This window comes from Lemur catta, chromosome 1, assembly GCF_020740605.2.
Source record: "Lemur catta isolate mLemCat1 chromosome 1, mLemCat1.pri, whole genome shotgun sequence".
NCBI classification, from domain to species: Eukaryota; Metazoa; Chordata; class Mammalia; order Primates; family Lemuridae; genus Lemur; species Lemur catta.
Window position 1 is genome coordinate 65789477 of NC_059128.1, and position 136905 is coordinate 65926381.

General features: G+C 47.6%; 9 protein-coding genes and 1 long non-coding RNA gene across 26 annotated transcripts; 7 read left to right on the plus strand and 3 right to left on the minus strand.

Moving 5' to 3' along the window:
* Window positions 1-4563: 4563 nt before the first annotated feature.
* CEBPE (CCAAT enhancer binding protein epsilon) lies at window positions 4564-6736 on the plus strand. Of its 2 annotated transcripts, XM_045525604.1 has the most exons (3): window positions 4564-5608; window positions 5923-6034; window positions 6229-6736. In XM_045525604.1, exons 1-3 carry the CDS (start codon window positions 5099-5101, stop codon window positions 6384-6386), a joined length of 780 nt encoding a protein of 259 aa, XP_045381560.1. In that variant the 5' UTR covers window positions 4564-5098; the 3' UTR covers window positions 6387-6736. The 2 variants fall into 2 exon arrangements, with proteins under 2 accessions (XP_045381560.1, XP_045381551.1); XM_045525595.1 differs by lacking the exon at window positions 5923-6034 and having other exon boundaries at window positions 4577-5608.
* Window positions 6737-15022: 8286 nt separating this feature from the next.
* LMLN2 (leishmanolysin like peptidase 2) lies at window positions 15023-19910 on the plus strand. Its single transcript, XM_045525685.1, is given in 14 exon segments — window positions 15023-15434; window positions 15563-15656; window positions 15749-15800; window positions 16097-16240; window positions 16531-16656; window positions 16868-16952; window positions 17089-17234; window positions 17315-17489; window positions 17675-17744; window positions 17821-17917; window positions 18019-18291; window positions 18499-18728; window positions 18906-19085; window positions 19615-19910. Coding segments are annotated over 14 exon segments (2241 nt in total). The 5' UTR covers window positions 15023-15073; the 3' UTR covers window positions 19823-19910.
* Window positions 19911-20206: 296 nt separating this feature from the next.
* On the minus strand, window positions 20207-23358 carry C1H14orf119 (chromosome 1 C14orf119 homolog). The gene is made up of 2 exons (XM_045525672.1): window positions 22505-23358; window positions 20207-21052 (listed from the first exon to the last, which is right to left on the minus strand). Exon 2 carries the CDS (start codon window positions 21049-21051, stop codon window positions 20623-20625), a length of 429 nt encoding a protein of 142 aa, XP_045381628.1. The 5' UTR covers window position 21052; window positions 22505-23358; the 3' UTR covers window positions 20207-20622.
* On the plus strand, window positions 22510-54543 carry ACIN1 (apoptotic chromatin condensation inducer 1). 7 transcript variants are annotated; one of them, XM_045525619.1, is made up of 19 exons: window positions 22510-23153; window positions 24582-24647; window positions 26633-26744; window positions 27160-27279; window positions 33796-33884; window positions 34969-36237; window positions 36739-36957; window positions 37568-37683; window positions 44998-45139; window positions 48601-48643; window positions 49858-49991; window positions 50090-50242; window positions 50778-50916; window positions 51277-51422; window positions 51811-51918; window positions 52060-52167; window positions 52418-52742; window positions 52847-52947; window positions 53617-54543. In XM_045525619.1, the coding sequence occupies exons 1-19, from the start codon at window positions 22842-22844 to the stop codon at window positions 53941-53943; spliced, it is 4029 nt and encodes a 1342-aa protein (XP_045381575.1). In that variant the 5' UTR covers window positions 22510-22841; the 3' UTR covers window positions 53944-54543. The 7 variants fall into 7 exon arrangements, with proteins under 7 accessions (XP_045381575.1, XP_045381595.1, XP_045381602.1 ...); XM_045525639.1 differs by having other exon boundaries at window positions 49861-49991; window positions 50126-50242; XM_045525632.1 differs by having other exon boundaries at window positions 22709-23153; window positions 50126-50242.
* A 1027-nt stretch (window positions 54544-55570) lies between these two features.
* On the plus strand, window positions 55571-66380 carry CDH24 (cadherin 24). 4 transcript variants are annotated; one of them, XR_006728841.1, is made up of 14 exons: window positions 55571-55699; window positions 57289-57614; window positions 57796-58090; window positions 58281-58400; window positions 58475-58642; window positions 58818-59005; window positions 59423-59676; window positions 60521-60657; window positions 63007-63128; window positions 63210-63321; window positions 64033-64035; window positions 64167-64415; window positions 64954-65989; window positions 66074-66380. XR_006728841.1 is itself a non-coding variant. In XM_045525700.1 (13 exons), exons 2-13 carry the CDS (start codon window positions 57414-57416, stop codon window positions 65451-65453), a joined length of 2349 nt encoding a protein of 782 aa, XP_045381656.1. In that variant the 5' UTR covers window positions 55571-55699; window positions 57289-57413; the 3' UTR covers window positions 65454-66152. The 4 variants fall into 4 exon arrangements, 1 of the variants encoding a protein (XP_045381656.1); XR_006728845.1 differs by lacking the exon at window positions 64033-64035; XM_045525700.1 differs by having other exon boundaries at window positions 64954-66152.
* LOC123620474 lies at window positions 64607-72680 on the minus strand. The gene is made up of 2 exons (XR_006728855.1): window positions 72628-72680; window positions 64607-65009 (listed from the first exon to the last, which is right to left on the minus strand). It is a non-coding gene; the product is annotated as an uncharacterized LOC123620474 (long non-coding RNA).
* Window positions 69723-70846, minus strand: PSMB11 (proteasome subunit beta 11). The gene has a single exon (XM_045525716.1). The coding sequence runs from the start codon at window positions 70790-70792 to the stop codon at window positions 69890-69892; it is 903 nt and encodes a 300-aa protein (XP_045381672.1). The 5' UTR covers window positions 70793-70846; the 3' UTR covers window positions 69723-69889.
* Window positions 72681-74313: 1633 nt separating the features above from the next.
* On the plus strand, window positions 74314-81064 carry PSMB5 (proteasome 20S subunit beta 5). The gene is made up of 3 exons (XM_045525734.1): window positions 74314-74772; window positions 75498-75804; window positions 80552-81064. The coding sequence occupies exons 1-3, from the start codon at window positions 74575-74577 to the stop codon at window positions 80836-80838; spliced, it is 792 nt and encodes a 263-aa protein (XP_045381690.1). The 5' UTR covers window positions 74314-74574; the 3' UTR covers window positions 80839-81064.
* A 12293-nt stretch (window positions 81065-93357) lies between these two features.
* On the plus strand, window positions 93358-112734 carry C1H14orf93 (chromosome 1 C14orf93 homolog). 6 transcript variants are annotated; one of them, XM_045525769.1, is made up of 8 exons: window positions 93387-93422; window positions 103489-103494; window positions 103691-104516; window positions 106589-106909; window positions 110478-110539; window positions 110771-110874; window positions 111618-111730; window positions 111993-112734. In XM_045525769.1, exons 3-8 carry the CDS (start codon window positions 103917-103919, stop codon window positions 112410-112412), a joined length of 1620 nt encoding a protein of 539 aa, XP_045381725.1. In that variant the 5' UTR covers window positions 93387-93422; window positions 103489-103494; window positions 103691-103916; the 3' UTR covers window positions 112413-112734. The 6 variants fall into 6 exon arrangements, with proteins under 6 accessions (XP_045381717.1, XP_045381725.1, XP_045381740.1 ...); XM_045525761.1 differs by having other exon boundaries at window positions 93358-93422; window positions 103489-104516; XM_045525784.1 differs by lacking the exon at window positions 103489-103494 and having other exon boundaries at window positions 93404-93422.
* Window positions 112735-116460: 3726 nt separating this feature from the next.
* On the plus strand, window positions 116461-126092 carry AJUBA (ajuba LIM protein). 2 transcript variants are annotated; one of them, XM_045525794.1, is made up of 8 exons: window positions 116461-117836; window positions 120663-120764; window positions 121862-121929; window positions 122057-122119; window positions 122861-122991; window positions 123075-123126; window positions 123865-123933; window positions 124397-126092. In XM_045525794.1, exons 1-8 carry the CDS (start codon window positions 116831-116833, stop codon window positions 124520-124522), a joined length of 1617 nt encoding a protein of 538 aa, XP_045381750.1. In that variant the 5' UTR covers window positions 116461-116830; the 3' UTR covers window positions 124523-126092. The 2 variants fall into 2 exon arrangements, 1 of the variants encoding a protein (XP_045381750.1); XR_006728876.1 differs by lacking the exon at window positions 124397-126092 and having other exon boundaries at window positions 123075-123781; window positions 123865-123934.
* The last annotated feature ends 10813 nt before the right edge of the window (window positions 126093-136905 follow it).

Consider the following 136905-nt stretch of genomic DNA (forward strand, 5'->3'; position numbering starts at 1 on the left):
AAGCAGATAACTTTTCAAAGTTAATTTTTATTGTAAGGGGGAGACTAGGGGACAGAACAATAGAAAAATAACTGATTAACATCAGGTTACTTCAGGCTACCTTTTTTGTGTAAGGATTAAAACAAAGGGAAGTTCATTATCATGCTGATTGAAGATTTTTAACCAGTATGTTTGGGAAACTGGCTGTTATCTGTATCTCAGAGATCCGATAACAACTTAGTTTAGTCTTGGTGATGTGGAACTTTAGCATGGGTGACTCCGTTTAGATTTTTGGTCTGATCTGTGAGGGCCTCGTGCAAGAGCTTAGTCCAAAACAATGGCCTCCTATAACTTTTATCTAACAACACTCTCTCATTTCTGTGGAGTCACGAAGTATTATTAAGTTCCTGCTCTGAGCACCATACTGAGAGCCTGCTAAATGGGAAGAAGAACTCATTACCACCCAAGGTGGGAATGTGGCAAGGCAGAGACAGCACCAAGGTGAGTCGGGGGAAGAAAGGCAGGGACAGTCCTCCGAAAGCCTGACCAGCAAAGGCTTCTCACACCGAGACAGCCAGGGTGAATCAGGAGAGACTCAGGGTCCAAGGGGCTTGATGGGAAGGCGTGGGAGGTAGGGCTGGGTTCACTCAGCTGAAGACACATGAGAGGAAGACTAGTAGGACCGCTGGACTAGGATCAGGGAAAAGGAGGAAGCAGGTGAGGTAGGTACTAGTACTTCCTGGTGTTTTGGGTTAATTGCTAGAGGAAGTTGATGGGATTAGACTCAGTCATCACTTCCTGTCCCTGCCTTTATGGGCAGCTGTCCCAGGGTCCTATCTGGCATTATTCCAGAGCCAGCACTGCTGACAGACATGTGGAAGGGGGCCAGTTGTTAAGACATCACCCTTCACCATCTGGGACATTGTGAGGACACAGGCAAGCAAGACACCTCCTCTCCCAGTCTTGGCCTGGCCCCAACACATCTGCTTTGTGGCTGTCATTCCTCCAGACAGGCTGGAAGCACCATTCACAGGGGCAAACACTTGGCTAGTAGTCCCAGGCCAGCCAGTAAACAGCTGTGTGTCCTTGGGCAAGTCACCTCACCTGTTTAGCATTTTGAAGGGGGTAGGGTTGGACCTAATCTCAAAGGGTTCCTCAATCTTCCAACTTTAGGTTGTCCCAAAATGGCAGAGGCCAGTCTTGTGCAAGAGGCTGTTCTCCAAGCCTCACATCCACCCCTTGGGACCCCTCTTCCCCAACACATACACCTTTCCTTTCCCTGCCTGCACCAGGTCTCCTTCATGTCGCCCCATTAAGGCAGGTACAGCCCCATCCCCTCTCACTCCATGGAGACACTTGTCCCAGGGGGACCCCTTTCTCTCTCTCTCTGTAAGATGACACCTGCTGATCTTTTCAAACTGGTCAAATGGGCAAATGTGGGGCTCCTTCTGGGCAACATGCATTTATTTTTAACCTGGGCCTTTACCCTATCTTGGCCTGTCAGTCACTTTAATGCTAGGAATTTCACATGCTCTGAACTTAGAATCTGGGAACCTTTTAGAAGTCGCTGAAATCATAGCTGCTTGTGCATTCGTTTATTAAAATAGTCACACAACAAATCTTTCTGTGACCATTGTGTCCAAATTACTGTGGGAATAGCAAATTTATTCCAGGATTTTCCAAGTCAGCTTCAGACATCACATATTTTATTCCATGGTCCCCATAAGAATTTTCAGATGCATCAACCCACCTGTCCTTAATTTTTAATTCAGGAAATATGATCACCATAGCTGAAGAGGTCCAAAAGATGTATGCGACCCTACCCTCAAAGAGCACATAGTTTGCAGGGGAAAGAAGCCAAGAATGCACATGGTGCACGTGTGCACTTTGTGACATCACTGACCACCCATGCCACATGGGAACCACCTGCCTGTGGACCTCCTCCGCTGAGCTATGAGCTTCCACTGGCAGGGGCTGAACCCGACATATCCCTGGAGCCTGTGCAGTGCCTGGTAGCTATGTGCTCAACAATTCTCATCAAATTAAGGCATCGGGCAACAGGTAGTGCATCTGTATAGGAGACACAGATAAAACCACAATGGGAGGTCAGAGGAAGGAGACTCAGCATTAACTGGGACCATTTGCTTTACAGACATTATCTTATTTACAGTTTCATTAAACAACACTGTGAAGCAGGCATTACTATTGCCACTTTACAAGTGAGATTAAGTAACCTGCCCAAGGTCATCAAGCTGGTCAGTGACAAAGGCCGGATTTGAGCCCAGTTCTCTCTGACACTTCACGGCCATGCTCGGCTGTCTTCCTGTTGGGAAAGTCTTGGCTCACTTAAGGAGGTGGCACTGGAAGGAGACCTGTTACAAAGTCACTAAGATAATACACATGCATTGTTTCAGTTAATCCAAACAGGTAGCGACTGCAGCGGCAAAGGGAAAATGACCCTGCTGCCTGGGGAGGGCTTCTTTCCTCTCCTGAGCAAGAATCCCCCAACCCTTGACTGCCACTGCCCACCCACTTCCCGTCCAGAGTCCCCACCCTGCCCTGACATCCAGAGCGCTGCCCGCCTCGGCCAGACCCCTGGGTACTGGCAAGCACTGGGGCTGGCACCAGCCAGGGAGGCGAGGGCCAGGATCACCCATCTCGCCGTGGCCTAAGCTGCTGACTTTCTCACTTCCTGCCGGCTCTATTTGCACACCTCCCGCTTCCTCCAGTGCCCAGTTCACTAGCTAGTGACGCAGACTTCCCCTCCCCATGGTAGCCCTTGGTGAAGAAAATTCTCTGAAAGATCTCTGAGTCACACAGCAAACTCTTCCCACCCCTCAGTCCCAGGGCCATTTCCAGAACAAGCCCAGGGCCCTTTCTTCCAAGGTGAACCAGGCATCCTCAAAATGACCTTGGGCAGCTCAGCCGCTCAGCCTTGTTTTCCCCGTTTATAAAGAAGAGATAAAAATACGGTCTGCCTTGCCTATTTTCCTACTTAACTTATGGTCAGCACGAAAAACCATGTTTCAACAAGAGAAAAAGCGTTAATTTATCAGAAAGCGCAAGGCCTAACCATTGTCATTATTTCAAAGTAGGGGAGGGGACAGAATTTCTCCTCATTGAGACAAGGCCCTGGGACCAGCATTCCCAGCCTGCCCTTTCTCCCTTTAACTGCCCTGCGGGCCCCCATCCCGGCCACGCTTCCTCTTCCCGCCCGGCGATGCCCACGGGTCTTGCGCGCTGTGGGACGCTGCCCTCTGCTGTCCACCTGACTCGCGACCACATCAGCGCCTCGAGTCTAGACATTTGGACCGATATTGCCACCTGGTGGTCGGCAGAGGCATTGCCTCCAAGCGGTCCTCAGCTTTGAAATGGGGGGGAGAAATCTCCCCACCTGGTTCCTGAGATCTGTCTCTGGGACGCCCGCAGATCTCCCCACGCCAGCTCAGGACTTTCGGAGAAAGCACATCTGGCCATACCTCAAGCCGTGCACAGAAAGCACCTGGGGTAGGGAGGGTGGAAAGAGGATGCTAACTAGTTACATTTGTATTTTTTGTTTTAGTGTTCAATACCACACATATCCTCTGCATTTACCCCGCCGTGGCCCACTCAGTGACCCAGCCCTTGGTGTGTCCAACTTATAAAAAATTCTGGCCCCACAGGGCACCCATGGCATTTGCTGGTGATAAAAGAGCCAGTAATACATTTCTGTGTGTCCTTTTCTTTTCACTAGACCTACAGCCCCCTTTGGAGATGAAATCCAACAGGTTAAATCCACCACAGGTGCCTCTGGCAGGAAGGAGTGAAGAGTTCCCAGAGAAAAGAGAAAAGGGAAGTGGGGGACAGGCCCAAGAGGTGCAGAGAGGGAGGCAGGAGCTTCTCCTAAGAGACCCTACAACAGAGCCCCAGAAAGAGGTGATGACATAAGAGGCTTCTCAAGCCTCACAAGAGGAAGTAAACCCAAGAGACACACATTGGAGGTCAGAGAACGGCCATGCAAAAGGAAAGACAGCAAGCTGAGCTGCAGCGAGCTCCTGAGCCCTGCAGCCCAGGGCACAGGAAATGGGAGGCAGAGCCTCAGGCCCAGAGTTGGGGGCAAAGTGCCAGCCTGAGCCTTGCGGCATAGGGCAGCTGGAAAAGAGAGGCGCTGGAGCCACCAGAGGAGGACAGCCATCTGTTCCGAGGGCAGCAGCCTGCCTGGGCCTGGGGTGCAGGGCCCAAGTCCTGACCAGGTGCCTCAGCCAGGTCCAGGCATTCAGGGACTGTTCCTGTCTGCTAGAGGTAGTGGGGGGTGGAAACACGTTAGTATGTGGGCTATTGCACAGACTCTGTGCAAAAACGTAGCAAATGAGCATACTCTGGACCACGACACAGGCCCCCATGTACGGCTTGTTCCTAGAACCTATCACTACGCCCTAAATCCCTCAAACGACATCCCCCCTGGTCTGCACCCAGGAGAATGCTCTGGGAGGTGGGGCTACAGAAGGAACTGACTGTCCCTGGGGGTAGGTGGAGCCCAGCACTGGGGGGACCCAGAGGAAGGCGTGTCAAGGGAGGAGCTCAGACCACGCTGGGGGTCGGCACTGGAAGAGGGCTTCCTCTGTTCACTCTGACTTGGCACCTCCTTCTGCACAGAACATTTCGGAAGTCAGAGGGAGGAGGATATTCAGAGTGAGGTGTTGCCCTCGTTGAGGATTTGGAATCCCCTGGGCTTAACAGGGAGTGGGGAGGCATTCCCAGAAGCATCAGCTCCTGGGCATCTCCAGAACCCTGGCCTGGACGCTGACCAAAGGATGCCCCCAACTGCTGAATAGACCAGGGCTCCCCTTTCTCTAAAGCCTGCATCCCTCCCTCTGGGGTGCGCCCTGCCCCTCCCTGAGTCACCCCAGGGAGAGAGAGGGGGAAAAAAGGGAAGAGAAGAGAGGCATTGACTACAGAGGAAGGAAAAGGAAGCAGAGCAGAGGGAGGAGAGAGGCCACACAGGAGGAGACAGAGGAGAGTGGAGAGGGCAGGTCTAGGGCAGGCCCAGGGCAGGAGGAGATCGAGAGAGGGCAGGCCGAGCACCCCAAGGGGCGCCCCGAGAGCAGGCGGGGCGGGGAGCCGAGGGGGCGGGCCGGCCATGTCCCACGGGACCTACTATGAGTGTGAGCCCCGGGGCGGCCAGCAGCCACTGGAGTTCTCAGGGGGCCAAGCCGGGCCCGGGGAGCTGGGGGACATGTGTGAGCACGAGGCCTCCATCGACCTCTCCGCCTACATCGAGTCCGGGGAGGAGCAGCTCCTCTCCGACCTCTTTGCCGTGAAGCCTGCGTCCGAGGCCAGAGGCCTGAAGGGCCCTGGAACCCCTGCCTTCCCCCACTACCTGCCTCCTGATCCGCGGCCCTTCGCCTACCCCCCACACACCTTCGGCCCGGACAGGAAGGCGCTGGGGCCTGGCATCTACAGCAGCCCGGGGAGCTACGACCCCAGGGCTGTGGCGGTAAAGGAGGAGCCTCGGGGGCCCGAGGGCAGCCGGAGTGCCAGCCGAGGCAGCTACAATCCCCTGCAGTACCAAGTGGCACACTGTGGGCAGACAGCCATGCACCTGCCCCCGGCCCTGGCAGCACCTGGCCAGCCGCTGCGTGTTCTCAAGGTAAGAGCAGGTCACATCTCCGCCCTGCCACCCGGGGCCGGAGAGGGGCCGCTGAGGGTGGGGGAAGCGTGAGCCCCCCGTTTCCGCCGCCAGGTCTGTGTGCGGTGCTGCTCTGTGAAACTGCCCCACCCCGAAGACCTCTGTGCTCACTACCAGACCGTGACCCCCTTTTCCTTCTCTGCGAATTCACTCCCACCTGGCCCAGCGTGTCCTGAAGCCCCTGTGGCCAGCTGACTTACCTATCTCAGGCCCCCACCAGCTTCTCTGCTGCCCACCATGCCCCCTCCTCTTGTTTCTCTGCCGCCTGCCTCTAGAAGAGGAAATGCCTGCTGACCGTAGAACAGGAGACCCGAGACAGATTGAACGACAGTGTCTGCGGAGAGTGTGAGAACACGAAAGGGAGTGTGGTCTCAAGCAGAGGACCCCGTACGTCTGGGCCGCCATCTATCCCAGAGGCAGGGCAACGACAGTCTGATCTGGGAGACAGGAGCTGGCTCTGAATCCAATTCCTCTGATGCCCCAAGTGTGCCCTGGCTGCTGCCATTCCTCCCCCGCCTCCCTCGCCTCTGCCTCCGCTCCGCCGGACCTCACCTCTCTGTCCCTCTCTGCTTTCCCCTCAGGCCCCTTTGGCCACCGCCGCAGCCCCCTGCAGTCCCCTCCTCAAGGCGCCCTCCCCAGCTGGCCCCATGCACAAGGGCAAGAAGGCAGTGAACAAGGACAGCCTGGAGTACCGGCTGCGGCGGGAGCGCAACAACATCGCCGTGCGCAAGAGCCGTGACAAGGCCAAGAGGCGCATTCTGGAGACGCAGCAGAAGGTGCTGGAGTACATGGCAGAGAACGAGCGCCTCCGCAGCCGCGTGGAGCAGCTCACCCAGGAGCTAGACACCCTCCGCAACCTCTTCCGCCAGATCCCTGAGGCAGCCAACCTCATCAAGGGCGTTGGGGGCTGCAGCTGAGCCTGGCTGGCGGACTGTGGGCACCAGGGCCCCCCACCCTGCGGGGCCCTAGAGCCCTTCACAGGCTGAGCCTGAGACATAGACCATGGACAAATGGCAGAGGGGTGGCAAGGGAGGAGGGCAGGACCCAGCATAATGATTCTGTGGCTGAATAAAATTGCACTGTGACTCAGTGCTGGGGCTGTTCGCTGGGCCTGGGCCTGGGCCGTGTGTGTGTGTGTGTGTGTGTGTGTGTGTGTGTGTGTGTCCTTGTGTGTGTGGCATGGAGGACCCCGAGGGCAGGGAAGCATGGGGCTGGGTCTCATACCTCGTTTCCATGCCCAGAGGAGCACGTGGGAATACAGATGTGCTGTCCACAGCCCTTCCCAACACCACACAGCCCACTCTGCTCTCCCCCCACATCCTCATCACCCCTTCTGTGAGTTGAAGGCACACTCCCCACCCCCCAGGGCCTGGAGCAGCCTATGGACACTGTCCTAACAGACACTGTGGCTTGCAGGGAGAGCCAGCACCACGCAGTCCCTTGTGCCCAGGCCTGCTCTCTCACCTTGAGGAGTAGGTCTGGGAGCTCCTGCCCCAGGTGGCCAAGGGGAAAGTTGCTGATGGCTCTGCCATATTCCCGGTCCCCTAGCTCTTGATCCAGCACTGGATCTCTTCTCCCCAATTCCACAGCCTCAGTCTACTAAACAGACAGCCCCCCACACACGCGCTCTTCTCCTACCCACGCTCCCATCTTTGTCCCTCATCCCCTGGGGCTCTGGTTTCCTAAAGCTTGAGAATCTGAATGCTTGGGAGAGGAACCAGTTGGGAAAGGCCCAGTGAAACCCACATTCAAAGCATTTTCTTTTCCATTGAACTGCAGAGGCAGAACAGTACAGTAACTAAGAGCCTTGGTTTGAATCTTCCTCTGAGACTTACTAGCTGTGTGACCTTGAGCCAGTTACCTCTCCTCTCTGTGCCTCAGTTTCCTCATCTGCAAAATGGGAGTAATATTAGTAACCACCTTATAGTGTTGTTATATTCATAGAAAAACAGGGCCTGCCACATGGCAAGCATGAATATTTGTTATGATTTCATTTTGCTAGAAGGGCCTCAGGTATCTCACCTAAACTCTTCATTTGGAGGAAACTGAGGCCTCAGAGAGGGGAAGGGAGTTACCCAGAGTCACAAAACTGTTTGGAGGCACAACCAAAGTTAGGCACAAAAATCACAGATCTCAAGGGTTGCTGATGAGACCTCAAGAGATCATCTGGTAGGCTTTGTCCTCAGACAAGCAAGATAGTGTGAGCCACATTTCATAGATAAAGCAGTTGAGGGCCAGAGGGGAAAAGAGGCATCTTCTGGAGCTCACTCAGTGCTTTTGCCGTCTCTCTGTTGCGTGCTGCACCCTCCCCTCAAGGATACACAGCACAAGAGGGCACAGGAATCACATTCAGTAAGTAATCATGAGTTGGCCCACTGTGTCAGAGGCCCGGGGACAGCCTGAGCAGCAAGGAATAAGTTTCTGAGAGGGAGAGAGCCTGGTGTCTGGATCATCCTGGTCCACCCCCCAGTGGGAGAGTACCACGGCTCAGGCACCTGTGTGCACCATGTCACCATGTTTGTCTCGCCCAGGGCCCAGCCTCTTTCCTTTCTTTGCCTCCGTGTCTCTCGGGCACTGTCCCTCCTTCCTCCCTGTCCTGGGGCCCCTTCAGTGGAGGGACTGATAGGAGCTTCCTGAGTCTGGAAGAGGGGAGATGCCAGAGGCTGTGGGCACCTGGGAGAATCCTTGCACCTTCCTTTCAGCCCAGGGGGTGGGTTCCATAAGGGGGGTTTGTACAGAGCATGGCAAGTGACTGAACCTCCAGATTTCCTCCTCTCAGCTTGAGACCACTGCCCTTTGACTTATTTTCAAGGTGTGGGTGATGGGACCTGGGTTGCTTCAGCACCAAGCCCAAGCTTCTTTCCCATAGCCCCCCTTCACCCCGTCAGCCCTCAGGGCCAAGTCTGGTGGAGCCTTTCCCCACCTCCCCAGCGTGATCCCCGCGTGACGTGGAGCAGCTGAGCACATCCCAATCCTTTATGTCACATCATGTCCCAGGGAGATGACACTTAGCTGGAAGGCACACTCTCAGAAAGAGGCTTCCAGCCCTCAGATGGTTTTGGCCAAAGCAATTTATTCAATGATTATTTGCTGAGCATCTTTTCTGTGAATAAGACACATTCTCCGCTGACGAGGTAGGAAGAAAAAGTCACTAGGCAAGCGGGCTGGATGTCTTCCTTGGCCCCTGCAGATGCCCTCTCTGCCCTTATCACCCCCACTGGGTCCCATGCGGGTGCCTCCCTACCCTGTGGGTGGGGGTGACACTGGCAGGAGAGGAAGGGCAGAGGAAGGGTGAGAGGAGTGTGGCGCATGGGATTCCCACCCTCTCAGCCCCTGAAAGGTGGCAATGGCTCCCCTGCTGGGCTGGCACCACCCCCCCATAAAGTACCTTCATTAAATTCCCTTGATTACTCCACCTGAATGTGCCCATTGGGAAAACCAAATAAACAAACAGGTAGGGAGGCTATTTTAGCTGGGGTGTTCACGGGCCATCTCTCTGAGAAGTGGCATTTAAGTTGAAACCTAAAAAATGTAGAGGAAGCAGATGGCCACTGGGGGAAAGGTGAGCAGAGGGAAAAACAAATGCAAAAGGCCTAGCGTGTCTGGGTGGCTGAGAAGAAGACAAGAAGCTAAGAGAGGCTGGATGGGGGGAAGAGGGAAGAAGGGGACAGGCAGGAAAACGTGTCCTTCCTTCACTCCAGGACAGTGTTACAAATGACTCTCTCCATTCCTTCTGCCAGGAGGACAGTGCCTAAGCAGCTAGGGGGTGCAGGGCAGGGTTATCTCTGCCCCGTGCCCCTCCTCTTACCCAGGGAAGGGCAGTGAGCCAAACCCTACCTGGAAAAGGCACAGGGCTAGGGACACCATGGACTTGAAATCAACAAGCCAAGGTCTGAGCAGCACCCACATGCAATCCTTTTGCTTTAGAATCCACAGCTCTGGCCCACTTTTCCTTCCTGAGCAGAACTGGGGAGCGGGATGAGAGTCCTGTGCTGAGACAGGATCTCAGGCCACAGGGAAGCTGCAGAAGAGAAGCAGGGCTGTGGGGAGCCGCTGCAAAGAGGGAGGAAGCTGCCCAAGGTGAGTCTGCGGAGGTCAGACTTGTGAAAGCCGCCCCCCTGCTCGGTGCACACCTCCCCCCCAGATTGCCACATGCCTGGGCCCCCAGGGCCCCCATCCCAGTGTTGCAAGATCCCGGTTGGGGCTGTGGGGTGGAAAGGGGCCTCTTCACCTCTACCCTACCCTGCCCCGAGCCAGTGAGGGGACTATGGGCTGGAGGGGCTGAATAGGAGAGGCCGAGGCAACCACAGCCAGGGCTGGTTGGGGGCCTGTGCTTGTCCTCTGGAAGAGGCCAGTCCCTTGCCATCACCCTCACCATCCCCCACTGGGCAGACCCCTCCTCTCAGGACTCAGCAGGGCTGCGCCACAGTGGAAGTGGTCCCACCCGGACAGGACTCCCGGCTGGCCTCTGCCAGCTGCTGCCATAAGCAGGCCTGGCCTGGCCTCAGAAAGCCTCAATGGCACAGGAGCGATTCTCCCCAAGGGGAGAGCATGGGGGTTTTCCGAGGAAAACGGCTGCAACTTGACTTCATCAAAATGGCCATCAATTCCGACCTCAGGGAGCAGTGGGAGGGTCCTAGGACCTGGGAAGGGGCAGGCTTCCTATTAGGGAGCAATCCACCCACACAGCTGCAGCCTCTCACTTCTCTTTTAGAAAGCAGCAGGGCCCTGAGGTAGGCAGAGGCCAGGCGTACATAAAATGGATCCATCCCCCACGCCCAAGCTAAACTTCACCCTGAAGGCCCAAACTGTCCAACCCCTGTTGCCCCCACACCTAGCACTGTCACTCCCAGCCAGGGCATCCAACCCTGCCGCAATCGGGACGGTTTGCAAAACGCCTGCTAGCTCCCGCTTTGTCACCATCTGAGGTTAGGGCTGTACCCAGGAGATAAGCTCAGGCCCCACCCACCCGTCCCCAGCAAGGCTGCTGGCCTGCTGCAATCGGGACGGTTTGCAAAACCCCTGCTGGCTCTAGCTCTGTCACCATCTGAGGTTAGGGCTGCACCCCAAGATAAAGTCCAGCCCCGCCCACCAGCCCTGCCTTCAAACCTCACAAGCAACACGGCCCCAGGAGACAGAGCCCTTGGAAGACCACTCAGGGGCTGGAAGCCTTCCTCAGGTCCAGCACAAAGACCCCCTCTCCCGGGCCCTCCCTAGCCTCGCCTTTTCACATTGCCCTCATTACTACCCTCTCTCCTCACTGCCAGCTACTCTCCTCACCTGTCTTCTGTCCTCACCCTTCCATCCCTCACTTCCCTCCTGCCTTCTCACCACATTTGTCCATTCATTCATTTGCTCAAAAAATACCTACTAAACACCCACTTGACGCCAGGCACTTTGCTTGTTATAGGAGCTACATGACAAATGAGGACAGTCCCTGACCTTATGGGACTTAAGATCAGTGAGGGTGACAGACTAATACCACAAACAAATATATAACTCTAAATTGTGGGCAGCGCTATGTGGCAAGAGTGAAGGGGTGACTGGTGGCAGGTATTAGCAAGGGCATCTGATTTCAATGTGAGGGGCAAGAAAAGCCTCTTTGAGGGAGTAACATATAAGCAGATATCTAAAAGGCAAATAGGAATTCATCTGCCAAAAAGAGGGTGTTTCCAGCAGAGAGAGAAGTATATGCCAAGGTCCCTGAGCAGGTCCTTCCCCTTCACTGACAGAGGCTGGGCTTGGGGCAGGGCATGAGGGAGAGGCCTGGGCTGAGGCAGGGGGGCTGGGAGGAGCCTGAGACCAGAGCCCCTTCCGGTGGGATTCAGAGCATCAGAGGGAGGACTGACCCTCCGAGGGAAGAGGACATCTCCTGTCTGGTAACAAGACAGGGAATGGCTACAGATCCAAATAAGAATAGGTCTGTAGCAGGCTGAGGCTGTTCTTGTCTTGGGGCTTTTATTTTCACTGTGGAAGAAGAGGTAACTGAAAGTCACTGAGCAGGAGGGGGCTGGAGGCTTGAAGGTGTAAAATCCTAGTTGCTGAGGGTGGAAGAGAGAACTAATTGCTGAGGTTTCTGACTTGGGAGCACCCAACTGAAGTTGATGATGACAATTTTAGAGTGACAACAGTCTGTGCTCTGGGATGATTTCCTCCAGTGGTCCCCAGCTGCTCGGGAGCAAGAGCAGAGAAGACAAATGTTAGGTCCATCTAGGGTTGGGGCTTAACCAGGGACGTGGGATGGTCAAGAGGAGTTGAAGGCATGTGTGAAGGAGGGGTTGTCATGGTGAACCTGGAACCCAAGGCGGAGAAGGGCAGAAGTGAGGATGGGGAGGGCCAGTGGTTTCTCAGTGAGCTTGTAGAACAGCTGCAGTGAGGCGACTTGAGCAAACAAGCCATAAGGAAGGGAGATCCTATCAGAGAGAGGGATGTTTGGTTCAGTTATTTCATAGGTGCTGCAGTTTCTGGTGATGATAAGGCCTGGGTATGCCCCCAGGAGAGGCTTGCTAAGTGGCACGGGGGAGGATGTTAGCAACAAGAGGGTGCAGAGGCTGAGGGGTCAGCCTGCCAGATGGAGCAGCCACATGGATGCATGGATGATGACCCCACCAGGGGTGACATCCTCATCCGCATCCTCTCTCCTTATCCCTAATGTCCTACATCCACACCTGTTTCTCCCTTTCATCCCTGTCCTCTCAAACACCTGTTCTTTTGTCTAACCCAATTCTCTCTCATCACCTGCTCTTCTTATCCCCACTCTCTCCTCACCCTCATCTTCTCTCCTCATCCTCTTCCTCTCCTCACAACCTTAGTTCCCCTCCACACCAGGCAGTGGAGAAGCATATTGCATAGTGGGTTACAGCCTGTGCTCAGGAGCCTACCTGCAGGGCTGGAAGCCTACGCTGCTGCTTACCATCTACGCACAGTGCCTCATTTTGCTGTGCCTCAGTTGTAAAACTGGGACAATAATACTAATAGTAACCACCTCATAAGGTTGCCGAGAGAATTACGAGTATAAAGTAGTCGGAACGATGTCTGTCCACAAAGGGGCGCTCCGTAGTGATGATCATCCTCACGCTCTCTCCTTACCTCCTTGTTTTCCTCACGTCCATCTTCTTACCTCCATTGTCCCTCCGCATTTACTTCATACCTCCTCAAAGAGGAAGAGGCAAATAAGACTCGGGCCCACCCATGGTCCAGCCGGGAAACCAACACAGAAATAAATGCCAGGATAACGTAGTAAGTGCTACTTCAAAGATGTGAACAAAATCCTATTGGAAAACAAAAGATTCACAAACTAACTCTGCCCGGGTGAGCAAAGAAAAGTCCCAACAGGCAGATAAGCTCTGGGTTGGATCTTGAAAGATGAAGGAGAATTTGCAGTGTGAAGGCAGGAAAGATGGATCGCTGCCCACATTGACGTTGGGCCCAGCGCCTGCCCTGGCAGGGTTCGCCTACCTCAGTGTGGCCACGAGGGGGCAGCAGAGCACCAGGAGCCGCCTCGGACAGGCCAAACAGACCTTGAATTCATCACGCAAATCCTAACCGGTTCCCCTCCAGCCCCGAAATCTTGGAGAAAAAGACTTAGGCTTATCTTAGAGAAAGAACAAGAGTCCCCTAAAGGTTTGTACACACGATGATAAAAGGATAATACTCTTCTGAGTTGAAAGTGTATATATAATATGTATTCTTAGGCTGGGCGCCGTGGCTCATGCCTGTAATCCTGGCACTCTGGGAGGCCAGGCGTGGAGGATCGCTTGAGCTCAGGGGTTCAAGACCAGCCTGAGCAAGAGCGAGACCCCGTCTCTAGCCGGGCCTGGTGGTGCACACTTGTAGTTCCAGCTACTTGGAAGACTGAGGCTTGATCAGCTTGAGGCTGATTGCTCGAGCCCAGGAATTCGAGGTTGCTGTGAGCTAGGCTGATGCTACAGCACTCTAGCCCGGCAACAGAGCGAGACTCTGTCTCAAAAAAAAAATAAAAAATAAAAAATAAGTATGTATTCTTTACTTGATTTAGTATTTACTATGAACTGGACACTATTCTCGGTGATTTACAAATATTCACTTACTGCTCATAACAACCTTATAAGTTTTAATACAATCATCCCCATTTTACAGATGGGGAGAACTGAAGCAGTTGGCCAAAGTTACCTAGACAGAAAGTGGCAAAGTGGGTTTGGCTCCAGAGTTTGGGTGTCTCCCTTGTAATGCGTAGTTCCAGCCATAGTTCTGATATGTAAACGTATAAAATCAAGCCTCCCTGGGAAGTCAGCAGCTCTTCTCTAAATTCTAAGTCCTTGTCTGTCACTAATTAGCTATGTTGCCTTGAGACAGGTCACTTCACCCTTGACCTGTTTCTTAAAAAATTAAACAATGAGGTTAGATTCTGCACCTTCATCCATACACTGAGACTAGGCCCTACGGGCTGTTGCAAGTGCTGTGGACAAAAGGGCTGGCTGTGCCGAGTACTATGGACAACCTCCAAGGAGTTCAGAATGCAGAGGGAGAGTCGCTAAGCCAGCAGTGACAACAGAGCGTAACAGTGTTCTGTTAGGAGCTGGAAGAAGAATGGTTCTCCTCCCCTCTGGCAGGTGTGGAATTTGGGTGGCGGCGGAGGGGGGGGGGAGGGGGAGTTAAGAAAGGCCTCCCAGAGTAATTACAGGAAAAGCAGGAATTAGCCAGGCAGGCGGGGAGGAGGAGTATCCAAGCAGAGGAAACAGGATATGAAAGCACACAGCATGAGCAAAAAAAACAAGAGTTCCCCAAGAACATCTTTGAACATCTACTGATGTCCACTTTAAAAGTTTATTTTCCCTCCCCGGGGGGTCTATAAGCAGCTCCTGTGACGCCTCACAGACCTAACACAACAGCCTCTCCTCGGACGTGTCAGCCAACTAACACGTATGCGTTGAGCGCCCACTAAGAGCCCTACACAGATGCAGGAGATGCCTGAAAGTCTTACAGTTTGGTTATAGGACACCCAGTTCTGGCCCCGGGGCAGAAGCCTTGTTTGCCCATCCCCAGTGAGGCAGGTAGGCATCTACAAAGCACAGAATGTCCCCCTCCCACACCACCCGGTATGCTGACACCAATCTTTTATTTTTGGGAAGCTTCCAAGGTTTTCTACTCAGAAAGGCAGGGGAAATAGGATGAGGGATGGGAGAGGGTTAGAAAAGGGCTCCACTGTGGATAAGGCGGGCTTCTCTTTGGAAAGGTCAATTGAGGCCTCAGAGTAACACTTCCCCTCCCCCAGCACTCCACCTCTGGCACCCCCGGAGGAGGGTGGCTTTGGCCCTTGTGGTTCATATCCAACTTCCTGGCAGGGAGCTGTAGATTTAGTCAACAACATTCAAATCTTGAAAAAATAAGCAACAGTGGTGGAGGGGATATGGAGAGAGACAGTGAAGAAAGGAAAGCCAGAAATAAATGAGCCAGGGAAGAAGGGGACAGAAGGCAGCATCCAGGGCAGGCTCCGGAGAGATACTGAAGATGCTGCTGCTGCTGCTGCTCCTCGGGGTTGTCACAAGCAGATGTCTACATGATGAGACTCAGAAGTCTGTGAACCTTCTCAGGCCCCCTTTCTCCCAATTGCCCCCAAACTTCCGCTCTTCCTCCCTCACCCTCCCTAGCTCCAGAGAGCCTCAACCCCTGCGCATCCAAACCTGCTATATAGGAGACCCTACATCAGATGGAGCTTGGGATCTTGAGGGAGATGGGATGAGAGGGAGGTCCCGAGCCCTGGCCGCAGTGAGAGAGGCCACTCAGCGAATCCAGGGTGTCCTAGCAGGTGAGTGAGGGGACAGGAGGAGTGAGGGAGGGATGAGGAGTACAGAGGTGTAGGGGAGGAAGACCTAAGCAGAAATGGAACTGGAGCTCTCAGGCGTGGAGGGGAAATTGACCTCTCATCTTGTTAAGCCCCTCCAGTGCAAGGACCCCTGCTTCTGAGTCGAGACCCTGCACGATACTGTCATGCTGTCTGGGGAGACCCAGATACCCCAAACTACCACAGGTGAGTTCATGTCATTGAGCATATATGTAATACTTCTTTAGGGATATGCAGAAATGTCTCCAGCTTACTGACAGATAATTCATTCTTGGCAGGTGCAGCCTCCTGAACCCAGGGTACGAAGGAGAGAGTTGCCTGGGGGCAAAGGTGAGAGCAACCTCTCAGACTTACAGACCTCAAGATCTCTGGCCTGCCTAGACCTTCCAAGACCACCAGCATCATAATTACTTAATTTGCTTCTTTACAATGTAAATTCCTGGGCCTCCTCTTCCTCACACAAAAAACTTATTAAATCAGAGACTGGGGGTGGGGTGGGGGCAGAACTCTGTATTCTCACCAGCTGCCTGGATGACACTCAGACAGACCCAAGATGCTCATTCTCCCATACTCCTAGCACCCAGGTTCCTGCTGTCCCAGCCCAGCTATGTTTCACTCTCTGCCAGATTCCCGACGCCCATCTCCATGGTTATGCCTTGTGGCCGGAGCAGGGTCCCCCACAAGTGGTCCAGCCAGATGGGCCTGGGGTCCAAAACACAGACTTTCTCCTGTATATGCAGGTTGCCCACACTTCCAAGTGCCACCAAGAGGTGAGGTTCAAATCAAATCCCTTTTCCTTGCTTTGCCTCTCTTAATCTTTAATCTCATGAGGAGGGGTCATTAGGGAGCATAAAAACAGTTTTTATTAAGTTGTGCTTATTTGGGATAAGTTGGGGCATGCTGATGAAGTTTAGGTGGGGGCTAAACCCCTCACAAGCCATTCCTTAATACCACTCCTGCAGAATTCTGCAGAGGCCCCTGGTCCTCCCTTTTCAGAAAGATTTCTTTTATCTCTGTTCCCCCTGCTTCCCACCCTTACCCTGTCCCGGCCCATCCACAGCCCTCTATCATAGCCTATGCTGCCTGCTGCCAGCTGGACTCAGAAGACAGGCCCCTTGCTGGTACCATTGTCTACTGTGCCCAACATCTCACCAGCCCCAGCCTCAGCCATAGTGACATCGTCATGGTGACTGCTACATGATGAACAGGGAGAAGCCCACAGCTTGGGGGTGGGAGGCAGGTCCTTCAGCTTCATGTGAAGTAGAAGAACCTACTGAGGGTGGAACAGAAAGTGCCTCAAGCTCTATAAAAAGCTGATTGGGCAGAAGGGGCACAAACTGGTTAGTCGGTCTTGCTACACATCCAGCCCTTTTCACTTGGCAGTTGTCTGTCCTCAGGCCACACTGCATGAATTGCTCCATGTCCTGGGTTTTTCTGGACAGCTCTTCAAGAACTGGCGGGACTGCCCCTCAGGACTCAGCGGTAAATGAGGAATGAGGGAGGGGACTTCCCCAATGCCAACCAGAGGGAATTCACTATCTTATTACCTCCTTCCTTCCAGTTTTACCTCACCCTGTTTTCCTCTCCTTATACTGCTTTCTTCCCTTTCTGTACTCAGTTAGAGAGAACTGCTCCACGAGGCAACAAGTGACAAGGCGAGATAAGTGGGGACAGCTGCTTCTCACCACCCCAGCTGTTAGCCACAGCCTGGCCAAACACTTGGGGGTACTAGGGGTTTCACTGGGCGTTCCCTTGGAAGAAGAGGTGAGAACGAGAATGCTTTGGGGTGACGGAACAAAGAGGGAGTAGGTAGGTAGCAACCAGCTATCTGCCACCTCCTTCAGTAGGGCCCTTTGTCCTCACACTGGGAGGCCAGACTACTCCAGGGCTCTTTAATGACTGCTACCTTTGATGGTGCCCAGCGCACTCGACTTGACCCAATCACTCTTGCTGCCTTCAAAGACTCAGGATGGTACCAGGTCAACCACAGCGCTGCAGAGGAGCTGTTGTGGGGCCAGGGTAAGAAATCAGGGGGAACTGCAGAGGGGCACTCGTCACCCCAGTCAGCTCTAGGGGAAGTGGGCAAAATTGGAAGGGATTATCTGCTAAGGTATAATTGAAGCTGTAAGCATAGCCAGTGCTGAAGGATGTTTGGGGCTTCATTCACTGAGGACTCTTTTCCTCTCTTCCCATCTCTCAAGCAGGATCTGGCCTGGAATTTGGCCGGGTGACCACATGTGGGACTGGCTCCTCAGACTTCTTCTGCACTGGCAGGTGTGCGTGCAGAGCAGGTAGGGGACTATACAGCTGTCATTGATCCTAGTGTCACTCTATCATCCCTTACACACAGTGGGCTGGGCTGTCACTACCTGCACCTGGACAAGGGAAGCTGCTCCTCAGACCCCATGCTGGAAGGCTGCCGCATGTACAAGCCCTTAGCCAATGGAGTGAGTACACTAGAGAGCAGAGAATGAAACTGAATGGGCCGGGAAGGGAGTAAACTTCTAAGGCATCTGGACACTCTTCTACCTCCTGCCCTTCCCTGCAGAGTGAATGCTGGAAGAAGGAAAACGGATTCCCAGCGGGGGTGGTGAATCCCCACGGGGAGATCTACCATTCCCAGAGTCGTTGCTTCCTTGCCAACCTCACTTCACAACTGCTCCCTGCGGATGAGACCAGGCATCCTTCTCAGATCCCACACCTCAAGGAAGTGGAGCTCACTGGCCGCTGCTACTTGCATCAATGCACAGAGAGGGGTGCATACAAGGTGCAGGTGGAAGGATCACCTTGGGTCCCATGCCTTCCAGGAAAGGCTATTCAGGTGGGTACCCTAAGAGGAATAGTTGTGACACACTGGCAAAAAGAAATTGGCACACTTGTACTTTTCAATCTGTTTTGATATTCATTCATTTTTTATGAAGTACCCACTGAGTCCATGACTCTGATCTAGAATGTACATTTTTCTTAGAAGGAATGCTTGAGCACATAATTGAGGCACAACTATATCCTACTACATATTTCCTTACAGATACCTGGGTACTATGGTCTTCTCTTTTGTCCCCGGGGTCGGCTGTGTCAGACCAATGAAGGTACCAATGCTGTTACTTCCCCTCCTGTGAGTCTTTCAACCCAAGACCTGCTATTCCAGCTGTCCTTAGGTTTAGCTGGACCTCCAGGCCACTCTCTGGGCAAGGAACAGCAAGAAGAGCTGGCTGAAGCAGTACTGCAGGCTCTGGTGAGCAGAGGTGGCAGTGGCAGGTAAAGGGACAGTTCAGGCTATTTATACAATGGGCCAGGGAAAATGCTTAGGTCCTTTACTTCATAATCCTCCTTTGAAGACTTTCTATTTATCTCATTCCTAAACCTGCACCTGTTTCATGAAATATACTCTTCCAGGGATTATACCTTCATTAAGAGATCCAAATGTCCATTCAGGTGCTATTTCCACAGCCCATCAATCACTACTAGTTTGGTGTTCACTGTGCGTATGTGGAAGTCTCCTGGCTGCCAAGGGCCTTCAGTTTCTATGCTGCACAGGGCTCTAACCCTGACTCTCCAGGAAAAACCCCTAGAAGTATATCATGGAGGAGCCAGCTTTACCACAAAAGATAACCAGTAAGATAATATTCCAAGTAGTTTTCTTTCAAACCCATAGAGTACAGATGTTTGAAACTGCATTTATTAAGCACTAGCTCGTGTGTATATTGTCTTCTGAAATACATAAGTCTGTCTAGGACAAAACTCCCCGACTAACAGGATCACCTTGGGCCCATCATTACGTGACTCCCTCCTCCATACAATAATGGAGTTTCCTCATTTCTAGGACATAGGGATCCTAGACCCCTTCCTTTCTTAAGGACTACCCAGGGACTGTGTCTAGCTACCTAAACACCACAGTCTGCCTCTTCCTTTAAGCCACTTCCCTAACTGGCAAGTTAGGTCTTCTTCCAACAATTTAAGATGCTAGAAGACTTGGATCTTGGTCTTATACCTACCTTGATGTTCTATAATAACTCATGATTTCCTATTTAGCTTATTGCTTACATGAAGCAGGGCTTCATGAGTTCTATGCATAAAGGTAAAGCCCTTCATTTCCTAAGTCTACATATTATTCCAGGCCAAATATTACCTCCTATGTTCCTAGGTTGCTGGTTACCTCAGACTATAATCCCTCCATGACCCATCTAAGTCTGACCATGGGACTCTGCCTAATGCTGCTAATCCTGGTGGGTGCACTGGGAACCACAGCCTATCAGAAACGAGCTACTCTTCAGGTGGGACCATCTGCCCCTTACCATTTACCAGAGCTCCACAACACAAGGGGCCCAGATGGAGGAATAAGGGAGGTGTGATGTTACTTTCTCCTGAATGCCTCTTTTCATGGATATCAACTTTATACTAGCCTTGCAATGAAAAAACGTGGAATCTTACGGTTCTGAAGATCCATTCTCTATTTTTGTACAAAAAATAAACCATTCTATCTGTAAAGAGTGTCACTTGTTTTGACACTGTTGTAAACTTAGCACCTGCTGCCAGCTCCAAGGATATCACATATGCTTTAGAAAAAAGTCATTGCAATTTGGATTCAAACATAGTGTGGAAGGAATAACTAATTATCTTCCTTTCTTGATTTTACACAATTTTACTTAATCATCACTGGGAAAGCTAGTGGTTGGGATGTTACATAATTATGCCAGAGTCTGATAAGTGTGGAAAACCAGCCATCTGAATCCAGCTAAACTATAAAAATATGACCTTTTATTGTCCTCTCCTGTTTCTGGGGAAGGAGGACTCTACTTTATACACCTCATGGGCCAGCAGCAGGCCTGAGTTATAATGTGTAGGTTCCTTTCGGTACGGTTGCAAAAGAAGTCATCAAATTCTTGAGGGTTTGACATCTCTTGGAAAGAAGCAAACTAGAAGACAAACTGATGATCTGCATTTGCTTAGATGGAATAACATTTATACTAGGAGTCCAGCTGACATGGTGTTAATGTTGAAATAACCATGCCTGTGCTAGCCAGCAAGTTCAGCCAGCTAATCAGAATACCACCCCCAGACATTTAGGTGACACATGTGAATTGAGTTCTCACTGTAGAGTCATGGCCTTGGCTCCATCAGCTGTGGTTATCTTCTTTGATCTGAATGCCTATCAGTCCTTACCAGCCGTAGCAGCCACTGCTTGGTAAAACTTTGCCACGAAGTCTGGCTCACTGATCTCCAGCTGCCTGACAAATTCATTGCGCTCCTGCTCAGCCCAACCTCGAAACCACTGATCCCAAAGACGTAGCTGGCACTCAAAGATAGAAGGTGGTCCATTTGCCCCAGACACACTAAGCTGCTCCAAACCATCCAGTAGTGGCTGTAATTTTCCTGGCACTGCCTTAGCTACCAGGTCTTGTAGGAAACGTTCACGCTGGGGACCTGACCAACTGGCAAACCAGTGAAGAATACACTTCATCTCCTGGGAAGTGATGTAAGACATTGGGGGAAGGGAAGAGTCAGTAATATTGTCTGGTACTGAGGGTAAGAGAGAAGGGAAGGATAGTGGCATCGAAGAGGAAGATGATTCCAGTGGCATCCTGAAACATAAAGGCATTGTTATACACTCTCTGGATGCACAACCAAAATATAACTTCTCAGCAACAAGCAATCTCTACCAGCATCTACAGAGAAAATTACTTTTCACCAATTCAGTTTACAGGAAAATAACAGGGTCCTTTAGATCTGTGGTCCCCAACCCACGCCCCCACCCCCCGCTGCTTTAGATTATTCTCCAACTACGTTAGAGAAGTCACCTAAGAATGACTTCACTTCATATTTACCAGCCTTCCTCTTTCTTTCTCAAACTCATTACTCTCCCTAACCACTGCCTCCTTCCATCTTTCTTATAAAGAACCTAAAAATAACCAACATATTTCTTGTTCATTCTCTCCCTCCTCATTCTATGTTCTCGGTTGGGTAAAGAAAAAAGCAACGATTAATATTGGCCCATCACATCTTATCTAACATGAAAAAGTATACTTATTAAAATCTAGTACATACAGTTGGTCAGGGCCTAGATACTAACTGTTTGGAGCTACCAACAGCTGGGCAAAAAAGAAAAGAAAAAACATCACATTATGATGAAAGAGCCTTCTTTGCATGTGCATGTAGCCTCTGAAATTGTGCCAAGAACTTCATAACATCCGTTACCTCCTAATATTTCCTGTAAAGTACTAGGAAAAATCAAAGAGCAGAGTATGTGAGAACTTTACCCAAAACAGGTAACACAGTAAGAAAACCAAAAGCTTAGTGTTTATTCAAGACTCTGAAAAACAGTGCAGCTGGTTTGTTGGCTTAGGGATCTAAGAAGTGTTATACTATTGTATGATAATTCATGTCGTTGAACAATTTTCCTTAATGTTTAATATGATGCCTATTGGTGTCCTGCAATTGATTTTGGATCATGAATGCAACTGAAAGTCAGCCAATTTGACTTTAATAGTTTTCAGTCCCAGAGTTTGAATCTCTAACAATGAAAACCTCAAGCTATTTGTCTGTGACCTATTTTACTGTTTGTATTTCTTCTGCTCCAGGCTGGAGGATTTGCAGTGATAAAGAAAGCAGGCCCTAAAAAATTTACTAACATTAGTTCAAGTACCAAAACAGGTCAGGGCGCTTGCCTTTTTCAGTTCTTGCCCTATAATGAGCAGTTCCTCCTAAAAGAACTTTATTCTCTTTTTCGGAGGAAAGCAGAACTTTTCCAGAGTCTTGCCACATGGCTTCCAAGGCAAACTCAAATTCAGTGTCATTAAATCAGTTCACAGACAGGGTCCAAAGATACAGTGCTGCTTCTTGCCCACGTTGGAGGCCACGGAGCCTGTTATTCCGGTGTCCCCCAAAAAGCAACGAAGCCTTAGATGGGAGTGGCGGGATTCCGCGGACTGGGGGCAGCGGCTGTTTCCGTAAAAGAGTGGCAGGCTTGCCCTAGTAGGGCAACCCACAAACACCGAGTCTGACCTGGCCCAAGGAGGGACTTCTACCCAGCTTACCTCCGTTTCCTCTTTGAGGGCACCCGGAGATCGTCACAAGAGTCCTTAGACTTCAACTACCGCCGCCGCTTCCATGTTTCCTGAAAACCCAAAGCGGGGCCAGCCGGACATCCCACGCACTTCCGGTCCCGGACCAGCCCCAAACACCCAGGCGCCCCAGCGACTCAGCTCTAGGTCCGGAGATAGCCGAAAATCTCCGATTACGGTTATGCCAGAGTCGAGGGCTTCCGAATAGATTCGACTCAAACTCTCGGCAAGTCGAAGATAACCGAGCCTGAAAGCAGGGCGAGGGAGGGGTAGGAGAGACCAAGCGGATGGAAAGAATCGATTGGTGCCGATGTCGAGACGGAAACAACCGAGCAGTTCCGGAGGAACCCGGGGTGTTCTGAGTGGTAATCGAGGGGTAGACTATGGCAGTGGGCGGGGTCAGCTCGGTACGTTCGAAGGGCGTTGGCGGAAATTACCGAAGATGCCCGAAGCCGTCGGGACGGACCCGAGTACCTCACGCAAGATGGCGGAGCTGGAGGAGGTGACTCTGGACGGGAAGCCTCTTCAGGCGCTGCGGGTGACCGACCTGAAGGCCGCACTGGAGCAGCGAGGCCTAGCCAAGAGCGGGCAGAAGAGTGCTCTGGTCAAGCGGCTCAAAGGGGTGAGGAGTCGGCGTTGCCGGGGTGTCGGAGGGGAGCGGACCCGGTAGAGACGAGTCTCTGCCGCGGCGCAGGCGCAGTGTCCGGGCTCGGCGCGAGCTCGCTCAGGCCGCCAGCGCGAGCCTCTGGATCCGCGCGCTCGGTGGTTGGTGAGGCTCGCGCTAGAATAGAGATCGCGCCGGTTCCCGCCTTAACGGCAGCGGCGCGAGCCCAAAATGGGAGGGTGCGCGCTACTCTCCTGGAGTGTCCTAAGCTCCTTCCTCCTTCCCCCACCCCCTCCTTGTTTGTGTCTGTGGTTTCGGCGCATGCGCTGCAGAAGGAGTTAAATCCCACTACTACCACCGGCGTTGCTGGCCTGAGGGGGGCGAATTGGGCTGGGTCGGAGTTAGGGGTATAGTTGGACGGAGGGGTGGATGGGGCTGGTATCCGTATCCGCGAGAATAGAATTGGGCTGGGGTAAAATGTCCGTCTGCTTGATTAGATTAGGAGGTGAGATGAAGAGAGACCTTTATTTGAAGGGACTTGGTGAGAGAGGTGTTTGATTTATATGGCATCCAGAAGCAATTTGAATGTATAAGAGTTTGATAAATATTGAGAAGTGAGGCAGGTTGGTGTGTGTTGGGGATTTTGAATCGGTCTGAGTAGATTAGAGTAGGATTGTCCTGAGGTAGATAGGTTGGTATGTACAGGTTTGGTGTAAATGGAAGGAAAATGAGGATGTCTTGGTTTTAATTAGAGTTCATCAGGATACGTGGCAGGTAGTACAAATTAGGGCTGGGTTGGTTCAGGGGTTGTGTTGGCAGACCGTTGCTTATACAGAAACTGACAGTTTTGTGTGTGTGTGTGTGTGTGTGTGTGGATTAAGTGAGATCACAGTTTACAGGGTCTGTGGTCATTTTCTTCTGTAGCCTTCTCTTTCAAATTTTTATAAATTTGATAAATGTAGGTGCCATTCTGCTGGACATTATACAAGTTTATTCAAGTAGATCTAGTCCTGGGCAACTCTTTGACCACGTAACTCAGTCAGGCCCAAAGCAGCAGCCCCATGTTGGTTTCGTGTACTTAAAGCTGATTGAAGTATTTGAAGTAATTTTACCTGCATGGCCAGAAGGGGCACTTGTCAAAAGTGCAGAAGATAGTGGGGATTGTAGTACTGGTTCTGTCACTGATACTATGACATAGCCAGGTCACTGATCTCTGTGTGCCTGCGTTTTACATGTGAACATTTAGTAACAAACCATGGTTACCTTTAAGGATCCTCTGAAGATGAATGAGAACTGTGTTAGTATAGGGCTTTTAGGTTCCTGGAAAAGGAGTACAGTTTAAGTGTGTATTTAAGTCATTGCGTTTAATGAAGAGGTTGTGGGACGGGAGGGGGTTTGTTTTCTTTTTTCCTCCTGGTTTCTGACTTTTGCCCTTCTCTGTACTAGGCTCTAATGCTAGAAAATTTACAGAAACACTCAACACCCCATGCTGCATTCCAGCCAAATTCCCAGGTAAGAAAGAAAGTTTGTTAGGTGGAGTGGGCTGTTTGGGTGTACAGACACATGGAATAACATGTTGTTGTATACTTGATGCTTAATTTCTCACTAATATTTTCCTAAATTCCCTTGCTCAGGAATGTTCTCATACCATGACAGCTGAATTCTAATCAAGTCCAGTTGTACACAAGGGCCTGGAGTAACGAACTGAATCAAGAGTAAATAAGGAGTTATTAGTTAATTTCTGATACTTGAAATAGTGTGTGTAGAAAAGTGTGGCTCTGATTGATTAAGTATAGTGCGGGGATCTGAAGTCATTTATTTACCATTGATTTGGGAGAAGTAATTGATATTTTTAAATATAGATATGAAGTAGACCACTAATAGGGCAGTGTACTTGCTGATCAAGAACTCTTTTGCTGACAGATTTTCCAAGGATTTAATCCTTTGTAAATCACCCACCATTACAAGTGCAGTCACTCTTAAACTTTACTAATAGCTTACTTAGGATAAGAAATTTAACCTTTGGAGGCCTTGGTTTCCTTTGTTTCCTCAGTTTCCTTATCTGTAATATGAAAAAAGATTAGACTAGAGCCATAGTTTTATATAACTCCTTTTCTGGGGTTTTGTGGAACTGCTTTTGGAGGCTTCCTAGGGAAGATATATTCTTCTCAAGTAAGCAAGGTTTATCCTTTGTCTTATCTAGATTTGATCTACTTTTATCTGCTTTATATGTTGAGTTTCTGCATAAGATTTGTTCTAAAGAAATCATTTCATAGTTAAAAAACAAAACCAAAAATTTTTAGAGTATACAATCTCTTAAGATTCCTTTCAGCTTTTAAAATCCCCTCATTACAGTCACTTAATGAAAAACCCAGGTCTTTGTTAATGCAATGATGTGGAGCCCCAGTACTAGGTGAAGTCTCAGGATACTGTGGAAAACGAGAGAGCCTTCCTACTCCCTTGTTATCACCTCATTAAGCTGCAAGTATCATAATCTAGCCAGCTTTCAGAGGTTTATTTAAGTACTTTAACTAGCATAAGAAACTGCATAAGTTAATCAGTTTAATTATATTTCTTTTACCCATTGCATTTTAGTCTTTGAAGCTTTTATTAACATAGGATTCTTGCAGCAAACAAGCATATTCTCTAATGTATGTAACCCACACTTCATCAATGTCCATTGAGTACAAAGAAACTCGTCTATACATTAGGTGAAAATAAACATTAACTATGCTTAGAAAATGTGAATAATAACATAGAAAGTATTAAGGCTTTTTTCCTTTTTCTGGACTTCTTTAATAGGACTTGCTAAACAAGAAGGTTCTAGGGAGGAAGACCTGTGAAGAGAAAGCTGAAGGGTAGAACAGTGACATGGGAGTCTGTATTATAGGGAAAAAATGGCAAAAGTGGTAAACTCCTGTGTTTTCAATATTGTTACCAAGGATTTTTTTTTATTCACCCAAAGAAAATAGAGTTATAACTCTGTCAAAATGGTGAATGGATATCCCTTTTAGTCTCTCAATTTCATAACTTAAAATGCTATACTTTAATTTTGGAGATGTTTGACAGAATGTTTCCTGGAAAGGTAGAAATTGATCTTTTGGAGGAACTAGTATTTTTTTCTTTTTCTTTCCTGAAATTACTAACAGGAAATTTTGGATTTATCTTTAGATAATGTTGCAGATTATCTAAAAATTTAGATTAAAAGGTATGATTACAGGAATTTTGATTTCTTTTTAAGTTAATTATATACCAGCATCACTTTATTTCAAATAAAAAAATTATGTGTGGTTCCTCCATTTGTCATTTTTTATGCCTCATGGGGCCATTTATTCCCATCCTCAATATAAGAGTAGCTTAGAAAAGGGCCTTCCAACATTTTAGTTATCTTTCTTGGGTCCAGCTACAAGGGGTAGGCCTTTGCTCCATGGAATTTTCTTCCTTGTATTTTCCTGGTTTGCTTTTCTAGACCATGTTTTTCCATTTCCTCTACACAGATTGGTGAGGAAATGAGCCAGAACAGTTTCATAAAACAGTATCTGGAAAAGCAGCAGGAGCTGCTTAGGCAGCGTCTGGAACGTGAAGCTCGAGAAGCTGCAGAATTTGAAGGTAAGCCCAGATTGTCACTTGTAACAACTTCTTCATTCTTATCCCTGTCACCAAGTAGCTAGGCCTGTCTTACCAGGCAATTTCAGGAATAAGTCAGGTAGAAACTGCTACTTATTTGCTTTGGTAGTTTATGGAGCAAGTGAATTACTATTTACTTTTGTCAGGGAAGAGGACACTTAATTTGACGTCCTGTTAGAAGAGGATTCCTGCCAAAAGGAAGAGTTATAAGTAAATTAAGCTACCATTTAGATGAAGTAAAGCTTAATCCTAGGATGTTTTTTCTTTATGTACGGTGCTCTTTTTGGTATGTATCTCTGTATCTGTGACTTTGCCTGACCTCCTTCACACCTCTACGTATTCCCACATGCTGAGCCCTTCACTCCCTCCCTGCCCCGACCCAATCTGTACTTTGCAGAAGCTTCAGCTGAGTCGGAGGACGAGATGATCCATCCTGAGGGAGTGGCTTCCCTGCTGCCTCCTGACTTTCAGAGCAGCCTGGAGAGACCAGAGCTGGAGCTCAGCAGACATTCACCCAGTACGTATCTCCCTCCCCACTGCGCTGTTTTGTCAATCCTGCGTAGTTGGTGGGGGGAGGTAGTTACGCCTCCTTTCATGCTAAGCCTCCCTAAAGTCCCAGGGAAATTCTGTGACATTGATATTTGACATCTGTTTTTCATGGAAGTTATGTCCTTCTTGAAGTCTGCTTTCACTTATATTTTGTGTTACCTTCTCAGTGTTTTATGAGGCAGTATGGTTTTTCTTCTCATGTGTAGCTCCTCGACTCTTCTATCTCTGCATTTAGCAGCAGTACAACTCTTTGAGCTATTCACCAATTGTATATGTTATGTGTTACATATCCAGTCGTCCCCCTAGATTGGGCATCTGCTGCAATTTGTTAATTTGTTCAACAAATTTTTATCAAGCACCTGTTGTTCTAGGCACTAGGAATATAGTAAAGAAAAAGACAAGTCTTCCCTAAGAAACATACAGTCTAGTGAGAAGATGGACATTAAACAGATAATTACATAATTGATTACAGTTGTGCTAAGTGCTGTGGGAGGCAATGCAGAGTATTCTGTGAGCATATTACAGGGAGCTCTAACCTAGTGTGTGGGATTGGTTTGGGCAAGATTAATTCATAAAAATTTTCTTTTTTTTTTGTTTTTTGGAGACAAGGTCTCTCTCACTCTGTCGCCCAGGCTAGAGTGTAGTGGTGTGATCACTCACTACAACCTCCAGTACAACCTCCAACTCCTGGACTCAGGCAATCCTGGCTTAGCCTCCCAAGTAGAACTACAGGCTTGTACCACCACACCTAACTAATTTTTTTTTATTATTATTTTTTGTAGAAACAGGGTCTTGCTATATTGCCCAGGCTGGTCTCGAACTCCTGGTCTCAAGGGATATCCCTGCATCTGCCTCCCAAAGTGCTGGGATTACAGGCCACTGTGCCCAGCTATAAATAATATTAAGCACCCAGTTTTGCATAGTATCTCAAGCAAAAGTCTATAAATACAGCCTTTGTCTTTTGGGAACTACCTGTCTAAGAGAGTATTATTTGAGGAGAACATGTACAAGTTAATCATTCCTAATCCAAAAATCCAAAACCTGAAAAGCTCCAAAATCTGAAATCCAAAACTTTTTGAGCACTCACATGATACTTGAATGAAATGCTCATTGGAGCATTTCAGTAAATACAATGCAAATATTCCAAATCCAAAATACTTGTGATCCCGAGCATTTCAGGGAAGGGTTACTTAACCTGTATATAAGGCATGTGGATGGTCAGTAGGTATATTTAACCAATGTGTAAGTTATCAAGTATTTTGAATCATCATTAATGTTGGGGGGGTACCCTCCATGATCAGTGCTTTTAGGATGTATGGAAATTTCCACCTTTGCTGATTAATACAGAATTATTTTATGAAAATAGATTTCTAGGTGATATTTAATGGCTGGAAGAAATTTCCTGAAAGGATAGGAAAAATGGAGAGCCTTTGAGTCTGATTTTGAGGTCCTAGTTTTCTCAGTGCCTATTTTTGTTGATCATAATCTTAGACCTAGAGGGAAATTTTTAGAAACAATAAATTAATACTGGCCAACACTTTGGAATTTTTAAGTTCCTTAGGGATGTCTTTTCTCCCCAGATATAAGAGTAGTAGATCCTCAATTGATCCACTCTGCTGTTAGCACTTTTTTCCCCCTGATTATAAAGCCAGGAGGAAAGGAAAAGCTCTTCTGTAAATTGTCTTGTGTTTTCTTCTCAAATAAAAGTCAGTCGAAAAATATTTGTTGAATTCCTGCTGCATACGTGTGTCTGCACTAGAGTATAAGGGGAATTAGCACATTGTAAAATGTGCTACAATAATAGAGAACAATTGCACGTGAAACTAACAATAGAAGTTAATATGTGACAAATGATACAGATGCATGTACCATAGGAATTCAGAAGAGTAGAAGGGCTCTGGGGACTTGAGTGTTAGAGCCTCATGATAGAGGTATAGGATTTGAGCTGAGCCTGGAAATGGATAGGATTTAAATTAGCAGAGAGGAGACAAGAGAGGGTATTTTTAGGAAGGAACAAAAGCATAGAGATAGCAATGAATGTGGTATTTTTACAGGAGAGGAAGTAGACTAGTCTAGCCAGAGTAAAGTGTTTCATATTTGAGAATAGTCAGTGAAACATTTTAAAAGGGATTGGGATGATATAACACAGGGCTTTAAATGCCAAACCAATAAGTATGAGCTTTTTTTTATTTTATAGGTAATGGGGGAACCATTGAAAATTTTTAGTAGGACCATGATTTGATAAGGACCTCTCTTTTTCTAAGAAAAGAGAGACTCTGAGTTCTACATGTAGTTTGAAATGAAAATGAAGAATGAATTCTGAAATAGAATTAAGGTATCAAAAGCAAAGATTTAGAGTGAGGGCAACCAGTCTCTTCAGTGCTTTATGTCATCAGCAGGTCTCTGCCCATGGTTATAATTGATGGAGAGAAAAAAAACAGAGATAAAAGGAAAGAGGTGAAAAATAAATTAGAAAGTAGGAATGTAGTAAATTGTAGAGTGCAGCTAATAATTGCATTAAGTGCTTTTCAGTGTACTTTATGCCATAAACTTTCCTACCTCTGATCTTGGCTAAGATATGAATCTCATCATAGATATGGTACAAAATTTAGTCAAAGTCCCAGATGGGTTGGTAGTTTGGAGTTCTACCATGTTTAGTTGGATCAGCATTAACCCTAGTGTTTACCCAGAAATCAGATTCTTTCAAGTGTGGAATGTCGGTCTGTCATAGGCCAGTAAATCATTGCAGTGGCAGCTTATTTGTTGGCTTTGGATGTTTGGGGGTTATCTCTTTAATAACAAAATTTTGATTAAGGTTCCTAGTAACATATTTTGCTAATCACTAGTGGCACCTGAGGATTTTTTTTTTTTTTTTAAGTATTACTATATTTAAGATGTGGATTCCTGGGCCCCACCCCAGGAATCTCAGGGAGTGGGAGTCCTGGGATTCCACATTTTGTAAAAGTCCTCAAGTGATTCTGTTGACCAATTCAATTTGTGAATAACTGAAGGAGGAGTTTTTATCAGGATCTTTGGCTTATATTCCAGCAGCCTCCTATTTATGTGCGGTAAGCAAAATTCCAAATAAGAAAGAAGAATTGGTTTATAAAATCCTCCCTGACTTTCCCCCTTGACTTTTTCTCTCTCCACCACTTTCTTCAGATTTTTGCAAGGTGTTGGGAGTCATATCCACCTGCCATAATCAGAAGTTTTCTGGATTCCCTTCTATATCATGACTATGTGTCCAAAAATTCTTGCTTGCCCTTAGTTAATGTTTTCTAAAAGAGCTCAACCTAGGAAAATACAAAAATATTTACAAATATTCAGAATACTGATTCTTTAATAAAGGTGTAGCCACAGGTGATATTACCCAGCCCGTGGCTTACAGAGCATGTAGCCCTTATTCCTTTTTCTTATATTAAATCTGGATGCTGAGATTCTAGAGAAATGCTAGGTAAATTACTTATAGGACTAATATGAGTCACATTTAGGTTTGGCATCATTGCCAGATCTCTCTTCTCTTAATTCCTGATTCTCTTATCATTACCTAAGGTTACTGTTTGGCCACAGGCTTTTCTGTGATCTCTAACTGCCTTACTTGGGTCCCACAAATCCTGCCCAGGGATTTGTTTTCTAGGATGAAGAAACTACTTTCCTATTTGGCCCTTAGGCATCCTTTAAACATCCTGCACTAACAGCCACGTTTTCCTTTCTCCTGAAGGCTTCTGGCTTTGGACTCTTGGACATCTTACATTCACCCTGACTTGTTTTTTGACTCCTGAAATATATTTATTAGCCTGTTATCACTGCTGGCTCCACCCTTAGCTTAAGTGCTCAGTTTCTGCACATGCTATTAACATCTGCCTTAAGACACTCAGTGTGGCCATGTGCTTGTAATAGAAGATATCTCCTTTCCCAGAAGCTTGTCTGTATCACATCAGCTCCTTCCAAGAAATTAGAAAGAGATCCCTCACCTCTTCTTTATATTTTGTATTGCTTACTAATACCTTGTTTCATGTCTGAGGGTTCCCTCCAGTTTTCACTTTTTTTGCATAATAGTAATGACCAAAACTTTCTGAACAGTCCTACCCATTTTCCCAAATATCTTTGATGACTTATTACTCAAGTGCTTCCAGGGGAGTAATCATCCAGAATCCTATCACTGCAGTTTTACAATATCAAAAATAACATTATAGTCCAGTAGAATAGCATACAGTTTACAATAGGTGGAGAAAAAGGTTGTTTTTGTTTGTACATACCAGTTTTTAAATTGCAACTCTAAATCACTCATTTGACCTTGTTTAACATAGTTATCTCTGACCAACCTCGTACATGCCTCTTTTTTCTTGTTGTTTAAATTAAGATAAATCATCTTTTGCTTATACTTGCAAAGAAGCTTTGCCTAAAATTCATGAAAATTATTTTCTTTTGGTTTTATTGATTTTATAATTTAACCTATTTTGGGTCACTGAGTTACAAAATTATCATTGATTATTATAGCCACTACACTACTGTTTTACAGATGTCTTCAAATGTTTGCTAAAGAGTCTGGCCTCTCACTGTATCCTAATCATATATCCTATACATAAAACCGTAATGCAAAGTCTTTATTCATTTACCCAAATATGAAATGATATGTATTCAGAGGTGATCGTAGAGTAAAGTGTTGCAAAATATGTGTAGTCTTCTAGTTCATTTATCAGTTTCATTTGGTTTTTTGTTTTTTGATTACAGAAGTAAAACATAGTTCATTTAGATTGTTGAGATATAGAAATGAGAGAAGTTCTTGGGTTAGAACTCAAACCATCTGCTTTATTTGCACCAATTTAAATACTATTAGCGTAGAACATGGTTTTGTGGATCATTTAAACCTTTTGTACTGTATTAAAATTGAGGCCACTCTAGCTGATTAAGTATCTGGAATATAACGATCTTATGCTGTGTTCTAAATAGGTTCTTGTCAATATTTGCATTGCTACTCTATGTAATATTTTAATGCTGGTAGGAAACTTAGAACTGTCATCCAATGCAGCCTCTCCTTTTTCTCAGTCAAGACATTGAGACTCAAATTACTTCAGTGATTTACCAATAGTTACATTCCTTCATGGAATGTGAGTAGAAATTTCTTTCAGGGGTTTTTTTGTTTTGTTTTGAGATAGGGTCTCACTCTCCTGCCTGGGCTAGTCTGCAGTGGCATCATCATAGCTCACTGCTACCTCAAATTCCTGGGTTCAAGCAATCCTCCTGGTTTAGCCTCCCAAGTACCTGAGACTACAGGGGCATACTCCCATGTCTGGCTAATTTTTCTTTTTTCTTTTCTTTTTTTTTTTTTTGAAACAAAGTCGCACTCTGTTTCCTGGGCTAGAGTACGTGGCGTCAGCCTACCTCACAGCAACCTCAAACTCACGGGCTCAAGCAATCCTACTGCCTCAGCCTCCCAAGTAGCTGGGACTACAGGCATGCACCACCATGCCAGGCTAATTTTTTCTGTATATATTTTTAACTGTCCAGCTAATTTCTTTCTATTTTTTTTAGTAGAGATGGGGTCTCGCTCTTGCTCAGGCTGGTCTTGAACTCCTGAGTTCAAACGATCCACCCGCCTCGGCCTCCCAGAGTGCTAGGATTACAGGCGTGAGCCACCGTGCTCAGCCTAGTTTTTCTATTTTTGTAGAGATGGGGGTCTCACTGTGTTGCTCAAGCTGGTCTCAAACTCCTGGCCTCGGCCTCCCAAAGTGCTAGGATTATAGGTATGAGCCACTACGCCCAGCCTCTTTCAGTTTTAATGGAGTTATTATTCAGGATGACCTAGATTGGTGGTTTTGAAGCTTTCTTTTAATAGAACTTTTTTTTTCCCCTAAGAAGAAAAAAGAAATCTCACCTTGAGCTCTAGTACATAAAACATAATTGAGAGGACCCAGTTCTGAAGTTCTGTCCAGTTGGCTTAAAGTAATTTCTAGGAACTTTAGGGCCCTCAAAACCATTAATCTAAGTACTTAATTCTTGAGTGTGTCATTGTACAAATTGACTTGTATATTTAACCATAACATTTTCATCGAAATTAGCAAGTAATAGCAATAGGCAATCCAAAAAAATGGACACAGAGCCTTTGGCCACACAGTGAAGTCTTAAGCTTTATTCAGAATAAGAAAACACTTTGTATAAATAAGTGCACTTTGTATTTGTGCATCCCTGCTAGAAAATTTGAAGAGGAAGTTATTTTACTTTCATTTGAGTTATTTATAATATGTGAATTGGCTTTGCAGTGTTGAAAATATTCTACATAGGCACAGCAAGAATGATCAATAGGACCCTGGCTCTTAGGGCTTTGTTTTTTCTTCAGCATAGATGATAAAGAAATTTAGATAGATACGTATTGATGAGTTCATATGCTGTAATTGGTTGGATTTTAGAAAGCATGATTTTAAAAAGCCATGAATTGAGTGCTCATGTCATAAATTTGACTTGATTTTGTTTCATTCACTAGGAAAAAGCTCCTCTATTTCTGAAGAGAAAGGTGAATCTGATGATGAGAAACCAAGGAAAGGAGAAAGACGATCATCGAGGGTCAGACAGGTAACACAGATACCTCCTAAAGCATCTATCACCTCTTTAGTAATGCTTTGGATATCTCCTTCTCTTCTTCCTCAGACTGTTTTACAGTTACTATCTCTCTAGATTTCTTTGTAGTCGTCATCTTTCTCCTCTTCATCATCTTTCTGGTTTGGTGTTTTTTGTTTTTTTTTTTAAGATCTGCTCTGGCCTTCAGATGTCTAAGTGAATATATATTTTAAAAAACCTAGGCCAGGCGGGGTAGCTCACGCCTGTAATCCTAGGACTCTGGGAGGCTGAGGCGGGTGATCGTTTGAGCTCAGGAGTTCAAGACCAGCCTGAGCAAAAGTGAGACCCTGTCTCTACTAAAAATAGAAAGAAATTGTATGGACAACTAAAAATATATACAGAAAAAATTAGCCGGGCATGGTGGCACATGCCTGTAGTCCCAGCTACTTGGGAGGCTGAGGCAGGAGGATTGCTTGAGCCCAGGAGTTTGAGGTTGCTGTGAGCTAGGCTGATGGCATGGCACTCTAGCCCAGGTAACGGAGTGAGACTCTGTCAAAAAAAAAAAAAAAAAAATCCTAAATTTGAAAGTTATAAGTCTGGTCTATATTCTTAAAGCACCTTATTAGACAAGATATGACATAATTATTCAATTAAAACCTTAAAGCTATGTGATAAGACATTAAGTGAGCAAAATGCAAAAGTGTTATGTGTAGTGTAATTATGATGATGCAAAAAAGTGATGGGAAAAAAAGAATGAAAAGAAATATACCAAAATGATAAAAAATAATCATATTAAGTGATAATAAGTCAGTTCCTCCCCCCCCACTTTCTAGATGTTCTGTTTATATTTTATCTTAAAAACTTAAAGCTAAAAAAGTAAACTAGAAGCACCTTCATTATTGTATTCCCTTTAGTAACTCTATTTTGATTCCCTTGAGAGCCCACATTAGTCATGATTGTCGACTGTCACACCTATTTCTGTTGTTGAGCGTGTGTATCATTGAATTTCTCCTTCCTAGGGGTATATCATCAGATGCTTTTTCTCCTGTGTTGATTGTGAGAGGATACATTTGGAGCCATTGTGTATCTTTTCTTTCAGGCAAGAGCAGCCAAGCTCTCTGAGTGCAGCCTGGCTGCTGAGGAAGAAGAGGATCAAGAAAAACCTTCCAGAAATCTGAGGGTCAGAGCAGATCGAAATTTGAAGACAGAGGAAGAAGAAGAGGAGGAGGAGGAAGAGGAGGAGGAGGAAGATGAAGAGGAGGAAGAAGAAGAAGATGAGGGACAAAAATCTAGGGAGGCACCAATCCTGAAACAGTTTAAGGAAGAAGAGGGGGAAGAGATACTCAAAGCAAAACCAGAGGAGGTGATAGATGAGAGACCCAAAACCATAAGATCCCAGGAACAGGAGGGGTTAGAGAGAGGAGGGAGAGTTACAAGATCCCAGGAAGAGGCAAGAAGAAGTCATCTGGCCAGACAGCAGCAAGAGAAAGAGATGAAAACAGGTTCTCCCCTTAAGGAGGAAGAAAGAGAAATAAAATCTTCACAAGGTTTGGAGGAAAAATCTAAGTCTCCTTCCCCTCCTCGATTGACTGAAGATCTAGAGAAGGCCCCACTTGTGCTACAGCCAGAGCAAACTGCCAGTGAGGAGGAGACTCCTCCACCTTTACTTACCAAGGAAGCATCTTCTCCACCACCTCATACACAACTCCAGAGTGAAGAGGAAATAGAGCCTATGGAAGGCCCGGCACCACCTGTCCTCATTCAGTTATCTCCTCCTAATAAGGATGCTGAGACCAGAGAGATATTAATATCTCAGCATACTGTCCAGTCAGTGAGACGCCTATCTCCTTTGTCAAGTCCTACAGACACCAAAGCAGAATCTCTACCAGAGAAAGTGCCAGAAGAGAGTATCCTGCCTCTAGTTCAGAAAAGCACACTGGCTGAATACTCAATCCAGAAGGGTCTTGTAACTGAGTCAGACAAATCTGCTCAGCCACTCCCTCTAAAAATTGAGGAATTAGCACCAGCCAAAGGGATCATTGAAGAGTCTCTGAAACAACCATCTTTGGAACAGAAGGAAGACAGAAGAACTTCTCATACCCTTCTCCCAAGCCACAGATTGAAACAGTCAGCTGATTCATCTTCTAGCCGGTCCTCCTCATCTTCATCCTCCAGTTCTAGATCAAGATCTCACTCTCCTGACAGTTCAGGCTCTCAGTCTCACTCACCTCCAAGATCTAAGCAGAGAGATGTATCCCAGGCATGTACTCATGCCAACCCTCATGGTAGACCCAAGATGGGCTCCAGATCAACATCAGAGTCCAGATCACGTTCACGTTCTCGTTCAGCATCAAGCAACAGCAGAAAAGTGAGTATGAGAGAATCCCAGGTGCATTAATGTTCTGTCTGTACTCCAGTGTGTTTCAACCCCAGGAGAACCAGTCATGATTTCTGACAGGAACAGGAAAAGCCTCCTTTAATCCCCAGTTCACTGATGACTTTTCCCAGATTTCAGAGTTTTGTTTTCAATTCATTGCTTTCCTAAATAGGGTCCTTTTTTATTCTGAGTCCCTTTGATTCTAGAGAAAGTTGAATCCATTTACTCATCTTCTCCACTAGATGTAAACTTCTTGAGGGTATGGGTATGCCTTTTTGTGTATCTCGGGACCCAGCACCTAATTGGAACTTAATAATTTGTTGAATAAGCAGTCAAGGAGATCACTAACTCAAACAGGAGTAAACACATACAAAAAGATCCAAAGTGTTAAATTTGGTCAACAGAAGTTGGAAAATTCAGTGATCTACTGAATATATATATATACCGTATACAATAGTTTTTGTTATTATATGTTTTATTCCATTTCTTTAGTCTCTGAGCCCTGGAGTCTCTAGGGACAGCAGCACCAGCTATACTGAAACCAAAGACCCCTCTTCTGGTCAGGAGGTTGCAACTCCACCAGTGCCACAACTACAGGTCCTTGAGCCAAAGGAGAAGACTTCCATCTCCTCATCCTCTATCCAAATGAGGCGTCTGAGCCAGCCTGAGCCAGCTGAAAAGCATGTGACCCAGAGGTTACAGCCTGAGCGGGTAGGCTATCATAACCCCTCCCTAGAGGGAGATGGAGGATTAAGCAAGATTTTTCCTTTTGTCTTAGCTATGCAACTGAAAAGTTAGTCTGGTTCAAAAAGTTGTCGGTTTTTTTGTTTTTGTTTTTTTAACTTTTCTCTCTTGTCTGACTTTTTTTGGGCCAAATGGTTCAAAAAGTTTTAAAGAAACCTTGTAAAAAGTTACAAGGTTCAGTAGAAATGTAGAGAAGGTTGGGGGTACCTGTTAATCCTACTTAACTCCAACTGACTCCCTTGTTCATGGAAACTCTGCGTGAGGCTGAGAAGGGAGGTTCTTATCTCCAGGGCCCTCAGGGTCAGTTCTTCCTTTTATCTGCCCAAAAGGAAGCCTTTTCTCAATTCTCTCAAAAAAGAATTCTAATAAAATGATTACTGGTATAAAAATTCTTGAAGTACCTATTTTTAAGCCATATTCCATTTTATGTTCTAAAATGATGTAAAGATATAGAGGGCCGTGTGTGGGGCTAGTGCTGTGTATGTCCTTTGCTGCCTTATTTTAGCTCCAGGTTGAAGAAAAGGAACCAAACAGATTTAAGTACTTTGCTATGTTTGTTTTTGCTGTCTCCTGACAGGGGAGCCCAAAGAAGTGTGAAGCTGAAGAGGCAGAGCCACCAGCTGCCACACAGCCCCACACCTCAGAGACTCAGACCTCTCATCTACCAGAATTAGAAAGGATTCATCATTCTGTGTAAGTGATATGTGTCAACTGGGGTATAACAAGGAACTACAGGTGTGGGATAGTTTTTTGCTCCCTGTGGTTCTTTGAGCAGTCCTAGGTTCCTTTTAAAACCTGAAGGCAGAACTTTATCTGGACAAAGGCTAGACTTCAATTACTATGTTGGGAGCTGCCACCAGAACTTTCAAGGTGATCTGAAAAGTGGTCAGGACTTAAGGAAAACACATCTGGGATCATCCAAGCCAAAATAGCCACCTCCTTTGAGGTGTAGGCAACAAAGGCTTCTGATTCCACACTCAAGAGCATGTAATGGGATTGACTCAGGGCATCTTAACTCAGTCTTTAACTCATATTTACCCAGGAACCCAGTTTAATAAAGGATGTTGAGGGTCTATAAAGAGAGCCACAGCTGGGTAGTGTTTTTAAGTTCATGCATTTTCCCTGATTACTACCTGTCATTTTATTAATTACAGTCTATCCTAGTTAGTTCTCACAGCATACAGTACAGCAAAATATGAAGTCTCCATCAAGTCAAGTTTATTCCTGGGCCCCTGAAACCCTTTGATTGATCTTACCATTTATACAGTTAATGTGAGTTTTTTAATCCTTATATTAAGTCCTAGAGAAATAATCTTATATCAGGTTAAATTTGTAATTGAATATGTTATGTATTCATTCTGAACTAGGTATTGTAAATTAAGAAGCCATTGAACCAAAATTTCTGGCTTCAGAGTCTTATGGGAAATGAAAAAATTGAAGCATTGTGGGAATAAGATGCTTAGCTTTCAGACATCAGGAATCCTGAACTGCTTTGAAGAATGTCCTGTGTAGACAGTTGGCGGAAAGTTGTTCCATACTCGTTTTTATGTCATTTCAACACTAATACTACCAGTATGATTTTTCCCCATGTGTAATAGTCTAATAATTTATGCTCTTCTGAGAGCTTTAAACTATCTTTTAACTCTGATTTTTGGAGGGTGGTGGGCAGGTGACATGATTTATCTCATTTCCTTGTGACTTTAATGATAATTTTATACTCCTTACTATAGAGCTTTTGCCTTAGATACACCCTTGCTACTGTCAATTCTGATATTCTTGCCTCTGCTGCCATCTTGTGGCCATTGCATTTTTGGTTTGGAACCCAAAAGTTCACCTATTTCCTTTGAAAACTTTTTGTTTTTCCCTTCTGGGATTGGCATATTATCCTCTGGAAAAGGGTTTTTCTTCTAGGACCATAAAGTGAAAACTCAGCGGATTCTGGAAGGTGTTCAGGATTCCTCAGCTACACCATCGATGAGGAAATGGGGTGACATCTTCCCTTCCATATCTCTGAACCAAACATAATACCTGCCTTCTCCCATTCCATGGAGCATGCCCTTTGTGAAACAGCAGTTTTGACGTGGGCATTGACAACCTGCTACTAATTGGGCCTGGGGAACTGCCTCTTATACACTTTGAGAAGGAAGTGATTTTCTGAAAAGCTCCTTGCTAGCCTTAAAATTCTGTGGGTTTTTGAGATCCTAGCAAACAGAAAGGCATTTTATGTTGTTTTGAAGTACATTTTTTTTTAGACTTTCCCATGCAAGTCCAGGGTAAATGAAGCTTGAAGTCATAGAGGTTTTTCTCCCTAGGTAAAGGTGGCTTTGATTTTCATTTTATGACTGAGATAATCTAGTCACACTGATTCTAATAAGGTGATAGGCAAGTGGGACACCTTGGGCGGCAAATACTAAGATTGTCCATTGTTGCCTAGGCAAGCTTCAGTTGAGCAGTCTGCACTCAGGAATAGCTTACACGTAACCCTCTTACTGCTTTCCTTCTACGTGCCTACTAGATGGTCTGTTCAACAGCCTGATAATAAGACATACCCAAAGACCTAAATCCACTTGTTATTCTGACACTGGATTTGGTAAAATGAATCTTTGAGCAGTTTGCCTACATTTCTGGAGGCCCTACTACAACTAATGCACAACACTGCTCTTGATCTTTGATGCCTTTGAGTGCTAGTGTTCAGCCTGACAGCCCTCTAGAGTCCTGGCCAATTTTAAAAGTGGGATCAACAGTGCTAAATGGAAAAGACCATTTGTGGCTTAACCTTGGCTTTCCTGTCTGTCTCAACAAGAAGTCACATGACTTTTAAAAACAGAGCAGTAAAGTGTTAAAAAAGAAAAAATTAGACTCTACCTCAAGGACCTCTCACCAGTTGGAAGAGATTGCCTATCTTTTGCTGTGCTTAGTTAAATCCATTCTGATTCTGATTGTGCCTGAAGAATTCTAAATTTATGAGGTAAGGTGTCTTTTTCATTGCTTGGAGCAGGAATTTGTGAGCCTCAGTTCTGTTTCAGTTGAGCCCTGTTCCAAAATTCTGTCTTCTGCCTACTATGGATATAAGGAAAATGTCCTCATATAGCAGAAAATAGTGGTACACTCTTTTTACATTAGAAAAAAAAATTATGGGAAAAAAAGGGAGAAAAAGTTGTTTGTGTGGGCAATTGTATCATTCATTCAGCTGTAATTAATTCATACCTGAATTTTTCGAAATACAACCTTCCTGTGTATACAACCTAGCAAGCAATAGCAACTTTAGGCTCTTGGTACTATGCATATTTGTCGTTTTGCCTGTGCAGGAGGACGGAAACTGTTCTTTAAGCCAGTATGACAGTGTAATTGATATTCCCCAGGGGACCTATGATGCCAGTATCCCAAATGATGCATAATTTTAAAAACCAGAATTTGTTACCAGTAGAGTTTGCTCACTGAGAAATTGGTGTCTAAGGACATTACCCCCCCTCACCCCCAAATCATACTGTTCCTGGCTGTCTTGGAACTAGTGTGCTCCTAGAGGTATCAAGTCCCACTATTTATTGAATTTTCACATCAGTTCCTCAGCTCCTCATGAGTCTTCTATAATAACTAAAATTTAAATATATATGCCTGTAGGAGTTTCCTTTTCCATTTGCTTCTCTGATCTCATTCATATTCACAAATGAATTGTAATGTGATGTTCTTAGTCTCCAAGTAGTTCTATCCTTATCTTCTGGGCTACTAATGCTTTGTATGCTGTTTAATTATGGATAGCTGTCACTACCCCTTATTCCCTGTGCAATTTCACAGATTTTTCAAAGATTTCAGGAATATTTTTGTGCAAGAACTTGAAGGGGGAAGGGAGATGCCTTTTGTCTGAAAGAGATTTCAAAGAAAAGCTGTGTGGTGCTCCGACATAGCTAACAAGGCTTTGGGACTGATTCTGCAGGTAGATGGAGTTTACTTTTTAAACAATTTCAAGTATTCCTAAGTATCTTCTGAAAATAAAATCAGGAATTCTTGGATCCCATGGAGATGATCATGGGGAAATAGAAAGCACAAACCTCCTATGTCTTAAGAAGACCAAGGAAGATGTGGTAAAATTCTTATTCTTGAAAAAAGGAAATAGAATTTCCAATAACAGAAAATTCTTCTTCCAAATAAGCTACTTTTTTTTTTCCTGACCCCCCCCCTTTTTTTATTTCGAATAAGCTACTTCTGAAGCAGCATATTAGCAGCTGAGAGTATTTTAGGACAATGAGTGGACAGGGAACATTTATTTGAGGATGTTTGAAGGTAACATTTCCTGTGGAATAACATTCTCTGGGATTCTATCCAAAAAAAATTGTTAAGAAGAAAACTTTTAGGTCACCAAGCATTTAGTAAGTGTCCACTTAGTACCTGCAATGACACCCTAATTGAGAAATATTTGTGGAACATTTCTTTGTGTTAGGCCCTAGGCTAAGGGATGCAGTCCCTACCCTTGAGGAATTCTGCAGGGTGGAGGTGGGGGACAAGTAAAGTAACGGTTATTATATAGGACGATGAGAGCGTTGCTGAAAACCTGTCAATTCAATCACTGAATGGCTTTGTATCAGAGAATGAGCCATCTGCTTTTTGAGGAAACTCTAAAAAGGCTCCAGAGGTCCATCAAATGAGATAATGGCCTACTGAATGTATGTGTGTTTTATGTATATCCTGACTTGAGGTGTCATCCAAGCCAGACTCTTAAGAGCTAACACTTACTACACTGTTCATAAGATGAGTGTTGTTACTGTCCCCACTTTATAGATCAAGAAACAAACAGAGAGGACCAGGTTCTTGACTAATATAACACAGTTCGTAAGAGGGTGGGGCCAGGGCCAGGGCCAGGATTAGGCACTCCAGAGTGCTCTTATTCTGAGCAGACAGGTTCCACTACGTGAAAGGAAACGTCTAAAGTAATATGTAAACACATCCACTTTAGCATGTGGTTGGCATGTAAGTTTAAGATTTTAAGGAGCAATGGGAAATTTTCATTCCTAGCTAAAAGCTCGAGTGTTACACGTGAGATACTGAGCTTTTGGTAAAGGTCTCAGAAGCTTGTCTTAATGTTAAACCTCTACTGCCGGTAGGATATAAAAGGAGCGCCTTGGCAGTCAACAAATTAAGCATTTTGCGTATCTACTGAGTGCTTTTTGAATTGTTAGGGTCTGTTTCCCACTTCACATTTGGTCTGGTAAAGATGTCCGTGATTAATATTTTCTGCTTAGTTCACAATAACTTTCTGCCCTGCTGATCTCCCTCTCCTTTGCCCCATGTAATGGCTCTCTCACTTTACTGTCTTATCTCCTTCAGAGCTCTCACCTTGGAGTCCAAGCTTCAGCTACCCAAGGTCCCCTTGCCCTGTTTATCCTTTTCCTTTTCTGACTGCAGTGGACCCTGGGCAGGGTGACCTTATTAAAGACTCTATGAAACAAAGTTGTCTGTCATCTCTTCAGAGACACCCACCCTCCCCCCATGAGTAATTCAAAAAAGAACTCTACTTGTTTATCCACTTACCTCTGCCATCCCTGGGAAAAGGATAGGCTGGAGTAGTAACACGTGCTCTTTGCCAGGGGTGAGCAGCCAGATACTATCCTGATTGGATAGTGACAGTTCCCATCCCACCTTGAGCATCTGACTGGCTGATGTGGTTTCAATCAGTGTTCCATGCTTGGCTTCCTGGACAGGGTGGTGGGCACATAAAACTGCTTATGCCCCTCCTTTCTATGAGAGGAATGGAGGCTTTGATTATCTTCCTCCTTTAATCATTTTTCAACTTTGGCTTTATCTTTCTTCTTTAATCTTTTTTCACTCCCAAGTCTGCTGTTTGCCTGCCTTCTAGTCTCTGGAATCGAGCAGCTGTAACTTTGCAAGTCCTCCACACAGCCCCCTCTCCCGCCCCCTGGGAAGACTGAGAGGGAGCATGCTTGCCCTGTGGGGTTAGGCCTCTGTAGCTGTTGTAACCTGAGAAAAGAAGGCTAGGCCTCTAGAGCCAGCAGTCAGCTCCCTGTGGCCTGCCAGAGGATAAGAACCTTGCTCGCTCAGCTCCCTCCCTCTTTTCTTTCCCCTCCCCTGCTGCAGCAGGGCCCTCCCCCATCCGCACACACGGGCTGCTGGGTAAGTGGCAAGATGGCTCCCCTGCATGTCTCCGGCTGATCGCTGCCGCTCCGCCAATACAATAGAGCCAGCCACTACCAACAGCCTGGCCCTCTTCCTCCTCCTTCTCCAGAGAGACCAATCCAGCCGAACTCGGGGTTTGCCGTGAGGACTTAACGCTTATCTCTTAAAAGCCAGATCTATGTTAGCCTCCCCGCACCACCACCACCTCCCCTTCCATTTACCATTTTTTGGATCCCCAGTTGCTGCATCTCGATTTTCTCTCTCTGGATCGGGTGGCTGGGGAGGAGGTGATGGGATTTTGGGACAGGGAAGGTGGTTTTTAAAATTTTTTAGGATTTTTTTTTGTTTGGTTTTTATTATTTCTTCCATTCCAGAAAGGGATAAACAGCACTTCCAGGGGGAGAAAAAAAATCATGTTATCAGAAAGCAAAGAAGGGTGAGAGCTTCACATTTCCATGTATGCCTTTTCCCCACCACTCTAGCTCCCCTCATCTTCCTTCTCTTCCCTATGGCTTTTAGTCCGTCTTTCGTTTTGGTTTGTTTTCAGTCATTCTGCTTTCCCTCTTTGTCCTTCCTGCCCGATTTCTAATTGGCCCCATTTGCCCTCTCTGTGTGGGAAAATAAGGTATTTTTTCGATAAGCCTTTTCTGTAGATTTAAGCAGTTGCATCTCGTGTTTCTGTGGGGGCCTGTTAGCTGGGGGCACAGTTCCGATTTTCCCCTCCCCCTAGCCCATGCATCCCTCCCTGACTGCTCTAGGGAGGTTCTTCTGACCTCTGAGTGTCAGTCAGCCTGTTGGGAATGCTGAGTTTTCTGGTGGTGATCGGCCTGGGGAGGCTTGCTTTCCCCTCTCACAAGACTTAGGCCTCTCATCGTCTTGATTGGATTTTTTGCCCAGTGTTTGGGTGGTAGAGGGGGTGAGATTTGAGAGAGAAGTTAGGGATGAAGACAAAACGAAGGTGGGAAGATAGTTTATCTGAAGTGAATCTCTGGGGTTCTTTGCCTGAAATGTGTGATTAAGAGTGGGGGAGTGGGTTCAATGTTGGTGGGGGGAAGCTGCCTGGTGTGGGGGAGGGTGTGTCCTGACTGGGAGGCCTGCTCTCTTTATCTCTTGGAAGTTGGAATGAGGGAGTGGGAGAGACTGGGTGAAAGCCGAATGTAAGAACAGTTCCTACACCTCTGAGCAGGTAAAAGCGGCCTGATTCTTCTCTGAGCATTCATATTCTCTTCAGCAGTTTTAGATGAGAGAGGGACCTTGTTGAAGCTTGAACTTTCACCAGCCCTACTTTCTCCCTGCAGCCCCCACCCCCACCATTTTCTCCGTTCCTGGTGTCTCCAGATCCTGTGGGCCAGCAGGCCTTTACTTATTAAGCAGTTGATTAAACACAGGTCGGATCATTTGCCACAGCCATGGCTATTCTTGTCTTTTTAAGGACTGGGGCTTCCCTTAGTTTCTCATGTACTTTTGCTACATAATGGTGCCTCTGGCCAGGGGATAGGGAGGCAACAGGGTTGTAGCCAACACAGTCACTTTTGAGGGACATTTCCAGAGGAAGGGTGTTTCTCCTTTCATATAAGAGTACTTTGGTGAGTTACTGCCTAAAAACAGGTGGAGTCCTAACCCCACACATAACAGCTTTATCCCATCTGGGCAGTGGGCGGATATGGTTGCTGTGAGCCATGCTCTTTCCCCAAGGAAAACGGTTTCCCACTTTTCCCGTGGGGGCTAGGTCTCTAGTCTTGATCTGAAAAGATCCCTCCCAGTGTCACCCAAGTGATGAGGCATGGGGGGGTTCCTGGCCCAAAAGCTAATGTCTTGCTCTCTCTTCCCCTTGGTTCTTCCCTGCCCTTCCCTCCCAACCTTTCCCCATCCTGTCAGTGAGGAGAAGGAGGAAGTGACCATGGACACAAGTGAAAACAGACCTGAAAATGATGTTCCAGAGCCTCCCATGCCTATTGCAGAACAAGTCAGCAATGATGAGCGCCCAGAGGGCAGTGCTGAAGATGAGGAGAAGAAAGAGGTAAATATTCAAGCCACCTGTTGGGGCGGGTGGGCAGAAGTGGACCTAGGGGAAAGAGTAGACCACTCTGGTGATCCCTCTTACACGGTGGGATAACTTAAAGAAGGGATGAGGCAGGGCCTTGGATCAGGATAGGGCCAAGAGAGAATTCGCTGGTTTAGCAAGGGAGACCCCTTGTGATGGGGACAGGGCTCATTCCTTCTTTCCTTGTTGGGGAAGTAGTGCAGTCCAGACTCCTAGAAGTTTGTAACTAACTGGAAAGTCTGATAATGGCCCTTTATTCAAGACCAGGCGCAGTTTTTCCTGCTGTCTTCCCAAGCTTCTCCCCATGGTAACTTCTTTAGCTTTCCCTCCTTTTTGAAAGCCTGATGGAGCCCAGCGCCATCTAGTGGGCTTTGGTGGTTCTCACTGAACCAGCCATGCTGAGGAATTTTTGTTCCTCATCTGCCCCCCAGTGGTCTCATTGTAGAGCTGTAGCTACTTAGAAGCCAGCACTTGTGATCCAGAAAGCCCCTTCTCCCTATCTACGACCCCTCTGCCTCCTTTTGGACATATATATTATCTGTGTCCTGCACCCAATTCAATGGGCTCCCCCCATCAGAGCCAGCGAAGTCTTCTTGGCTCTTCAAGCGATAGAGAAAGAAGTAGCTGGGTTTGGGAGTGGGGTAACAGGGTGGGAGGGACTGTTGTGTGTGTAGCCTTTCTCTGGTGTGTGTTGCGGGGGTGGGGGCCGGTGAAAGTGATTTGATGTGCAGAATATTATTTATTACAAGGTCCTTCTTCCCCGTAAAACTTTGTCCAAGTACCTCATGTACGGTAATCCGCCCGTAAAATATAACCCTGCCCAACTGGCCAATCGCTGATGCCGCCTCTTCCTCTGGACCCACCCGCTGCTACTGAGCTGCCCAATCAGAGCCAAGTCTGCTATCCAGGTGTCTTGGCCAGAGGGGGGCATGTATATGGGCTCCTGTGATGGGCCCCCTTTTGCCTCCCTGTCTTGCTTACATCAGGGGGCCGAGAAGAACACTGTTCTGGAGAGACTTATATTGAGAAAGCAAAAAGCATTTGGAAAGGGGTGGACTTGCATCATCTCCCTACTTGGGACACCCCAAGAAGAGCTTGTGCCAGTGCTGGGGCGTCTGCCCACATGCCCTTGCCCTTTTGAGGACTGTGGGTTGCCTTGTTTCCTACAGACTGTTGGGATCCCCATCTAGGGCGCCAAGACCTCCTAAAAAGTCAATGTTTGTGATCACAGTGCCATGCTGTAAAACGCTGAGTGGGGCCCTCTGCTTAAGCTGTGACGACTAGGAACCCTGCAGAGGAGTCTAGGGTCTGAGCCCCAGGGATTTAATGCTGATGACAGCCCAGCCCATGTATCACCACTTGCTCATCAGATGGACTTTCCTTTGGTCCCTGTTGTCCATGGTGAAGGGCAGCATGTTGGTTGCTCCAACTTCTCCTCCATCCCTGGAGGCAGGGACTCATTCATCTACCTGACTGGAACCACTGTCTCAGCTGGAGTCCCTGAGGATATGTCACCCACAACTCTCAGAAGAAAAGCATTCTGACCTTGCTGCTGAGTGTCTGCCAGGTCCTGGGGATATTCACCTACTACCCCCAGGCTACCTTCATCAGAGGCTCCATGATCCTACTCAGTGAGAGGACCCCCTCCTCAGTTACAGGCAGAGGAGAAAGGGACTCTGAAGTCATCACCTGGATCCAAGTATTGGGTGGTGTTATTGCTGCAGCTTGCCACTGCTGGACATAGGGTCCTGCCTGCCTCTCACGATAAAAGGCAAGGATCATTCCTGCTACTCACAGGCCATCTCATCAGGGACTGCAAGATGATGCCCCTACAGGGCCAGGACTGATGTCTCTGCCCCTTTTCCCCCCTCTATCCCTCGCTGAGCCTGGCCACCGCCAGTGAACTGTCTTGACATCATGGAAACTGGGCAGCGTTCCCCCACACGTTTCCCTCCCGCCCCCCCTGCGCCCCTGGGAGGACTCTGGCAGTGCCGTGCTGACTACCACGCCGTGCGCCCACCTTTTTTGCCAACCCAACCCCCCACCAATTGCACAGCGCCTAGCAGGGAGGGCTCATTCTGATTGGACCGGCGGTTGACTAGATACAGTACACAGTGAGGTGCGATTGGCTGAACTGAAGATCCCAGGTGTGAGATGGTACCTGGAACATTTGTCATATTCCTAGTTTATTTTCTTCTTTATTTTCTTCCTCCTTTTTTAATCTTTTATTTTAATTTTTTTCTTTATCTTTGTTTTTCTGATTTCTTTATTGGATTTATTTATTTATTTGGTTCATGTTTTTCCTGTTTTAATTAAGACCTTTTTTTTCTCACTAACTTACCCATCAAGAGCGGCCTGGCTAGGGGTCAGGCTGGCCCTTAACAGAGACCAAGGAGACTTGGTTAGACGACACAAACGGGGCCGGGGGGTGGATGGGGAAAAGGGATTTCATCAAGAGGGTTCTGCCCTACCCTTTAGAAAGGTGGTAGGGTGGTCTTAGTTTTTCCAGAAATAAGCACCTAAATCTAAAAATGCTCTGTCCCCCTTTTCTCTCTCTCCCTTTTTTTTTTTTTTTTTGGCCTGTCTATAGTCTTTCTCCCACTGACTGCTGTCTTCCAGTCCTCAGAGCCCCTAAGGCTCGAGCCCTGGTTGGAGAGGAAACAGTGAGGCTCTACTGGAGCTACAGTTGGTGGTTGGAAAGTCTGAGAATTTCCCTGGGGATGGTCTGCCCTCCGTAAGAACATTCCGTTACCAAAAAGACACCTTTTTAAGTTCTTTCTGCTGACACTTGGCTCAGGAGCCTCATCCCCAGTGGGTCTGGTGCTACCCTTTTCCACACTGTGGTGGGGGTCTGACCAATCTGGAAATGACCGTCTGCTGTCCAGGCATTTCAAAGGCATTGTCAGTGAGCACCAGGCTGGCCATTGAGGAAAAGAGGGGAGTTGCCTTGTTGCCATCCAAAGTTCATTTTCCTTGTTTCCTCGTGTTTTTCTCGAGTTAGCAAAGAAGGACCTAGGAGGACTAGATGAACCGAGTTCTGGGCACAGCTTGTGGGGCTTGGTGTTCTCTCATCCCATAGAGATAGTAGAAAGAAGAGGGCATGACCAACAGGGCTGAGGGGCTACTGAATTCCTCTTCCAGCTTATTTCTGGTAAAGCTAATACATAGGTGTGGTGTGGACTAGATGACTTTTCCCTGCTGTGATGTTTGGTTTTATTTTTTTCCTCTAACTTGCATTGATTCTGCTTCGTTTTTGCCGTTTGCCGCTTCTGTTTTTGGTCTCTGTCTGTCTCTGTGTCTTTCTACCTCTCTCTCTCTGTCTCTCTGTCTCTCTATGTCTTTGGAGCCTATACTAAGACTACCCCATCTAACCTCCTTCCCCCCTCTCTGTGGGGTGTCTCTCTTTCTCTTTTTCCCCCCTGTTCTTCTCTATACAGAGCTTGCTGCCCAAATCATTCAAGAGGAAGATCTCCGTTGTCTGTAAGTCAGCCCCAAATCCCTGATAAAGGTCTGGAATACCAAAAAATAGCATTCATTGAGAAATAGATTCCCAATCTCGGGTCCAACCCCCCCCCAACCCTGCCCCCTCTGCCTAGCAAATGTGCCTCTTCTGTATAGGGTTCTATTTTGAAATTCAGAACTTTAGGCTGGGTGCGGTGGCTCACGCCTGTAATCCTAGCAGTCTGGGAAGCCGAGGCGGGTGGATCCCTCGAGGTCTGGAGTTCGAGACCAGCCTGAGCAAGAGCGAGACCCCGTCTCTACTAAAAAAAAAAATAGAAATTATTTGGACAACTAAAAAATATATGTAGAAAAAATTAGCTGGGCGTGGTGGCGCATGCCTGTAGTCCCAGCTACTCGGGAGGCTGAGGCAGAAGAATTGCTTAAGCCCAGGTGTTTGAGGTTGCTGTGAGCTAGGCTGACGCCACGGCACTCACTCTAGCCCGGGCAACAAAGCGAGACTCTGTCTCAAAAAAAAAAAAAAAGAACTTTAGACAATCCCTGTCATATTTCCCCAGTCACATTTTAATGAGATACGCCCTGAGCTATCTCAGACCGTTTCCCATTTCGTCTTAGAGGCAGTTGTTCTTTTAGATGTCTGAACACTCAGAACCAGGAGTGAGTTTGAGGGACTTCTATGGAATGCTTACTAGCTTATGCTTTATTCTAAGAACATCTGAGGAAATGAAAGTCCCCACACCCGAAACAATATTTTTAACATTTTCCCAATGAGGAACTCTAAATTTCAAGGTATAATAGATGTTTACAACTTAAATATCAATCTGTAGTAGGGAAATTAACTTAAAGAATGACCAGATCACATCATGATCTTCAGTTCTACTTACGTTTTAGTATCCCATAGTCATCTTGTTTATTCTGCATTCCTGTGTCATCCTCAGTTTTTCTTCCCCACTACTTCAGATATTACTGCCTACAACTAAAAGTTTAAACTGCTAACCAAACTAGCTACCCTTCTCTTATTGTTTTTGGAAATTAGTAGTTTCCATCTGTCAGGAAGGGACTGCAGCCCTTTTATTATTCACTCTGAAGCCGTGGTTTTCCCAGTCCCCGAATATGATTTCCTTAAATTAACCTTTTACCAAAACTCCAGCCAAAGGTAACCTGTGGGTGTTAAGGTGTGAACTAGCAGAGGTCCTGAGACCATCTAATTGTTGGGTCCTATTTCTTGGGGACAGCAGCTACCAAGGGGGTGCCAGCTGGAAACAGTGACACAGAGGGGGGCCAGCCTAGTCGGAAACGACGTTGGGGAGCCAGCACAGCCACCACACAGAAGAAACCTTCCATCAGTATCACCACTGAGTCACTCAAGGTGAGGTGGGAGGAGCCACGGAAGGGAGGATAAGACACCTTAAGGTGGGAGTAGACATGGGCCCAGTGTAACGGGGTGGGGGGGTATCTGTGTCCCAGAGCCTCATCCCCGACATCAAACCCCTGGCGGGGCAGGAGGCTGTTGTGGATCTTCATGCTGATGACTCCCGCATCTCTGAGGATGAGACAGAGCGTAATGGCGATGACGGGACCCATGACAAGGGGCTGAAAATATGCCGGACAGTCACTCAGGTAAGGCTCCTGCACCCCAGCACCAGGGGAGGGGGCAGTGGACACAGCAGGCAACTGAGAAGCTAAGGTAAAGTCCTAGGAGGGAACTCTTCATCTGTGCAGAGGGATGGGTTAATTGCTACTTTGAGGGGTCAGACTACCAAATCCAGCTGGCTGCCTGTTGTTGTAAGTAAAGTTTTATTGAAACATCTCCACACCTATTCATTTACTCTTGTCTGTGGCTACTTATGTGCCACAACACCAGAGTTGAATAGTTGCAACAGAGACTGTGTGGCTCACAAAGCCTAAGATATTTACTATCTTGACCTGTACAGAAAAAATTTGCCAGCCCCTGCTTTAGTTTTTCTCAAGGCAAAGCTAAGGCACTAACAATCCCAGGATCTGGTGGAGGTGAACTGAATAATGAAATCTGCCCACTCGTAGAGGGAACATGCTATGCTAGGTTGGCTCTGATGCTCACTCTCACTAGGGAACCAGAGGCTGAAAATATGCTAGTTTGGTATTTAACTCCCTCTGTTTTCTGATGTCTTTACAGGTAGTGCCTGCAGAGGGGCAGGAGAATGGGCAGAGGGAAGAAGAGGAAGAAGAGGAACCTGAAGCAGAACCTCCTGTACCTCCCCAGGTGTCAGTAGAGGTGGCCTTGCCCCCACCTGTGGAGCATGAAGTAAAGAAAGGTGGGTGTCATATTGTGAGAGAAATGTGTCGCAGGAGCCTGAATTCCCAGAGCACTTCATTTGGACCTCTTAAGGCATTTAATGTTTTCTCCATTTTATTGTAGTATTTTTCCATATCTGTCATCTCCTCCTAGATACTAAGCTACTTGGAGGCCAGGTTTGAGTCCGTTTAATCTTGGAGGTTAGCCTGGACTTTGCTATATCACTATGCTGTTTTGCACATTATAGTGCTCAGCTCTTTTAGCTGGAAGAGTGGCTGCTTGGTAGGGAATCAAAGAAAGGGAATTGTGAGAGTTATATTGGAGGTGAAAGAGCCCACATTTCTCCTCCTGAAGGCTGTTCTTGTGCTCTCTTTCATAGTGACTTTAGGGGATACCTTAACTAGACGTTCCATTAGCCAGCAGAAGTCTGGAGTTTCTATTACAATTGATGACCCAGTCCGAACTGCCCAGGTGCCCTCCCCACCCCGGGGCAAGATCAGCAACATTGTCCATATCTCCAATTTGGTAAGTCATTGGTTCTCACATGTCAGACTTGTTTAGTGGTTAAGAGTTTGAGCTTTGGACTTATGCTTCCTAGGTTCATCTCCTAGATCTGCCAGTAACTTACTCACTGACCTTCAGTGAGTTACCTAATCTATTTCCTCATCTGAAAAATGGGGAGTGGGGAACTATCACCCCGCAGGGTTTTTTTGAGGACTTGTGTCAGAGGGCCTGGCACGTATGTCTCCGTTAGTGCTACCACTCTTCTCACATTCTTACTACAGGGTTCCTGACATTGCTGCCCTCACCCAAACATTGAAACTACTCCTGTGACAGTAGCCCGGGGAAACTTAAGGCTGCATATACGGGTGTTGTCTTCTTCAAGACCCTGAAAGTCCGTTTTCATTGGCAGGTTCGTCCCTTCACTTTAGGCCAACTGAAGGAATTGTTGGGGCGTACAGGAACCTTGGTGGAAGAGGCCTTCTGGATTGACAAGATCAAATCTCACTGCTTTGTAACGGTGAGGGGAAGAAGCTGATTCTATAGGTTGTGGCAGATATTTACTTTTGGGATCAATGTGAGCAGGTTAAAGGACATTGCAGCAAGTGGGAAGGATCGCAGACACACTTTGACCCTCTGTCTTCTCCCTTCTGTCCACCAGTACTCAACAGTAGAGGAAGCTGTTGCCACCCGCACAGCTCTGCATGGGGTCAAATGGCCCCAGTCCAATCCCAAATTCCTTTGTGCTGACTATGCTGAGCAAGATGAGGTAAGAAACCTAGGGAAAGGAAGGAGGGGAGGGGCAGAGGAGGCCATTATCTGCTAGATTCCAGCTGAGATCCTGGCCAAACTTGCAGTCACTGCGATTCTGTTCTTCCTTCTTCCCTACACCCCCGCTTTGGTTCCTTTAGTTGAACTATGGGGCTTCAAAGTGTCTGTATCCCTGATACCTGGGCTCCTTCAGTAGAAGTGATGTTATCTCCATCCTGACTGTCCTTGTCCGTCCTCTCTGCCCACAGCTGGATTATCATCGGGGCCTCTTGGTGGACCGTCCCTCTGAAACTAAGACAGAGGAGCAGGGGATACCACGGCCCCTGCACCCCCCACCCCCACCCCCGGTCCAGCCACCACAGCACCCCCGGGCAGAGCAGCGGGAGCAGGAGCGGGCGGTGCGGGAACAGTGGGCAGAGCGGGAACGGGAAATGGAGCGGCGGGAACGAACTCGATCAGAGCGTGAATGGGATCGGGACAAAGTTCGAGAAGGTCCCCGTTCTCGATCACGGTCCCGTGATCGCCGCCGCAAGGAACGAGCGAAGTCTAAAGAAAAGAAGAGTGAGAAGAAAGGTATTTAGCTATGGGGCACACGTGCCCACTGGTAGGTGGGAAAGGATCTAAATGGGATGGGTCAGAGGGTCATGTGCATCAAATCTGATTCACTTCTACCTCAGAGAAAGCCCAGGAGGAACCTCCTGCCAAGCTGCTGGACGACCTTTTCCGAAAGACCAAGGCAGCTCCCTGCATCTATTGGCTCCCACTGACTGACAGCCAGGTGAGTGCTTTCCTTTGTGCCCTGTGCAAAATCGCATCAAGGCTTGGGGTCAGTGCCCGGGGAGATTCATAATGGCTGTGAGAGTGAGTAGGCCAGGTATTTATTAGCTTAGCATAATAGGGGAAGAAACTAATAATCACAGAAAGAGGCAGTTTTAAACAGTTGATGAATATGCCGTAGAGAAACCAAGCCCAAGTGGGTGAAGATGGACTCACAGACAGGAACTGAGTGATGTGTGTGGGCGTCTGGGAAGCTGGCTGTGCCAACCAAGCTCCTTGCAACTTGATTTTATAATAGTTAGCTGAGAAATCATGTTTTATAAGCTTACCCATTTCTCTGTTTTTTAAGTTTAGTTTCTTAGTGATAGGACTTTTGGGAATGTTCGGCTTATGTTAGTCAACTAAAGAGAAAAGAAATTTGTTCCTATTTAGGGTTGACGGTAGCTAGGAAAATACCAGAGGCCAGGCGTGGATGGTGCCAGTACCTGTCGTGTGTATAAAAGTTGAAAACTTGGAGGGAGAGAGGCGCTCTGAGAAAGACAGAAGCAGTTACTGAGCCCCCACCCCCTCTCCTGCTTAACAGCGAAGCTAGGAGTACAGGGTCCAGGCACAGGTGCACTGATGTGCTCAGGACTGATGCCTGCTCTCTGCCTTTCTTGCCTGGCTACAGATTGTTCAGAAGGAGGCAGAGCGGGCTGAACGGGCCAAGGAACGAGAGAAGCGGCGAAAGGAGCAAGAAGAAGAAGAACAGAAGGAGCGGGAGAAAGAAGCTGAGCGGGAACGGAACAGACAACTGGAGCGAGAGAAACGTCGGGAGCACAGCCGAGAGAGGGACAGGGAGAGAGAGAGGGAAAGGGAACGTGAGAGGGGGGACCGAGACCGTGATAGAGAAAGGGACCGGGAACGAGGCAGGGAGAGGGATCGCAGAGACACCAAGCGCCACAGCAGAAGCCGGAGTCGGAGCACACCTGTGCGGGACCGGGGTGGGCGCCGCTAGCTGGGACAACACTAGGAGAGCTGCAGGTACCAGCCACTCTGCCCCAGGGGGGTTACAGGCCACAGAGGGATAGGTATAGTTTCCACCACTCTGGAACCAAGAGTCTTTCACACCACCTGTCCCCACATACCAAGTGGAACAGTGGCCATCCTTCCCCCCCCACACACACACAGACCCCTTAACCTGTCTCTTGGGCCTTAGCCCTCTCCTCCCTCTCATTTCCTGTTAAGTCTGTGAGAGGCAAGAGCTAGGTTAGGGAAGGAGGTGGTTGGCCAGAGGGGAACAGCCAGGTGCCCCAAACCTCTTTCATTTTTCCTCCATCCTGCTCACCACCTCCCTTGGGGTACTCACAGCCTCCTCTTGGGAACAGCCGGGGCCAGGACTGGGTCACCTATGAGCTGAATCAGCATCTCCTCCTGAGTTCCGGGGCCCCTGCAGTTCCCAGTTTCTTCTGTCCTGCAGCCCTTGCCTCTTGCCCACCGAGTCCCCCGGTTCCACTTTATATCCACCTTTTCCTTTTGTTCAATTTTTATTTTTATTTTTTTTATTATTAAATGATGTGGTCTATGGAAAAAAATAAAAATCTGACTTAGTTTTAAACTGTGTGAGTGGCTTTCGTTGAGCAGGGCTTGGGTGGGAAACTGAGTTGAAGAGGATGTCTGAAGCATGGAGCAGGCGTCCTTGCGTTCCACACAGTCATTTAGGCTGACTGCTGCTTCCTGGAGCAGGGACTTGCACCGTCTTCCATCCCTGCTTTGGCTCTAACGAGCCGAAAGCTGTGGACCTTCCTCACTTGAGGGTGGAGAGGAAGACCCCCCGGGAAATGGGGAGGCCTAGTTCCCTGGCGGAACCCCAGCAGGGCTAGGAAGCTTCTTTCCTGGTCCCCCAGTCCTGTGCACGATTAGGTTAGGCATTTGGTCACCTGCTCGCCACCTTGGAGGTGCTTCCCACAACTGCCACCAGGGGGCGGCAGTCCCTCGCTCTGTTATCCCCTGTAAACGAGCTTCCCCCAAAAGGTTCCACTCCCCATCTCTGCCCTCCCGCCGATATCGTGCCTCTGTCCCTGACCCATTCCCTGGGCCCGGGCTGCGGACTCCTGGGACCCTTCTGCCTTCCTTAAGCGCCCCCCAGCACATCTGCTACTGTGCTCAGCACGGACTCCCAAAACGCCGCCGCCTTGTAGCGGGGGTTCCACACCAGTCCCAAAAGCCTGCCCGGGAGCAGGGTGCGGGTCTCTCCGAAATGGGCTCCTAATTCTCCGTCTCACCGCGCGCTCGCCCTTCGTCGGCTGCGGGGACGTGCCGGCCGCCTTGTGCTCCCGGGTACACCCTCCTGCCTGCGCTTCGGAAATGGCCTGGCGCCGTGGCCTGGACGTCCTCCCGCCCGAGTGCCCTGCCGGCGCTGCGGGCACGGCCCGGGAGAGGCGCCGCATCTGTATGCGCCCGGCAGCCCGGGAGCGCCGAGGGGGCGGGAGCGCGGCGCCGCCCCCGCCCCCGCCGCGCGGGCCCGGCTGGCCGGGGAGGGTCGGAGGCTGGGCTCTCCTCTCCCGCGCGGCGCGGAGCCGCCTCGCTCCTCCGCAGGCGGAGCCTCCTTCCCCCGCCCTCTCCGTCTCGCTCCCTTGTTCTCGCCGGGGCCGCTCAGACCTGCAGCGGAGCCGCGGCGCCCGCTCGGATCGGCTCGGGGCTGCGCCCCCGGGACCCCGCGACGGGGGCGGGGGGGGCGCTCCCCGCCGGCCTGGGCCCCTCGGCAGTGCCAGGTAAGGGCGCCTGCCCCGGAGCCCGGGGTCGGGGATCCGCGGAGGGAAAGCGGGGGGCCCGCAGCCTGCGGGTGTCTTCAGAGCGGTGCGCTCCGGGGCCGGGAGCCCACCGCCGGCTCCCTTCTCCCGCGCTCTGCCTCTCCTGCCTCGCACCTCTCTCCCTCTTTTTCCTCTCTCGATTTCTCTTCACCCTTCCTTCTCTCTGCCTGTTTGCCTTTCCTGCCCCTTCCTCTGTCTCCCCAAGCCTTCTCTTTCCCTCTTGTCCGGTCTTTTTCCATCTCCTCTCCCTCTTTGCCTTTTGCTTCTTCCACCTTACCCCCTTTCCTGTCTTTCTCTTTTCCCTTTCCCGCTCTCCTTTCCTTCCCCCTTCCCTCCCTGTCCTCTCACCTTCCCGCTATCCTGTTTCCCACTCCTCTAGCCCCTTCCTTCTCTCCTCCTCGTCCCGCCTCCCTCTCTGGTCCCCAGCTTCCCCCCCCCCCGCCCCGCTTCCCTCTTCCCTCGGGAGCAAACGGACTGTCAGGTGTATTTCTGCTCTGGGGGAGGTGGAGGGGCGGAAGCACAGCTACCTGAGGGGTCCCCCCCAGGAGGAGAGGAAGAGGAGCAGTGGGAAGGGTCCTCTCCCCAGCTGCCTTCCCGCAGCCCCTCCCTACCACCCTCCTCCTGGCTTCTCCCTCTCCCAGAATGAAGTTCCCGAGGCCTGGTCTGACACCCCCCACAGCTGAGGGCTGCCCCTGCCTGCCCATAACACATGCTGAAGGGCCCTCTGCCTCAGGTGACCCGTTCCCAAGCCTGGTACTATGACTCCTCTCTGCCTCTCAGACACCCAGGCTGCCTCCCTGATCTCTTTCATTCAGCCTCTTGCAGCCCTTCTGTCTCTGTCTCTCATGCAGTCATCTCTGTCTCTGCTGGACAGTCACTGAGTCTTGGTCTAGCCCTTAATCACACTGTCTCTGGCCTCCGGGTCTGCTCTGCTCCCCCATTCCCCAGTCACCTCACCCTGCCTCCAATCCTGTCCCCTCTTCCTCTAGCTCTGGCTCCCCACTCTGTCTCATGAGCCCAGTCCCCCTTCAAGGACTGCAGCTGGCAGTGTGGGCTGGGGGCAGGGTCTGGCAAGGTGGGGCTCCCCCTAGGGGGGTAGGGACTTTCACAGGCTCTCAACCCTGGCTTAGACTGCACTTCTTGGCATCTCTCAGCTTGACCCTAGACACCTTAAGGCCACACCTCTATGAATCTCAACCCCTTGATTTTAAGTCCTTTCTCTGGTAGCTCCAACTCCTCCAGTCCCCTGGTTACATGCCCAACCCAGGAGGACAGGGGCTAGATTTGGGATCCTAAGCCCTCTCAGCATCCCCTCTCCTGTTTTCCTTCCCAGCTTCTTAGAGTTGACTGAGCAGAGATTTATCAGCTTGGAGGGCTGGAGGTGAATACTGGCAGAGCAGGGAAGGATCGGTTTGTCTGCTCTCTGTCTTAGTCTGAGTTCTGGGCAGTGGGGTGTCTGGTTCCTTAGAGGTCTCGTCTGCAGCATCTAATTTTTGGGGGGGAAGAGGATCAATGGTTTCCTTGGCCCTGAGCAGCTACCTGTCCCGCAGGTGTGGATCCATGGGGTAGCCCCAGCGCATCTGCCCTTCTACCCCAGCCAGCTCAATGGGCCACCTGGCCCAGCCCAACCTCAGCACACAGGGCCAGTGAACAGAGCCCTGGCTGGAGTCCAAACATGTGGGGCCTGGTGAGGCTTCTGCTGGCCTGGCTGGGTGGCTGGGGCTGCATGGGGCATCTGGCAGCCCCAGCCCGGGCCTGGGCCAGGTCCCAGAGGCACCCAGGCCCTGCACTGCTGCGGACCCGAAGGAGCTGGGTCTGGAACCAGTTTTTTGTCATTGAGGAATATGCCGGTCCAGAGCCTGTCCTCATTGGCAAGGTAAGGATCAATCCCTCCCATGTCTACTCTGACTCAAGGCCCTTAGGCCCTGCCCTGCAACTTCATCACTTCTGCAATGACCTTGGTCCCTTGAGACTCCCAACACTGTACCTAACCCTAGACTCTTTGATCCTCTGTCCCTGCACTTGAAGCCTCTGCCATCTTTCCCTGACCCTTACAGCTGCACTCGGATGTTGACCGGGGAGAGGGCCGCACCAAGTACCTGTTGACCGGGGAGGGGGCAGGTACCGTATTTGTGATTGACGAGGCCACAGGCAATATCCATGTCACCAAGAGTCTGGACCGGGAGGAGAAGGCACAATATGTGCTACTGGCCCAAGCTGTGGACCGAGCCTCCAACCGGCCCCTGGAGCCGCCATCAGAGTTCATCATCAAAGTGCAAGACATCAATGACAATCCACCCATTTTTCCCCTCGGGCCCTACCACGCCACAGTGCCAGAGATGTCTAATGTTGGTGAGCACCCAGCTCTGAATGTCCCAGGTCCTGTCTCCTGGAACTCCCTCACCTCTCCTTCCCTTATTGCTGTCTGCCCCAGAACCCACCTCCTTCAATTCAGCCTCCCTCACATCTGGGTCCCCCTCATCTGCTGTCCTTCCCCATCTGGCCCTGCTGCTGCTGAGTGTGGTGCCGGGATCCCCCACAGGGACATCAGTAATCCAGGTGACTGCTCATGATGCCGATGACCCCAGCTATGGGAACAGTGCCAAGCTGGTGTACACCATTCTGGATGGACTGCCTTTCTTCTCTGTGGACCCCCAGACTGGTGAGGATGGAGCTCTGGAGCCCAGTGGGGCAGCCGTGGGAACAGACACCCCCTGACCCAGCATCTGTCCCTAGGAGTGGTGCGGACAGCCATCCCCAACATGGACCGGGAAACACAGGAGGAGTTTTTGGTGGTGATCCAGGCCAAGGACATGGGCGGCCACATGGGGGGGCTGTCGGGCAGCACTACGGTGACCGTCACCCTCAGTGATGTCAACGACAACCCCCCCAAGTTCCCTCAGAGTAAGGGGCCAGTGCTGTCAAATGAGCTATCCTTTGGGCACCCCACCCCTACAGCCTCTGGAGAAGCCTTCCCTCCCACCCCTACCCCAGTTAGACCCTGGGAGAAGGATGTGCAGGGGGTAGGGAGAAGGGCTGGGGACCTTTCTGAATGTATCTCCCCTCCATCGGCCCCAAGGCCTGTATCAGTTCTCTGTGGTGGAGACAGCTGGGCCTGGCACGCTGGTGGGCCGGCTTCGGGCCCAAGACCCAGACCTGGGGGACAACGCCCTTATGGCATACAGCATCCTGGACGGTGAGGGGTCTGAGGCCTTCAGCATCAGCACAGACTCCCAGGGACGAGACGGGCTCCTCACTGTCCGCAAGGTTAGCCTCCTTCCTGTTGGCACTGCAGACTCATTTATATCTGCCTCCTGCCCCACCCACTGGGCACATTTCTAACTGTTCTCCTAAAACAGACTCAGGACCCTTCTGTCGGAGCCTCCTCATGGTCATGGTCATGTCCTCACCTTTCAGATGAGGCCCTGGGGCCCAGAAAGGGAAAGTGACTGGCTCAAGGGCGTATAGCAAGTCCACCGTGAAGCTGGGGCTAGACCTACAGTTACTAAGTGATCTGCCTGACCCCTGAGACCACCACACCCACCCCCCACCCCTGGTGCCACCTCTCCTCACATGAGGACTGAGCCCTGGATATGTTTGGGGAAGGGACTCTTCACCTTCCAAGGGCCTGGGGCCTGCCCTGGGCTCCACATGCCTCACTCACTCTGTCTCCCCTCACCGTAGCCACTAGACTTCGAGACCCGTCGCTCCTACTCCTTCCGCGTGGAGGCCACCAACACACTCATCGACCCAGCCTATCTGCGGCGAGGGCCCTTCAAGGATGTGGCCTCTGTGCGTGTGGCTGTGCAGGATGCCCCAGAGCCCCCTGCCTTTACCCAGGCCGCCTACCTCCTGGCTGTGCCTGAGAACAAGGCTCCTGGGACCCTGGTGGGCCAGATCTCAGCTGCTGACCTGGACTCCCCTGCCAGTCCCATCAGGTGAGCAGGCTGTGGGCTGGGGAGGGCGGGGCCTCTGGGAAGGGGCCGGGGGCCGGTTATTCCCTCCCACGGATATGTAAATGTGCCCCTTACACCTCAGATCACCTCCCAGCAAAGGTCTCCCTCCGGGCTAACCGCTCTCAACTCTACCCAGCCCTCTGGGTAGGTAATAACGGCGCCTCCCAGTGGCAGTGCCAGCAGATGTAATCTCATTTGATAAGTGGATCTCTATTGATCACGCCCTAAGTGCTTCACATTTTACCCACTTGATGACATTTAATTCTCACAGCAGCCCTGTGAAGTGGGTGTCATCATCACCAGTTGTTTGGGAGGCCAGCCACGGGTGGTCACACAGTAAGTGGCGGGACAGCCACTCTCCGGCTCCCTGCCCAGCACCCCCCTCACAGCTCTGTGAGGGAGGTGCTGGTGTTACTCCCACTTTGCAGTTGAGTCAACAGAGGTTAAATAATTTGCTGGAGGTCACACAGCCAGTCCAAGGCAGAGCAGGGCTGAAACACAGGTCCCTGGGTCCCCGGGTCCCCAGGACAGGGCTCAGAAGTCTGAAAGACAGTAGTGTTTATCCGGCTTCCACCTCTTTCCGTATCTCCTGCTCCGGCCCACACGAAACCCAGTGGCCCTCAGTCTTAGGACAGGTATTTAATGGTGGTGACCTCCCAGGGACATCTGCCCTTGGGGACTCCACCCTGAACTATTGCTCCGGTTGATAGGGCAGGCTCTGCCCTGGGAGCTATGAGGCCTAGCAAGGAGACAAGAAGAGAGTAGGGGAGCAGCAAGCTCTGCCCCACCCCCAGATCAGCCCCCAGCTCGGCTCCATCTTCCCCAGATATTCCATCCTCCCCCACTCGGACCCGGAGCGCTGCTTCTCTATTGAGCCTGAAGACGGCACCATCCACACAGCCGCGCCCCTGGACCGTGAGGCTCATGTCTGGCACAACCTCACCGTGCTGGCCACAGAGCTCGGTGAGGAGACCTGGGCCCATGAGGTGGTGGCAGAGGGGCTGTCCCTGAGCATGGAGGTGGGGAAGGGCACTCAGTGCCATCACCCGTCACCAGTCCCCAGCCTGGATCCTCACCACAAGGCAGGCTTCCTGGTCCCCTAGGCTGGGCTGGGCTGGGCACAGTGGGTCTGCCTGAGCATTCTCCTGACCATCAGTTCACCCCCTTACCTGACTTGCCGCACCCCAGATCTTAAATAGCTCCCAACCTGTGCGCTGGCAGACCCTGCCGTGCCTGCTCTCTGTACAGGCTGGAGCTGGGAGCTGGAAAAGAGCTGGGCACCTGCTCTGGGAGCTAAGTGGGAGTGCACCAGCAGCCCCTCCCAGAGAGCCCTCTTGGGAGCCCTGCGGGGACCCCCAAGGTAGGGAAAGGGACCCCCGAGGTAGGGGGGTGCCAGCTCTTTGTGCGGGCTCCTCTCCTGCCCCATCAGTCCCCAGCAGTGTGGTTCAGCTGCCTCTGGGCAGCTCTGGCCTGTGGAGACAGGGAGACCTCCCATCACCCCTGCTACGCCCCAGGGGCTCCTGCCCCCTGCAGTTGTCGTACTGTATATGAAAGTTGTCATTGTGTATGTGGATGTCTATACATGTCAGTGAAGAGCTATATGTACGTGTGCATGCAGGTATGTGCTCAGGTATACGTGCAATTCTGTATGTGGGAAAATATATACACATGTCTATATTTGTGAGTGTCTATAACTAGACATATATGTGTTTACAGTTGAGTGTGTAGAATTATATTCATATTTGTGCATATGTGTGATTGGATGTATATAGCAGTACATACAAGTAGCTGTGTTTTGAGTAGGCAGGTGTTTGTGGACAGATGATAATTTATTACTTACTGTGTATCAGGCATCGTTTTAAGTACCTAAAATGGACTGATTCATTTAATCATCACCACAACTTTAGAAGGGAGGTGTGATTATTTCCCTACTTTGAAACGAGGAAACTCAGGCAAAGAGAAGTTAAGGAATTTCCCAAGGTCACACAGAGATTACGTGGCAGAGCCATCAGACCCCGTCAGTCAGCAGTCTGAGCTGTTGCCTCCACCACCACACTGCCTTTCATATGTATTTAATCACATGTGTCTAGGTCTATGTTGCTCTGTATGCAGCTGGGTGCCACCTGGCAGTGCATATGTGTGTATCTATAGTTGCGTGGATGTCCGTGCGGGTGGCCCTGTATGTGTGTGTGTGTGTGTGTGTGTGTGTATACACAGTGTGTTTGCAGCTACTTTTATATATGTAGGTCTGTGTTTACATATGTATTTCCCTCACTGTCTTCTCACCTTCCTGCCAAATCCTGCTCCTACCCCTACCCCAGCATCAACTAGCAGTCCTGGGCCCTTACCACAGTGGAGGAGTGGACCCCATCCCCATCCTGTCTCTGGGGCATCCCAGACCCTTAGCCAGGCAGTCCACTCTGCCTCCCCAGCCCCTTTCATCAGGGCCAGCCAGCCTTCCCCCTGCCTAGGGAAAAGACTAAAGGAATTGGGAGACCCAGCCTAGGAGAGGTGACAGGGGTACACACTCTGCATTCTCTCTTGGATGGCATTGGCAGTGAGAAGCAAGGTAGGGTAATGGCGGGAGTCACCTGATGAAGGGATGGGTGAGGACGAGGACTGTGTCTGGCTGCGGTGACCAGGCTGGCTGGGGCTGTGTACCTTGTAGGTCATGCAGCTCCTCCCTCCCCAAGGTCAACTCTTAAGTGACACTCACTGCTGCACTACAGCCTCCCAGACCTCTGATGAGATGTGTGTGTGTGTGTGTGTGTGTGTGTGTGTCCATCCCACTGGTGCTATGCATGACGTCTGTGCATGAAAATGCATTCTATTCTATGGGCCCTGGGTATGGGGGGTGACACGGTATTCATTGTGCATATCAAACATCCACTTCATATATGTTACATTTGTTTTAAAACACTGAGTGTACATTGGATATATGATATGAATGTGTTTGTATATTCATGGCTGTTGTCTGTCTTCATGCAACCTGCACACACCCTCTATCTACTTTCACTTTGCTGCATGTGCCCTGCACATGGGTAATTGGACATGTGTATCACCGGTGCCGCGTTCCTGTTGGATGTCTGCTGTGTATGACGCAAATCTTGGGTACTACATGAATGTCATATGCACTTGGTGTTCCATTTATTTCACAACATTGCTTGCTACTTGTGCATTACATGCATATTTCATGTGCTGGGTGTGCATTCTATGTGCTGCATGTGGCATCCATGCCCTGTACCACGTATGTGGTGTGTAAACTATGTGGTGTGTACGTGTGTGGTGTGTGTGTTGGTATTCTGGCTTCAGACAGCTCTGCACAGGCCTCCCGAGTGCAAGTGGCCATCCAGACCCTGGATGAAAATGACAATGCTCCACAGCTGGCTGAGCCCTATGACACCTTTGTGTGTGATTCTGCAGCCCCTGGCCAGGTGAGCAGCTGTGGCAGAGGGGTTGGAACCTCAAGGCCTCCAGCTGCCCACTCCATACAAGGCCTCGATTCTTCCTCCCAGCTGATTCAGGTCATCCGGGCCCTGGACAGAGACGAAGATGGCAACAGTAGCCGTGTCTCCTTTCAAGGTCCCCTGGGCCCTGATGCCAACTTTACTATCCGAGATAACCGAGGTGGGTGACCTCCTACTGTTACCCACCTCACAGTTCTTGGTCCACAACCTCTTAGAAATTGCATGATACTGAAAAAGGAATTTAGACAGGCAAGGCTGTATGGGGGGGAGCTTTTGTTCAAACAAAAGGGAGACAGCACTGGTTAAGGAACAACCAGACTGGCTCTCTGAACAAAGGGCTGGGGAACTTTTAAAGGGCAGGGGAGAAAGTTTGACGCCAATGTGGAAATCATAACATGTAGAGGCGGAGTTTTGTTGGCAGCTGCCCATCTGGCAATCATGCTTCGTCATACATTGCATGTCTCATTAGCATGTTGAATCTCCACCTTTGGGTGTGATTTTTAGCATTAAAATAAGGCAACAGATCTACGAGTGGTCAACTTTGAGCTTCATCTTGGCAGTAACCAGTTTGTGCTGCCTTTGACTTGGGCTGGCAGAACCCTGCTCCGATGGTTGCCACATCCTGTTAAAGAAAGCAGAACTACCTTCTATTGAAGCTGGGTGTTAATCATTTTCAAAGCTTTTGTTCAGTATCATAAGCAGACTTAAGCTTTGGCTCAAGCCCCAGGCAGGTAGCCAAAGTCCACCGACCTATACTATCTCACTATGACCATGCCCTTGCCTCTGTCCCTCCTCCTCTCCTCCTCCACCACCACCCCCAGCCCAGCCTGCCTGACCCCCGCCCCACCTGTCCGGCCCTTCCACCCAACAGAAGGTAGGTGTGGATTTACACTAGCTTGGTTCCTGTTTGCAAACCTTCCCCATGGGAAGCTGGCTCTGTGGGCTGGACTGACCCTACCGGGAAGGTGTCCCAAAAGGTGCTCCAACATCTTCCCTCTCCCACAGATGGCTCTGCCAGCCTGCTGCTGCCCTCCCGCCCTGCTCCGCCCCGCCAGGCCCCCTACCTGGTTCCCATAGAACTGTGGGACTGGGGGCAACCCTCACTGAGCAGCACTGCCACAGTGACTGTCAGCGTGTGCCGCTGCCGGCCTGATGGTTCTGTGGCATCCTGCCGGCCCGAGGCTCAGCTCTCAGCCACTGGGCTCAGCACTGGTGCCCTGCTTGCCATCGTCACCTGTGTGGGTGCCCTGCTTGGTGAGTCCGGCCACGGCGGGACATAGGTGTGGGATCTGGGCCTGCAGGGGTATGGAGAAGAACCAGGCCCCTGGGCATAGGGAAATCCACCCTAGAGCTTGAAGACCCTCATGCCTGGACTTTCCCACCACCTGATGCATCCAAGAGAAAAGCTTGGGCCTCATATCCTTGAGCCAATCCATAATGACAGTAACAAGCCATAAAAATTATTTATTGAGCCCCTACTCTGTGCCAAGGATGGTGCTGGGTACATCACTTGTGGTCTTTCGTTTTATCTTGTCAACAACCCTAAGAGGTAAGTCTGTTTTCCACACAAGTAAGCCAAGGGTTCAGAGAAGTTAAGCAACTTCCCATGGTCACACAGCGAGTAAGGGGCGAAGTCAGGCTTCAAAGTAAGATTTGCCAGATGTCAAAACTAGGGCTTGCAGCCCCCTGGGCCACACTGCCTCTATGGCCTGTTGGGTGGGTGGTTCAGCGTGGAGACAGGCGCCCTGGCCCTGCCGGCTCAGCGGCCCGTGTGCCCCCATCTGTCGCGCAGCCCTGGTGGTGCTCTTCGTGGCCTTGCGGCGGCAGAAGCAGGAAGCGCTGATGGTCCTGGAGGAGGAGGATGTCCGGGAGAACATCATCACCTACGACGACGAGGGCGGCGGCGAGGAGGACACGGAGGCCTTTGACATCACGGCCCTGCAGAACCCCGACGGGGCGGCCCCGCCGGCGCCTGGCCCCCCAGCGCGCCGCGATGTGCTGCCCCGGGCCCGGGCGCCGCGCCAGCCCAGGCCACCGGGCCCTGCAGACGTGGCGCAGCTCCTCGCACTGCGGCTCCGCGAGGCGGACGAGGACCCCAGCGTGCCCCCGTACGACTCGGTGCAGGTGTACGGCTACGAGGGCCGGGGCTCCTCCTGCGGCTCCCTCAGCTCCCTGGGCTCCGGCAGCGAAGCCGGTGGCGCCCCCGGCCCCGCAGAGCCGCTGGACGACTGGGGTCCGCTCTTCCGCACCCTGGCCGAGCTGTATGGGGCCAAGGAGCCCCCGGGCCTCTGAGCGCCGTGGAGGGGCAGCGGCACAGGCCCTCTGAGTGAGCCCCACGGGGTCCGGGCAGGCGGCAGCAGCCCAGGGGCCCAGGCCTCCTCCCTGTCCCTGTGTCTTTCCTTCCCCAGGGCACCCTTGCTCTTCCCTCCTTGTCCTCCTGAGTCTGTTTGTCTCTCTCCAGGGATCCTTGTCTCTGTCTGTGACACTGTCCTGGTCTGGGCTTTGAGGCTCTGACCCTGAGCCTGTGTCCTCGCACTGTGATGCCTCTCCGTTCTCTGTGGCTGTTTGTCTCTGCAGTTGGAAACCTCTCTCTCTCCCTCTCTCTCTCCCTCTCTCTCCCTCTCTCTCTCTCTCTCTCTCTCACGCACACGCACGCTGTCTCCCTTGCCCACACACATGCTCTGTTTCTGTCTCCTGCCCACATCTCCCTTCCTTCGCTGGGTCCCTGTGACTGGCTTTTTGGTTTTTTTCTGTTGTCCATCCCCAAAATCAAGAGAAACTTCCAGCACTGCTGCCCACCCTCCCGCAGGGGATGCTCTCTGCCCCAGGTCAGTGCCTCCAGACTGTGGGGCCAGGGGTGGCCGAAGCCGCTCCCCACTCACTGCCTCTGACCGGCTCTCCTGTTCTTACAGACCTGCCCACATGGTTCCATCCATCACTCATGGCCTCATCCTGGCTCCACTGGCCTCCAGCAGGGAGAGGGAGCCAGCCGCCTCCCAGGGCGAGAGCTCCAGCCTCCCACGTGGCCGCCTCCCTGGAGCTCTGCCCAGCTGTCAGCCGCCCTGGGCATCCCAGCTCTAGGCATTGTCTTGTGTGCTCCCCAGGCCCCAGGGGGAGCAGGGAAGGAAAGGGGGAGGCAGCTGGGGAAGGGGAAAGAGGGAGGAAGGGGAGGGGCCTCCATCTCTAATTTCATAATAAACAAACACTTTATTTTGTAAAGCCGGAGTCCTGCTTCTGTTTCTGCACTCAGGTTTCTGTACAGAGCTTCGTTGTGAAGGGTGGGAGGAGAGCCCTGTCCCCTCCCTGCTCATTCTCCTTTCTCCTTGGGGGAAAGCCACTTTGAGTCCCTCTAGAGGAGGATTTGGGGAGTCAGGAGGTGAGAGCTCTGTGCTCCACTCCCACCAGCAACTTTCTGGGTTCCCTGTTGGTCACACTGTCCAAGGAGAGTAAGATGTGGGGATTGGCCAGAGGGGAGGATGGGCAGGAGAAATAGAGGGTGAGAGCTACTGAGAAGAGAGGAGGAGTTGACAGACTAAGACCAGGGGGTTCCAGACTAGGAAAACAGTGTGGGTGGTAGGCAGCAGGGGGAGGCAAGCCAGCCTTTCCTGGGGCCGGTAGTGCCAAGTGGGGAAAGGGTGGGCCAGGGTGAGATGGTCACGTTGAATCTGGGCCTGCAGTTCCCCCCCCCCCCCCCGCTTTAATTTTCCCCCTGTCCACGGTCTTAGTCTTTGTGGAGCACAAAGAAGGAGGAAGAGGGACCAGGGAGGCACCTGTTGAGGGGCAGAATCAAAGTCAACTGTGGCAGGAGCTGAGCAGGAACTGCCAGTTTCTCCCAGTGTCCACTCCCTGATGCAGAGAAAGGATCTGCCCAGGAACCAGCATAAGAACCCAGGCCTCTTAGCTCCAGGCAGTGCTCCTAGAGGCATGCAGCCAGTGGGTGGCTTAGGAAGTGTGGGGTGCTGGCAGTGGGGAGAGCTGCTTCACTGTGCGTATGCCTTCTGTCACACCTTCCACACCTGCTTGGTTAGGGCAACCAGGTGGTGTGGGAACAAGCACATGCCTTACTCTTCTGAAGGCTGGAACCCTGGACCCCTAACAGCCCAAGAGCCTGTGCAAGGCCTCAGGAGACTGGGAGAAGGCAGCATCCCAAGCAAGGCATCAGAGGGGACAAGGTCTTCCCAACTCAGGGCAGGAAGGGCAAGATCTCTGCCCCTTTGGTCTCACCCTGATCCTGCATCAAACCTTCAGGGATTATTGACGAGATGGAGGAAATGATCCAGGCCATGCTTAGGCAGGGAGGAGTGCATTAGAATGGGATGCTGACCTTGGCCTGCCCAGCCCTCCCTAACACCCTCCTGGGGTCCTCCCCCAGCTCATTAAAAACTTAGAGGCAATTATCAGGGCATATAGGGCAACAGGCTTGTCAGCAAGACCCAGGGGCTCACCTCTGGTCTCAAACACCTCACCCTCTGGAAGGCAGAAGCTGTCAAGGGAGGGAGATGGGCAGAACTGTGGAAAGAAGGCAGAACTGTGGGGGAGAGGAGATAGAAGGAGATGCAAGACAGGGCTCCCCCTCCGGTTCTGCCCTCTCAGTCGGGGTTCAATCCTCCTTCTCCAGTTTGGGAAGGGGAGGGGCGCAGAGCATCTCAGGTGCAGGGAGCTGCCATCAGTTCCCAGGGCCCCTGCCTGGGCTCAGGTGGCAGTTCCAGGCCCTGGGCCACTCCTCCCTCCCTGAGAGCCTCAGGATAGAATTGGGTGGATGAGGAAGTGGCGAACTGGTGGGGTGAGTCCTGCCCCCACCTCCTCTTTACTCTGGATCACAGCCCCAAAAGAAGTGACAAGACCTGGCATTCCTCCCATAAGAGGCTGCTGTCCTTATTCAGGTGTTGCTCTTTTCTGTAAGTCTGTTTCCTGTCTCCACACACAGGAACTGCAGTGGATCACCTGCCACCGCACGTGCACACACCCATCCTGTATCACTCTACACCTGGACACAAGACCCACCTACAACTGTGGGCACGAATATGCACCCCCTCGTGCCTGCACCAATCAAACACGAGAACCTGTGCAGAGGCTGGCCCTGCACATGTGCTCCTCCAGGGGGACATAGCTGACCTCTGGTTATGGGTCCCAGAGTTCCACATTTCCTCCCCTGAGGCTGGGGAGTGGGCAAGGGTGAAGAGGGTTGCTGTGGAGGCCACCGGGCAGACTCCTTGACTCTGGCTTGAAGGTCAGTCCTCTTGTATTGGGCACATTTCCATGATCCCCTTTCTCACCACAATTCCCCCCACCTAATCTGTCCCCACTGCTGTCCTTTCTGGGTTGGCTCCAGGACCTTTCCTTCCTCCTCCCCAGTCATCCCCTCAGGGTCAGAGTCTGGAGGCCTCCTCCTGTCTGGCCAGCTCCTGCTAGAGGAATTCTTAGCCTGGGGTGCAGGGTTAGGGCTCAGGGCCCAGGCTGGAGCTAGGACAAGTGGCTGTTATTCTTGAGACTGAGATGTGGGATGAGAGAACAGAAGCTTCAGTAACGTTCCTCCAGGTCCCATCTCCTAGTATTTTCTCTCCTACGTGGCCTGGGGAGAGGCGGTGGTGGCCCTCCTGGGGCTCTCAGCCTCCATCTCCAAGTCAGGGCTTCCAGGGGAGCTGGAGTGGGGACTGGAGGGGCAGGAGACAGTTCCCCCTGGCACAGCCACTTCCATCTCCACTTCCTTCTCCAGAGGCAGCACGAGGAAGGGGAGGCTGACAGAAGGCAAGGGAAGAAAGGAGGAGGGCACGGCTGGCAGTGGAACCCAGGCCCAGAGGGTGGAAGAGCCAGGGTGTGCTGTGAGGGCTGTCTTTGTGCCTGGAAGATAAGGCCAGACATGGGGGCTGCCCTGAGCTCACCCCTGCAGGCCCTCAGGGTTCACTCACCCCTGCCACCAGGCAGGGGCTTGGCCCAGCTACTCTCCCCCTCCACATCTCTCCCCAGAAGCCTGCAGGGAAGGAAAAGGCAGGGCAGGGGGCTGGGAGGAGCTGTGCTGAGTCAGCACAGGCCCTGGCAGGGAAGGCCTGGGTCTAAGCCTCCTTCTACCCCTTACTGTGTGACCCGGGCAAGTCACATAACACTTTGAACCTGATTCCCCTTCTATAAAGTGAGGAAGGATCATTTTTACCTCAAAGGGCTGTCAGGAGAGCTGCCGTCAGTAAAGGAATAATCATTCTCGTCCTTACGGTCAAGGCGGAGGAGGGCAGATGAGACAAGCCCACCACACCAAGAGGCGTCCACCACTGTACCGGGCGGGGCCCCCATCCCTTCCTCATCCTGAGAGGGGCCACTCCCCTCCCCGCCCCTCACCAATGTGAGAAAGCCACCAGGAGAAAGAAACACTACGGATAAAGTACCAAAACTAAGAGAGACTGGGGATGGGATGGAAAAAAGCAGAAAAGAAGATGGCAAGAAAAGAGGGTCTAGCACCTAGCGCGGCATCTGGCATGCAGCAGGCACACTGCAAGTGTTTGTCGGAAGACGGACGTGGTGCCCAGAAGGAGGCTGGCCCAACCCCCTGGGCATCCACAAAGAGCCATCAATAGTTCTGGGAGGCAGAAAGGATGGAGACTTGGAACAAATGAAGCCGGCAACTCGTCAGGGCTGGAGACGGATGCTGTGAGGCCGCTCCCAGGGGGGCCCACCCCTGCTGTACCTCTCCCACCCACTCCCTGGGGCTGGATCTCCTCAAGTCCTGGCACTTCTCACAGCATCTCAGTCCCTGCTGGCATCCTGGAGTCTCCTGGTGCCACCTCCCCGGCTCCCGCAGAGAGTTCTCCATCTTCCTCAGCTCTGTGGGTAGTGGCAGGCTCAGGATGGGCCTGGCTGGCCTCCTCCTCTGGCTCTGGCTCCCGGAGCTTCTGCAGCTCCGTGTACAGCACACAGGCATCGTTGCGTGACACATACTCCCATCCACTCTCCCGCACATGGAAAAGGTCTACAGAACCCCCTGAATAGGCATCGCGGTGGGTGGCATGGGCCACAGCGCATCGAGCTAGGGCATAGGCTTCCTGGGTGGTCATGTCATAGCGGTAGCCACGGTCTAGCACGCCATAGGCATAGGGAGATCCAGAGCCCACCGAGAAGATGTCCCCCTGCAGGCGGGTGCCATCACTATAGACATAGAAGAGGGCGGGACCAGAGCAGTCCCAGCCACAGAGGGCAGTGGCCACACACAGATCCAGCCCCCGGTAGCGGGACATCATGGCTGACAAGAGCTTGGCAGCGCTGGCCACGCTGGGCAGCTGACCCTCCCTCAGTGCCCGAAGCCGAAGCTCCCGCTGTAGCACCCGATACCATGTGGCACAGTCAGCGGAGGTGCCAGAGGTGGTACCCAGGAGGTGCCGGTGCACAGGGATGACCTTGCATGAGGCTGGACATGCCACGTAGCTGCCACAGGAGGAACGTGTGTCGGCCGCAGCTATGACTCCGTGACGGAAGCGGAAGGCCAGGGTGGTGGTGCCGTGAGCCAGCCGGGGGCCATGGGTCTGTAGGAAGGCTCGAGGGTCACAGCCCCGGGGCACAACCCAGCCACCAGACTGAGGCAAGTGAGGTGATGGTCTCTGGGTGTCCGGCGCCTGCCACTTGCACACATCCTGCAGAGCCATCGCGGGGGCTGAGTGAAGGTTGGAAGAAGCAAGGCAGGGATTTGTGGGCTGGGGTCAGGTCAGGGAGAGGGACGCTATGGAGAAGCTGGGCTGCAGCCAGAACCAGTGAGGACGGCATGTGAGCTGACGCTTCATTTCTCCCAACCTCAAACCAGGCCTTGGGATTGGCTGATGGAGCACCCCCTCCTCCTCAGAGGACTGCTGAGGGGGGACAGGATGAGGCCAGGGGAGTCTCCAGCACCGGGAAGACGCTGCCCCATCAGTCAGACCTTCACCTTCTGTTGCCCATGATGCATCTGAGAGTCACCCAGAGCGTCTCCTGTCTGTCATCCTCCAGCTCTCTGGAGTGGGGTGGGGGCTGGGGCAGCTCAAAGGAAAGCAGGCACAGCGGAAGGAGCAGGCCACTGGGCATTCAAAGCAGAGAAGGGCCTTCCCTGGCCTGAAAGCACTCCGGGGGAGGAGGAGGTAAAGGCAACTTGGTACTCTGCCGCAGTAATAGAATAGAGTGCTGCAAGCCCTCCAGGGCAGGAGACCCTCAGAGGTGTGGGAGAAGGGGATTCTGAGGCTCAGCTCACACTTTAAACTTATGGGCAAGACAGGGAAAGAAAAATGGACAAAGGGAAGGACCAAAGGGAAAAGAGCAAGAGAGTTTTGCAAGGGGGAAAGCAGAAAGAGGCTCAGATACCTTCCAAAAAGGCAGATTACTAAGTAAGGGAAACTAGAATCTGGAGCACTCTTTCTCCTCTGCTTTGTGGATAAATATGTCCTCTATCTGCATACAGAGACGGCATTCCTGACAGTTCTCTGGCAGCATAGCTTCTTTGACTTATTAAAGTCCCGAGGATGTAGCTGAAAGGATCTAGTGGCTCTCTCTCTTTCAGTCTCTCTTCTGCCCAATAGCTAACAATGGTAAGAGAGCTGTTTGTATCAATATTAATAGTTCCAAGGCAGGAGAAACAACCGACCTTGACCCCATAACATTGAGTCTAAGTCTTACACCAACCAGGGGTGGTCTAGGGGTGGGGTTGGAGGACCTGATAGCTGGCCCTTAACAGATCCCACACAAAGGAAAGAGCCTGGATCCTACAGACATCATGAGGGTAGGGCTGTACCATCATGGTTTCCTGGGATCTCAGTAGCAAGGGCAAGTGTAAACATGTCATAGGAGGACTGGAGAAACAAGAAGGGCATGCTAAGGTCCAACCAGTCCTTCTCCCTTCCTTTGTGTAAGACCACCTGGGAATATTACTGAAGACAAAAGAATATGTCCTCTTTCTAAAGACTAAGTCTTAGACTCTATTAGAGAGGGACTGCCACCTCTCTAGGCCGGGCCATTATTAACTCAGCTCTGAGCAGTTGAACGTCCTCCTAATTGGCCACCCTCCAATCTCCCACCCTAATCTCATCCTCCCTATGCACATGTTTTCCTAAGGCATCACTCAAATCCTCTGTCTCTTTTGCTAAGAAACCTTGAAGGGCTACAAGATAACATCAAAACTACCTCTTCTGCCTCAAACTGGTATTTAAGGCAAGCTATAGTTGAATCCAAATCCATCTATCACCATCTCTTTTCACTCTATTCCTAACACATTTTCTACCTTCCTTTCACCTATTTGAATCTTATCCCATAAAAATCTCGCTTAAGTACTGCCTATTGTGAAAATCCTTCCCAAGTATAGGCTGAGAAAAGAGAAGCTGTGGGTTTGAGGAGCAATGGGACCCAAGTTTTATTTAGAGAAATTAATCCAGACTTCCTTGACAAAGCCATCCAGGACCCTCAACCTCTTCCCAGTCTACACAGACCTCCTCTCCGACCTCTGAACTATAGCACTTACCTTTTGTACTTCTCCTTTGTGAGGTCTCCATGAGTAGGGATCCTGGAGCAAAGAACTAATGTCAGGCAGGTCAGGAAGAATCACTGAAGGCCTTGAATGCCCATGCTGAGTAACTTGAACTTTAAAGAACATTTTTAGGCAGGTAAGTGTTAACGTTAAAATGATACTTTAAGAAAATCAATCTGATGCTGTGCGTAATGAATTAGAGTGATAGTTTAGGCCCAGAAAATAAGTTAGGAGAATATTTCAGTCATTCAAGTATGAGGAAATAAGAAGGCAAAGGTGGTATCAGTTGCAATGAAAAAGAATGTGAGAAATGTTGCAGACGACGAATCAACAGAACCTGGCAACTCACTGGATGTGGCGGAAAAGAGGAGTTGTCAAAGATGATCCAGGGCTTCAAGCCTCTGTGCCTAGAAGAACATTGTTGTCATTCTTTCATGTGTTCATTTGGCAGACATGTATTAAGCATGCAGTGGCCACAGAGATGAACGGTAGAGAAATATCTGTCTTTAAAAGCTCACAATCCAGTAGGAGATAAATGTACTCTCTAACCAGGTAAAATGTGAAAGTGCCTTAAGGAGGCACAAATGCTATTAGTGCAGAGTGAAAGAACCACTAAAAGCCAGGAGGACTAGTTGCATTGCAGGAGTGAATGCAAAATCATACGTGCTCAGTAAACAGAGGCACTCTGCATTTCTGAGCCATCCAAGTGTGAGACCCAGATAAAGATCTCCTGCTTCATTACATTCTGATGATTGGGCTTGGAAAGGGTTGTCAAATTTCAGCATTAAAAATACAGCCATGCAGAGTCTGCTGAGGGAGAGGAGGGGATGAGTGGGGCATCTCAGGAAAGTGTAATTCTGATGTTGATAGATGTTGCCACTGGAATCCAACAAGGAAAGCCAGACACTGACTTCATAGGACCATAAAGCAGGAGGCAACATTTCATACGTATGCCCACTTCCTGGCTTGTTATAGTTCCCAAAAGAGTTAAAAAATGAAGGAGGGAAGAATAGGCAATGAAATATAGCACATTCCTGAATAAAGAGCATCGTCTTGGCAAGCTGAAGTTATAGAGAATCTCTTGTACATCTTTATGGAGCCTCAACTCTCCTCCAGGCTCTGAGCTGGTAAATTACTATTGACTCAATTATTCAGGTGCTGAATTGAGAATCCAGTTTGTGGATTAACTGGGTCATTTGTTTTTCCTTCTTTATTCTTCTATCTGCCTTTTAGGCAATTCATTACTTATTACAATTTCCACCAGGCGGTGGGAGAAAAGAGAATGAATATCGCATCTTAAAAATTGGTTCGTTAGAGAACGCTTGTGGTGTGGCAACTAACAAAAGCTATAGAACTTTAGTTAGTTGAACTTTTCACCACAAATTACTGTGGTTTAACTAACATCATAGGAAAATGGCCTCAGAATAAACCACCAGTTTACCCAAACTTAGAGGGTGCCCTTAAACAAAATGGCAACCTCAGGCGTGTTAACAAGGTGCTGAAGAAGTAGACACGTAAGGTGTTGCTTGGATACCAGGCTGGGCGGGGACAACTTACCACTAAAGGTTCAGAAGCGATTTTCAACCAGTCACGCCCTTCTCAAAGATGGCCGAACCCACTTCCCCCACGCAACCTGGGCGTTTCCAATCACTTCCTATGAATTTGAGGTTAATCTGAGCAAGTACTGCTTGCAAGACCAATGTCAGGATGACAGCTACATTCTTTTAGAATTTAAGAGTAGTAAAGACGTTTGTTTATTTTTCTCTCGGTGAAAACGGTCCCTTGCGGCTGGCTCTTGTTTTTGGAGGCGTGGTTGCCAGGAGTCAAAATGACTCCTCCTCGACATAGATTTAATAGGAAGTGAAGCTGTGACGGCGAGGCGTTGCCCGGCCTATCTTTGCTAGGTGTTCTCGGAGTTAGTTTCGTTTGCCCTCAGTAGACATGGCGCTGGCCAGCGTGTTGGAGAGGCCGCTACCGGTGAACCAGCGCGGGTTTTTCGGACTCGGGGGTCGTGCGGATCTGCTGGATCTGGGCCCAGGGAGTCCCAGTGATGGGCTGAGCCTGGTAGCGCCCAGCTGGGGTGTCCCAGAGGAGCCGGGAATCGAAATGCTTCATGGAACCACCACTCTGGCCTTCAAGGTGCGGATCCAGCGGTACAAACACCCGCGCCTTTCCTGGTCTCCCAGCCGGACCGGAGTCCGCGGTGGTCGTAGCCACCAAGCCCAGGCAGAGGCTCAGTCTCCTCTCGTCCGGACCTGAGCGGTTTCGCTGTCTCATTACCCCGGGAGGCCTTGGTCCTCGCTCTGGCCGGAGAGGGGGGGCGGTGGGGATGGGTGTAAGTGGGGGAAGGAACCCCAGGCAGCTTGGTGACCCCAGATTGTACCTGTACAGGAGCTTCCAGCTGGGAGCTTCCAGCTGGGAAAGGGGAGAGGCCGGAACAATGAACCTTGGCTGAGGGAAGGCTGTTGCTGTTAACTATTCACTGGGCGGGCCCCCTAGGCAAGGGTAACCGAAGTTCTGTGGCATGGGGAGGAATGCTTGGTGAGCACTGTATGTACTTGGGGTTGTACTAAAAGCCAGACAAGTGGGGTTCCTAGTCCAGCTCTGCTATAACTAGCTCTAGATCTTGGGCAATTCGCTCTCACTGAACCTGTTTCCTCATCTATAAAATAAATTTAGTACTAGTTATACCCATGTCAAGGGATTGAGGTGAATCTCAAGTGACATTAATACATGGGAAAGCATTCTGTGAAGTATAAAAGGACAGAGAAAGAAATATGCTGGGTTGCACTGGTGCAAAAAGAAATGTCAATGTTTTTGTGGTCTGATGTGGCCTGTTTTGTGTTTTCCTCTGATCTTAACAGTTCCGCCACGGAGTCATAGTTGCCGCCGACTCCAGGGCTACAGCAGGTGCTTACATTGCCTCCCAGACAGTGAAGAAGGTGATAGAGATCAACCCCTACCTGCTGGGCACCATGGCTGGGGGTGCAGCAGATTGCAGCTTCTGGGAGCGGCTGTTGGCTAGGCAATGTCGAATCTACGAGCTTCGAAATAAGGAACGCATCTCGGTAGCAGCTGCCTCCAAGCTGCTTGCCAACATGGTGTATCAGTATAAAGGCATGGGGCTGTCCATGGGCACCATGATCTGTGGCTGGGATAAGAGAGGCCCTGGTAAGTTAAGCTACCATCACATAATTCTTGGGCTGACACTACAGTGAGGAGGGGTTGGATAGATGAAAGGGCTTTGTGTCAGTGCTGAGGATATGTTTTTTTTTTTTTTTTTTTTTTTGAGACAGAGTCTCACTCTGTTGCCCGGTCTAGAGTGAGTGCCGTGGCGTCAGCCTAGCTCACAGCAACCTCAAACTCCTGGGCTTAAGCGATCCTACTGCCTCAGCCTCCCAAGTAGCTGGGATTACAGGCATGCGCCACCATGCCCGGCTAATTTTTTCTGTATATATTTTAGTTGGCCAGATAATTTCTTTCTATTTTTAGTAGAGACGAGGTCTCGCTCTTGCTCAGGCTGGTAGGATATGTTGATTAGGTTCTTAGCCCTTCCTTCTCTTTGTTCAAGAAAGGCACTGTAGTGTAGGAAAAGGCAAAGAATTAGACCTGCTGTGTCACTGACTACCTCTGTGACCTTAGGCAGGTGCTTATTTTCTTAGCCTCTGTTTCTTCATCAGCTACATTGGTTAAGTGAGGTAAATGTAAAGCAACTAGTACAGTGTCTGGCACACAATATTTTTCCCTCTGTCTTCTCTCCCTTAAAATTATAAGACCTGGAAGGAATTGTATTTGAGAATTAAATTGGATAATAAGACATAAAAACTCTAGCCAGTGCTAAGAGAAATACATAATGTGAGCCACACATGTAATTTAAAATTTGTCTCATAGCTGAGCACGGTGGTACACAGCTGTAGTCCCAGCTTCTCAGTCACTTGAGCCCAGGACTTGGAGGCCAGCCTGGGGAACATAGCCAGACCTTGTCTCTTAAAGAAAATAAAAGAAAGAGAGAGAGAAAGAAGAAAAAATTTCTCGTGGATTTTAAAAAATTTTTTTATTTTTGGGACAGAGTCTCACTCTGTCATCTGGGCTAGAGTACCATGGCATCAGCCTAGTTCACAGCAACCTCATACTCGATCCTCTTGCCTCAGCCTCCTGAGTAGGTGCGATTACAGGCACACACCACCACCACGCCCAGGTAATTTTTTCTATTTTTAGTAGAAATGGAGTCTCGCTCTTGCTCAGGCTGGTCTCAAACTCCTGAGCTCAAGCGATTCTCCTGCCTCAGCCTCTCAGAGTGCTAAGATTAGAGGCATGAGCCACCACGTTCAGCCTCTCATGGATGTATTTAAAAAGTGAAAAGAAACAGGTAAAATTAATTTTAGGAATTCATTGAATCCAATATGTGGCAGTAGCCCTACTCCAAGTGCTCAGTAGCCACATGGCTAGTGGCTACTGTACTGGACAATAAGGTTCTTTTTTTTTTTTTCCTTTTTTTTAGAGACAGAGTCTTGCTCTGCCTGGGCTAGAATACCATGGCATCAGCCTAGCTCACAGCAACCTCAAACTCCTGGGCTTAAGCGATCCTACTGCCTCAGCCTCCCGAGTAGCTGGCACTACGGGCATGTGCCACCATGCCCGGCTAATTTTTTCTATATATATTTTTACTTGGCCAGATAATTTCTTTCTATTTTTTTAGTAGAGACAGGGTCTCACTCTTGCTCGGGCTAATAAGGTTCTAATATATGGTAGTCACTCCAAAGTTAATCATTTCTCCTCCCTTTTTCCTTCAGAGAGTCTTTGGCCTAGAAGGGGCCTTTTAGGCTTCTCTCCTTTCTTTTCTTGCTGGATATAGTCACCCTGACAATCACCCTTAGTCCTGTTCTATCATTTCTGAAAAGAAATTCCTTAGTCTATTTTCTTTTCCAGTATTTAAGAAACTTGCCAGGAAGTGCAATCTTGTAGTTGATGTTGTTTCCTCTTCAGCCCATTTTGAATCATCTTTTTAGTAAACCTGGACTACAGCTAGTCACTTTCTGTGTGATTTGCCCTTCTGTATGCTTACAGGTAGTTATTCTTTCCTCCTGTTGTTTTTGTTTAATTCATTTACATGCTAAGTGCCTAGTTATTCTGTAGAAAAATTACAGGATACTATACTTCTTTACTTGCTTTGGAATGAGAATGGAAAGAAGTATAGAGAGAGATCTGTTTGGTACCCAGTGGAAGATGAATGAGATTAAAAAGTGGATGTGAGAGAGGAGCTCAGGTTGTTACTCTGGAAATCAAGACTTCTTTTGGAAGGTGTGAAAGAGCAGTTCCATTCATCTTGCATGGTCCAGGGAAGCATTTTGGAAATGTTGCTTTGAACCCTTAGTTATTGAGTTTGTGTCAGGTGATGGAAACAGTGGAAGAGAGTACCTCGACCGGGTAGCAAGGAAATCCCCAAAGCTACAGCATAACCTAAATTACATCTTCTTCAAGAAGCCTTCCTGACAATCCATGTCATTTAGTGTGAATTGGCCCCTTGCCTCAAGAGTCACAGATTCCTTAATCCAAGGCCAAATGACATGAATATCATTTTAAAAAGAACCAGTCAAATGCTGAAGGAGTTTTAAGGCGGTGGAGATTACTTCTTCTGATGAGAGGAATTGGGGAAGACTTCATGGATAGGTAGCAATTGTTCTGGATGTGAAAATGAGGGAAAGGGAACATAATGAACAAAAGAAGGGAGAAGCATGAGGTTTCTGGGGAGTAACTAGAATTCCAGTTTAATTGGAACTTGAAGGGGTGAAGGGGAGTAGGAAGCCAGAAAGGTAAATTGGAAACAGATGGTGAACCAGCTAGGCAAGATAGTGGCACTGGCACTGAGAAGGGGCTAGAGGAAGGACTGGGGTTGACATTAGAACCATCTGAACCTAAAAACTGGTAAAGGCAGTGGTTTTCAACTTGGCTTGCATCAGAATCACCTGAAGAACTTGAAAATCTGTCTCCATGCTTGTCCCTCCCCAGTTGAAGAAAGAACACCTGGGGTAAGTCCTGGACATGTTTTTAAAAATCTTCCTTAGATGATTCTGATGCACAGTGAGAGCTGAGAACCACTAAAATGGGGGGGAAAGTAGTGATGCCATTGGCAGAAATTGAGAAAACAACCAGAAATGTGGGTTGGTGGGGCACAAGAGAGTTGAGTTTAGTAAGTAATGGAGAACCACTGAAGGTATTTGAGGATAGGAAGTTTGAATCTGAACTTGATGACAAAGGCTTCCAGTTGGAGCGATCCAGCAGGCACTTGGGATTGATAAAATTTTTTTTTTTTTGGAGTCGGAGTCTCACTCTGTCACTTGGCCTAGAGTGCCGTGGTGTCAGCCTAGCTCACAGTAACCTCAAATTCCTGGGCTCATTTGATCCTCCTGCCTCAGCCTCCCAAGTGGCTGGGACTACAGGTGTGCACCACCACACCTGGCTAATTTTTTCTATTTTTAGTAGAGACAGGGTCTTGCTCTTGCTCAGGCTGGTCTCAAACTCCTGACCTCAAGCAATCCTCCCACCTCGGCCTCCCAGAGTGCTAGGCTTATAGGTGTGAGCCACCACGCCCTGCCAATTTTAATAATTTTTAAATTTAACCTAATATGTTCAAAATATTATGATTTCAGCATGTGGTACTAGCTTCATTTCAAATGCTCAACTAGTTACTTGTGGCTAGTGGTTACCATATTGAACAGTGCAGATCTTTACAATATGATTAAGAACTCTAGGCTTCATTATCCTCCTGTGTAATATATGCTTGTCCCCCAGAGAAGTCTAAACTCTTTGAGGGCTGGGATTATGTTTTAAATGTTATCTCGAACGGTGCCTGAAGTTCTGTGCTTGAAACCTAAGTCATTGGCTTATATTTGCTTTTTGGATGTGCTGAGAGGACAGGCAGGGTAGTTAGTATAATGTGAGCAGAATGGTGGGATGATAGGTTGTAGAATCCTGGAGTCTTAATATTAAATTTGAATCCTTTAGCTTTTTTTTTTTTTTTTGAGACAGAGTCTCACTCTGTTGCCTGGGCTAGAGTGCTGTGGTGTCAGCCTAGCTCACAGCAACCTCAAACTTCGCGCCCAGCCAAGCTTTTTTTTTAGACAGAGTCTCGCTCTGTCACCCCAGCTAGAATACAGTGGCATCATCATAGGTCACTGCAACCTCAAACACCTGGGCTCAAGCCATCCTCCTGCCTCAGCCTCCCAAGTAGCTGGGACTATAGGCGCGCACCACCACGCCTGGCTAATTTTTTATATTTTTAGTAGAGATGGGGTCTCGCTTTTACTCAGGCTGGTCTCGAACTCCTGAGCTCAAGCAATCCTCCTGCCTCGGCCTCCCAGAGTGCTCAGATTACAGGCATGAGCCATCGTGCCCCGCCTCCTTTAGCTTTTTTTAAAAGTAATTTTAGGCCGGGCGCAGTGGCTCACGCATGTAATCCTAGCACTCTGGGAGGCTGAGGTGGGTGGATGGCTCGAGCTCAGGAGTTCGAGACCAGCCTGAGCAAGAGTGAGACCCCGTCTCTACTAAAAATAGAAAGAAATTATTTGGCCAACTAAAAATATGTAGAAAAATAAAATTAGCCGGGCTTGGTGACGCATGCCTGTAGTCCCAGCTACTCGGGAGGCTGAGGCAGGAGGATGGCTTAAGCCCAGGAGTTTGAGGTTGCTGTGAGCTAGGCTAAGGCCACAGCACTCACTCTAGCCCGGGCAACAAAGCGAGACTCTGTCTCAAAAAAAAAAAAAAAAAAAATGTAATTTTATAGAATTCTTATTTTCTTGTATTTATGTTGGTTTCTCCTGGGTTTCAAGAGGGACAGAGAACTACTACTTTGGAATATGAATTAGATGTCACAAGGAGTGGTCATTTTTTTCCCTGCTAACATCATCTTCTTTTCCAGGCCTCTACTACGTGGACAGTGAAGGCAACCGGATCTCGGGGGCCACTTTCTCTGTGGGTTCTGGCTCTGTGTATGCTTATGGGGTCATGGATCGGGGCTACTCCTATGACCTGGAAGTGGAGGATGCCTATGATCTGGCCCGTCGAGCCATCTACCAAGCCACCTACAGAGATGCCTACTCAGGAGGCGCAGTCAACCTCTACCATGTGCGGGAGGATGGCTGGATCCGAGTCTCCAGTGACAATGTAGCTGATCTACATGACAAGTATAGTGAATCAACTGCCTGAAAGAGGGTGGATGTAGCTGCTTGCATTTCTTGGGGTGACTGTCATTGGTAATTTGGATATAGCACCTCATCCTATCTATAGTGGAGGAGTCCTCAATTGTACTGATACTTATTTTTAAGCTCTGGAATATTGGCCTCCTTATGTTAGCAGTTGTTAATGAGCTGCTGCAGAGGCAACTATTTGTTTTACTTTCCTGGATGTTAACATTACACTACTCACTACTCGACCTCAGCCTGTGTTGAGTCTTTTGTCCATGCTGTCCCTCCTCCAAGCACTCTACAGTCAAATAAGCCAGGACTGTGGGAGGGAAGTGACTGTAATTACAGGAAACAGTGGTGTGAAGACATTGTCTAGTGAATACATTAATGTCCCCACTCATGAAGCTAATAACAAAGGAGAAGGAGAGAGCGGCAAGGAGGAGGGAGAGACTTCCCCGATTCGGTTTGCAAAGAGATGAAAAGTTGATGAGGTGGAAAGATGCACAGGGCCGGACCAGGCAGGGCTGCAGAGGAAAAAGCTCTCACCCTGTGGTGGGGGAGGAGAGGCTGATGATATATGCAGAACGAAAGGGTGAAGAGGGTAAATCTTGGATTTTAAACCAATTGGAAAGGGAAGGCTTGGGCCCTGGGAAGGAGAGGACAAAGGAGAGAATGGGAAAGCAATATTGACCACAGGCTTGGTGATCCTTGTCCTTTTGGTCCTCCAGTGTGTATGTGTGTGGGGCAGAGGGCAGTGATGGTGGGCTTATAGCCTCCTAGGCAGGAAACAGCACAAATTTGTCACTGGAGTATGTGGGTGGGGAAGAGGCCCTGCTGAGAGCAGAGAGACAGCTGATTTATCACACCCGCCAGTGAGGAGGTTCCCTAGCTGTGGTGGCAGCAGATGGCAAGGCCTTCTGTTAAAGAGAAGACATCGGAGAGATAGAGAGGTTGATGGGAGAAACCTTTTAAAAATGAGAGAGAGGAGGGTACAAACAATATCACCTTCTATTTAATTAGCCAGAAGGCAGAATGGTTGGTGAGAGTGACAACCCAGTGTCATGTCTTGAGACTGAGAGGTCGGGAGGGGTCGTTCATAGAAATAGAGGGGGTGAGGCCGGTTCTCCCCTGTACCGTGGCTACCTTCCCTTCTCACACCTTCCCTTCCCCCTCAGCCTTGTGCAGCCTTTGTATTGATTGATGAGGGCTGTCGGCCAGGAACTGATCGAGGCTTGTTAATTGCATTTGTCAAATGCAGGGAAATTGGGAATTAGTGAGATGGGAGAAGGGAGTTTGGAAAACAAATGACTCTCATGCCTAAGGGAATTTTTTTGCTGAAAGTATCTCAGGAGCCCCTGGAGTCAGGGAGCTGTTAGCGTGGACCCAGACCCACTCACAGTGGAAACAGGCAGGAGCCGCACGACATCTCCCTTCTGTGTAGACCCTCGGCAGTGGTTAGCTGTGTGAGAGGCACAGGTACAGTCATCTTCCTCTCATTTAGGACACTGGTTTGCAGATCTTTTAAACAATTAGAACCTTTTTTAAAAATGAACTCTTAGGAGAAATCCCAACACCTGAAAGAAATGAAGTAGAGTTGAGAGGTCCCAAGCATCAGCCATTGAGCTTCCTCCATCCAGCCACTCCCCACCACACCCCTTTGTTATCCCCATACACATATATTCCCTGGTACTTCTTGGAACACAACTTGAAAACTACTGCCCTGGCTTGAGGGTAGAAGGAGAGTTGAAGACTGGAATTCCCTTATATGGCCCCAGAGAGCCTAAGACTCCTGAGCTTCACCCCATGAACAGAAAATTCAGTCTGGAGAAAAGATGATCTTGAAACGCGCAACCCTTTGCCCTATTTCTGTCTCACACCTGCTTTGGCAGTGGTCTAACTGCTTAACAGAAACACCTATTCTGCACTGATGGAGTTTTTGTGTTCAGGAGAGAAAATGCATAACCTGTAGTCCTATGTTGTGTTTTGGCATATTCCTATTTATCTGCCTTCCTGGGTCTTGGATAAAGACTCATTTAATGGAAGAGCCCAATTTGTGGTAGGTTTTCTGGAAAGAAAATAAAGCAGAGGTAAGGAAAAATTGCAAGTCCCTAGGCCAGTGGTATCCACCCTGAGCATCTGTGATTCCTTGCTGCTGGGTAGTGGTGGGGAGCTGGCTTTGCAGTGATGTACGTCTCTGCTTGTGTGGGGATGATGGATGCCGCGCAGCATTGGAGAGATGCTGTCGAGTGGAGTGTACCAGTTCAGGGACTCCCATCAGATTCATTTCCCAGTACAGTCCTCTTGACAAAGGATGATGGAAAAGAAATTGCCTTAAATAGCTGGAAGATTAATTTCTCTAGGCAGTTCCCAGGTGTCCTAGGGACCGGGCTCTTTAAGTGATGTCTGACAATTTCTCCTCCCTCCACAAATAGCTCAGGAACACCAAAATCTGGCTCCTCAGGGTAGGTGATGGGACTAATCTGATTAAATAGGGAGCAAACACTCCTAGAGGGCCAAGCTTTCTCTTGCTAGCAGGGAATGCTGCGGGATTGAAGGCAGATGTGCCTTCCAGCATCTGCACACCAGGCAAGGGAAGGCTGTGGGGAGTAGCAGTGCACTGCAGGGTGAGTAGAATGTTCACGAAGGAAGGTGAAAAGGTAGCCGATGATGTGGGGGAGGGAGGAAGAAGCGCACAGTTAAAGCAAATCAGAGACTGAAGCACAATAGTTACTGAGTGTTCCCTCTTTAGGCAAAGCAGAAGGTCAATGTCTCTTGATATCTTCCTCAGCTAGCAAATGAGAAAACTGTCAAAGCCATGTGGGGAGTGGAAGGTCACATCCTCTGAGGGGAAATAAAACAACTGATTTATTCTGGTCCACGGATTCTACGTGGTCTGTTAGGGGAAGGAAGCGAGAGGTGGGATGAAAAGGGAGTAATGTAGGGGAAAAAATAAGGTGGAGGGAAATTCAGAGGGGAACATTTTCTTTGTGTCATGAGTAACAAGGATACGATGATTGGGTCAGTGAAGAATCTATATGACCATATGTAATAATACTTTGGTGAGTACATTTTAGGTTTTTTATTTTCTTATTTTTGTTTGTTTTGTTAGAAGAGCCCCCCTGGCAGGGCAATATCACAAGATGAGTAATGTACTTTGAAACTGACCAGCAGCAGTAACCTCAAGACATGATTAAGTGCTTTATGATAAAAAATACACATATATTGCAACCAAGTAAATCTGTCGTTTTGTGTTTGTTTCTTGTTTTTATAAATTCTAGTTTCCCTTCAGGAAGCCAGACTCATACTGGGAAAGCTTTAATTATAGCAGGCAAGAGGAGAGCGCGGACGCAGCAATCAGGACTGCCCTATCAGCAGCTGCTGCCGCCTCCTTTCCCCCAGTCAGCCTGCAGTGCTCCCCAGGCCTGGCCTCACAGCCAAGCTCTGGCTTCCAGGGGCTGTGCCCCACTGAAGCATTTCAATAAAAGCCACTTCTAAAATGTCCCTTTTGCAGCTGTTAGTGGGTCAAGCAGAAGAAATTCTGCCCGAGTCAGCTTCTTGGGCTTGTTTAACCCAACTCGTTCCTCCTGGAAGCTGTTGCCTCTGTGTCAGGTGCCAATCCTAACTTGGTACTTAACCCTTTACAGTCCAGATGGAGCTGTCATCAGCCGTAAATATCAGACTTAGTTTATTTGAAAAGAAATAAGATACCGTGGGTTCAACCTCTTGTGATGTCTCCCCCTACTCACTCCTCCCCACCTTGTCAGGCTGTTCCTCCCTTTGCCTCATCTCACGTTTTCTCTCTGCTCTCTCACTTTATATAAATTCCCTTTTCTTTCCTCCACAGAGTTTAAATAAAAATGAATCAATCAACAAACCAAGTGCTGTTTATGGGCATTAATGTAACAAGAAAAGGTTATCACGAGCTGCAGGGTACCCAGAAAGCTGGTGTTACAACGGAAAACAAAGATGGAATGGGAGAAAGTGAGCTAGAGAGAACAAGAGACAAACGAGACAGGGACAAAAAAGCGACTCGCAGATGGCAAGCGTGAGATGGAGCAAAGCACAGTGAGATGTGGACGTGGCAGAGCAAGATGGATGGAGGCATTGACAGGCAGAGCTGGACTGAGAGTCGGGGGAGGCGGGTGAAAAGGGAGACCGAGGACAGTGATAGAGCAGGCAGAGAAACAGGAAGGAAGCGGTTCGAAGCTAATGCACAGTGAAACATGTCCCCCTGGAGACAGATAATTTCTCCAGCCATACATAATGAACACGTGCCTCTCTGTGTGTTGCCCCTGTACTGTCACAGTCACTTACATTCCACAAGGATCTCTCCACATCTACACCACTTACGCAAGGTTGGAAAGAAGGTTTGAGCTCTCTTATAACCCCCTTCTCAATCCTGCCAGGCCAAAGGCAGAAAAGTAGAAAACGCTCTTGTAAAAGTAACAGGGTAAATGAGGCAGGTTCACAGATTCGGTACCTCTGGAAGTTTTTTAGGTTCACTAAGAGGCCTTCTCTCCCCTCTCCTCCATACCCCATGGCCACATACATCACACACACATAACTCGCCCCTTTTTTCATACATGCCCACAGGTCAGAGCCATGGCTGTTCAAGTGGGGAGGGGAGAGCCAGGACCTCCCAGGAAGACTGAAGAATAACATATGCTTCTGGAAAGATGGAAATAAGTATGTCCAAGTAGGAATGTGGGTAGACCACAAGGGACTAAGGTGGAGGGGAGGTTTTTGCAACTCCTGCAGCTTTTCTCAACCTAGCCTCAGTTCCATCACTATCCCAGGACATCTGTGCACTAAAGCTTCCCTATGCTCACAGAGTTTCACTCAACACATTTCACGGCAGCTTATCTCGAGTTGCGATATGTGGTGGTGTCTGATTAGAGGGAATCCTCTGAGCACCAGGGTTATGTGGCAGGGGTCATAATCACCATATCTCCCTTCAGTCTGGAGTTTGCACTCATGGCTTAGTCTTTAGAAAAGAAAACGATGGAACCTTTTAAACCAGCACAACATATTCATCCTAAAGAGGAAAAATGTACATAAAGGTGGACCAACGTTGGGCCAATAGAGCCCAAGCATGGTCCTCAGCTAGGAGTCAGCAGTGTTCTACATCTCATTTAAATGCCTTAGGCATGTGCTACATCAAACAGCATCTATGGGCCAGGTGGGTGGCTCACGCCTGTAATCCAAGCACTTAGGGAGGCTGAGGTGGGAGCATTGCTTGAGGTCAGAAGTTCAAGACCAGCCTGGGCAACATAGCAAGAGGTTTCTCTACAAAAATAAAAAATAGCCAGGCATGGTGGCACACACCTGTAGTCCCAGCTACTTGCAAGGCTGAGGCAAGACGATCCCTTGAGCTCAGGAGTTTGAGGTTGCTGTGAGCCATGATCATGCCACTGCTGCACTCCAGCCTGGGCAACAGAGTGATCCTACCTAAAAAAAAAAAAAAAAAAGGCATATATTCAGGGTCTGTGGTTGTTTCATGCTATATTTGCCTTCTCTTTCAGTTAAACACTTACTATACTATACTTTTATTTGTTCCCCACAGTGTCTAGCATGGTGCTGGCTACTCAGTAAAGATATGTAATAAATGTATTTTAATAAATAAATGAATGAATAATTTCACTATGGTGTCATTATACCAGTGATTCTTACCCTTCTCAGCATTGTGACTCCCCCTATTGTTTAATTTCAAGATGCTGTTTGTTGCTCTTAAACATACTATGAAATATATTAATTTAAAAAATGTAGACAGGCCGGGCGCGGTGGCTCACGCCTGTAATCCTAGCACTCTGGGAGGCTGAGGCGGGAGATCGCTCAAGGTCAGAAGTTCGAGCCCAGCCTGAGCAAGAGCGAGACCCCGTCTCTACTAAAAATAGAAAGAAATTATCTGGACAACTAAAAATATATATAGAAAAAATTAGCCGGGCATGGTGACGCATGCCTGTAGTCCCAGCTACTTGGGAGGCTGAGGCAGGAGGATTGCTTGAGCCCAGGAGTTTGAGGTTGCTGTGAGCTAGGCTGACACCATGGCACTCTAGCTCAGGCAACACAGTGAGACTCTGTCTCAAAAAAAAAAAAAAGAGAGGAAGTTATGTCACCAAGTCCCATGCCCTAAAAAAGTAGACAAGCCATTTTTCTTTGTTTTGGTTTTTTTCACAACCTAGAATTATCATCACTTGATTTTCTTCCACCTATTTAAAAAATGCTTTGACAGCCTAGGTGGTATTCATTTATGTGCACTTTGGAATTTTCTGAATCATTACAGTAGAGTCTAAAATAAATCAGAGAACCCTAGAGTCCATGAGATCATTTTCTTGACTCTAGAAAGGGCTGAATGTAAATATCTAAAGAAAACACGTTATCTATTTTTTCAAATTTTAAAATGTTTCAAAACTTCAGAAAAATTGAAAGAACAGTAGAATAGAACAACAAATACTCATATAACCTTCATATAGATTCATTGTTACTGTTTTACCACATGTGCTGTATCTCTATATGAATATGTCCATTTATTTATCAATATTTCTTCATTTTACCAAACCATCTGAAAGTAAGTTACCACTAAATGTGTCTCCTAAGAACTAAGATATTGTCTTATAAAACCATGATACCATTGTCATACCAAAAACCTTAACATTGATATAATCGTATTATCTACTACCAGTCCATATGCAAATTTCCTGATTACTCCAATAATGTCCATTATAGCTTTATTATTTTTTTTCTGATCCAGGATCCAATCAAGGCTCACACATCACATTTAGTTGTCATGTCTTTTTAGCTTTTTAAAAAATTTTTTAGTAAAGATGAGGTCTTGCTATTTTGCCCAGGCTGGTCTTGAACTCCTAGCCTCAAGAAATCCTCCCACCTCAGCCTCACAAAGTGCTGGGATTACAGGCATGAGCCACAGTACCCAGGCTTAGTTTCCTTTAATTTAAGAAAGGCCCCATGTTTGTGTGTGTCCTTATTTTTTTTTTAAACTGTGAATGGCACTTTATTTAGTCATTTTTGCTTACAACTAAAACTCTGGGAATCCAAAATTGACATCCTTGCCCATGAGCTACTTACACTCAAAAGTTTCAACCTACAAGAAAGGAAATAATTAATCACAAAACTTTTAAATACACACACTCATCTTAAAACCTAATGATTTTGTGAAATTGTGCCCTGTATGGTTTTTCCTCAGCAAACAGGTACTGAGAAGATAAGGAATATACAGAACATGCCCATGACAGTCCCACGCCTGGGGACAAGCTCATCCCCAGTGTCGTGGGACAGGATTCTACACCATCACACCCCAACGCTGTGCTCCTTTGTGCCACGTGGATGTGTGTATATCTTTTACGATGTTTATACTTTGAAGAGTCCAGGACACTACATGCAATTTGGATTGGTCTGATTGTTTCCTCATGATTAGATTCGGGTTAGACATTCTGAGCAACAATACGACTTAGGCAATATTGCATACTTCTTATTGCATCACATCAGGAAGCACATAATGTCGATTTGTTCCATTATTGGTGATGCTAGTTTATTCATGTCTGCTAGACTTCCCCATTGTAAACATATGTTTGTCATTTGTGATTAATTAGTAAACTAATAATAAGTAGAGTGATTGTTATGGGCTGAAACATGTTACCCCAAAGTTCATATATTGAAACTCTAACTCCCAGTACCCAGGATGTGACCATATATGGAGATGGAGTCTTTAAAGAAGTGATTACTTTAAAATGAGGCCATTAGGGTGGGCCCTAATTCAATCTGACTGGTGTATTTCTAAGAAGAGGGAATTTGGACACACAAAGAGACACCAGTGATGCACAGGCACAGAGGAAAGGCCATGGGAGGACACAGTGAGAAGGTGGCCCTCTGCAAGCCAAGGAAAGAGGCCTCAGAAGAAACCAACCCTGTTAACACTTTGATCTTGGATAGCCAGCCTCCAGAACTGTGAGAAAATAAATTTTTGTTAAGCCACTCAGATTGTGGTATTTTGTTACGGCAGCCCTGGCAAACTAATACAGTGATTATCTGAGATCATGTCTATATCCTATTTTCTCACAACCTGGAACCTTTCTGTATTAATTTTTGCACTGGATGACAAAATGGCAACTTTTCAAATTCTGTCATCTCTTCTACATATAATAGCTGGCATCTGCCTGTCCATCTTTCTTCTCCCCTTGCTTCTTTCTCCTCTTATTCTTTGCATTTACTTGTCTTTAACTTTTTTATGTTACTGTATTTTAATTTTTTGACATTTATTATTTTTTACTAATTTTAAGAAAGATTTTACAGCTGTTTATACCATTTCTTTTGCATTTAATAATCAATCAAGTTCAGAATTTTTTCCTTGAAAATCTAATCTACCCTTGCTCCTGCTACAACACAAACCCCTTCTCTACTCTTCTCTGAGTGCTATTCTCTGCTGTCTTCCTTTTCTGTCTCTTCCTTTGCATTATCTTCCACCTTTCTGTAACCTCTAATCTCTGAATTTCAGCTATCTCACACTTTCCTCTCCAGTGTCTCTTAGGACTGCTGTCCCCAACCCTAGGGCCATGGACCAGTATCTGTTAGCACAGCAGCAGGTGAGTGGCAGGCCAGGGAGGCTTCATCAGTATTTACAGCCACACCCCATCACTAGCATCACCGCATCACCGCCTGAGCTCAGCCTCCCCCTACACACACACACACACACACACACACACACACACACACACACACACACACACACACCCATCCGTGGAAATATTGTTTTCCATGAAACCAGTCCCTGGGGCCAAAAAAGTTGGGGACCGCTGTCTTAGGACATATTCTCAACTGGCTGTAGGATTTCCTTCCAGTCCTCTTCTAAAATGCTCTTGGGTATGTTAATGAATGACTGTCAGAAACAGCTTCATGGCCTCATTCCAGGAGAAGTTACATTTCACTGTATGGGAGGCCCCTTTGGGATCTCACTGAACAGAAACAGCTTAAAAGATCTGCTTGATTCAAAGCCAAATAAGCAGCTTTTTCTCAATCCACAAGTCGTCTGTAAAGTCTAACATTTGAAGTCTCAAATGTTTTAGAGTTGAAAATTATAATTTTTTAGTTGAAAAAGGTACATTTTCTCCCTATTCTCATTACCCAATAGCACAAAAGTGCATTACTCAAATTTTCTACTCAAAGATTCCCCTATGACCATAGGGAAAAAAAGGAAACTTTAAAAAAAAATGGCTTTTCCAACTTAACTCTGACCTTTGTAGAAATGGACTCATAAAAATATATCCCAGGAGACTTTGTATGCGGGTTATGAACATTCCATTGATCATCAGAGTGAAGACAGCTTGTCTTTCATGGACTCAGAACAAGAGAGCAAAAGAGGGTAACAGCAAGGCAGAGTGGATTTCAATTTAGGCAGAGACTAATGAATAGTCACTAGCACAGGTTCTGCAGCCAGCACACCTGGTCAAGCTCTGACTCCACTACTGACCACCATTGAGTTAATGAGCTCAGAGACCTTGAGGTAAGTTTCCAGTCCCTCTCTGAGTCTCAGTTTCCTCATCAGTAAAAGGGGGAGTATAATAGTACTTACCTCATAGAATTGATGAAATGAAATAAAGTGTCTGGCACCAAGTAAGCCCTCAATGACTGTTGATTATAATAATTATTAACATTTCTGTTTTCCCTTCATCGTAACGTTTTTGAAACATATCACCTATACATTTATGAATATGAAATATCCTAGTGTAGTTCCATCAAAAGTTAATATTTTCCTAGTGATCTCATGACTGGTTTGTGTTACAGTTTAAATGGAAAGCCAGGCCAGACGCACGGTGGGCTACATCTGTAATCCTAGCACACGGCAAGCTGAGGTGGGAGGACTGTTTGAGGCCAGAAGTTAGAGACAAGCCAGTGCAATAGCGAGATCCCCATCTCTAAAAAAAATTTAAAAATTAGCGAGGTGTGGTGGCACATGCCTGTAGTCCTAGCTACTCAAGAGGCTGAGGCAGGATTGCTTGAGCCCAGGAGTGTGAAGTGGCAGTGAGCAATGATGATATACCACAGCACTCTAGCCTAGGCAACAAAGTGAGACCCTGTCTCAAAAAAAAAAAAAAAAAAAAAAATTAAACCGAAAACACATGACAAGAAACACAAGCAGGGCATAGTGGTGTGCACCTATAGTCCTAGCTACTTGGGAGGCTGAGGTGGGAGGATCCCTTGAGGTCAGCCTGGGCAACACAGTGAGAACCTGACTCCAAGTTTTTTAAAAAGGAAGAAACACAGAAAGTCTATAATCCTTGATAACATAAACACTAGCACTTCATTTTCAGGTAAAAGGCAAAACTATTGCCAACGTTGACACATAAGGTAGGGTGCCTCCTAGGGTGAAAACAACAGGTAAAGCAATGGGCCTTTGAGCTGAGAACTAAATCCTACCAAGAACATTTTGGACTTTGAGAACCAACAGTGTATGGACGAGACCTGATGGATGGCCAGTGCCAAAATGTGTATGTGTGTGTGTGTGTGTGTGTGTGTGTGTGTGTGTGTGTGTGTTGGGGGGCTGGATAAGACAACAGGCTTGGGGGTTCAGTCTGTCACCTGTTAGCTATGTGACCTTGCAGTAAGCACTGAGTCTCAGTTTCTTGTAAAATGGGGATGCCACTAATCTGCCTGTTTAATTATGCTACAATCAAATTATCTAATATCCAAGCCATACTCAATTTTCCTCAATTATCCTGGTAATGACCAGGATAGCTTTTTTTTTTCAGACTCATGAAATTTGCATATAGTTGTCATGTCTCTATATTGTTCTTTAATTTAGAACAGTCCCCCCATCTTGTGTGTGATTTCATTAACAATGATATCTTAGAGGCTGGAAGTGTTCAGGTTCAGGCCATTTGTGTTGTGCTATGTTGTGAGGATCAAATCAGATACAATTTTTTTTAAACTGTGCTATAAAGCCAGTGAGGCATATTGGTTATGAACCTGGACTATTGAGCTGGATTTTGTAGGTTCAGATCCCAGGGCTGTCTCTACTAGCTATATAACCTTAGTTAAATTATTATTCCACTGTGTGCCTTAATCCTGTCTCTAAAATGGGGATAATAATAGTACATAAATTAACACATGTAAAGTGTTCAGAACAGTTCCTGCACAGCAAGTGCTCAGAAACTGTTACTTACTATAGAAGGCAAATTTTTGTTGTGGGATATGAGTTTCAAAATCTGTGTCTTAGCTAGAAAACAAATTCGCTCACTTAATCATAAACGATTTTTTTCCAGTGCTTACTAAATATCCACAATTAGGTATTCTGCTGCAGTAAGAATCAAACAGTTCCTGGATGGAAAAAGAAGTTCTAAGAGGCTGGGCATGGTGGCTCACACCTATAATCCCAGCACTTTGGGCGGCTGAGGCAGGAGGATCCCTTGAGCCCAGGAGTTCAAAAATCCAAAAATTAGTTGGGTGTGGTGGCGCATGCCTGTAGACTCAGCTATTCAGGAGACTGAGGCAGGAGGATTGCTTGAGCCCAGGAGCTTGAGGTTGGAGTAAGCTATGATGATGCCACTCCACTGCACTCTAGCCCGGGCAACAGAGCGAGACTCTATCTCAAAAAAAAAAAAAAAAAAAAAAAATTTTAAGATATGATCTCTGATCTCAAACAGTTTACTGGAGTGAAATTACTCAAATATGTGAAACAATCAAGGTAGAGTTAAGTGCTGCTAATCTGAGTAAGCCTGAAATTCATGCTGATAAGAGCAGAGAGAAGGAAGTAAGTGGTCTCTGTTGACCGAAATAGCTGAAGAAGAATGGATAAAAATTGACTAGTCAGAGAGGGGGGTATTGGCATTATTCAGGCAAACAAGACCACTTGAGCAAAGGAACAATACAAGGGTAATAAAGTGAGGGTAGTGGGAACTAAGAACAAATAAATGGCATGGGACCAGATTATGGGAAGCTTAAAATCCAGGTATAAGCCACTGGTCTTCATGCAGGAAACAATGAGCCATTTTAGTTTCCTGAGAATGTATTAGCCAAGTAGAGAAAGTGGGAGCTCAGGCTGTGCAAAACCAATCCCCAAAAGTGTAAGACTACTTTGTCTTTCACCTGAAAGATGTCACATACTTACGTGAAAGTTCATTAAAAGGTGGGGGTGTTAAGCAAGAGAGACATTGCACCTGGAAACCAGGAGTTGGGTCCCACGTACCAATTCCGGATGTTTAGTCCCAGTCTAGGATGTTACCGACTAGTTAACCAAATTTAGCAAAGTGTCAGGTGCTCGCTCACTGGATTGTTATGCTGGTGATTGGGCCTTGTTTCAGTGAGGAAAAAAAGATGGGAAAGGGTGAGAAAGTGAAAGGGGAGAGACGTGGGGAGAGGTACAGGTCCGAGGATAGCTCCCAGACCCTAGCGGGGTCGGGGGTCGGGCGGCCCTCAGGGGCCCCCCGGGGCCGGCGCCTCGGGCGCGGCGCGTGTGCTCGCGGGCGGGGCGCCCCGCGGCCGTGGGCGGCCAATCCGGGCGGGCGTCGGGGGAGGGGCGGGGCTTGCAGGCTCGGGCTCCGCGAGTCCTCCTTTTTGCACACACACGAATACAAAGAGCCATACGACCTTCGGGTATCCTTTTTCCATTTTTTTTCCCTCTTAATCTTGTGTGCGTTTTCAACATTTTTAAAAATAGAGATCTGTGGCAGTGCTGGGGTGAGGAAACTGTTGCTAAGGGGAATTTGCTCTTTCCCCCATTTCTTTTTCTGTCTCTCTTCCTCTTTCTTTTTCCTAGTCAAGGTTTCAAATATACCAAGAAGTTGAGACGCAGGATGGCCGTGTACTAACTACCGTTTCCAGCCAAATTTATAGAGATTTTTTCTTTTTGTTATCACATTTTAAGAACTGGTAAATTTTTGTGGTTGAGGGATTTTAAAAATTTAGCCGCTTGGGAAGTATAGATTTCTTTTTTTAAGAGGGCTGAAGGGATAATGTAAATTTCTGCCACAGGCAACGTCGAACGAAGCAGAGAGAGATTTGAGGCTCCCCTCCTCACAAAGCCGTTGGCGTGCGCGTTTTACACACTCTCCCCCAGAACCAAAACCAAGTGGCTGGGATGTGGCAATTGTCCAAGGCCAATAGGTTAAAAATATTGGGATATTATAATTGAAACACTCATTTCCCTGGGGAGGAGGGGAGCCCTTCTTACAGTGTGTCTTGCATACACATTTTCATTAGGACATTTTTATGTGTGTGTATGTGTGTGTATTTCTTGAAACAAGTAATTTCGTAAAGATTTGTCTTGGGGGTTATTCTTTGTGTATATGTACAGTATGTGTATATGTGCCATATCAGATTTTATTTTCAAAAGTGATTACCTTTGGTTTTATGTGTGCAAAATAGCCCCTTGGATGTGAATTTTTTTGTCGTCTTCCTAAATGTGATCAAAACAGGATTTCGTGTGCAAAGTAGAGCATAGAAGAAATCCTATGCTTAGCATACTTGGGCACTTTCTGCGTGCGTTTACTAAATTTTTCTGCTCCTCTTCTAAAGCATCATATTAGTGAATAATTAAATAACTGCCAAGGTGTATGTAGTCCACGTGGCAAATGAGAGTAGGCAATTTATTGAATCTGCGGTCAAAGCCTTCTTTAGTGACTGTTTTGCCTAAGTGGTTTTGCTTTTTATTGTCTCACGTTCTTAAGTGTACAGATGTGTATATTTTGGCCTTCATGTGTGGTTTGGTTGATGTGTTCAGAAGGCAAGTTCTCTCTTGGCTTTTTGACAAAATGGTCGTTTATTGGTTGAGATTTGTTTGAAAAGCTTCACAGCTGGCAAAGTATCAGGAAAAAAACCCAGTCAAGTCCAATTCTCAAAAACTATTCACGGTGGTGGTGGTGGGGGGGGACCAAGAGGAGGCAGAGGCAAATAATAGGAGGGATAACAAGTGCACTTTGGTTATCTTATTGCATTTTTGGAATGAAAACTTTCTCCCTGTGTCTAAGAGTCACAAAGAGAAAAGTGTATGAATTAGAGGACAAGAAGCTCGGAGCAGAGCCTCCAGTTAGAGGAGCCCTATTCTCACTTAATTCTGTTACAGAGCCACTGTCTCCTCTAGGAGTTACGGAAAATGCCCATCTCCAAATCTGTATTTGCAGATTGGAGTTAAAGCACAGGAAATTATGTGAGGTGATGAGGGAGAAACTGGAATGTCACAAGTGTAGTAGCAACCAGGAGGTAAAAAAAAAAAAAAAAAGGGGGGTCTACTATGGAGTTCAAATTTCATTACAACAAAACCTCTGTATGATGATAATACATTTCCATTTCTCAGCTAGTGTGTTACTCTGGTTCAAGGAGTATTTAAGACTCCTAAGTAACACTTGCAATAAAATTATTTGTACAAAATCTTGAAATTCTTAACAAGTGGCCCTGGTTTCTTACCTGAATTAAATGTATTTTTATTACCTAACAATGCAAGTTCAGATCAGTGCTTAATAAATACTGGTTCGAAGGTGGATCATTCTACAAGTTTAGACCTGCATGTCTTTGAAATCTAGTCAGATCCTAATGACCTTTGTGATTGTCATAGCAGTGATGAGAGGAATTTTTAATGGAGTTGTACCCTAACTCTTCTGCATCACTGCAGGTCATCACATACACTTTTTACTTCACTTTTTAGCTTCTCAGAAAAGGGAGAGCTCTCCTAGAGCAGTACACAGCCTGTGCCCTTGACTTCCTAGGGTGATTTCAGTATGTAGGAACCTAGGCACATATCCACTGTCCTCTGCTTTTTCTTTGTAAGAAAGAGGAGAACTCCTGGCACGAATATATCGTTGGCTTGGCCTTTTTTCCAAAGCTAAGTAAAACTAAGTTCAGTTGATTTTGCGTGGGAATCCTCAGGACCCCTAGAGATGAAAACTTCTTTGAACTAAGAGGAATTGCTACTTTGCAAGTGATATCTGAAAGATTTGTAATCAAGGCCAGCAGGAACTAAAAGCTGGCCACCACCAAACGTATAAAGCCGATTTGTGGCGACTGTACTTATAATCGTGTACACACCGCTTTGTGAACAGCAAAGCACAAAAGCGAGTAAACAAAAAAACAAACTAAAGATGGCGTCTGCCGGCCTTGAAAAAGCCTCGCAGTCGTGTCTCTCCCTGAAGAGGCCCCTCCCCTCCCTGGCTCCTTGAGTGACTGTGAATTGCGGCCAATCGTGTCCCTGGTTCTGCGCCCCTCACCTCTTCCAAACGCCAATCACCCGGAGCCAGAGGGCGAGCGGGGCGGTGCCTCCTCGCGTGCGCGCTCTGGGCGAGTACACGGGCCGGCGCCGCGGATTCTTCGGTCTCCCGCGCGCCCGCCTCGGCTTCGCTGTGTCAGCCGGCGCGGTAACGCGGGGCACACGCGGTGGAACACCCGTAGGGCTGCTAAGGCGGGACCCCTGCGCCGGTTCCCGCGGCGAGCGCCGCCCTCTGCCCGTCTTCAGACCTTTCGTGGCCACATAGTTTACCTGCGGGGACACAGCGAGATCCCTGAGTGCATCTCGGACCGTTCCACTCTCCACCGCCCTCCTTGAATTACCCCTTTCCCCGGGACCTCCAGGACACACTGTGTGGTTGGGCACAGTTGCATGTCGCTCTGTTCCTTGTGGCCTCGAGAGCAGTGGCCGATCTCTGGGGTTTCTGCGTCGCTGCGATCGTTTGCCTGTAGCTGAATCACACTGTCTCATCGGAAATGATTCTGCTGTCCCTGGTGTCTACCTTGTCATCTTTGACTAATATTTAATCAACTAACATTTACCGAGGCCTCGCTGGCCAGGGAGAGTTCTAGGAGATGGTTTTTCATTTTTTAGTTTCTCCAGAAATGCAGTTAGAGTCTTTTACGTTAGGCTCGTTTATATGAAAACCTGAAACAGCAAATTTTAATCTTATCAACTTGCACTTTAGCAAATGTGAATAAAAAGCACTGTGCTATGCTGGGTTAAAAACTCTCGTCCTACTATACAAGTATACTTGGAATTTTTGGATTCCATGGAATACTTTTGTTTAAGACCCCGTTATGGCCTCTGGGTCTACAGGCTCTTTTTTACCACTAAAAATGAGGTGTGGGAAAATAGTGTTTTATGGTATTTGCTTACCTGCCTTTGTGTGATAAGGAGTTCATTTCTGATAGAAATGGATTTTGAGAGGACCTTTTGACAAGTGAGCCATTTTGCACCTTGAAGTGGAGGAGTAGGGCTGAACAGCACAGCAGGAGCTTTAGGTGTCCATTTTCCTTATTTATTTCTTAAAATGAAGATTATGATATGAATTGCCATGCTTTCGGTAATCACATTTAAAGAAGTCCATTGCTAGCATGACCCTGAATGAGTCTAGGGCCCATTATAAAAACATATATCATCTAAGTGATACCAAATCATACATATCTATTAAATAGTGAGAAAACTTTTATTTTTCATAGTTTGGAGGTGAATTCAGTCAAGCAGAAAATTCAAACTCAGAACGGGGAGAACATAAGCAAGGGAACTGCCAAGAGTATGATATATTTAGTCCTAACAAAAATACATGTGACTTGGGAGGAAAGGGATAGTTAAAATTATGGACAGTCTCACCCTGAACTGTCTGTCTAAAGCAGATGAATTTTCTTTTTCTTTTTATCTAAATATTTATGAAAAAATATCAAAATGATTGAAAAGTACATTTTCCAGACCCATTTTACAAGTATTTGAATTAGATCAATACTGAAATGAACCCCAAACACATATTAATATTTTTATGCAAACCTAAATTTGACATCTACTGTCATGTTGTGTTGGCAATTCATCATAAAATTGAAAATCTTTTTCTTATTATCCAATTCTAAAAGTTGATAGCATTTTGCAAAAGGCATGTATATTATTCTATGGTGGTTAGTCTTAGTTTATTCATCTTTTCTCTTGAACAAAAATATGAACTCTTGGTTTTCAAATAAATTATCTAGCAATCTGAAATTGCAGAATTGATAGTATTAATAATTTAACAATAATGATATAGATATTACTAGTGTTAACCACTGCTTTGCCAAACATTCCATGGATTACTGAATTAAATAGTTATGCATTTTGAGAAGTAAAATAAAGATATCAGAATAAAGTTGGGTATGTTAATAATGTTGGCAGTGTTGAGTGGGCTGGAGAGCCTTAAGCCAGTGATGGAAAAAAGCAAGAGTCATTATGTCAGGTTTGGAATGTTAGAGGAGAAGAACTTAACAGGTTGTAACAACAGATAATACAGTAGTGTCTATAATAAAGTTCTATTAACATTTTGAATTATTCATACTGAGAAAAATCTGTCTCCAAAGTAAAAAGAGTGTCTGTACAGTGTACAACTTACTTTCCTCTCTCCACCCCAATAAATCTTTGTCCTCCTGCATTCATCTTTTTCTTCTCTGAAGACAAGGGGAAGAGCTTGCCCTCCTTTCTTATATTGGGAGGCTCCGTGCTAGAAGAAAACTTATATCCTTTCCTAATGTCTTCATTCATTATTTTCTTACGGGCCATTTTCCTTCTGCTTTTTAAATATACTGAAGCTTTCTATCTCTTGAAATACTTTAGTCCCTAAAGCCCCTTCTGACTTCTTTACTGTTTCCTTCCTTCCTTTCATAGTTAAACTCTAGAAAACTTGACTTCATATCTTGCTTCCATTTTGTTTCCACCCAATTCCTCTTTCATTTACTGCATAATATTACCTTCATTACAAAAAAAAAAGCCTCTCTGGTCATCACCAATAACCATCATGGACAAATAAAATTTATTTCCTTAATTTTCATCTTTTTTAACCACTCTGCTGCGCTTGTCACAGTTGATTAGGTCCACTTTCTTGACATTTTTCTCTGCTTTGGCTTCCATACACTCGTTTTTCTCCCACCTCACTGACAATTCTTTCTCAAGTTTCTCTTTTAATGAAGCCTCTTCCTTGGATTGGCTTGAAGTGCTGTCCTTGGCCTTTGCATTTCACACTTTACACTTACCCTTTGGAGAGCTCATTCACTCTCTGAGTTTCAACTACCATCATCCTCTTGCTAAAGATTCCAAATATGCATTCCAGCTCTGACCTTCCTTTTGTTTTCGTTTTTCAGTCCCAGTTAGTTGTTTTCAGGACTTTCCACTTAAACATACTGCCATCAGTTGAAATTTAACAAGTTAAATAAATACAGTTCTTCTCTAACATACTGATGCCTCCTCTAAACTGCCTCATTTTTATCATTGTGTGGGTGGTACCATCCTGTGACTCTCAGGTTTATAATCTTGTAGTCGTCTTAAATAACCAATATCTCTACCCCCTATATTTACTAAGTAAAGAAGTATCAGTTCTTCCTCCAGGATTTTGAACTTTCATATCCACAACCCTCATTCACTTACTTCTGGGTCACTTAAAGAGTCTCCTAATTTTTTTTTTTTTTTTTTTTGAGACAGAGTCTCACTCTGTTGCCCAGGCTAGAGTGCCGTGGCATCAGCCTAGCTCACAGCAACCTCAAACTCCTGGGCTTAAGTGATCCTCCTGCCTCAGCCTCCCAAGTAACTGGGACTACAGGCATGTGCCACCATGCCTGGCTAATTTTTCTATATATATTTTTAGCTGTCCATATACTTTCTTTCTATTTTTAGTAGAGACAGGATCTTGCTCTTGCTCAGGCTGGTCTCGAACTCCTGAGCTCAAACTATCCTCCCGCCTCAGCCTCCCAGAGTGCTAGGATTATAGGTGTGAGCCACCACACCTGGCCGAGTCTCCTAATCTCTTAACCATTCCACTGCAGGTATCTAAGAGGGGAACTGGCAAACCTACAGTCCATGGGCTAAATCCAGCTTGCCACCTGTTCTGTATGGCTTACCAGCTATGAATGGCTTTTACATTTCTTAGATAAATAATAAATATCATGTTTTTGTGATATTTCAGTGTTCATAAACAACATTTTATTGGAACACAGCTATGCTCATTTGTTTACGTACGGCTTCTTTCATACAACAATGCGGAGTTCAATAGTTGTGACAGAAACCACATGGCCTACAAAGCCTGAATTATTTACTATCTGATCCTTTACAGAGGAAATTTGCTGACTCCTGCTCTAAGAGTTTCCTTAGCTTGGTTTCAAAGTCCTCTGTCAACTCTCTTCACCTTTCTGTATAAGCCCCTTTGCTCTAACCTCTCACATGCAGCATGTTAAATCCTATGATGTTTGTTTTTTTCCTCTCTAGAATGTCTTACCACCCTACCAGTTCATCGTATACGTGACTCAAGGATCAACTGGAGGCTTTTCTTCTATAAGAACTCTTTCTTAGCGTGATTTCATTCTTTTGATCTTTCCATTATTTTGAACTAACACCTCAGGAATTTTTCATTTTATGCTATATTTTTAGGACTTGTATTTTGCTTTGTTCTTTAGATAGTCCATGTTTAAAACATTCCATGTTCTTTAGACATTCCCGTTTTCAAAAATGCTGTAAGCTCCATGTGTATAGGGACTTTGTCTTCCCTTCATTTGAGTACTTAGTAGGTGGCAGTCCACTTTGGTGAATCATCCTTTACCATGGCCTTACATATAGAGAATTTTTAGAAACTGGAAACACCTCTTGTTTCTCCCTCACTTGCTTGCCTTTTCTAAGGGGCATATATGCGGCTAATGAAATTAGTATTTTGTTGGGTTTTTAATCACTTGCCCAGCATTTAAGTTGTTGTTTGGTTAGTAAATATAATGTAAAATGCTCCTTTATTACTGCCGATCCCAATTCTTTCCATGTCTTAGAGTTTAGGTGGCAGACTATAGCTGGGGACAGGGAAATTAAGTCAGCAATAGAGTCCATGGAAATCAAAAAAGAGTTATTTGAATTTTGCTACACTACACTGTAGGTTTTTATACATAGGTCCATTTAAGAAAACATCCAGGCCGGGCGCGGTTGCTCACGCCTGTAATCTTAGCCCTCTGGGAGGCCGAGGCGGGTGGATCGCTCGAGGTCAGGAGTTCGAGACCAGCCTGAGTGAGACCCTGTCTCTACTAAAAATAGAAATAAATTATCTGGACAACTAAAAATATATATAGAAAAAATTAGCCGGGCATGGTGGCACATGCCTGTAGTCCAGCTACTCGGGAGGCTGAGGCAGGAGGATCGCTTAAGCCCAGGAGTTTGAGGTTGCTGTGAGCTAGGCTGACGCCACGGCACTCACTCTAGCCCGGGCAACAAAGTGAGACTCTGTCTCAAAAAAAAAAAAGAAAACATCTATTTGTTGCCCTGAATGTGACATTCTGAAATGGACATAGTATGGTAATATACAAAGTAGAAAAGCAGAAAAGAAATTGAGGAACAAATTGAACTCACAATAGGAAAATACATTTAGCATTAAAAACTAGCAGTTAAGTATTAATATTATCCATAGTCTAAGGCCAAGTCATGATAGTAAGTACATTGTAAATGCTCTGCATTACCTTTCTAATTTGCATCACAGAAGGTTTTATACCTATAAATACGTCCTTGTAGAGTTGAATTTATTGTTACTTAGAAATTTGATATTAAATTTAGGGGAAAATTTCCCCAAATTCTATTTGAAGCCACTGCATTTTATTCAAGATTAGGGAATCAGGATGGGTGTCTGGAAATGAGCACAAAAGGTTACAAGAATAATCATAATATCATCCAGCTACTGTATGTGGAGCACTGGCCATGTGCCAGCACCCTAGAAGTGCCTTACATACATTACGTGTTATCTTCATGAAGACACTCAAACTAGGCAGTGATGAGAAAACTGGGACTCAGAAAAGTGAAATAATTTGCTCAGGTTCACATAGCTCATAAGTGGTACAGCCAAATGAGAACTTTTTTTTTTCTTTTACCTACAGGGCAGTGCTGTTTTGGAAAGATGACCAAAGAAAGACCATGGAAGGGGAAGGGGAAGGGCTTGAGGCAGGCACAACCCTGGTAGGGGGGAAGGCCTCTTGTAAGAAAGTGTAAGCGTGTAAGGCAAGAGAACTGAGTGTAGCAGATGTCAGTTTGGTACCAGAAAGGGATGAGAGAACCCGGTGTCCCAATGTAATGCATCTTAATTTCTGACTTTACAAATACTAAACCCAATTGGCAAGCATTTGTATACTATCATTTACTATCACCAAAACATAACTTTCTTTTTCTCACAGCATCCATGTTATGATTAAACTCCTTGCATGATGTTGGTTAAAACAAACAAACAAACACAAAAAATCCCACAAACAAGCCTTGCAGGAGCAGTGTAGGCCCTTATTTAGGAAGGAAAAGAATACATAAATGATTCATCTCTAAATTGGTATAGAATTGCTTAGTGCTTTCCTTTAACCTTTAGTTTTAATTTGGTTTAACCTTTAGTTTCAGGTTTAGCTATGCCTTCCAGTGACTCTAATGACAGGGAAGCTGTAAATGGAATTGAGTTAAGTTCCTGCAAAAAGTGAATAATCAGGCACAGAAAAGCCATTTCTTCAATATAAAGGGTGGAAAGAGCAAATTAAAGACTAGTCTTTAATAACCAAATGTAATTAAAATGCATTGTGAGATTTATGTTTTAGTACCTCAGAGGCATTGATATGGCCTGTTTCTGAAATGAGATTGCCGATTCCAAAAAAAAAAAGAAAGAAAACCAGCCTTCAATATATAGAAAATTCTCATAACCTCTTCCTCTCCTTTTAATTGTGATATTCTCATGTAATTTACAGGGTAAAAGAGAAATGTGTCTCTGGAGGAATTTGTAAACATACTTAAGGTTTTGTCACTTACGGAGCTTTAAGCCGAAGCATTCTTTTTCTATAATCAAGTATCATTTAGAAAATGACAATATTTATTAAGTTCCTTGGAGTGTTTTCAGTGGTACAAATCAAACCCTCCTCTTTTTTTTTCTCCTGGAGTAGTTCAGTTGCTTAACTACAGTCATTCAAAGGAGAGGCAGTTTGGCTTATTACTGACATTCTGGTTTCTCCTTTTATGAGGCTGGTCATGTGGGCAAAGTGGCAGCCTGGCTGTCAGACATTCCTGTTGAGCTTCTGCTCATCCCTCCAAGGCCATAAGAAGTGGAGAGGAGGGACCCCAGAAGTGTTTCTCTGGGCAACTGGCTGGAGGACTCAGGACAGCTAGTTTCCATTGCAGGGGCTGCAGGCCCTGGTATACAATGGAGAGCAAGGGGGCTGCACAGCCCTGGGTTACCCCACTTCAATTCCCTGATCCCATTTTTCATTTCATTTCCCTACCCGCATCCCCAAAGCATTAATGATATAATAGTGAGAGGCTACGGACATGCTGAGGGCTGCAGTGATCCATGTATTCCTTATTCAGGAGTCTTACCCTGAATGCATCTGTATGCAAATTATAGAGAGGGTAGAATCATGATTGTTTATGTCAACAAAAAGTGTTATCAGTTAAAAAATAATACAACACTAGATTGAAAGTAGCAATAGCTGGATTCTACTGTCTTCCTCCGACCTTGAAAAAGACATATAACTCCTCTGCAAGTCTCTTCTCGAGACCTGGGGTAATGTGTGTTTTCTAGTGCTGTTGTGTGGATGAGGTAACATACATGAAGTGTTCTGAACTCCTTAAGGAACGATGTCCAAGCAGTGAAATGCAATGCAGTTATTACAGTAAAGACAGTGAGGTGGAGGAGGGGGAGACAGATCTACATTTTCTTCCTTAATCTTCTAATCTTTTCAGATGCTGGTGAGTCCTTTGAGTCCCCTCTCTGCTCCTTAGATTGCAGTGGGGGGGGGGGTTCCGAGCTGAGGTGCAGGAAGAATGCCCTGTACCCTCTGAAACTGTGTTCATCAGGAAGGCCTTTGCAGGCATCACCCAGTGTGTTGTGCTAGGGGAGCGCAGGATCTGCAAATAGAAGAAGGCATCTCTCTCCCCTCCGCAGGCCGAGCACAGGAAGCCATGGACTGTGTGTGCCTCCAGGGCTTGGCTACTCCTCCTTCACAGAACCCACGGCCCGGTGCCCGGGCTCCTCTGACCACCCTTGTTGAGAAAGGAAAGTGAATCCAAAGAGGCCAGTGCTTCCCAAGGAGCTTGTGAAGTCCGGCTGACTGGAAGTCCTTTTGGATTGGCCCAGCAGTGTGAGCACAGTTGTTACTGCCCCATCAGCCATGTCCTTCAGTGCCACCATTCTCTTCTCCCCTCCCAGTGGCAGCGAGGCCAGATGCTGCTGCTGTGGCTGTAAGAGTGAGACTGGTGGGGGCAGTGCAGGCTCTCAGGGCGGGAATCCTCCTCCCAGCACCCCCATCACAGTGACTGGACACGGCCTGGCCGTTCAGAGCTCAGAGCAGCTCCTGCATATTATCTACCAGCGGGTGGATAAGGCGGTGGGGCTGGCTGAAGCCGCTCTGGGGCTTGCCAGGGCCAACAACGAGTTGTTAAAACGTCTCCAGGAGGAAGTGGGTGAGCTAAGGCAAGGGAAAGTGTCCACCCCTGACGAAGATGGGGAAAGCCGGGCACATAGTTCCCCACCTGAGGAGCCTGGGCCTCTCAAGGAGAGTCCTGGGGAAGCCTGCAAGGCTCTGTCTGCCGTGGAAGAGGAGTGTGACAGTGTGGGCAGCGGCGTGCAGGTGGTGATCGAGGAGCTGCGGCAGCTGGGAGCAGCCTCGGCTGTGGGGCCTGCGCCTCTGGGCTTCCCAGCCACGCAGAGAGACGTGCGTCTGCCGGGATGCACGCTGGCAGCCAGCGAGGGGGCCCCGCTGCTCAATCCCGTGAGTATGGCAGAGGGTTGTTGCTCCCAAGCACTTTTCCTGGCCTCTTGCTCTTTTTTTTTCCTTTTGCTTATTTATTCTTTTCCCCATCTTTAAACCTTTCTTTGTGGTAAAACAAAACAGTACCAAGTTTCCTTTGCTTTTGGAGATAGCCAGCACCCCTATTTTCTTCCTGATCCCCGAGGCTCTTTGGCAGAAGGTCATTTTTTTGGCGTGTGTGGTGAGCAGGTGCCCCTCCCTCCCTCTCAATGGCTCGCATGGCACCTTCTCCTCTGCAGCTGCCTCGGCTGCTCCATGGGCTCTGCCTCTCCTGGCAAGAGTGCCTGCCGTGCACAGACGGCTCATTCATATTTTATCGTGGGCCCTCTGCTTGCCAAGAGGAGTTCAGTACAAAGAGAGATGGGAATGAGAGGGAAGAGAGGCAGAGGTGGAGGGACAGGAGGAAAAAGTGCAAGGACAAAGGTAAAGACAGGTATAGGGAGGGAAGGAACCAAGTGGAAATGAAGGGTTGAGGAAGGAGAAAAAGTGGGAAAAAAAGGAGTGTGGAAGAAAGGTGAGTCTATGTGAAAAGAAGAGAATTTACATGGGAGAGAGACTATGAGGTAAGGTGGGAGGGAGGTAGAGGAAAGGAAATAAAATGTGAAAAAGAACTGGACAATTAAGAGTTACTAGTAAGAGAATAACATATAGGGAGAGAAGGAAGAAAAGAAAGCAGCAAGTGAGCACATTTTGTGAGCAGGAAAAGACGTAGAAGTACATTGTGCTGTTTCAGTTTCTATACTGCTCAAGGGCCACATGAGCAGGAAAATCCTGGTGAGTGGAGTAAGAACTGCGGACTGCCACACAGGGAAGTCTGAAAAGGAGCTAGAGCAACTACAGAGACCATAGAGGTGGGAAACTAACAGATGTGGTGGCACTTGAGAGCCAGCAGGAGGTCTGTCAATCTCCTCCACCTTACTCTCCGTCTGCCCTCTCTCCCTCCGCCCCCCAGACAAGGCATAGACACCCAATAAAGAGTAAAGGAGCAGAACACACAGGGTAGATGGGAGGGATAAAACTCCCAGCCCATCTGCTGGATCTGAGAAATGAATACATAAACTGCCCTCTCCCCCTCCAGTGTAACACAGCAACTGGCCACTGTTCTCCAGAAGACACCCCGTGTGGGTATGCCCACGGGTGCTCAGCCACGGCTGGGCCAGGTCAGGACGCGCAGTGGTTCGGGCCTGAGGGAGGGGGACCTGGGAGGTGGGAGGCAGGAGGGTACCATTGCCCTGGGCTGTGGGTTCTTTGAGGCAGGGAAGGCTTCCAAACCAACAGGATGGAATTAGATTTCACAGCGCAGAAAGGAGCTCACAGGTCTATAAATCTCAGCCTCCTCCCCCGCTTCTTTCTGTGTGTGTGTGGGTTTTTTTTTTCCCACTTTCACTGTTTTGTTTTCTTGGCTGCAGAGATTTCCCCCCCCTCCTTTCTTCCTCCCTCTCCCTTGCTCCCTCCTTCCTTTGCCTGCCCTGTGTGTCCTTGAGTGAGGGCACAGGCAGTCAGGGGCAAGATGAAGGTGAGGGCACAGACTGGCCCTGGGCTGGAGGGTAGGTGAGGGCACCTGTCGGTGCCAGCCTCCCTAGGGATTTCTGACTTTATACCTCCCTCCTTTGCTCTCATTTTTCTTTTATTTCACCCGTTATTGTTGTTATTGTGTTATTTTCTTGTTCCTTCTCTTGTTTGGTTTCCCTTTCTTGTCATCACTTCCTCCCCTAATCCCTTTTAGACAAAACTTACCTAGCTACATTTCTTATACCTGAGACCAAACCATAAATGACTACTCACAAATACAGCATCAGAAACATGCCTTGTCCTTGTGAGCAGCCCTGTGGTAATGACCCTGTACACACAAGAAGTACCTGCCCATCACTCCCATAGGAGTCCCAGGGAAACAAGCCGTTGACCACTAGAGACTGTGCTAGATTCTCCCCTTCTTTCTACTTTCTGTTCACTGTTCTTGGCCAGAGAATGATGGTTGACTGGGTTCCCCTAGGCCTGGCTGGCTAATAAACTATTCTTCTTTATACTCTTAGCTGGTGGATGACTATGTGGCCTCTGAGGGTGCAGTACAGCAAGTGCTGGTCCCTGCTTATGCCAAGCGGCTTTCCCCAGCCACACAACTGGCTATCCAGCGGGCAACCTCAGAGACAGGGCCAGAAAATGGAACCAAGCTGCCACTAACCCGCCCCGAGGACATGCTCAGTGTTGCTGCTGCATTGGATGGTGCCTTGGAAGAGTCAGGCCCTGGGAGCACTGGGGAGCTGAGACACCTTCTAGCATTTACTGCTTCCCCGTGCAGGACCAGAGGAAGCGGGCAGAAGAATTCCAGGCGCAAGCGGGATCTGGTACTCTCCGTGAGTGAGCTCAATTTCTATAAATTTTTCTTCAGTCTGGAGAGACAAGGAAAGAGTGAAGGGTGGGTTGGTTTTAAGCCTTCTGTAATGAATGAATGATATACTGAATCCCACTGGAGTGGGAGGGGCTAGAGGAGATTATCCTGGAACCCTAGGGATAGGCAGTTCCCCTGCTATAAAGTCAGCTTTTAGGCTTTTCCAGATAAAATATCTTCCTTTTAAAGAAAAGGGAATCTCCCAGTGTTCTAATAATCCTGATGGGATGATCTTCAAGGGATTGAACAGACTGATCACCAAAACGTAGCACTGGCAACTGCCTGCAAATTTAGCCAGTGTGCAGGGTCAGTGGCAACAGGCCCCCTGGGTGGACAAGCCAAGCTGTCTTCAGGTGGTTACAAACCTCAAAGATGCAGAGGGCCACTAGACAGCTCAATTTTAAAGGTTTAGAGAGTCTAGTCATTCCAAGAGCTCTTGGCAGGGAAGGGACTGGCCTGAACCAGGTCTCACCGAAACCTCCTTGGAGTGGCTGGGAGCCCCCAGCCTGGCAGCTGACACAGACCTAGAGATCTAGGGCAGTAGTTCTCAACCTGGGGTGCTTTTGCCCCTGGGGACATTTGGAACTGTCTGGAGACATTTCTGGTTACCACTGGTGGTGGGGAGAAGGAGGTAATGAGAATGTTATTGGCATCTAGTGGGTGGAGGCCAGGTTTTCTGCTAAACATCCTACAATGCACACAACAGCCCCCCAAAGGATTATCCACTTCAAAATGTTAATAGTGTGGAGGTTGAGAAACCTTCTTCCAGTCTTTTGGATCAACTCTGTGCCCCAAATCTTCTTTCTGATAACCATGGGGATGTTCTTCAGCCATATATTGTTCACGTTGACTGTAATGAGTTTCCATCCTCTGGATAACGGCTGATGTGAAGTAACTGGAGAGTCCTGGTTGGGAATGGAAGTCACCACTCATATCCAGCCTAACTCCTATCATTATGTAGATTCCATTTCTTCTTGTTACAAATACTAAGACTGAAAACAGCCGATTACCATTTACGCCCGCTTTATTTATATTACTTCCTTATTCCTTTTCTTTTATCTCAGAGATCCTACTCTTCCTATCCCTTTCATTTGATTTATTTTTACACTAACGGATTCCACCAGCCCCGTCGGGAAGACACCCGTTCATAATCAGTATCAACTTGTTTCTAACTTTCATTTTGAATTTTAATTACGTTCAGGGACATCTCCTCACTTATCAAGAACAGGAGATGAGTTTAGTTTCCCTGTCATGGATTTATGGCCCAATAGGGCCACTCCTGCTGCCAGTTATAGGATTTGGAGGTGTGTACCTAAAAGTGCATTTCAAGGGATTTCCCAAAACTTCATAGTGTTTAAATCATAAATACATGTGTGATAATTATAATTTGTATAAAATCAAGATTTTCCATCATTTCCATTCCACTCCTGCCTACTGCCTCCTGCCTCCAGAGAGAGGTACAGTGCTGAGGCCTGGCTTCTTCCTTCCTTTTGGAGAGCTTGGTAGAACTGAGGGACTGCTGGGAGGATAATATGCTCACTCATCATGCTTTCTCTGTTATTGTGCTTGAGAAGGATCTAGAGAACCAGTCAGGGAATTTTGCTGCCCATCGCAGAGGAAGGTTTAAAATATTCTTGTGCCAGACTATGGGTTTAGAGGGGGAGGGATAGTTGCAGATTTTCACTATTCTGATCTTTAGCTTTGAGAAGGAATCAAAGAGGCACCTCTCCAATCTGCTGGGGCTCCTTTGGATTGCTGCTAGGGACTCTGTGAACCAAAAGCACCAAACCAGAACTCTTAATTCCATGGAATGCTGCAGATCCCAGCCACCCCTTGGGGAAATGTATTTATTTTTAGCTCACTCAGGAGGTATGTGAGCCAGCAGCCTTTACAGTCTTAACACTTATTATTGTCTAGAGTATTTTCCCTTTCCACTTCAAGCCTGGTTTGATTTTTATCAGCTGATCTCTTCCAAGCCACTTGAGTTGGAAGCTATACAACTCCCTTTTTCTTTTTTTGAAACTCTCCCAAATACCTTCTGAAACATTCACCCATTCCTTTATGATTTCTTAAGTTTGGACTGCTAAGAGGTAAAATAACCATGTCAAATATTAAGCTAGTAAAACAACAGTCCTTTTTATAGAGTGGAGACCCTAACCTAGAGTTGACAGTATGTTCCTAAATTGGTATGGTCAGTCAGCCGTAGAGGCAGAAGGATAAATTGGGCATTTCTGAATATGGAGCTGAAGCCTTTAGACCAGGATAGGAATCTGTCAGTTTGGGAACTTGACTGAGGGAACTTGAGATGAAAATATAATTAGAAACAACAAAACTAAATTTAATAGAAGGAAGTGTAGAATCCAGCATTGGAGTTCAAAAAACCAGTTGCAGAATGGTAGAGACAGTATCCATGTGAAAAATGGACTTGAGGTGACTATAACCCCGCCATGAGTGAACGCTGTGACACTATGAATGGCGGTGATGTTGCTGAGAAAGGTAACACTGTCTTAGGTTCCATTCCTAGAAGTGTAGGGTTCCACTCAGGGAAGTAACGGTCCCTTTGGCCAGACCTCAACTGATGAGTTGGATTCTGTTCCAGGTGCCACTTTGTAAGAAGGAGACTGGAAAACCGGAGAGCTTCATAGTCTGATGAGGAGTCTGTCTGGAAACTATGTCAGAAAGAATGCCTGAATGACTTGGGGGTATTTAGGCCAGATAAGACTTGAGGAGTACATGAAAGCTATATTGAAATATTTCAGGTGCTATTGTGGGGTTAGATTTTGAAGCAAACCTTTTTAACAATTAGAAATGTTCAACACTAGAATAAGCTGATGCAAAAAGGAGAACCCATTATTAGATGTGTATAAGCAAAACTGAAAGACAGCTTGTTTAATGACATAAAAGGGAGATTGGGCGATATGGTCTCCCAGTTCCTTTCCAATTCACATCTCTGTTGTTCTCTATTTCTGTTTTTCAACTATGGTATGTATACCCCTGATATCTGTGGTAATGTGCAAATGTATAAAGCCATGGACAAACCTGAGGCATCTTCCTGGGTCATCAATTTTACTGGAAGATTTCAGATGACATCTTTATATTAAAATAAATACAGATATATTTTGAAGACAAATGTGAAATTTGCAAGAGTAGGAGACTTCAAGAAATGTCCACTTGCGTAGTCCTGATGTATCTTCGCTCTCTCCTTGCCATTAGGGGTATGTTCACAGAAATGTTTGAGACCCTCTGCTCTAGTGACCACATTACTCAGAAGCAGAACTAAGACCAGGGATGATCCTGCAATCCTGACTCAAATTATAAAAGAAAAGGCCCCATTAGAACATTAGAAATACTAACTTGGCTAGGCTCTCTGGCTTAGAAAGGGTATCTACAAATATGGTACTTAGACTACGGGAAGTATTCAGGCAGAGAACCCCATAGGGATGATGCTCTTTACTTCTAGGGACCAGAGGAGAGTTTTCATAGTATCCACTCCTGGCTTGATTCTGTTGTTTTTGTTTTGTTTTTTCCCCTAGAAATTGGTCCACAATGTGCATAACCACATCACCAATGACAAGAGATTCAATGGGTCTGAAAGGTATGGTCCCCTTGAGGAAAAAGAATCACAAGGTCCTTTGCAAAGGAGAGGGAAGTCAAGGGGGTGCTCCAGTACAACAATGATACTAAGGCTTTGACCTCACCATTGTGCCTTGTATCCTGTCTTAGGCCACAGAGGGATATGCCACAAAGTTGATTAGTGCTGGGTATTTCTGTTTGACTGGTTCTTTCAAAGCTGACTGCCTTAATCACTCTCTTCTCTTTGTGGCAGCATCAAGTCCTCTTGGAATATTTCAGTAGTGAAGTTTCTTCTGGAAAAGCTCAAGCAGGAGCTGGTGACTAGTCCCCACAATTACACTGATAAGGAGCTGAAAGGTGAGAAAAACTCACCTTTTAACTCCAAGTCCATCCTTTCTCCCCCACCCCTCACACTCCCACATTCTTGATCAGAGGGGAAGAGGCATAATGGAAATGATTTGGGTGGTTTTGAAAACAGTGAATTTAAAAACTTTTTTTTTTTTGGCTATTCTTCTCACCTACAATATATTCATAGGATTACCTCAAATTGCCTTTTTATTCTCCTACTCAGTCTGAAATGAAAAAGAGAGAAGTCGCTAGAACACCATCATGCGTTCTGTTTATGCCAGGCCTGAATCTGAGGTGTTACGAAGAAGTCAGAAGCCAGGCCTGCCCTTTTGTCCCTAAATATTATATCCTGGGCTTTCTACTTTGTTTGCTCTCTTCTGTTAAAATGACTGAGGAGCTAACCCTGAAGTATTATAAAAGCTTCTGCTGAAAAAGTACTTGTAATCTGCTATCAGAGTAACGACAGGGGTAGGTTTAATTGGCAGGGCTGAAGGAGAGGGAATGCAGAAGCAATTGGAGTTTTCTTTTTCCAGTGGGAGACAATCTAGAGGAGTTAGTGTTGGAGGTGGAGGTGGACAAAGAGAGCTAAACCAAAGGGGAGTGAATAGATGCTGACGCGTATGCCAAGAAAGCCCATCGTCTAAATAGTGATTCCCAACTTCCCATTCAGTAGTGTTAGGGCAGAAAAACGGGCTGAAGACCACTGCTCTAGAAGACCCTGCGTCTTGCTTCTTTCCCCACTCCCTCTCCAGGAGCCTGTGTGGCCTACTTCCTTACTAAAAGGCGTGAGTACCGCAACTCCTTGAACCCCTTTAAAGGCCTAAAGGAAAAAGAGGAGAAGAAACTTCGAAGTCGCCGATACCGGGTAGGTTTCTAAGCCTTCCTTTCAAGATACTAAACTCTAAACCCTAATAAGCCACAGTGGGAAGGGCGAGAGGACGTGGCATCTGAGAATAGGGTTGAGAGCCAGGAATGTAGGCAGAGAAGAAGGATGAGCCAATTCTAAGATTTGACTTGGGGACTGGGTTCTCTTAGGCACTGATCTTACACAGCCTTCCCCACTCAAACTCTTTTTCCAAATCCAATCTGTTCCTCTTCCTAATCTTTGTCCTGGGCTCCTCTCTTAGCTTTTTGCCAATCGATCCAGCATCATGAGGCATTTTGGACCTGAGGACCAACGCCTGTGGAAGGATGTGACAGAAGAGCTGATGTCAGATGAAGAGGACAGCCTTAACGAGCCAGGTGTCTGGGTGGCCCGCCCTCCCCGTTTCCGGGCCCAGCGCCTCACAGAGCTCTGCTACCACCTGGATGCTAACTCTAAACACGGCACCAAAGCCAACCGTGTGTATGGGCCTCCCTCGGACAGATTGCCTTCTGCTGAAGCCCAGCTCCTTCCACCAGAACTTTACAATCCTAATTTCCAAGAAGAGGAAGACGAGGGAGGCGATGAGAATGCACCTGTCTCCCCATCTTTTGACCAACCTCACAAAACCTGCTGTCCTGACTTGAACTCGTTCATTGAAATCAAGGTGGAAAAGGATGAATGAACTGTGTAGCTGCAAATAACTGGCTTCTGCCACTCCCCATGTCCCAGAAATGGACAGCCAGGGGGCTTCCCAGAGTAATGAGGTGCCCTCTGCAGTCTGAGAAAGCAATTTGCCTCTCTTCTTACCACAGTCTCCACTGGAAGTGGAAGCTGGAAGATATGGTGGGATAAAAGAATTTATCTAGAAGGGGAGAAACTCCCTCCATTGTGAATGGCAAGCCAGAAAATGCTTATTCCTCAGCATAAACAGTGCCTCAGAGGAGGAGCCTGGGATGAGAAAAGGAGGAGGATGGGTCTAAGAAACATGAGGCCTTCTTGACATATGCCCTGTCTCTGAGTTGTTTCTGCCCCCGCCCAGTTCCACCCAGGCTCTGGGGAAGCAGCCCAGGTTGTACCTTTTGCTTCCCCATGACTGCTGGTCTTGCTCTGCAGTGTAAGTAGAACAGGGCCAGTCCAGGGAAATACTGCCACCTGGTGGGCAGTTTCAATTATGGGCTTGATTCTTCTGAGCAAGAGAACATGGGTTCAATGTTTGGGAATTGGGATCTAGATGTAGTAGCTATTGTTTATTGAATCATATAAGGAAGATTTTACCATTCCTGTCTTACAGGTGAGCAAATTAAGGCTTAAGGAGTTCCCATATCTCACCGGCCAGCTTCTCTCACACTGTGTGACCAAGCTGAATATATAGCTTTGTAGCTATTTCTTAGTCCTGTTAGCCAGGCTGCATTTTAGGGAAGAGCTATGTGTATGTGTGCACACGCACGTTTTGACTGGATTGAGAAGTAAAAATGACTCCATATTCATTCATGCAGCCATACAACAAATATTGATTGCTTACTAATGTCAAGGTACTGTGCTAGGTGCTATGGATACACTGATAAAGGTTAGATGCTGATCAGAGGTTCTGTTGGCTAGTCAGGAAGCCAGGCAATTGAGTAGGCAATGAAATGAACTATGGTAAGGGTGACCATGCGGGCATGCAGGGTGCTATGGCAGGGGTAGCTAACCTACTCTTGCAGTCTGGAAAGGCTTCTCAGTGGAAGTAATGTTTAAGCTGATTCCTAAAATGGGAGGAGTTAGCCAGGAAAAGGGAAAGGGAAGCTGAGAGTGTTCCAAAAACAGGAAACAGCAGGTAAAAAAGTCCAGAGGCAAGAGATTATGGACAAGGTCCAATTCTACTGCGGACCAATTTTGGGAAGGGATAATGCTAAGAGGAGAAGCTGGAGAGGTACAGACCTTGTAAAACATCTTAAAGAGTATAGACTTTAGCTCAAGGGCAGTGAGAGATCATTGAAAGGTTTTAACCTTGGAAATGAAATGATCAGTTTTGTGTGTGATCGGACAGTCCCTTACTTATGATGGTTCAACTTAACGATTTTTCAGCTTTACAATAGTGCAAAAGTGATACGCACTGGGTATGCTCCTCATCTTGCTGTTAGGTTACATCCAGATAAACCCATTGTAAGTTGAAAATATCTTAAGTTGAAAATACGCTTTCACCTTACGATATTTTCAGCTTACAGGGGGTTTATCGGATAAACTTTATCCAGGTGTAACCCCATCATCAGTTGACAAACGTCTGTATTGGAAGAATCACTTGACCTCAGGGTGGAAGATGGATTGAAGGGAGCAAGCCTTGGCTGGGATACTTCTGCATTGGTTTAAGAGAGAAAAGATGGTGACCGGACATACATTGTGATGATGAGGGAAGGACTGATTTGAAAGATATTTAGGAAGCAGAATTGACAGAACTTGGTGACTGATAGGACTTGGTTGGATTTGAGGTTAAGAGGGAAGGAGGACAGAGGGTTGATGCTCAAGTTTCTGGCTTAAGCAGCTAAGTGGTTAATGATGTCATTTACTCAGGGAATGCTGGAGGAGCTAGTTTCAGGAGGCAGGGAAGATGAGATCAGTTTAGTGTTGGGGGCCTCTGAGGCAACCCAGTGGAGATGCTGGTAGTCAGTTGAGTTTTTTGGTCCAAGAAAGTCTGGATTAGAGATATGGATTAGGCAGTCATCTGTGTAGGCAGATTGTAATTAAAGTCTTGGGATGAAGAGGGCCTGTGGAGATCCCAGCTCCAGTTCAGACTATGGAGTGGCTACCCTGGGGTCATGAGCACTGCTGGAGTATGCTGTGTCAGAGTACGCTTCCTCCCCTCATTCCTCTCTACTTCCTGTTATCCCCTGAAAACACAGGCTCTTCGTCCCAACTGTGCCCACTGTTGCCAACCACTAGCTCTTGGATGGGCCTCCTTTAATGGCTTCTCAACTTTTCATAAGATTTAACTCTCTTATCCTTACCCCGAAGGGTCAAAGCCAAATATTAGGGGCTATGCGGATATTTTGGATGTGAGTAATTGAAAGGAAGAATCTAGGTTCTCCTTTCCCATCTGGAAACAGGAAAGGAGGGAAAGCATTATGGTTAGTTCTGAAGATGTTGCTCACAGCAGTTTCTAGATGCAACCTGACAGCTCCCTCTCTTACGAGTGCTTTCAGTCTTCCCCGCTTCCAGCCTGACAGTAAACTCTCCTCAAGATCAGAGAAAAGCTGTAGGCTTGACCAGGGAAACAGGCTGATTCTCAGGAGAGAGAAGGCCAGGGAGACAATGCAGCTAGAACAAAAACACCAAATAGTTTGTGCCAAATTAATTTCCCAAAAGATATTAACCTCCTTTCTTTCCCCATTCCCTAAGGCTACAATAAGACTATAAAAAGTGTTCAAAATGTTGATATGAAAACAATATGCATGATTTGTTTGCATATAATTTTCATACTCATTTACTATCTAAATACAAAGGAGTCATTTTACTTCTCCATTCTATTTCCTCCACCCCTTTCCCCTGATGGGCTAGTCTGGGCAAAAAAATTAGTTGGCTGGTATTTAATTAGGTATGTTTAGCTTCAGCCAGGGTTTCTTCTTTTCTTTATTCTTGATCATTCTAGAATGGTCAGTATCAGCCTCTCTTTTCCATCCTGACCATTTTCACTTGCTACTTACTCTAAATGACATTTCTTTTCTTCCTCTTAAGTTAGTACTTACTCTTTATCATCAGTCTTCTGTGGGCCAACCAAGGGGGAAGCGTATTCACCAGCCCTGAAACCAGGCCTTCGGTGATCCCCACAGTCACCTGAAATATTTGCTAAAAATCTCATTTCCCAACACCAGGGGGTGTCTGTCTATCCCTCTATCTGTCCAACCCTTAAGGTAGAGGTTAGTTCCAAACCTTTTTCTCATTCCATTTCACTGCTTTTCCATACATGCTAAATCTCCCTTCCTCCCTCTAAAAGTAGAGATTAGTCCCAAACCTTTTCCTCACTCCTTTTCACTGCTTTTACGAACACACAAAATCCCTCTTCCTCCCACCCTCCCTCTCCACCATCACAAAACTTTGGGTCCAGAAAGTGGTGTCTCTTTATTGCAGTTTATATGTCTCTCATTCTCTCTGGACAAACTTGCCCTTTCCTTTGTCTATGTATCCTTTGGTCTCTGCACCACCCACACTCCTCTTTGCTCTGGTTCTCCCTTTCTTTTCGCTACTTCCACCTCTCTATGTGCGCTTCCTCGCCTTTCAGGGCTGTCTTTACATACATACACGTCTGAACCTCTTTATGAATCTGCCTTTCTTCCTTCTGTTTGTCTCCCTCTGTACGGCTCTCTCCCTGCTTCACCACTTCTGTACCAGTCTGTCTCTATCTCTTCCCCAGTCCCCACACTAGGAACAAAGTCACGGTGTTTGCGCAGAACATGCCTCCCCTCGCCCGGACTCGGACCGTGACATTCCACCGTGCTCCTCCGCGCATTCCAGCTGCAAACAAAGAGTCCCCGTCCCCCTTCCTCCCCACGCTTTCCTGTTCCAATTCTTGAGTGTCGTAGTGGCAGCTGTCCAAACTGCCCCTTGCCCTCCTCTCCCGTCCGGTTCGCAGATCTCCACCTCCAGGACAGTTAGCACTAGCGACCCCCAAAACAGGCACACATCAGAGATCCCTGCGCGGACACCCCCGTCGCTCCCGTACACACCGCGCTCCGCCCCTCCGGGAAAGTAGATCCGACCAGGCAGACAAAAGTTTGGGAGAGAAGTTCGGTCTGAGGCGAGCGTGAGAGCGAGGGGGGCGGGGGCCGAGGGCAGCGGGGCGGTCTGGCGAGTCAACTCGTGAACAGATAGACCTGCGGACGGGACAGCTGCGGCTGCAGGCCCTTCTAGCCCCGCTTAACCCCAGATGCGCGGGGGGACGCAGCCCCTCCCGCTGGGGGATGCTGCGGGATTCTTGGCGCCGGGCATCCGGGCCGCCCGCTAAGCCCCTGTGCCTACCCCGTGCCCCCGGGGAACCGGAGTCCAGCCGCAGGGAAGGAGAAGCGGCCGCTGAGAGGCTGCCGGGTGCCGGGCGGGGAGGGGGCTGGAGGCCGCAGGCCCGAGGGCATGGAGCGGTTAGGGGAGAAAGCCAGTCGTCTGCTGGAGAAGCTCGGCCGCAGAAAGGGTGAATCTAGCCGGTCTGGGTCCGATGGGACCCCCGGTCCGGGCAAGGGGCGCCTGAGTGGGTTGGGGGGACCTAGAAAATCAGGGGCCCGAGGAGCGACCGGGGGACCCGGGGATGAGCCATTGGAGCCGGCCCGGGAGCAGGGTCCCCTGGACACTGAGCGGAATCCGCGCGGCTCCTTTGAGGCGCAGCGCTACGAAGGCTCCTTTCCTGGGGGGGCGCCGCCCACCCGGGCCTTGCCTCTACCTCAGTCATTGCCCCCCGATTTTCGGCTGGAGACAACAGCACCAGCCCTAAGTCCCCGCTCCAGCTTCGCCAGTAGCTCAGCCAGCGACGCGAGCAAGCCGTCCAGCCCCCGGGGCAGCCTGCTGCTGGACGGGGCAGGGGCTGGCGGAGCCGGAGGCAGCCGGCCCTGCAGCAATCGTACCAGCGGCATCAGCATGGGCTACGACCAGCGCCACGGGAGCCCCTTGCCCGCGGGGCCGTGTCTGTTTGGCCCACCCCTGGCCGGGGTACCGGCAGGCTATTCCCCCGGAGGGGTCCCGTCCGCCTACCCGGAGCTCCATGCCGCCCTGGACCGACTGTGCGCTCATCGGCCCGCGGGCTTCGGCTGTCAGGAAAGCCGCCACTCATATCCCCCAGCCCTGGGCAGCCCCGGAGCTCTAGCCGGGGCCGCGGTGGGAGCGGCCGGGCCTTTGGAGAGACGGGGGGCGCAACCCGGACGACACTCGGTGACCGGCTACGGGGACTGCGCCGCGGGCGCCCGATACCAGGATGAGCTAACAGCATTACTGCGCCTGACGGTGGGCACCGGTGGGCGAGACGCCGGCGCCCGCGGGGAACCCTCGGGGACTGAGCCGTCAGGTCTCGAGGAGCCGCCAGGTCCTTTCGTTCCAGAGGCTGCCCGGGCCCGGATTCGGGAGCCAGAGGCCAGAGAGGACTACTTCGGTGAGTGAGAGAGACCCGGTCAGGCGCGGGAAGGGACGCGTCACCGCATTCGGTTCTTCACTGCCCCGACGGCCCACAGTGCCGGTGTTCAGGGGTCCGAGGCGGAGACGAGGGACTAGAAAAGAAACAAGAGGGATGGATGGGGGCGGACCCCAGAGCGCTTTCCCCTTCCTACTGGGCTTCAAATGAACCGGGGCTCCTCATTCCTGATAAATTCATCCCCCTGGTTGTCTCATGAGTCCCAGTTTGTTGAGCATTTGAGGCTCGCTTTTCTGCAGTACGAGGCCTTGTAGGGAAGGGACCAAGTAGGGCAGTGAGAGCATCCCCCCAGCTTGTTCCCCCCTTCACGGCGGTGCCCCTACAGGATTCTGAGCGCCGCCCCCCCACCCGGACCCAGGCTCCGCCCGCAGGAATTCGGGGAATGCGCGGGTGGGGGCGGGGCAGGCGGGCCGCGTGCGTGCCGACTCCTGCCCGGGCGCTCCAGGTGCCCGCGGGCGGGGCCGGCCGCAGCCGCGCTGCCGAGGGGTGGGGTACGGGGTGGGGGTGGAGGGGCGCTTTCTAGCACGCGCGGAGCAGGGGCCGCTGTCGGGGGTATGGAGCTTGGAAGGAGGATGAAACGTCCTAGGATGGAAAGCAGGGACCCGACTGCTGCCCCAGCCCTGCCGGCTAGGTGCGTGCGTGGGCATTTATGCAGAGACCGGGTAGTACCAGCCTCTGTTTTCCCTACCCTCCGGAGGAAGTCAGGACAAAAGCCGTGACCACTGGTACACCATCATCCCTGGATGGATAACGACCCTTTGTAACTGCCAGAAATAACCTGGCCTTGAGTTCTGGCCATAACCTGCTCAGAATTCAGGCTGGAAGTAGGCCCTTACATCCTGCTACTGTTAAGGAAACCTGGTCGCTGTTTCCCTCCCCCACTCTGTTCAAGAAGTATTGATTGATTATACATTTCAGCTACAGGGGATATTGGGGTCTTGAATGATCTTTTAACCAAAACTCACAGGCACTAGTTTGCTATGTAAAGAAATGCTGATCTGATTGTGATAGGAAAGAAGTGGAGGGCTCACCCCCCCAGGGCTTTGGGCCACTTCAGTTTTCCAAGCATCTCCTCCTCACCTTTCTCCTTGCCCTGGACCCCATGCTGTAAAACTCAACGGCTAGAAATGGGAATAGGGAGATGAACACAGCCAGGTGGGGATGGTGGGGAGGAGGTTCAGGGGTAGCAGGGCTGCAGGTTGGAAGGGTCCTGCATAGTTCAACCCCAACCCGTCCCTATTCTTGTTTCCCACCCCCAAGCCCACCCTGAGAGAGGAAAGCCCAGAGCAGATGATGCTAAACTACTTTGATCAAGGGAAACTGAGTGACAGGGCCCATTTAGCAGTTTCCTTTTGAGGCCCAGGAGGGGTGGCTGGGAAAGAAGTGTCTTAGGCTGAACCATCAGAGCCGAAAGGAAGAAAGGAACTCAGAGAGAGTGCAATAAAATGGCAGGAAGAACCTAGGTGTGGATATGCTGAGTTAGAGGAGGTAAGGCAGACATGCCTGAACAGTTTCCTCTTATCTTCTCATAATGTCCAAGGCTTCCCTAAGAATGGCTCTGACAGGACCCCCTGGCATGGCAATCTTGAGGCATATATCCATCTACTTCCATGAGGAGGCCACAGTTTGAATTCAGAGGTGGGGGCCTCTTTTCCCTGGGGTCAGGTTGCCTCCCTTGACAGTACCCCTAAAACCCCTTTTATCCCCAGCCCAAGCCCAACTGTACCCTCCTACTTTTGCCCCTACTAGGGGCCCTCTTCTTTGGCTTCAGCCTTGCCCAGCTGCCAGAGGGTGGGAGCGGGACAGGCCTGGGCCCATCAATTGCTGCAGCTGCTGCACAGGCTCCCAAGCCCCTGGGCAAAGACTGGGATGGGCCCCAACAGGCAGGGAGTGTGGCAGTGTGCCGAGGGGAAGAGGTGGGGCGGGCCCGTTGGGATCTGCTCCCCAAAGACAGGCCCTAGCCCTCACTCATAGGCCTGGAATTGGGGAGTGGAGGGAGGGAAAAACACACCCAGGAAAGGCTGGTGCCAGAGCCGGGTGTATGTATCTTAGGGGGAGGGGTTGGGGGGTTGTGTTGTGTTGGGGAAGAGCAGTTCAGTTCTGTGTCCCTCCCATGATAGAAGGTGACATGGAGGCTTTAGGGGTTCTACTACCCTTCCTCCCTTCCTATGCAACCCTGGTTCCTGGAACCACCCTGCATTTTCAGCAGCCACCTCCACCTCCCCGCAGGAGTCATGCTCACATGGTCCCCTCTGCACAGGGCCCTCTGCTGAACCAGATTCTTCTCTCCGTCCTTGGAAGCCTGCTGCAGAGAGAAATGTTGTAGCTGAACAGCAGCTTGTTTTACTGATGGGAAAAAAGAAGTCCCAGAGAGGCTTTCTGGGCCTGGCTTTCTTACTCTAGGAAGTTCTTTTATCTGCTCCTGAGCCCCTGTGGACCAGCATTTCTGACTGTTTGTCTCACGTGCTACAACAGGGATCATACCTTGCCCTCGTAGTCTTTTCTCCCCAACAAAAACTAGGCATCTGAAGGCCAGGACCATGTTTTTGACTTTCTTCAGTAGTGCTAGGAACAAAATAGATGCCCAGAAAATGAGTAACCAAATGAACAAGAATGGCTCTCACCAGCCAAGATCTTGCTGCATCCCATTACCTGTTATTCTCTCTTTCCAGAAAGGATGCCATCGGAGGGAGGCCGTGTCCTCTGGTACATCAGGAAAGCTTAGGAATCCCTGGTTTGAGCTAGGGGAGTGGGGTGTAACACTGACAACCTCTTCTCTCCTCTTAGGCACCTGTATCAAGTGCAACAAAGGCATCTATGGGCAGAGCAACGCCTGCCAGGCCCTGGACAGCCTCTACCACACCCAGTGCTTTGTGTGCTGCTCCTGTGGTGAGTGCAGCTCCACCACTCTAGCACTCCCTGCCCCGTACACACTTACAAGTGCTATGGGGAGCAGGAAGAGATGTTTGCTCACAGAGCAGCTGTTGGGTCCCCACCAAGTGTCTGGAGGCCCACCTTCTCTCTTGCTTCCCCTCTCTGCTCTACCTGGCTCTCCCTCCCCCATGGGAGGTCTGCTTTCTAGAGTCCATCCTCCCTTCCTCTGCTCAGACTCCTTCGTCTCCTCTGTTCCTCCCTCTTTCTTATGCCTCCCTGCTTGCCCAGCCTGGACTCCTGCCGGCCCTCCAGCCTCTCTTTGGTGGGGCTTGGTCTTGGGCAGCCCAGTTGCCTGGGGCGACAGTGAAAGACTGGAATGTGGGAAGGGCTGGGGTGGGCTGGGGGAGTGGGGAGCTGTGGGGGGTGGAGAGGGGGGTTTTCTCTTGGCTGGTCAGAGTTCAGCCACCTCCCTAGAGTGCAGGCCACCGGGCCATGCCAAGCTGATGACATCACGCTTCAGGAATGCCTGCTGTTAGCTCCGGAGGCCCTCTTGGGGTTGGGGGGGGTGCTCACAGCACTTGGGGGGGGTTCTCACAGTGGCCTTAACTCCCCCCTCACCTCCCTTTTTACCCCTCCCCACTGCTTACCCATTCTGATTCCTTTGCTAAACCTTTAATCTCCTATCTCTGCCTGACTCCAGCACTCAGCTTTTCTCTCACTCCCCCAGCTTCTGCCTGGTTCTCTTTAGGCTCATCTGTCTATCTATCTGTCCTGTTTATAGGGCCTTTTCTGGCTATGTCTCCCTTTCCCTCTTTCCTCCCCTGCATCTCATGAGTTTCTAAGTCAGCTTTTCTAAACTGTTGAGGAGGCAGGGGCTGGAAGAGCAGTGAGCAGAGGAGAGGGAAGTTGGCTGGAAAGAGGCCAAAGCAAATTGGAATTGCATCAGGTGGGATTTTTGTGTGGGAAGGGAGGATAGACAGCAGTTAGGAGGAAAAGCACTAAAGTCCAGGTTTAAATATATCATGCAACGTTGGGGAGCAGTGACCCCAGAGTGGGACAAGTCCTGTGCCTGTGTTGTGGGATAGGTTCCAGCCCCTTCTCTGCTGTTCTAGGGCGAACTTTGCGTTGCAAAGCTTTCTACAGTGTCAATGGCTCTGTGTACTGTGAGGAAGATTATCTGGTGAGTAAGGGGTCCCCTGGACCTGGAGTTGGCACCCACACGGGGACCTCCTTTTCTTGGTGGCCCATTGGGGTTCCACCCATAATTCTCAGCTTAGTAACATCCTCCCTTTGTCTTTTCTTCCTAGTTTTCAGGGTTTCAGGAGGCAGCTGAGAAATGCTGTGTCTGTGGTCACTTGATTTTGGAGAAGGTAAGGAAAGTGCCTTTGGATGAGACTCTGTGAGTTGCAGGCTGAGGAGTGGAATCAGGGACACTGGTAGAAGGTTGGGGGAAGGAACCTACCACCAGATGAATCACTTTCATCCTATTCTTCCCCAGCAGAACTGTTGACAGTGACTTCCCTCTGCTTGTGGGATCAAGTCTGGGCTCCTAAGCCTGCCATCCCAGGTTTCTGTGACCTGGCCCCTCCCTAATTCTGCAGGCACAGCCAGGCCCTCTAGCTTGAGCTGGGAGTGTGGGGTCCTGGGTCTTAATCCCCTTTCTGCTACTGGTTGGGAACATCTGGAGCTCAGTCTTCTTTCCTGTAAAAAGGAGAGATTTGATTAAATCAATGGTTCTCAATCCTAGCAGCCTAGCAGATCACCTGGGAAGAACTTAAAAAAACCAAAAATGCAATGCCTGGGTCCCATCACCAGAGATTGTGATAATAGGTCTTGGGTGGGACCCAGGCACTGATGTTTTTTTAAAAGCTTCCTAGACGATCCTAATATGCAGTCAGGGTTGAAAACCACTGGCCTGAATGTTCTCTAAGGCCTTTTTCATGGTTTCTGCCTCCATTTTAAGACTTTTTGGTTTTCTCAAATTACATAGCATTATTCTAGTAGTTAAGCAGGGAGTTGGATGAAGTTAGCAGGAGTAGCAGGGAACATAATGGGTAGCTGGAGAGCTGCAACTGGAGGGAGACTGATTCTCTTCCCACCCTATGAGCCAGATCCTACAGGCGATGGGGAAGTCCTATCACCCAGGCTGCTTCCGATGCATTGTTTGCAACAAGTGCCTGGATGGCATCCCCTTCACAGTGGACTTCTCCAACCAAGTGTACTGTGTCACCGACTACCACAAGTGAGTCCACCCCTTGAAGTGTGGTGTGGAACTGGGCCCAAGGTTTCCCCAACCTCAGCTCATCTCTGCCCTCTGTCTTTCAGAAATTATGCCCCTAAGTGTGCGGCCTGTGGCCAACCCATCCTCCCCTCAGAGGTCAGTATGTCTGGGCAGTATGCAGGGCAACCAGTGCCGATGCCCCTGGGGAAGGGATGGGGACATGCTGCCTGGCCTCCCGTGGGAAGTGGTGATGCTGAGGAATGTATTCTGCAAAGATTCCCGTGTGACTCTGCTCTTGGGGTCACTACCCTGACCCTAACATCCGGGCCCGGACATGTCTGACAGCCTCACTGGGCCCAGGCTCTATCTCTGCTATCCCAGGCCAGAGGAGGAGACTTTCTTTGAGGTCAAGGTCACCAGATCCCAGATGTAGGGCCTGGAAAAAGGTGGGGAGAATCCTCAGGGCTTGCAGGAAAGGGTCAGAAAAGATTTAAGCTGTGTGTGTAGAGGGTGTGCCTAGGGAGAGAAGCCAAAAGCCAGTGAGGAAGCAGACCCTGTTGAATCTCCTTGTCCGCAGCCTAGCCTACTTTATTTTTGCCACTTGCCCCTTTCCCTTCGCTCTGCTTCCCCACAGCTGGGAGATCTAGGTCAAGGCCAGGGCCTGTAGAGAGGGAGTGCCATGTGGGGGCATGCCCTCCTGGGGCGGCCCAAGGAAGAAGACGGGGAGAGTTCTGGTAGGATTTGTAAAGGCATCTCGAAGCTACAGATGATGGCAGAGAAGCTCTGGGACCTTTGTGATCTTCCCACTGGGGTGAGAGGGGTCATGTATGGGGGGAGGGTGGAATTTGGGGGCATCGTGCTGCTCTTATACTCATGGGGGTCTGCATGTTTCAGGGCTGTGAGGACATTGTGAGGGTGATATCTATGGACAGGGATTACCACTTTGAGTGCTACCACTGCGAGGTGAGTACTGGGGTCCAGGACTGCTAGAGAAGTGGAACCAGGGAAAGGGGAGGAATTAAGTCCTACAACAGCCAGGTGTCTATTGGAGAGGTATAGGGCATGGGAAACCAGAAGGGTGCTGTGACCTCTCTCCAATCTCTTTCTTGTCCTCCAGCCACTCTCTTTGGTCTTAGTAGTTTAGTCCTTTCTGAATCTGACTTCCCCAGAGTCAAGACTCTAAGACTAAGGATTCCTGGTAACTGCTGGAAAGGCGGCATGTCTCATTATTTCTGCTGCAGCAGCGACACCTGGTGTCCAGCTGTGGTATTTTTCCCAGGTTTCTCTTCCATACCTTCCATCCTTCCCTCCCCCTAACCCTTTCTTCCAGTTATTAGGAGTCTGGTGTTGAGCAAGGCAGACTCCCAAGATGTTCTCAGTGACCAAGCTGCCTGGGCTGAGGTGAACTAGGTGCCTTCTTCCCTAGGACTGCCGGATGCAGCTGAGTGATGAGGAAGGCTGCTGCTGTTTCCCTCTGGATGGGCACTTGCTCTGCCACGGCTGCCACATGCAGCGGCTCAATGCCCGACAGCCTCCTGCCAACTATATCTGAGCTGCATTCACAGCTGCTGCCATCACAACATTGACAAACTCCTCTGGCAAGTGGGCCCTCAGGCCAGCAGAGGCAAGGAATGCACTCTACAGGCCTGGCAGAAGAGTTCTTTGGGGAGGGCCCCAAGGGCCAGAGACCCAAAGATCATGACATTCCAAATGGATTGTGGAGGAGGAAGCTTCTAATTGCCAGTGTGGGGTGACTGGAGTTCTTTCTGTGTATGCAGCCTGTGCTCAGGCACATACAGGCCTGTTCTAATACTTTCTGATCATCTGATTCTGGTCTATATCTTCAGTATATGTTTGTGCTTAAGTTAAGCAATGATTTATTTGGATTACAGGAGGAGAGGACCTCCCTTTAGGTGAGCTAGTTTCGACCAAACTGACAAGAACTAAAAGTGTTTTGCTCTCTCCAGCTCCCCAAAATCCTAGAGTTTGGGGGTTTTGGTTGATGTAATCTGAGATCCCTCTGAGAGGTAGCAGGTCTGGAGTGGTGAGTTACTGCTATGGAACCAACTGTAAGAGTGATTCAAGAAGAAGAAAGAAGTAAGAGAGGGAGAGAGCACGCACGCGTCCTGTGTGTGTGTGTGTGTGTGTGTGTGTGTGTGTGTGTGTGTGTGTGTGTGTGTGTGTGTATGTGTGTGTGAATGCACCTGTGTGCATACACTGGGCTGTAGGGCTCAATGCACCTAAACTTGGGAGTGTGGCTAGCCTGAAGTTTCCTAGACATCTCACCCAATAAGTTCCATATCCACAGAGACCCACTCATTACCTCCCCCAGCTGAGAACAGCAACCAAATATAGGCACTCGCCGAACCCCTAGGTCCATGTGAGTCCCTGACAAACAGGCAGTACAGGCAGCAGGCTCACCCAGAGCTGGTCCCCATTCCCAGCAGAGAGATGAGGAATTCTCCTAGTCCTTAGAAGAAAGCCAAGAAATAGCTTATTAAGAATGTCCAGAGTTTCTACCTCTTTATCTAGATACAGAGGTAGAATACTATGGTAAGTACCTGGCTGACCCCATATCTGACACCATGTGTAGGGCACAAAAGCATGAGGAGCTTACACTTGGTTCCCCAGCTATAGCTCACTCCAGACCTGCTACTTCTCAGAGGGATCCCAGATTACATCAACCACAACTACAAAATTCTGGGGTTTGGGGAGCTGGAGGGAGCAGAACACTTTGATTTAGTTCTAGTCCGTTTGGCCAAAACTAGTTCACCTAAAGCTAGATCTCTTAAAACCAATTCACAGAAAACTTGTTTACTTAAAGTTCAGTTCACTTAATGACCAATTTGCCAAAAGCTCAATTACCTTTTCGGTGTTTTATATCCATGTAGGTGTCTTATTCTTTTTTGTTGTGCTTCGGGTATTTCAAAGATTTCTATCTGTTCACCCAAGAGTACTTCTGAATTATTATCAACAACATAAATTTATCAAATTTGCAGCACTTTGCAAATGATGAGATTGCTTCCTGCCTTTATGGATGTCTTTTTCTATGTTCTCTACTTTTCAAACACTTTTTAAAAAAAGTTTAAAGTTTCTAGCAATAAATACAATTGGTACAGACATTTTGTGTATCATTTTTTTGTGCTTCTTAATCCAATATTCCTTTACAAATTAGATGCCTTGAAAAATACGATGGAGGTCAATATGATTTTGATACTTTGGTCTAACTTCTACATTCCTACTGTTAAAATGCCAGTATATCTTAAACAAATGAATAGGCATGAGGCATATTTAGTTGACTAACAATTAAAGGTTATACAGACAACAGCAATAAAAACTAAAAGGGTGAATCTGCTAAGTCCTTTTGAAATGCTGCAGATTTGATAAATATTTTAGACTAATTCGCTTTAGGTGAATTGACTTTAGGCAAATTAATCTGGTAATCTTTGAACCCTAGTCTCCATTTGGTGTCACTCAGTGAGTTTCATAATGTAAGTGATGACTCCTGAGGACAGAGAATTTCCACATTTGGGGGTTCTAAGATGACTATGCTAGCCAACCTGGGAATTGCATAGACAGGACCTCTGAGTGAGAGGGAATGAGTTCAGATTCACACAACTGAGTGCCAGAGGGGGAAATGCACTTTCTTGGAGAGAGAAATGTTATGAAACTGATTACTTGTTCTACAGCTGAGATTGCTGCTTCTTAACTATTATTATTAAATAAGTGAATACAAAGACCCTGTGACTGGGAAGTTTTCTCACCAGGCTGTTCCAGGCCTGGGAAATCCAAACAAGCTTGTGTAGCTTTACATCCAACCCCTTGGTTCTGTTACTCTGGGGATTTTGTCTGCTCTGTCACTCTGGTCCTTTCTTACTCTGATTTTGGCCTCTCTCTGTTCCTGACCTGACTGGCTCATTCGTTTCTAGGTCTATGCGGATCTGTCCCAGTCCTAGGGATCCCCAAGACTCTGTTCCTGCCACTGAGCCTACTCTCCTTTCTTCCTGAGGAAAAATAAGTGATAATAGCTGATAAGGGGCCTAGTGCGGTGGCTCACGCCTGTAATCCTAGCACTCTGGGAGGCCGAGGCAGGCAGATCCTTTGAGCGCAGGAGTTTGAGACCAGCCTGAGCAAGAGCGAGACCCCATCTCTACTAAAAAAATATAAAGAAATTAGCTGGACAACTAAAAATATATAGAAAAAATTAGCCGGGCGTGGTGGCGCATGCCTGTATTCCCAGCTACTCAGGAGGCTGAGGCAGTAGGATGGCTTGAGTCCAGGAGTTTGAGGTTGCTGTGAGCTAGGCTGACGCCACGGCACTCTAGCCTGGGCAACAGAGTGAGACTCTGTCTCAAAAAAAAAAAAAAAAAAAAAAAGTAGCTGATAAGGGCAAGCCATGGCAGAAGAGCAGCCCCAGCCACCCCACATGATCACTGGCAGACTCCCAAGGGTACCTGCATCACAAGACCTTTCCTTCTTCCTGTTTGCTGGAAGACAGCTCCTCCTTAATATTTCTCTTTTTTCCTTTCTTTTTCTTTCTTCCTTCCTTCCTTCCTTCCTTCCTTCCTTCCTTCCTTCCTTCCTTCCTTCCTTCCTTCCTTTTTCTTTCTTCTTTCTTTTTTTTTTTTGAGACAGAATCTTGCTCTGTTGCCAGGGCTAGAGAATATTTCTTTTTTCTTTTTGAGACAGGGTCTGGCTCTGTTGCCTGGGCTGGAGTAAGTGGCACAGTCGTAGCTCACTGCAGCCTCAAACTCCTGGGCTCAAGGAATCCTCCTGCCTCAGCCTCTCGAGTAGCTGGGATTACAGGCGTGCAACACTGTGTCCAGCCAATTTTTCTTACTTTTTTGTAGAGATGGGGTCTTCCTGTGTTGCCCAGGCTGGTCTCAAACTCCTGGCCTCAAGCAGTCTTCCCACCTCGGTCTCCCTAAGTGCTGGGCATATAGACATGAGGCACTGTACCTGGCTGCCTCCTTAATATTTCTATTAATATTTATAGTTGAGGATGAAAGATTGATGGGTGCTGCCAAGTATACAGCAAAAGATAGACCTTGTTTGGTCAACTTGCCACCTGATTTTCATCAATAGCCATTAGTCCTGAGATGAAGAAAGGGAGAAAATGGAAGAATTACGAATCCATTCTGTTTCTAGATGAGAGTGTCAGCACAAGAGTCAGCCTTTTTTTTTTTTTTTTTTTTTTGGCTTTTTTTTGTTTGTTATTTCTTTCTAACTTGTCACTAACTTGAGAAGGGGTCAGGCTTTGACTACAGACTTCAGCTCTTTGCTCTGGCCAGCCGTGTTCACGGCAGGACTGAATGTGGGTTATCAAGAATAAAGCTGGTGCTGGTTTTCTCTGCCTTACTCCTTAGAGGCTTGACTGTCTCCTTGGAGCTCCCAAGGCCAAGGAAAGGGTAAGATTCCATTTATAATCATGCTGGAGACTGTCCTCAGTCAAAAAGGATGTAGAGAAAGAGCTACTTCCAGGCACATGAAGCAAGTTGGATGAGGTACTGATAATGAAGGGAATAGGCCGGGCACGGTGGCTCACACCTGTAATCCTAGCACTCTGGCAGTCTGAGGTGGGAGGATCACTTGAGCTCAGGAGTTTGAGACCAGCCTGAGCAAGAGTAAGACCCCATCTCTTTAAAAAGTAGAAAAATTAGCAGACGTGGTGGCACATGCTTGTAGTCCCAGCTGCTTGGGAGGCTGAGGCAGAAGGATCACTTGAGCCCAGGAGTTTGAGGTTGCAGTGAGCTATGATGACACCACTGCACTCTAGCCTGGGTGACAGAGTGAGAACCTATCTCAAAAAAAAAAAAAAAAAAAAAGCCAGCGGGGGTGGGGGGGAATAAAAAGAGGGAAAGGAGAGCAATAGGACTGAAATAGAAGGATTGGATAAAACAGGGAGCTAAGACATTTTTATTTAGTTTTATGTTTTAGAAGCTGCCGTACCCAGAGCTGGCCTGGGATCCATTCAGAGCCCTTATGGAGAGGTTCCACAATCAAGGGTCTAACTCTAACCGAAGCCAGTCCTCTTCCTCCTGTCTTACCTTGCAGGGAAAAGACCTAAGACTGGGCTTCTGCTACGCCAACTGCTTCTATAGGGGCCCTTGGAATAGCCACACTGGGCCCAGCTGTAAAGGACTAAGGTTTGACCTTGAAAATATAACTGGGATATATGGATTAGACCAGTCAACTATGATGGTAGAAGAGTCATTGAGGCAAATTCTGTTCATTATGGTGTTATTTCACCTATGCTACACCTTACTTGGAAGGGATAGTGCTGACCTATGTGAAGGTAGCCAGGGTGCCATCCAAGCAGGGAGGTGGTATACTAGTGAGGCTTAGAGGTTTAGAGCCAAGCAGCGTGTAAGTTTAGAGATAATTTAACCCAGTCACTTCATTTTACTAAATGAAGAAATAGAAACTCTTGAGTGATGATGTGACTCACCCAAGGTCAAATAGGTGGATAATGACTTTTCAACTTTTGAAGACTAATAAAGGGCTATTTCCCTTTTTCCTTCCCACCAGCCTCCCAACCCTTCACAGGGACTCCAACAGCACAAGTAAATTGGAAAGGTTTACTTGTCATTGAAAATGAGAAAAGCACTTTATTATAATAGAAAATTAGGGAAAATTTTAGTGGAAAAGCCAGGGAACACAAGCAACAATAATGAAAACTTTTGGTTCTTACCATTGCTTTTTTTGTTAATTAGGACTACTAGAAGCCAAAGTACCTTTAAAAGCACATTAGGTTAGGGCTTGATACAGTGGTTCAGGCCTGTACTCCCAGCACTTAGGGAGGCTGAGGTGGGAGGATTGCTTGAAGCCAGGAGTTCAAGACTAGGCTGAGCAACATAGTGAGACCCTGTCTCTACAAAAAAATAAGAAAAAGTAGCTGGCCATGGTGGTTGAGGCAGGAGGATCGCTTGAACCTGGGATTTCTAGGTTGCAGTGAGCTATGATGACACCACTGCACTATAGCCCCGGCAACAGAGCAAGACCTGTCAGAAAAAAACAAAACAAAACAAAACAAAAAACCCCACACACATTAGGAGAGGAAATATACTGCAGGAGAGTCCCTGCCCTTGAGGAGGTCACAGTCTAGCCAGGGAGACAAATGCACACATGAAATGACTTGAGAAGATTACAAGCAACATGTCAACATGTGCAAAGTAATTGATTGTTACAAACAAAATACCTAATGCCACAGGGTACAGAGTGATGACAAGTAAGACTTTGTCCACCTTAGAATGTAGATCAGAAGGTGGCAGCCAATAGGCTAGGTCCTAACCCCAAATGCATTGAGTTTGGCCCATTGGGAGGTATTTGTTTGTTTGAGACAAAATCTCGCTCTGTTGCCCAGGCTGGACTGCAGTGACACAGTCATAGCTCACTACAGCCTCAGACTGCTGGGCTCAAGTGATCCTCCCACCTCATCTTCCTGAGTAGCTGGGATTACAGTGCAAGCTACTGTGCCTGGCTAATTTGTAAATATTAATTAGAACCCTGTTGAAGAGGGGAAAATGCTAGCTAATAAATGTAGAAGGAATGATAGAACTGGGAAAACAGCATTTTGTGAACTTTAATAAAAAAAAGTATTGATTCTGGCAAAGATTTTTAATTGGTGTTAACAAATACAGATGAAATGGTTGATGGACAAGTGGACATTCATATAGTGGCAAGTCACACTACACCGTTTATAGTCTTTATTTATTTATGTTTTTAGAAGGCAAGATCTCAATCTGTCCCCCAGGCTGAAGTGCAGTGGCATGATCATAGCACACTGCACCCTCAAACCCCTGGGCTCAATCTATCTTTCTGCCTCAGCCTCCTGAGTAGCTGGGACTACACGGTGCATGTCACCACATCCGGCTATTTTTTTAAAAATTTTTTTGTAGAGATGGGGTCTTGCTGTGTTGCCCAGACTGGTCTTGAACACCTGGCCTCAAGTGATCCTCCCACCTCTGCCTCTCAAAGAACTGAGATTACAGGCATGAGCCACTGTACCTGGGCCAGTTTACAGTCTTGAGGCTGGAAATGTACCTATGATGGAGGGATCAGACTGTCATCACCCATTTCCTGGAATTAGTCTTAGCATCATTCATGATAAACCAGTTCTGGTGTGATGCTGGTATGTAATTCAACCTAGTATATATTCTAGCTGCTTCCCACCCCCAAAAAGAAGTATTAGATATAACTTGAAGTTTATAGGAAATACTGGAGATAGAGAAACTAAAGGACACTGGGAGGAAGGAACCAGACAAATCTAGGAGGTGAGGCATTCTGCAGGGCAACATGGCCGGTGCTCTTCAGAGAGTCAGTATAATTTTTTAAAAAGTCAAAACTGTGCTAGGGCTGATACACAAGTAGTTATCTTGATTGTTCACAGTCAGTTACAGATTGAATTTCTTGTTCTACTCTCTCCTCTCTTCTCACAACTGCACTTGACTATTAAATTTTAAAAAATTTTTAATAAAAATAAATTTTTTAAATTAAAAATATAGGCTAGGCACAGTGGCTCACACCTATAATCCCAGCACTTTGCGAGGCTGAGGCAGGAGGATCACTTGAGGCCAGTTCAAGACCAGGCTGAGCAATATAGCAAGACCTTGTTTCTACAAAGAGCTAGAAAAATTAGCCAAGTGTGGTGATGCACACCTGTAGTCCCAGCTACTTGGGAGGCTGAGGCAGGAGGATTGCTTGAGCCCAGGAGTTGGAGGTTGCAGTGAGCTATGATAATGTCCCTTCCCTCTAGCCTGGGCAACAGGGCAATACTCTGTCTTCAAAAAAAAAAAAGAAAGAAAAAAGGAAAAACTGTGCTAAAGAGTCTTTATATATACATATATATAAAATATATATACATATTATATATATATATATATATGAGGTGTGTCTTTTTTTTGAGACAAAGTGTTGCTCTATCACCTGGGCTAGAATGCTATGGTGTCAGCCTAGCTCACAGCAACCTCAAACTCCTGGGCTCAAGTGATCCTCCTGCCTCAGCCTCCCAAGTAGCTGGGACTACAGGCATGTGCCACCATGCCCGGCTAATTTTTTCTATATATATTTTTAGTTGTCCGTATAATTTCTTTCTATTGTTAGTAGAGATGGGGTCTCGCTCTTGCTCAAGCTGGTCTCGAACTGCTGAGCTCAAAGGATCCACTCACCTCTGCCTCCCAGAGCGCTAGGATTACAGGCTTGAGCCACCATGCTCGGCCTACATTTTTTGTTTTTTTACAATGCATGTGTACTGGCCTCTGTAATAATAATAAGCTGGTACAAATAAAATAACTGGTTGCCAATGTTTACAATTTAGGAGATTGCACATAAAAATCTAAATATTATATATGATGAGCTGGGTTTCTAAGGTTTTTTGAATAATCAGATCTGTTACCCCTGGGCTTCCATTCCCACATGGCAGCAATTACTCTGTCATCACTCTGGACCTGTTATCACTCTAGACCATGGGGCATTGGTTCCTGTGGTCCATTGGAACTGAATGATGGCTACTTCTTTATTTGGTGTTTTCCCTTCTGATTTTGTCACAATCCCCACCACTGTAAAGTCTGTGCCCTTCACACATTGTTTATCTGCCTGGCTCCTGTAGACTTTTGGGTCAGTAACCCGTGATTTGGATGATTCTGGTGGGCTCCCTATCCATAGCCTTCTGTTATTAATCATTTGAAGGAACAAATAAACTAGTTTTGAAATTCTGCCTAAGAAAAGCATCCATTCCAGAATTATCTGTGCCTGGGTTTTTTATAAATCAACTCAGTCATGGGAAACTCAGATGTAATAATTTACTTAGCTACCATGGCTACATACTGTAAATTAGCTGAGGAAAATTTATCTTTGGGCTGGGTGCAGTGGCTCATGCATGTAATCCTAGCACTTTGGGAGCCCGAGGCAGGAGGATCACTTGAGCTTGGGAGTTCAAGACCAGCCTGGGCAATAGGAAGACCTCATCTCTACAAGAAATAAAAAAACTAGCCAGGGATGGTGGTGCATGCCTGTAATCCCAGCTACTTGGGAGGCTGAGGCAGGAGGATTGCTTGAGCCCAGAAGTTGGAGGCTGTAGTGAGCTATGATGATGCCACTGCACTCTAGCCTGGGCAACAGAGTGAGACTGTCTCAAAAAAAAAAAAAAAAAATCTTTATAAGTGGAATATAGAAAATATACTAAATTGCTAACTTTCTCAAGGTTTTACTTTTTGCCATAGACCTTAATCATAGGAGGCATTTCAAAATTCACAATACATGTTCTTCCCAAGCATGAAACTCCAAATGCCCTTTGGCTGGTCTATTTCTCCCACTTGTTCTGATACAAATTTTAAAGGAGAGAATCTCTTTCATATGCAATTCAGTGTAACACAGTGTCACAATCAGTTCAAAATCCAGTTTAAAAGCCTGGCACATGCTTTCGAGTTATAGCAGCACACCCAATTGTTATAACAAAATTGTGCACATTATGCTTCATGTCTAACTTTTCAAAATCATACTAGTCTTCCTCTCCTGAATCAATTTGCTTTATGGTCTCATATTCCTTTGGTAAAAATGGTTTCAGTCTGTCCCATTTTTGAGCCCAAATTTTCAGCTTTTCTTTGAGATCTAAAATTTTCTAACAAGCATAGTTTATATACTAGTTCACAATAGTGTCTCAAAGTAAAACTGGGCTCATTCCAGTTTGTATAACAAAAGTTTCTGTGAACAGGCAACCCTTGAAGCCTCAAGGGGCTAGGTCTGAAATCCCCTTGGAGGTGTGAAGCAATTGCAAAAATGGTGCTTTATGAACATTTGTTCTGAAATTTTCATTTGATGTCACAGGTTGATTACACATTTTCTTTATCTACTTGTTTTCTTCTTAAATCATGTACTTACAATGGGCATGAAATTTTCTAGCTTAATCATCAATAGTTGTGGCTCTGAATACCTTCATTTTGCAGTGGACACCCTTGAAAATAATTCTAAATCTCTTGACTGTGTGAAAATTTTTTTTATTCCTGAAACTAGTTTCTCAGTCCATAATATCATGACATATTCAAATCCTTTCAAAGTGGTATGGCTTATTTTTCATGTTTTTCTAAATAATTGGTCAATTAAATGTGGTTCCAAGTTCCAGTGGCTATTTTAATGTCCTAGCTTTGCAACCAATTATTTAAGCCCATATTTTTAGTGTGAGAACATATTCTACACAAAGGTTTCCATTAGTATAATAAACAGGATACAATACTAAACACTCACCTGGAGTCTCTCTCTTTGGAGCACAATTTTATTTCCTGGCTAGAGTGTGGGAGGCAGAATGTTTGCAGTGCTCTTGCAAATGTCCATTCTTCTCTGTAATTCTAAACAATGCAGCAAAGGAATGTCCAAGTCTGAAAGGTTAAGTGGACTTTTTCTCAGATTCTCATTCACATTTCTCAGCAAGTTAAAAACATATACATGATTATCTTTAGAAGACTTGATCAACAGCAATGTCTCCAAGACAGTAGAATTAGATTGAAGGCGGGAGTTGTGTGTAACTTTATCTTCCTACACTCTGACCTCCCGCCCTTGCAGGAGTCTAGCTCAGGAATACTTGAGCATAGTCTTGGCTTTATCTTTAAAGAGCATTTAAGAAGTGAGTGATTGTATTTTGCATATGGCACAGCAGAAGGTGACATGAACAACACTGATGAAGAGACAAGCCTGTAAAGGCCAAGCATTCCATGGGAAAACAAAATTATGTAAGGTATTAGTACTGTGGGGGTGGTCAAAAATTCATTTTTGCAACAAGTAAGTGCCTCTATATGCCAAGCACTGAGATAGGTACCTGGAGGTGATGGAGGAAGCACCTCCTTAAATACAAACCCAAACAAATTAAGGCTTTAAAGATAATTCCATACTACTCCTTAGCAATAAAACAACATTAACTTAAAAGATTAATTATTGATACTAGTAACAACATGTATGGATCTCAAGATAATTATGCTGAGTAAAAGAAGCCAGACAAAAAAGAGTGCATCTTTATTTGATTCCATGTATATATTATAAGATCCTATAAAGTGACAGCAGATCAGTGGTTGACTAGGTCAGGGAGGGGCTAGAGAAAGCATTACAGAGGGGCACAAGTAAACTTTTAGAGGGTGATGCATATGTTCACTATCTTGATTGTGGTGATGGTTTCACGGATGTATAGTTGTATCAAAATTTGTTGAATTTTACACTATAAATGTTGTATGCCTAAATACCTCGATGAAGCTGTTTCTTAAAAAAAAATCTTGGAAAAAAGGAAGAGAGGGAAAGGAGAGAGAGGGAAAGGAGAGAGAATATGAATGAATTCTAGGACCCCTCTTGCAATTTTTTCTTGCTCAAGGACAGCAGATGGTGTCTGATTGTGATTGTTTTTTCAGTACTTTGCTGCATTTTTAACTGCCAGGATGGTCTATAGGCTCAACTTTCTAGCCTATAAAATACTTCACTTCAGCTGGTCCTATTTCCTCTTGGACCTAGAATACAGCTTATACTCCTTGTCTCTGCTTCCATTTGCTGGAATGTTTTCTCCATTCTAAATGATCCACATTTTCTCTAACCTTTCAGGCCCAATGAAAATAAGATTTATTTCATAGTCTTTTCTATCTATTTCTGCAGAAAGAATTCTGTACCTTCTTCAAGTTTCTCTAATATTTATAATCTAAACGGCTCTTTTGACACCTATTTGCTGCCTTGTATTATTTGCTTTCCATGTGCATATGTCTTATCTTCTAAACTAGATTACAAACTTCAGGGCAGAGACTGGGTCATATTTATCTTTGTGTCTCTCCCAAGGCACTTAATAAGTGCTTAATAAGTGTCAATTTAAAACACCCCACTTTTATAGTCTTTCCAACGCACTTTCTCAGCCATTATCTCATTTGATCATTACATCAACACTATGAGATTGGAGGAGCTAGAAATATGTTATTTCCTCCTTTTGACAGATGAGGAACCTGAAGCCCAAGGTCACACAGCTTGTCAGAAACAGAGACAGAACAGATAATTGCCCATGAAGGTCTGATCTTATTCAAGGCTTCCCATCACTATCCCCTCTATCCTTCTACATGAAGACGGGCTTCTGCACCGTTCACCTCCTCATTCACCAAGTACTTTAGCCAAAGCTAAATGGCACCATATTAGAGAACTTGTCAAATCCGGAAGACAAAATTTCAGTAGACTTCTGATCAGCTCTGAGTCACCAAAGCATGCTTGTTCTAAGTGCCGTTTGTTAGGGACATTATGCCTGATATTTAATATTGCTGCACTATGGAGTTGAGAAAGCATAAATGATTTTTAAAAGCCTTAGAAAATGACAGCACTCTACTAGTAAACATGGAAGGTGGCAGCTGACGAGCAGATCAAGGATATAACATTTCTGCACTGGACCACACCATTTCTCTAGAATTCTCTAGCTGGTACTAAAGGAAGAGGTGAAACGCTCCATCTCCCAGCACATCTAGCCCTGAAATTCTTTGCCTACCACCCCAGGCTATCGGCTTCTCCGATCCAAGAGATTTGATAACCTTGGTACATTTTACTTAGCATCAAATATTAATATGTCCTTTATTTTTTAATTTTTTTTTTTTTAGAGACAGGGTCTCACTGTGTGGTCCATGCTGGAGAGTAGTGGCAGGTTTATAGCTCACTGTAACCTCCAATTTAGAACTCCTGGGCGCAAGCTATCCTCCCGCTTCTACCTCAGCCTCCTGAGTAGCTGGGATAACTGTCACCACGCCCGGCTTTATTTTTAAAAGTAATTCACCTCCGACTAGATGCCAGTCAAGTTTGCAAAGAAGAAGGTGTAGGGGGTGGGGGGGGGTTGGGTTCAAGATTAAGAATTAGGTGAATGAAGGATGAGAGATAAAGGGGGGGCGGCGAACAGTGCCGGGCTCCGGGCTGGGCTGTGCGGGCAGTGCCCAAGAG

Coding starts and splice junctions, on each gene's coding strand:
- ACIN1 (XM_045525619.1), top strand. CDS start 22,842: ATGTCGAGACGGAAACAACCGAGCAGTTCCGGAGGAACCCGGGGTGTT. Junction 37,684..44,997: donor GAAAGGATTCATCATTCTGT/GTAAGTGATATG, acceptor CCATCCTGTCAG/TGAGGAGAAGGAGGAAGTGA. Junction 52,743..52,846: donor AAAGAAGAGTGAGAAGAAAG/GTATTTAGCTAT, acceptor CTTCTACCTCAG/AGAAAGCCCAGGAGGAACCT.
- PSMB5 (XM_045525734.1), top strand. CDS start 74,575: ATGGCGCTGGCCAGCGTGTTGGAGAGGCCGCTACCGGTGAACCAGCGC. Junction 74,773..75,497: donor CCACCACTCTGGCCTTCAAG/GTGCGGATCCAG, acceptor TGATCTTAACAG/TTCCGCCACGGAGTCATAGT. Junction 75,805..80,551: donor CTGGGATAAGAGAGGCCCTG/GTAAGTTAAGCT, acceptor CTTCTTTTCCAG/GCCTCTACTACGTGGACAGT.
- C1H14orf119 (XM_045525672.1), bottom strand. CDS start 21,051: ATGCCACTGGAATCATCTTCCTCTTCGATGCCACTATCCTTCCCTTCT.
- C1H14orf93 (XM_045525761.1), top strand. CDS start 103,917: ATGTCCTTCAGTGCCACCATTCTCTTCTCCCCTCCCAGTGGCAGCGAG. Junction 106,910..110,477: donor AGCGGGATCTGGTACTCTCC/GTGAGTGAGCTC, acceptor TTTTTCCCCTAG/AAATTGGTCCACAATGTGCA. Junction 110,875..111,617: donor CACTGATAAGGAGCTGAAAG/GTGAGAAAAACT, acceptor CTCCCTCTCCAG/GAGCCTGTGTGGCCTACTTC.
- AJUBA (XM_045525794.1), top strand. CDS start 116,831: ATGGAGCGGTTAGGGGAGAAAGCCAGTCGTCTGCTGGAGAAGCTCGGC. Junction 122,992..123,074: donor TGTGTCACCGACTACCACAA/GTGAGTCCACCC, acceptor TCTGTCTTTCAG/AAATTATGCCCCTAAGTGTG. Junction 123,127..123,864: donor AACCCATCCTCCCCTCAGAG/GTCAGTATGTCT, acceptor TGCATGTTTCAG/GGCTGTGAGGACATTGTGAG.
- CEBPE (XM_045525595.1), top strand. CDS start 5,099: ATGTCCCACGGGACCTACTATGAGTGTGAGCCCCGGGGCGGCCAGCAG. Junction 5,609..6,228: donor AGCCGCTGCGTGTTCTCAAG/GTAAGAGCAGGT, acceptor CTTTCCCCTCAG/GCCCCTTTGGCCACCGCCGC.
- CDH24 (XM_045525700.1), top strand. CDS start 57,414: ATGTGGGGCCTGGTGAGGCTTCTGCTGGCCTGGCTGGGTGGCTGGGGC. Junction 59,006..59,422: donor GGCTCCTCACTGTCCGCAAG/GTTAGCCTCCTT, acceptor CCCTCACCGTAG/CCACTAGACTTCGAGACCCG. Junction 59,677..60,520: donor TCCCCTGCCAGTCCCATCAG/GTGAGCAGGCTG, acceptor CATCTTCCCCAG/ATATTCCATCCTCCCCCACT.
- PSMB11 (XM_045525716.1), bottom strand. CDS start 70,792: ATGGCTCTGCAGGATGTGTGCAAGTGGCAGGCGCCGGACACCCAGAGA.